The sequence below is a fragment of the Brassica rapa genome, chromosome A02 (assembly GCF_000309985.2).
Source record: "Brassica rapa cultivar Chiifu-401-42 chromosome A02, CAAS_Brap_v3.01, whole genome shotgun sequence".
NCBI lineage: Eukaryota > Viridiplantae > Streptophyta > Magnoliopsida > Brassicales > Brassicaceae > Brassica > Brassica rapa.
Window position 1 is genome coordinate 15661310 of NC_024796.2, and position 135133 is coordinate 15796442.

A 135133-nucleotide genomic window follows, 5' to 3' on the forward strand; every position below is an offset into this window, starting at 1 on the left:
ATGATAGTAAAGTTTCAAATTATGTTCTATCTAATCAAAACAAATAAGTTTATATATTTTTTATAGAAATTATCAACAAAAAATATATCCGCGCTTTGTAAGCGCGGATCAAAAACCTAGTCTTATATATTAAAACAGAATTCACAACCTTGATTCATGTGTGATTTTAAAAAAATGGACTTAGTGGACCATCACTAGAAATCAGTTATCATTTATTCATTTATTACTACTAATATGGCTTATTATATCATTCTCTAAATTTCTGTTTACACGCCTACAATTTCGGTTTGGTTTACAAACCAATATTTGCTTCCTTAATTATTGTAATTGTAAATCATTATCAAACCAATGCATCAACGTTTTTGCTCAACCGTAAATATAAATCATTAACAAACAGTCCTTAGACTAAAACATTAACGTATAGTTCTAGAATTGTAAATGTGAGTTGTTTGTTATTTAAAAAAATGAATTAGAACCTCTGTTATATTTACTTACACGTTATATAATATATGATCAAGTGATGATCCACCTCTTACACATCCCCTTGAAGCATCTCACTTGTAAAGAAACATTAAACCGGCGGTTTTAATTTTCAACTTCTTACACATTATATACATAGATGATCACATATTCATCGCACAGATGCGGTAAATAATACAAAATACTTATTATACTAAATATTTATATAAAAATAAATGAAAACAAAAACCTTGCGTGGGTCGAGATGTAGATCTTTCTCTGATTATGGTCGTTTCACACTGATCCCGTAAATAAAACAAATAATTATATGAGTAATATTTTTGAATATGACAATAAAACATTATTTTACTAATCTATATATATATATATATAGTTACGATTTTAATAATGAAATAATAATCCAAAAATATATATATAGAAGAAGATACAAATGCATGTGAAATTTTAAAACAATTTATTCAATAAAAAATATACTATATAATTATCATGTTTTAAAAATTGATAGACATATATATATATATATATATATATTATAATATATACCCATTTAGAATCAAAAACAAAATGTTTATATAAAAAAACGAAAACAAAAACCCGCGCGGTTGCGCGGATCGAGATCTAGTAGATTTTAAAATAAAAACGTAAAAACATAGATTAGTAAAATAAACGATAATCATTTCAAAGAAGCATTTAAGCTCAGTTGTTATTTTAACTACGTTTAAAATTTACGCCATATATATTCAACCAAATCAAATTTCAGTTGATACACTTGTCTATCACGAGTTTTAGTTCGAACACCCATTATATTGGCGGGATTTGTAGGGATATATGTAGAATAAGTAAGATCCACATGTGAACTTCCGTTACGTTCTCCTTGTTGGAAATCTGAAACATCAAATTGAGTCTATCCATCTCGTTCGTCTTCTACTATCATATTATGGAATATGACACATGTCTTCACAATCTTTCCAATTTTGATTTTATTCCAAAAAAGCATTGGATTTTTAACTATGACAAATCAAGCTTGCAAGACTTCAAAAGCACTCTCCACATCTTTGCGTTCCTTGTGGAATTGGAATAGATTGGATAAAAGTTGCTCATTTCAGATAAATATCATCAGTGAAATAGTAAGCTAAATGATGCTCTCTTCCATTGACAGAGAAATTCACCTGAGGAGCTTGACCTTTTATGATGTCATAAGAAATAAGTGAGCGATCAAGAACATTGATATCATTTAAAGTACATAGAAGTCCAAATAACACATGAAATATCGAGAAATCATATGAAACTACTGCCTCTAAAACGATTGTGGATTTTCTCGAACTACGTGAATATACCTCTTTCCAAGCGGTGGGACAACTCTTCCACACCCAATGCATACAATCGATGCTTCCTACCATCCCGGAAATCCACTATGCTTTGCCATATCAAGTAGACGTTGAAGATCATACGGTGTTGGTATTCTTAGGTACTCATCGCCGAACAAATATGTTATTCCTTCCACAAAATTTTCCAAACATGACCGAGTAGTAGTTGCACCGAGTTGGAGGTATTCGTCAACTGTATCAGCCGCAATACCATATGCCAAGACATGAATAGCTGTTGTACACTTTTGAAGTGTAGAGAGACCAAACCTTCCATGAACATCTTTCTTTTGTTGAAAGAATTGAACTTCATTGGAGATTCGATCAATAATATGCATGAACAATGACTTGTTCATTCTAAATTGTCGTCGAAATAAATTTGCAGGGTATGTTAGAGTTTCACTAAAATAATAATTCCATAAACGTATATAGCCTTCTTCACAATATTTTCCGATAAAAACTCATTTTTTTCTTCGCCTTCCTTTCATCTTCTTGATCACCATAATTAATGAACAGATTCTCGAACGCTTGATCAAAATATTGATCAAAATACTGATCAAAATTTTCATCAATTGATCCCTCAAAACTGTTATGGAAAGAAGATACCATATATGTGTGAAAATTGTTTTAGATTTTGATGAAAGAAATGAATATAAGGAAAAACATGAGAAGGAGAATGAAAAACATAGAAAGGAGAAGATATAATATTTATAAAATTTGTGTTATCTAATTTATGGAAAGACAAACAGTATGTGATACAACACTACAACTTTAAGAATATAAAGTTTACAAACTTTACAAACGTGACTGATGACACACATGATGTATGACCTGACCACAAGAGTACAAAATAAAATTCCAAACCTGCTTTACTTTTTCATTCTTTCAAGACCTTTAAATACAATAACTCCATGACATAACCAAAACAAGAAACACAGACTTAAAATACAGCAAACAATAAATTTAAGCTGAAATACAACAAACAACAAACAAACACATATATTAAGCAACACGAACCCGACACCTAAAACAAAGAAACTTAAACAGATGACTCATCTTCTTCTTAGACTTAAACTTAAGTAATTAGAGAACAAGTCATTAATGAGCTTTTTCTTTAGGCTTCTTCATATTCAGATAGCGGTTCTTTTTTTTTTTGCAATTAGCATATCAAGTAGACCCATCTTCGACAACATTTTTTTCATATCCAAATCATGCTGTTTAATGGACTACATACTCTGAAACACAGACAACGCCTTCCCCTCTACCATCATCTTCTTGCCACGTCCTTTTGCTGCCCTAGCACCAGGAGACGATTGGTTCCTTGATCAGCTTCAGCAGTCTTAGTTTCATTTACGTGAGAGTTTGATGATTGTGCACCGTCCTCACAGTTCCTCCTTTTAGAGCTTCCATCGGTTTTAGAACTAGAAAAGTCACACTATTTCTTGTCATTGTGCAGCTCATTCAAAGCATGTTCAAAGTTAAAGTTTTTATTATGGTTGTTTAGAAATATTCCATGAGCTAGTTGGAGAACATCATTCTTATTTTGACCTCTACTTTTCTCTCTAGTTGCAGCTTCATACGATCCACAAAACTTGCAGACAAGGTCATTGATCTTGTGCCAATGTTGCTTACAGCGACTTGGCTCTTTGTGTTCAGAACATGCAACCTTCGGACTTTCCATAAAGTAGACAGCAATTCTTTTCTAGAAAGCAACAAATTTTTGCTCATTCCCTACAACATGATATTTGCTCGTGTTTAACCACTAGCTGATGAGCAATACATCATTTGTTGGCGTGCATTTCCTTCGTTCTCTACGCTCTGCACGAGTGTCTTCACCAAAGTTTGATCTTCAATACCTTAAGTGCCAAATATATGAACTTGTGAGGAAGATAGTTCGACACTATCTTGTACTAAACCAAATATATTATCTTATTGACTATTAAGAAGTTCAACAAAATTTGACGTGTGCCTATATGGATTAGAATCCATCTGAATATGTCAAAGAAGAGAGAAAGAGAAGAACAATGTTTATCACGGGATAAAAAAGAGAGGAATGAATGTGTTTAATAGATGGAAGAGAAGAACAATGTTGAAAAGACGAGAAAAAAGGGAATGTGTTTAATAGATGGAAGAGAAGATGAACCAACCAAATCGACTTGACATATATCTAACACATTCATCACAACCAACCAAATCAACTTGACAAATATGTAACACATTCATCACACTACACCATCGATTTATATCTAACCATAACATTTATGTATTACCTAACACAACCATAATCTAACACTAACCAAAATATTTATTACCGACGATTCAATTCAGACCAGGATCAAAATCAATTCATTTCAGACAAGAATCAAAATCAACATCAATTTGAACATAATCAAAAGCACTAAGAAATATAAACAATGTTTTTTTAAACTTTAATCAATTGAATAGATCGAAGAGAAATGTTTTATCTGTATTGCAATTGTAGTCCTTTTTTTTTACGAACATTTCTCATGTCTCATGATCCATCCATCTTAAGACACAAAGACATAAACAAATAAAAAAGAATCACATGATTTATATATTAAATTGAGAAGTACGAGACAAAAACCAACACAAGAGAATCGAGTTCTACAAACGAGATATGCTTCATACAAACGAGATGAAAATATCTATCAATTGAAAAGCAGATCTTCCTTAAACAAGAGCAAATCATCTCAAATTGATCAAAACTGTTCTTGATTCTCAAGAATCAAGATCATGACACCAAGCCACCCAACGAGAAGCTACTAAACCAATAAGAACATGAATTAATAGACATGATGATCAATGAATGGAAATTTATCCATTGAGTCAAACGTTAAAGGAAAGGATCAAAAGAGTGTGAAAGCTCTGCATCAACATATCGTTATCAGAAACACAAATTTCATAAAGAACCGAGAAGATCGATGTTGCTGGGGAAAATCAAACCTTGAGTTTGCAAAGAAAATCGATTGTCTCTGCAGAGAATTTATGATGTTTTTCAATGAAACTTACATCTGCAATTGAAGAACTCATAATTAATTGAGAAAACTTGCGACCTAAACAAGAAATAGTACAATCTAAGACATGCATAACTAAGGGATTCAAACATAAAAACAAAATAACGTAGTTTTACCTTTCGATTCGACTGAATAGCAGCAAACGATTTTCTTCGTCTAGGAGAGCCACCGACGATTTTCTTCGTCGAGTTAAACCTGATTTTTTTCTCAAATTCTTTTAGCCAATATACTATCAATGCGTGTCTTATAAAAAGCGTATCATTTATCCCTTATTTAGATACGTTCAGGTCTGGCCCTGTGTTTAAAATTCATGAAGTATGGGCTTCGGGCACCAAATATTATGAGGGATTCTGGAGCGCCAATAACAGTAATATCTCGTTGGTGTAGTGGCTAGAGAGCTTACACCTCGCGTAAAGATGTTGGGTTCGATGCTAACAAAGGGCATGTTTATTGTAAAATTTCTTTAGGCTTGTGAGGCCCGTCTCAGAAGTAAATAGGGCCCTGAGCTAGAAAAAAAATTGGGACCTTTTTGAAGAGAAAAAAAAAATTGGAGCCCTTTCCCTAAAGAAAAAATATCATTTAAAAATATTTTGGATCCTAATTTGGGCTACATTTTCTCTTTTAAAAGTGTAATGAACCCTATGCAAATGCACTTCCAGCACATAGCACATGCACATGCCGGACCTGAGGCTTGTTATTATTTTGAACCGGCACTGGATACATTCTTTTAGTTAAAAACTATTTTTTTTAGTTCATAATTACACTAAAACACCTTCTTGAAAAACTGTGTTAATCATGGTCTAATGACACAGCAATATTCGGTGTTCAATCAAATCTTCAGTTACGGATAAGGTGCCTTGTAAAATAAAGAAATTAAAGCCACTTTGTTCGCATGCATAAAATTAAATCAATCTTTTGTCCACAACTGTTTCTAGATTTAAAAGGCGATTTGAAAGCTTTGGCAGTGTAGATCTGCGGTGTAGCTCTAATGTTGGTGATTACAAAGTAGACATGGCCACACAAAATATGTTACCCATATGAAAAAGCGGCACATGAGCGAGTGGTTACTGTCCACAATATGCAAAAATAACTGGCTGGTCCAACCCAAGCCATACAACAAGATATTGTCAAAAATAACAAAAATGCACACTCTTCAAAGTTTTTATTTTTAAAACCTCTTAACGATATATTATCAGCTTTACAATTTCTGTGATTAATGATTTTTAATCTCCAATAATCAGTCATCTGCCGGTATTTGTTGTTTCAACATAATCAAACACAGCGTCGATGGATTTCTGTAAGAAATAAAGAACAACTTAATCCATGTTTTACACCCAAAAAAAAAAAAACTTAATCCATGTTATTTTACCAAAAAAGAAAAACTTAATCCATTTTGCTGAAATTATGCGATGACCAATTCAAATGAAATTTTGATTTGGCAGATAAATGGATAAAGCTTTACGTTAAAATAGATTTTAATTTTCTACACCTAACCACACAAAATCTACTCCCATAATTATCCGTTGCTTTGACCGAGTTTTATCTCCCGTTTAACTACGTAGCTAAGATAATATTTGGTCATTTCATTTCAAGAAGCAGCTAGCCGACTAAAAGATATAAATGGTAGGAAGGGAGATAACTTATTTTAAATATTTGGGATAAGGGATATGAAGAAATGAATCAAGTCTGAAACACAGTGATCAACCACTTTTAGCAAACATCCAAAAAACCAGACAGAGAGAGAACCTCAGACAACAAAGAAAGACGGAGGAAAAGGAGGAACAGTTACCGCCATCCATGGCGGGTCTTCAGAGATCCAACATCTCCTTCCGCCGACAGGGCTCCTCTGGCATAGTCTGGGACGACCGTCTCATCGCCGAGCTTAACAAACAGGCCAACGAGCACAAAGGCGAAACTGACGAACAGGATGGTCAGGAGGACCAGACAGCCAGACCCACCTCCGGAGGCGGAGTCAAGCCGATAAGAACCGAAGGGGGCATCGAGAGGAGTCGTTCAAACGGCGGAGGAGCTAACCGCCATCATAGAAACACCGGAAGAGTGTCTCCGGCGGTGGATCCTCCGTCGCCGAGACTGTCGGCGTTTGGATGTTGCTCTGCTTTCGGGAAGAAACCGGTTAAACAGAGGAAAAGGCCACCGAAACGCAGATCCAGGTAGGAAGTTAATTACCCAGAGGCAAGGGAGCAACATCAAGAAGAAGAAGAAAAGAGCATAAATACATATTACATACTAGCAGTGTTAATGAATACTCTCTATCTTTTTAGTTTTTGTTTCTGCTTCTTCTTCTGCTTCTTTTAATTTAAACTTGTTTTGGACTCAGACGATGTTTATATCTGCTTGGTTTACTTCAGATTCCCCTACCTTGGGAGGGCGTGTTACCTATTTTGGTTCTTAAGAAAAATCAAAATTACAAAATAAAACAAGCAATTAAGATCACCTCCGCCTTGCTGATGAAGCATGTAACAATCTCAACAAAAACTGCAGAATTCAGCTGTTAAGATAATCTCATTTGTTAATGTGCGGGGAACTTCAGCAACAAAACAAGCATTTAAGATCTCTTGTAACAATACACGCAATTGAGCATGAAACATCAAACGATCACAGTCCCTCTGCTAGGAGGCTTTATGGTTCCAGACTCAGATGACAAACGCTTCTTGGAATAGTCCGTTCATTCTGGGCAGTGCCGGCTTAGAGCATGTGCTCACAGCACATTTGCACAGGGTCCTGTTTTTTCCTTTACAAAATTAGGGCCTTATTTTATTAAAAAATATAAATATTAGGGTCTAGTTTTTAAATTGACTATAATATAGCTAAAGGTTGACAAAAAAAAATTAAGGCAGCACAGGGCCCTTTTAATATTTGAGCCGGGCCTGATTCTGGGATCACATCAGTATCATACATTTGAAGTCATGTTTTCATATTCATTATGTAATATTTAAACTCTGATCATCTCCCCAGCAACTGTAATAAATTCAGGAAACATTTTGTGGCGGCCTCAACACATGTAATCTATTGACTTTTGAGCTTTTTCTTCTTCTTTTTTGGTTGTGGGTCTGAACGGCCTTTTGAGCCATAAACGTGCTAACTCTTGGGTCAATGTAACCCTTTTGATGTTAAAAGACACCTACCTATCATCAATGCAAGGATAGACATTAAAAACAGGCCAAGTCAACCTTAAAAAAGAGAAGGGTCATAGGACTAGGAGCAGCGAAAATGACAGTCAACTAGTCAAGAATGATGCCTTTCGGTGACTTATCTCCCCCACCTCCTAGTGTTCTAAAGCTTGTAGCCTTTGAATAATATAATCAAGCTGTTAGGTCAGATTTTATTGTATGCCATTCCTTTTCTCCAAAGAGAACCTTAGATTTTATGCTTAATTTCCTATTTTAATATAGAAACATATTATAGAGTATATGATCTAGTTGGATTGGATTATATTACTAGAAAGGGAAGGCATAATTTGCATGATTTTCTTTTAACTAGTTGCTGATATATGTTTAGTTTTGTTACTGGCTTAGATTTAAGTGGATAAGTGATGAAAGGATATGATATGATTGTTACTTATCTAAACGTCAAACTAAACATTCGATCTCTTATTAAATTATTCCTTACAAAAATTCCAAGTTGTTTCCGTAGGGATTAAAAAGACTCAGGTGAAGGGATAACAAATAATCCTATAAATACACCCCCAAATCATCACTCACTCACCATATTATCCAAAACATCAGAGTACCCACACATAAACAAACATAAAGGACAGGAAGATGAATTCCGTACAACAACTTCCTGTGCAGTTACGTAATGTTACCAACTCCAAGAAGGTTATTACAGAGAAGAGAAGGTCGGTGACAATTCCTTCAAACGGCAATAATCCAGAGAGCAGGCCAACGATTCATGATCACGACGTGGACAAATGCGCAGAAGCTTTCATCCAAAACTTCAGGAGACAGCTTCTTCTTCAGGGCGATGATTGATATATAACTTATGTACATATAAAAGGAGATCATGTCTCATGTGTGATTATTCCATAACATATCTAAACTTGACCTACCTAGATCTGCATGCTTCCAATGTTTCAATTGTGCTATAAGTAACATCTCTTTCATTTTCATAAATGTTACCAAGCAAACAACTATCAAGAGAGAGTTTGGTTTTCTCAACTAAATAGCAGAGAGAGAGAGAGGCTAGAGGGAAGCAAGTGGTCATTTTCCTGGCTAATGAATCACATCAATCTCAACAAAGAGTCTTATTACACGCAAATATTAACACACAAGGGAGAGAGACTAGAGGAAAGCAAATGATCATTTCCCCGGCTAAAAGAATCACATCAACCTCATAGTCTTATTTATTACACGCAAATATTAACATGCAAATGAAAGAGACAAATTAAAATGTTATACGCAAGTTATTAACAAATCATTGAGCTAGGGAGGGAGATGACAAGAGTCTAGGGGTGGATCTGAGGTGGCTGGACCAGTTGGTGGATGTTGACACGAGAGCATGAACGAGCCATCTCTCCTGCAAGAGGCACGACGGGAAGGCTGTCGCAGTTGCAAATCTCAATCATGAAGCCATCGGGATCGTGGAAGAAGAGCTGGTCGACTTGGATGCCACCTTCTTCCACCACTGCTCTCACATACTCTATTCCCATTTCCTTAAGCTTTTTCTCTACGGCCCCCATGCTCTCACACTGCATTCAACAACACAGAAATTAAATTTCGTCCATCAAATTGAAATAACTTGGCCGTATTCTACTGTGTTTTATTACTTTTATGTCAAGTAAACTAATATGGTGTCAGATTTCACCTATCTACCTTCATAAATACAACCACGGTGGCAACTAAATGTCTACAACATGAAGAAGAGAAGGAAAAATAATATTAAAAAAAAAGACAAAAAGGGTGGGGTACCTGGAAAGAAATGTGATTATCCTTGGGATTGATCTCAGTTTTCTTGAGTAATTTCTCAGGCTCTGTAGATTGCAGAAGATGAATCCCAACTCCATGACCAAACAACCTACTCACACATACACAAAATATTCAAAAGATAAATTTTGAAACTAATTTAAAAAGAAATATTGAAAGTAATATAAAACATGTACCAGGCGCCATCGAAATCAAAAGAGCCAGGCCTCCTGATCGGGAGAAAACCTAAAACGTGCTGGTAAAAGCTCATGGACTCCTCCACGGATCGACATAGAAGAGATATGTGGTTCAACGACTTGAGATGGAGAGGGTTTCCCGTATTTTCTTTCATTTTCTTTCCCGGACAAGCAAACAAAGAAACAAGAACGATCCAAAAGGCAAAACAGAACAGAAGACTTTCTTTCTCTTCGAAGATACGTATGAACAAAAACCACCGTTGGAAAATTTAAATCCGGAAAATATGGACTTTGCAGTTAATAGACGAAGGGGAGGAATGATCGATTATAACAAAGAGATTGATGTATATTGTACACGTGTGTGTATGTAATATGTGTCGTGATCGAGTAACCCACGCAACTTCTCTATCATTATCCTTCCTCGACCATATCATCATCGTCATGTGTTTTAACTTACCACTGAGATTCATAGTACTATAACGCATCCATATGATGTCACTCAACTTTGGACCCACAACTCCTCAAATTACTCTTATCAATAAACACGTGTCAAGTTTTACAAAGCCCCCGTCCTTGTGAGTTCCACAAATCTGCCGTTACCAAATAAAACATTGTTTGCTTTCTCATTTGTGGTCTCAAAAGTTTTATGTATTTATTTTCATAATACAAAGAATATTGTTTGATCCAACAAAACAACGACTGCGAATCTTGAATCTTCTAAAGAAAACAAGTATATTCTTCTTTTGTTTATTCCTATACTGTAGCAGGAAAGTCTCTGCTGTTGTTGATACGGAACCAACCTTTCTTTTGGCCAGAAGATGATTTTTCCACGGCTAACTCAATACTTAAGCCACGCGTGTGTGCATCAACAGTCACCTACTCTCCAGCACATGGCAAAAGACTGTTCACAAATTTGCCAATGCCATATTGCTCTCGACCTGAAATCAAAAGAGAACATAACATCTTGTAAACAACTACATCTGTACAAGCAAAACTTTGATACTGAAGACATCCATGACTTACTCAGCATTCATTGGAGTTTTCCAATTTATCCTGAGAGAGAGAGGGCATGGAAGAACATATATTTGAATCCGTCAAGAAAGATGTTAGTGTGCCTCCTAATAACATCCGTTTTCCAGTTCCAACCACAACTATACAAAGAGAAACTCAGGGGTAATAAAGAAAGAGAATCCTCTGTCCCCGCATAGTCGTAGCAAAATTTGTTCTACTCCATGTAAACAAATTACAAAATGGACTTAAGTGGGATCAACTGTTTTGAGCTGAAAGGAGGAACTCGTTTGTGAACCAACTCCATAATCAACTTAGCTTGATCAAGCTGGCCTTTTTTCACAAGCCCGTCCACCAACACACCAACTGTGTCCAAGTTCGGGTACCACTTCTTTCTCATACAATCCTTACACATGGTATACCCCAAATCAAACTTTCCCGCCTTACACAAATAGTGAATCATCGTCTGGTAGATCTTCACATTGGGTTTGTAACCTTTACCATGCATAGCTGTATAAACTCTTTCTGCCATTTCAGGGAACCCCGCAACAAAAAACCCTTTGATAACCATGTTATACGTCACGTTGTCCGGTTCCATCTGGAGTTTTGGCATCAACATCAACAGATCATTTGCATCCCAGGCTCTTCCCCTATTCACTAAAAACTGAATCCTAACATTAAAGGTGGTGAGATTAGGCTTACACCCCTTGAGCACCATATGGTTCCACAGTCCATTCCCAATCACATACCTATCATGCTTGTAAAACGCCGATATAAGTGTGGTATAAGTAACTACGTCTGGTTTCAAGCCAGACTTCTCCATCTCCTTCATTACCAGAGACGCCTTGTCAAGAAACCCCATGTCACAAACAGATTTAATGGCAATGTTAAACGAAAAGGCATCCATTACAACCCCATACTTGGACGGAGCATGGAGAAGGAAGTCCTGGATGGTGTGGAGATCAGGTTTCAAAGTTAAGACTCTAAGCGCGGCGTTGAAGGATTTAACACTCCTCTTGCAGCCGTACGAGTCCATACTGAAGAAAGTATCGAGAGCGTGCTTGGTCATCCCAGCCTTGCCGTATAGCATAATAATCCTAACAATGAAGCCCTCGCGCCGACCTTGTGGAAGCGTCTTCTGATGCTCAAGCAGATCCTCAATGAAATCAAACCGGCGTGCCCCGGCTAATCTAGAAACCGTGTCTTGGAAAGCAAAACGATTCTCAATGACCAAGTGGTTAGTGGCGTTGGCTTTAAAGAGGTTGAATAGCTTCTCAGGGTCTCGCTCAGATTTAAGCTTGACAAGGGCAGGGGCCTCCTCCTGATTGGATTCAGCTGGAACGTGTAAGGTCGAAGCAAATACGCCAGTGGCTAGAGAAGGGTAGAATCTGCGAATGGGACGCAGAGATAGCATGATCCCTCGAGGCTAAACATGCCCGTATGCTGAACCCGAGAGCATGTAGGTTACCTAGTTTCCCCCTAAAGCAAGTCTTTTTGGCAATTTGTAAGATCTACAAACCAATCATTCCAAATCAATAAAACCAGATTCCAAGAGAAAGAGAAGATTAAATCAAACCCTCATGACATCTCAATCGAAAAGACCTAAAACCCCAATGCGATTCAACAATAGCCCATCTCCGAGTAATAACGCAGGAAACTTCAACCTATGATGCTACGCGGGGAAAAGGAGAGAGCTTTCGATCTGAGGATCCCTGAGAATGGAGGCTAACGACGGTGGAACTGATTGGAGACGAACGGAGGTTTAAGGTTTTGAGAATGTGAAAAACAATGAAGCAAAGTTCAGTGAATCTTGGGCCTTTTTGGGCTGACATTCTTTTATAGGCCTTTTTATCTTTAATTCTTGTTTATTTCCAATATGGCCCCTAATTTCATCGTATTCCTCCAATTTATACCTCAACTTTCAGTTTTATACAATTTTTTTTAAAAAATGAGTCAATTGGTGGTTCACTGGATACAGGAGGAAGGTCGAATGGTGCCTTGAGTTGAGCCTTGTACAAAGCTGCAGGTAGAGGAGACAGAACCAATGCCATTGGCTGGAGACAAGTCAATGTCTCTCATGAAAACGTTGGAACATGCATTCTTCCCTGAACACTCGAGCTTCATTGCCACCTCTGTCCTCGACGTTCCACTCATCTTCATATATTTCACTTTCTCTATGTGAACTGCCTTTTCCTGATCATATTAAACATAAATTAACCTTTTTTTTTTCATTTAAATCTTTCAAAAAATTTTAGAAGAAGATACTCACAGTCCGAACGCAATTAGGAGCACAACCATAGAACTGATCAATGATGATGGGGTTTTGAACGTTGGAGAAACGGATGTCAAAGAATTCTATTCCACGGACGTAGCCAGTTCCTCCAGGCCAGGTCTTGATTCGGGCGCCGTTAGTTGTTCCTGTGAAGTTAACGTGCGCCACACGTATGTCTTCCACTTCTACCTCTGTTCCTCCTCTACCTAAACTCCCAACGCTGTTTCACATTTCTTAATCTTATTAGCTTCTTCTTTCTTAATTTGTCTATATATTTTAATTTAATTTAATTGCGAGGTTGATCAGGGAGATTTTAATTACCTCACACCATGACCAGGTCCACAGTTGACATAGGTAACACTCAAATTATGCACTTGATCTCCTATCGACACACAATCATCACCTATATATGTTAACGAGCAAGTTAGCATTTTAAATCTTTTCTTTGGTTTGTCAATGATTATAACTAAATAAATTTACCAGTGGCGAAGTCGGAATGAGTAATAGAAACGGCAGATGAAGATGTGATGTGGACACCGTCGGTGTTAGGACTAATCTCCGGAGATTTTATTTTGACGTCTTTGATATGCACATTTTGGCTTCCCATTACAAGAATGTGTGATTGTGCACTATTTCTAAATCTCAAACTCTTCAATATTACATTTCTGCAATTGCTGAATGTCATCATCTACAGGGACGAAAAACTTATATAATTCACACATCCCTCCGAGCTCTTTTTTTTTTCAGTTTGTCTCCGTAAGAAAGAAAAAAACTTACCGTTGGTGCAAGCCAAATGCAATTCTGTAAATATATATTTACATAGAGATGATTAGTTATAAGCTAAGAAAAAAAGAGTTGAAAATAAGGATAAACAAATTACAGGTCCGGGGTGGTCTCTACAATGAATGTCCCACCATCCTTTGCCTTGGCCGTCCAACAAGCCACGTCCAGATAGTAGAAGTCCCTCCACTCGTTCGAATATGAGCCATGGTATTATCCCGTTCTCTCCTTTTTGCCACTTGTTTGGATCACTCTGTGCTTTCATCTCTCCATCTATCTATATTACATATAAACTTAATTGGAGGCTGTACTTAGTTACAGTAAAAGTGATCCATGTAAGGGGGTTTACCGTGAAAATCAGAGGTTTGAGTTTGCAAGGACCCGTAAAGTGAAGAGACTTAAGTAGGAACACCTTCCCTGCCGGTACATATACACTTCCAATTTTGGAGCTTCCGTTACAAGCACTGTCCCACGCCTTTTGTAACGCCTTTTTTTGTCAAAATATGTTTAGGGTAAGCTAAACTTTGTAACTTAAGCTTACTTTAATATACATTACACAAATAACTTACAGATGTATCATCTGAAATTCCATCCCCGACAGCTCCATATTTCATCACCGATTCACCATAGCTTAACCAGGGAAGTCCTAAAACTGCAACGAATACGATCAAAACAAGATCCTGCCAAAAAAAAAAAAAAAAATCAAAATGAGTATTGGCTTTTGAAATCAGGTTTAATGTTTAATTGAGAGAGAGAGTCAAAAGAGTCTTTACCATTTTGACAAGAAATGAAACTCATCAGCGTTGAGTATTTGAATCATTTAAGATTGTCTTAAAGCATATATATAAGCAGAGAGCATAAGAGGTCGATTCAGGCCTCACATTGATAACATAACAGCATAGTGTGTAAATGCATGCACTCTGTTCGGTTTTTAAGAAAAATATATATATACGAGCATCAAAGGATTCTCTGTATGTATTTAATTTGTAGTAATAGAGGATCATTTTGCCTTAAGTTTTTCCTTTAACTAGAAACGTAACCGCGCTACGCGCAGATAATATATTTAAATTTATTGCTTTTATATTTGTAATTAATAGGAGACATTTGTTATCTGTATTTATTTTCTAAAAATATTTATAATTGTATATTTACCAGTTTTAACTGAATATTTGTACATTATTTTAATTTTTCTGAATTTTTACTATGACTTTGAATTTTTTACCTTTTTATCACAAATTTTTTGTTAGTAAAGTAGGTTCATAATTTTTGAAATAATAAATAATAACACATCTAACACCGTAAATACGAATAATGTAGTCTACGGATCAACTGCGCAGACTCATAGACAAAGCAGTCAGAAACCGAATCAGTTCATTGAGATATAAACCGCTACACAAACTGGAGGGGCTACTAACGAGATGGTTTGAAGTTACACTTTAGGATTCATTGTGCACTGATGCTATTTTTACAGCATTGAGCATTTGTACATAACATTCTTTTGATAGATCAATAAATTTGAAATTTTATCAAAAAAAAAAAACAAAATTTAAAATCACCCAATGTGAGCTTCAGTGGTTTCTAGACCACGTAAAGCCACACCCTAACCAGTTTGTTGGAGCTCATTGCTAGCTAGATTTAACTATTACAAAGGTAGCTTCAATTATATTACTTTATAATTATATGAATGTATTTTAACTTTAAAACTGCCAATTATGTATTTGAATGTATAATACATATGTTATGTATTTTATAAAAAAAATTATAAAACGAAAAAATAAATTATGGGAATGCAAAAATGAAATATTGATAGAAACATACTGTAGATTACATTATTGGCAATAATATTACATCAAAAATTATTTTAGCACTTTTTTTAACACTTTACTTACAATATATTGTATATAGTTTTTATTATTATTTAAACCAAAACTCGTGAAAATTACTTTAACTACCTTCTACTTGTAGATTTTTTATTATTGTTTGGTTTTCTAAACAGTTTTCGGATGTAAATTTCTTTTGCACATCATCCAACGAAACATGTCACTAAGATTATTTTTAATGGTTATTTCTTTCTTTTTCTTTTTGAAAAAGGCTTCAAGTTATTTCTATTTCTTATTCTAAAAGTATAGTACAATTTGCTCCAAAAAAGTATAGTACAATTATTTATATGAACATATAATCTTTCATGAGACACTGATTTAACAAAGGGAATTACATTTAGATGTAACGACGCGTTTCCTTTGTGATATGCACATGTAATTAAATTAATCATTTCTGTGTTTCCTCGTATTTGATGAAAACTTTGTTTTTTTTTTTGAAAAAGAAAAGGGTTAAATCCGGGTCTATTAAAGACACAGACCTAACCTTCAGATGGGAGGTGCAACCCACAGATAGATCCTCTCCCGGATATTCAAATGGACCGTAAGCATAGACCCATATCCGTGTATACATGAAATGAATACTTGAATCTTTTTCCCTGCTACTCTTGCAGGTACAACGCAAAATATTCAGGTTGTCACTAAAGATGATTTAGGCAACCCAAGTCTGACAACAAAACACAAAAGAAATAATGCTTTACTCATGAATACTGGTTCAGTTCACGGTAAAATCTAGCTTCTCTATTATTATACTTCCTTTTTCCCCTGCTCTGTTTCTTGTGGTTTCTTTTTCTCGCAGTGAAAACAATTTAGCCTAATTTTAAGACTAATCAGAGTTTAAAGAATTGTGGTTATTAGATCTCTTTGTCGTGCTCCTCATGGCAACGGCAGACCTACACATCATCATCATCATCCCAAGAAGCCAATATGTCCTTATTCTTTGCTGTCTGGTCTATGTTTTCTCAGCACAGAAAAAGACCAGAAGATTAACCAAGCCAAACCCTGAAGTTCCTCTTGTATAAAAAATTCTCATTTTCTGGAAAAAAATCCAATTTAAGTTCAATATGGTAAATTTATTGAGACATTTTGAATAAAGCTCAGAGCTTTGATCACTTGTTGTTTTCTCCAGTTTTGGTTCTGTTTTAAAATAAGTGAGACTAAGAAAACAATCCAAGATGTTTCTATATGTAAAAAAACTGAGAACGGTTCTGTGGTACATTTTTTGAAATGGTTTTGCGTTCCGACTTATGATGTTGATCTTATTTGGCACACACATCAGTTCCACCCGGTAGCTTACTGTAATAATTTGGAGAACCATGATTACAAAGATTCTGACCGAGGAAAAGGTAACAACCTCGATACTTAGTTTTTAATACAACTGCACAATGGGAGGAAACATTTGGTAGAAGTTACTGGAAAGCCGGTGCAATATACGTGCACATGACACAACTTTGCCTTATGCTTCTAATGCTTTGCCAAAGAATCAACCGCAAAAGAGAATTCCCTACATCTAATTCAATTTCAAGAGGTGGAAGTTGTTGAGTTAGTTTCTTCAGGGTTTCTTATTGTTTATAATTCAGTCTTGTATTTTTTCTAAGACATGCTAGTTCGCTTGGAGAATATTGATGTTAGAAACATACCAGATGGAGATAAAGGAAAGCTCTCGGTTGTGTTTTGTAACCTAGCCTGATTCTCTTTTCCATGCTGATCAGTTGCCGTTATGTAGGTTTTAGGATCAGCGGTATCTCGGCTTGCGAGGAGCTGGATCAAACTGGAGGAAATCTGCTCCTCATATCTCTAGAATCGTTGCTTAGTTTCCACACCGGTAGCAGTAATTTGGTGCACTAAACACTGTCACCACATTCTTTTCCTGTTACCATAAATTTTTTGACAGATCAGTGATTCAATCCACAGTTATGATAAGATAGACTGACCAATCATGCCTTTGGCAGAGCCTTGAGCAATTGATATGAGCATACATGACATGCCACCAGTTAAATCATTCCATGAGAAGCTGATGTGCTCTTGTTATGAGACTGCGTCCATTGTTGTCACTGAAATTGGTCTGGTCCAAATAATAACCATCACCAAGTGGAGATAACCCACATCGATCAAGGGGACCAGACCATAAATCACAAATTGGTCCTTCGTGTTGCACCTAGACATACTCCAAATAGATAACCAATAAGTTCTTATTTTTCTCTTTGAGAAAACAACCTAATAGTAATTTGGAAGTTAGCACTTGAACCTTGAGAGCGGAAGGAGGGAGAGACCCATCAAAAACTCATATTCAAATTCAATCCGAACTAAGGACCTGGGCAGGAAAAAGGGAGAAGGGAGAAGGTGATAAATGGCGTAGTTGAAAATTACGTCTGATGAGGGGAAGATAATCGAAAAGGTCCAGGTGCATTGTCGTACTTCCTGAAACACGTCATAAAAACCATAGCTGGATCAGAGAAGCAAAACACACATCAAACAGAGTAATATTTTTTATTATTATTGTTATTAAGCTTACACTTGAGTAATCTGCTGAGTCTTGAGATTCTCTCGCAATAGTGTAAAACTGAGAAAAGTCTGAGCAATTTCAAATTACACATCAAATCAAATGATCTATGACACACAGAGAGAACATATATTTTCAATCTTTGTGATAGCAGTGACAGCTAAATAAGAAAACAAATGACCAAGGAGATCCATACCTGAAAAGAGATTTTTGAGCAGGTGAAAAGGATCTCAAAGATATAAAAGCATATCCCTCATCTTAGAATCACCTGAAAGCCTCTCAAAGAAATAAACATAATGACACGAGGGTTTAACCTAATTGAAATAAAGCATCAAAGAATAGAATAATAATAAAATTAGAAGAGTAGAAGAATCAAAGAACTAAAAGACCTAAAACTCGAACTTCTTTATTTCTTCCTCTTAGATGCGACTTTTATTTTTATTTTGTAAGCAGAAGAGTTTTGATATTTATATTTCATCTCTCACATCTGAAAGCACTATGGGGAGATGAAGAGAAAAATCAGAATGAGAGCGAGTGAGTCATGAAGGTAGGATTAAAGTTTAAACAGTGTAATTGAATGCATCGAATGGGTCGTAATTAAACGGTTAATTGCAGCGATTGGAAACGTCGCCCGTGAATTGTAAGAGCCGGAGACTACGGTGATGGAAATTGAAATTGGATGGAGAGCTGGACTCTTTAGTAATGGGCCAATTTTCATTATTATCAGCCCATATGAGAGTTAACATTCTATTTCGACTACAAAATGAGTGACATGGCATAATAGAGCTTCATAATTGGTTGATTATTTTAATTCTATGTGGCATAGCTTTCCTTTGAGCTTATTCTCTTTTTAATATTGTTAGATATCCGATCCTTTTGAGTGTGTAACAGCCCCAAAAAGAACTTGAGTGATTTTCTAGTTGACCCAAACAAAATTGTAAGTTTGCATTTTTTTTGTTATTTTACAATTAATATTACAAATTAGACAAGTTTTTTAAATTAAGAATTTATAGGTGGAATATTGATTTTCTAGTTGTTCAAAACAAAAGATCAATATTCACTTGCTATATATGCTCTCTGTATTATCACATATACAAGGTTTCAATATTCATAATTCAAAAAACCTTTACCAACATTTTACATTGCTTTTGTTTGATTAATTCAATCCAAGAACAAATGCAGTCAATTCAACATAATTTCCTCCAGAGAAATGGGAAACAGGTAGTCTAACAATTTTTGAGATAGAATAATCACCCTCAAAGAAAACTCGGCCAAAATGTTGAACTAAGTCTCATTAGGAAGTTTCAATCTCATGAGCCGGTTGCTCCTATATTTGTATGTGCTCTCAAGTCTCTGCACCAGTAATGCCTCTTAACTACTCAATTCTGAAGAATTCCAACAAACAATACAATATTTTGGTCTAACCTTCCAGACGATTTCATCAAAGACATAAACAAACACAAATGAACTTCATCAAAGTAGACTATTTGTTGGGAATGTCATAAAATCTATTGTATTTACTCTAGTTAAAGTCGCAACGTCGAGATTCGACCGTCATATAATATTAGGTGGTTATAATGTTTTGCTAAAAACCGATTATAACTACTAATATTGTATGATCTTAGAAGTCACACATCTAAGCAAATTGGATCAATAATATATTAGAGTTATGGGAATAACATTATATATATATATATATATATATTATATGTGATATAATAATAAGTATATGTATTTTATACTTATCACGTGGAAAAGGAGATAGTGATCTCATTCACGTTGGTCTAGATATGTATTAATGGATTTGGCCCATGTTACTAATTATGAGAATTAGGTTAAGTCGAAGTTTGTTGTAAAACTGAAAGACGTTTATATGACAAGGGCGAGAAAACCGTAACTTGAATAAAGACAGAGACAAAAGAGTTTGTCAAAGTTTTTGAGATTTGATCTCGACGGCACTAGCATCCCACGATGGTTAGAGTGCTAGAAATCTTGATTTGGTTTATTTAACTTTCCGCTGCATAATAATCAGGTATATTCGAAATCTTAAGATCTAGATTTATTTCAATATTGACATGAGATTCTAAGCATATGGATTCATAGGTTGATTTATAAATTGTTATAAACTGGTATGAATTCTAACACTATTGGACATGTACAAGCTCAGGCTTGCATCTTCAGTTTTTCTCATATATCTTTGACATCAGTAGTGATGATAAAGATGGCTTCTGCCACATGATGAGATTCGACAGCCATAAAAGATCAATAATTCAAAATAAAGAATCCGTCAAATTTAAAATAAGTCTGAAGAAAGATAAGAGTCAAATAAACTTCAAAGCAAGTTCATCAGATCAAGACAGTCCCTAATCCCTATGGAAAGAATCATATTTTCCTTTGGGATGCTTCTTCCTTCTCTACGATTATCTTCTTTGCATTAACCCTGACCGCTAGAAAGACAATCAGCAGAATGCCACGTGGAAATTTCTTTTTGCTGTTACCAGACTGTAATTAAGAGAGCACAACAAGTTTTTGTTGTTTGCATTGGGATTCTAGACTTGAAAATCAAGTTAGCATTAAGTCAACAGCAACGTTTTTCCATAAATAGTAGTAGTAGTAGAATAAACGTAAAGAGGCTTTGGGTTTTGTCCGACGTAGACATACTTTAGCTATCTTCGATTAGTCGTCCTTTGGACCAATTGGTATCCTTCGACAAGTCTCTTGTCTCCTCTCCCCCCACATACATCATCGTTCGAGATGACCCAATCCTATTAACCAACTCCCATCTTGTTTCATTTTTTGGTATCTTCGGTTTTTATTTTAACTAAACTTCACAATGAACATAACTAAACGTTTACCGGTTAATTAATATGGCTAATTTCTGTTCCAGTTGAGAGAGCTTACCGGTTAATTAACATAACTAAACGTTTCATTAATTTGACTTATGTGTTTCACCGGCTACACACAAAAAGTAAGACTACATAAGAGCATCTGTATTGTATATAACTAAACACATATAACTTGATCATGAGCGCCTGCTCAATTAATCCGATGCTTTTTCATTAAGAAAATTAACTAATAGTTTACCCTTTTAATTTCACGTTTACGATCGACATGCAATCAGTATATAGCCGAACTGGCCAGCGGGAAAAGGGGACAGGCTCTTTTCCCATGCAACTTTATTTATGCACATTCACCTATATATATATATATATATATAAGTATATACTTAATTATGCACCAACCCATACATTGCTACTTAGTATATATATCTATGTACCAAAGCATGTTTATATGCTCTCTATAACACAGGCATTGTGTGTTTGAGGAATATTGAAGAAATGGTCACGTCGCTAAAATATAAACGACGTGGTTTTAGAGCTGCATTTTTCATTGTTAACATCTTCTCTTCACTCCTATATCCACACTGCATGTCTGGTATGTACATATCTGTCTCCCTGATAGAATTTTCCCTTTATTAAAAAAAGAAAACTCATATATGAAGTTATCTCTGATTTATATGTACAAGCAGGCGCTCATGATCAACAACTAAAGATGAAGGAATCGGTTATTGGTTCAGAGCCTCCCGCGTGTGGAAACAAGTGCCTGAATTGCAAGCCTTGCCTTCCTTATCTATTTGACATTCATGGTGCTCATGATGATGATGATGATCGCGAACCATACTATCCGGTAAAGTGGATGTGTAGATGCCAGGAAAAGATATTTGAACCTCAAGAATAGTATCTATATATACATTATGTATGTAGTGCTTGTGTTGATTGTCATGGATGTTCATGAATCCTGATGATCCCATCAATGATGGTTCATCGTTATCTTTCGAGATTAAACAATCTTATAATATGTAAACATTTCCTTGTCTCAAATTTTGCATGTGTGTTTCTTTAGAGCATACACATCGGTAGAACCCAGGTAAAGTTTTAAAAAATTGAAAAATTAATACTGTATTTTTATTTAGAAAACAATTGTCCGACGAAAAATAGACATATGGGTGCAGAGTTTCTAAAATGTCAGAAATGTATCTTTATAGCACCTTTATCGGTGAATATGTAAAATAGGGGTTCTATACAAATAATACTGATATTTAAATGTAACTGAATTGCTAAATTTTGTTTTAATAATTGTTTAAAAATTGAGCCATTTACAAACAAACATATGGCATAACAAATTGTTGTGGGGTTCTAAACTATGTTGTTTTTTAGATACTATTGTGTCTAAAACTGTCACTTTTATAATTTCTTTATATTTTTTTTCTTTTTATGGTTTAGATACCATACGAGTATCTCCTATTGGAGTTGCTCTTAGAGTATCTTTAGCTAGAGTACTTCACTAAATCTCTCATACATTAAATTTCCTAAACTATATTTGAGAAGTGATTTGTATATGTGTCATCACTACATTAACTTTCACAACAAAATGATGACATGGCTTAAAAAAATATGACATAGCATAAATCTAAATATGACATATAAAATTTACTATATTTACATTTATGTTTTTTGTAAGATTTCTTAAATATAATAATGATGATTTTCTATATACGGATTTATATTTTTGGAAAAATTTCATAATATAGTAATAACTAATAAATTTTATATCAAAAATATTTTTTCTCAGTAAATATTCATTTTGGTAAGATTTTATGATACCTAATAATTTTTTTATATCTATTAAAATAATATGTTTATATATATATATATAATAATTACGAATATTAAAATTTTACATCAATATATGAATCATATTTTTTTATTAAAATAACTGTAGTTTAAAATATATTTTATCAACATATATAAGTTATTTTTATTTAATGTATATATTATTAGAAATAATTTATATATTTACAAATTGACATATTTAAAAATGGTAATTAAATAAAGAATAATATAATAAAGTAACTTTATAAATTTCAATTATTTTTATCAAAAGTTAAATAATGCAAAATTAAAGAGTTAAAGTAAACTTGAATAAATCAAACTAAAAACAATTACATTATGATTTTATTTTTTAAACTAATAAAAGTAAAATATAAAAATAGAAAATTTTATTTATATATAATATTTTTAAATATTTTATATCTGCGCATGGCGCAGGAAAACTTCTAATAATAAAAAATAATTATAGAAGAAGAAAGAGGTAGAGAATTGAGGAGGGACGCCTCGCGGGGGAAAGGACGATCATCCCACTTATGAGGTACTCTATCTCGAGTTGCTCTTTTTTCATTGGTTAATGCTTTTGTGTTTTAAAATTTAATGACAAAAATAATATATATTAATATAAAATAAGGAAGAGACGATTCTGTGTATTTTAATTGCTAAGAGCACCTTCTATGGGAAGTTTTTCTCATTGGAGTTCTAAACATACATATATATGTATGTATATGTTATATGTGTGTGTAATTGTGGGTTTCATGATTTTACGGGAAACTCAACCGAAATTTTTTTTAAAAAATGTTTTAAGGAATTTTCGGTTGCATTTCTCGTAAAATCATGGACACATACAATGTATATATATATGTTTAGAATTCCAATAGGTAAAACTCCTAAGAGCATTTTTAACCCTAAACCCCACATTGGGGTTCTTTTTTTTTTTCTTTTGTCTGATTAAAAAAAAAGTTAAAAAGAAAACCTATCGCGGGCCGCCACGTGTCGGTGAGAGCTTGCAAACAGTACAAGAAATGAAGAAAGAGAGTGCCTTATTTTGCATACAGAAGGGATGGTGGTTTATGTTTTGGTGGGGCCCATGCAGTACTTTTTGGGTAGAAACCCCCAAGATAAAGATGCTATAAGAGCACTTCCAATGGCGGTTTTATCCATTAGAGTTCTAAAAATAAATATATGTGTATGTATGTATTATATATGTGTATATAATTGTGGGATCCACTAAATAGTGTAGAACATCAATCCAAAAGTTCTAAAAACAAAACTTTTAGAACCTTTAGGTAGGAGTTTTACACTATTTAGTAGTCCCACAACTATATACACATAGACAATACATACATACACACATATTCATTTTTAGAATTCCAATGGGTATAACTTTCCATTGGAGGTGCTCTAACGATGCTCTTGGACTCTCTCTCTCTTTATTTCATTGCTTTTCAATTTTATATTATTAAATTTCTCTCTGGATACTCCATCACATACCATTGATGGACTTCATCACATACCATTAATAGTGGAAAAAGGTTGTGCTGATGTGTTTGTCGGCATCTATCTCTATCCATCCATGCATGTTGAATGAAGCACCGTTCACATGCATGTTGAATGAAGCACCATTCACATGCGTGATAATTTTTGGTCTGAATTTAAATGGCCCACGAAGAGCAGCTATAATATAGAAAATATCAGAATATGGGACTACATGATTAATAAGATTCTTAAAACATAATTAATGGAAAATTCTTAAAGTGAAATTGTTAGCGGAATATAAAAAAACTGTCTCTTAACTTTTAACTAAAAGAAAGTTAAGAATCAACTCTTAAATAAAATCTCCATGAATCAGGCTCTGAAAGCTACGTATAACAAAGTTCAATTGGAAACTCTCAAATACGTTATTATATTTTACCAAAAAAAATACGTTATTATATACGGTATACATTTATTCCGCAAAAGAACAGTGCCTCCGCCAGTTGATGAAAGCGTGAGAATGATGATGATGAATGTGAAGCATTCAGATCTCTCGTCTCTCACCGCTTGCCGTATTTAGCGTCTCCATTCCTCAGCTACAATCTAAAAAAACGTGTCGCTTATTGTCTCGACTTGAGATTAAAACTGTAGCTGACAGTTACGTTTAGAGTTTGTCTCCATCTCATGCTTCACCCAGCACCGTCAGTTTTCTGTAAGAAACTATGTACTGATGCGGACAAAAGGGTGAAATGTGGATCCCACACTTGCCCATGTGGTGTGCTCAATGTGTCAAAGCATCAAAGGCCAAGGGTTTTCTACGATCTTTATCTATAACTCTATGGTCCCGTCACATATTGTTTTTTCACTTGGCTGGTGTGTACTGAGACCAATAATATATACATGCGGCTTACCATTATATAAAGACCCCCCAGTAGACTAGCGAATATACACATTATCAAGAGACTCATGCATGAGCGGTTTTAATCTAATGGAGTTTTTATTAGTATAAAAATTTTATTTTGATTAACCGAGTGACCATCATCATCATGTTACTGAGAACCACATCTGCTCCAATACTCAACTCATGGCTACAACAACACTGCTCGAGAGAATCGTCACCGGAGCCCGAGTCACTGCTCCAGCCCCGAAACAGATCGTTGTCTCTTCTCGCTTCAAAGTCCATAGATGAACACACTGGGGAGATGTTGCACCAAGCTTTCTCTGAGCACAGGGAAACCGTTCTTAAATCAAGTTACAACGAACATGACAGCAGTAACGTATTACCACGAAGGCAACGAAGGTCATCGTTAGATGAAAGTTCCCATGGAACAGCCTACAACGGAAAGATTTTGGATCCGTCCTCGACCCTTTTAACGGAAAGACTGTTCTCGGGCTCTGGGCTGGGAGAGAAGGTCAGTGATGATGAAGATCATCTGGAGGCTCTTGTGATTGGTGGTGCTGGTGGTATGGGGAGCAGCGGCGTCAAGATCTGTAACGGCGGAGATGACAGTGGAAGCAGTGGAAGTGAGGACGCCACCGATGTGTATTACCGGGAGATGATCAACTTGACACCTGGAAATTCGCTTCTGACCGGAAACTACGCCAAGTTTTTGAAAGAGGTACATAAGTTGAGTAGAGATTTGGAAAAACAGAGAATAGACATAAACAAAATAAAAGAAAAAAAATATATTAGCCGTTTTTAAATGTCTCTTTTTATTATTTTATATAGGATCTTTAATAGTACATGATATTTTAGTAGAAGATATCCACGTAAAAAGTTTGTAATGCATGGATATTTAAATATGAAACAGGTAAGAGGAGACATGAAGAAAGCAGAAGAGTATTGTGAAAGAGCAATTTTGGGGAACACCAACGATGGAAACGTTCTCTCGCTATACGCCGATCTCATTTTGCATAACCATGGCGATCGTAAAAGAGCCCACTCCTATTTCCAACAAGCTGCCAAAATGTCCCCAGAAGATTGGTAAATTTTTTACAAGATCTGTACCTATAGCTTATGTAACACTTATTTCTCCTTTTTTTTCTTCTTTTTTATATATATATTTTTTGCTTACGTAACACTTATGCGGATAACTAATCAGACTTTATGGACTATGGTATAACAATTATATAATGGTGCAGCTACGTGCAAGCTTCATACGCAAGGTTTTTGTGGGATGTGGAGGATGACGAATATGAAGAAGAAGAAGAGAAAGAGCAATTGAGTGATGAAATTGGCCACATGCCTCCAACTACCATCTTCCGTGATTTTCCCAAGCACGCTCGTATTTCCACGACATCCTAAATTACATATGTACACCTTCCTATACATACATTAGTATCTAAATAAAGTAATAAACAATGTAGTATGTATGCATGTTTAATACACATATGCAAATGCAATATGCGTGTATAATACTAAAAAGAATGCGTGTGTAATATACATGTAACGAAAATTTTATATGGTTTGTAGTATGTACACTCAAAATAAATAAAAATGGCTATTTTCTCTATCTCTGTTCTTCTGTCTCCGACAACTTAACATATGCTATATTCAAACTGAGCCAGACAGTTAAGATGAAGTACATGAAGGAACTGACATAAGATCGATTTAGGTGACATCACCAAAGTTAGCTAAGACCATCTTTATCCCTAAAACCCCAAATGAGGTTCTTAATGATTTTTTACTTTTTTAGTAATAAATGTAACTTTAAAAACTTTTGTTAAGAAATTTTCATTTTGAAAGGTTTAATGGGAGTTTCTTAATTGAGGATTCTTAAAAAAAATTACATTTTTTTGGAAGATAAAATTTTACACTTCTACAACAATGCAACTTGTGACAAAAGGAAACATCTACAAGAATACAAGTCTTGTGACACAAGGAAACAAGACTCGTGACACACTATACACCAAATCTAAAACGAAACAAGATAACAAAAAAAAGATACGTGATCCACATCTACTTAAAATCATATGAACCTTGTATGTCAGAGAGCTTTCAACTGAGTGAGAGAAAGGGAAACGGATAAAGCTACCTTAGTCATCTCTTTGGTGAACTTCTGCATAGTTGCAGCCATTTGTGGAGCCTTCATGAGATTATTGACAAGCTTCATAACCTCTGCACTCTTTGACATATTCCCAACTGTTTGACCAACAGCTGAACATTCAACAGAAAAAAAGAAACGAACAAGTGATATTAACACAATCACACTGCAAACATAATATGAAACAATGATGAAAACTCAAAGCTTTTATATACCATAAGAGTCCCCAAGGTGCATTGATATGGAATTCATCTGAGCCTTGTTTTCATATAAATTCTTCACCGTCCTTCTCGAACACACAATTCCTTCTCGAACTCACAATCTCCTTAACAAGCGCCTTTAACAGTAACATCACAGAAGAACCAAAATCACTAAACACAATTTGAAAAGAGCCAAGACTTTTCTAAAGAAAAAAAAAACTAATCTTTACATGCATCATACAGATCAGACAAATAGTTACAATTGAATGATTCAAATAGTTAAAAACTGATAAATTCTGAAGCTTTCAAATTGTAAATGACAAACATAAGGCTACCAAAGGTACTAATTAATCATTCAAAGGTTCAAACTTTAACATTCCCAGACAACGACCAAAAGCGCATCACTCTAACTAAAAGGAAGAAAGAACAAACCTTGACAAAGTTTCCAAGAGTTTAGTAGATCCCCTGGAAAAAGTAAACAGAGGGTTCTCTTGAAGGGAAAGTACCCAGAGGCTACAACACCGAGTAGAAGTGGATACAGTTGGGGGAGAGAGGTCTCGCGAAACAGAGGGTTCTCTTGAAGCTTCTGATTAACAATCTCCCTTCGTCGTCCAGCGGAGAAGAGGAGAGAAACGGAGACGACGCCGACAAAAGACGGAGAGCACGAGGGAGAGAGAAGAAAACAACAAAGAAAAGAAATTAAAAAAAAAAACAAAATTTGAAACTTTTTCATAAGCTGACACGTGGTTTATAAAACCCCCTCTAAATCGGTCCCCAAAATGCCTTATTAAGGATCGGTTACTCACTCTATAATTACTTTTGATTTAATTAAATCACTGAATTTTTCTAAAAGCCCCCTTAAGAACCTGGGATAATCCTGCTCTAACCACAAATATTTTGGGGGTGGAGCAAAAACAAAAACCTTAATTCCATACTTATCCGGGGTTGGACTATTGAATAAATACTTGGGCCTTAATAATCAGAAAACGTGGTGTATGTTGTGATGTTCATCATGGATCCATATATTGCAATTTTGAAAACATCATAGCCCATTAATTTTTATTCTATCAAAGTAATCTTATTCTAGAGAACGTGTGGGAATAAAGTATATTCACAAAGCATATAGTTAGCTAACCACTTGATATCATATTATCATAGGAGAGTGGAGGAGAGGGGGGTACAAAGCATATTCACAACCGACGCAGGTGCGTAACTCGCGTTCCGGCCCTGTGAACAGCGATCCACATGTGTGATCAAAAGTCAAAACAAAAACTGAGATTTTATTATTGTTTGTGAAATGTACTTTCTGTTCACTTTTTACTTCAAAAACCCAGCTGGTCAGATATGACGTAAATAGACACAGTACAACATTATTTCCCATAGTTTTGGAGTAATAAAGACGTTGAACCGTCCTATGGACTATATAACAATGGAAAGAGAAAGTAGATGAGGTAATAGCTTTTCATATTTTGTTTGACTAATAAATGTGAATTTTGAACTCGTTTAGAGATACACAACTCTTATCTTTTTGCCTAACTCACCAACAAAAGGAAAATTTATTTTTCCCCATTATCTACAACTAATCTCTGTGTTAAAAGTTAACACCTTACTTTCTTTCTTTCTTGAAAATAAACAGCTGTAATTGAGTAATTCAACTTTAGCTCAAATCAAATCACATCAAAAGGGACAGACCGAGAAAAATATTTGTCCAAATCGTTCCTTTCAAGCCGACAAAAACTCACAATTATTAATATTTCCACACGGAAGGGAGGGACGAAGAAATCAAAGATCTACTGCGGAAGGGTGCACCTGTTCCTCACCAACCTCAACGTAATCGTCACCGTAGATCTGATCAAGCACAAGGACCAATCCCATCGCGAAGGCTCCATCAAACCCGGCCTTCACGTTCAACGAGAATACGTCTTTCCCGAGCATCACGTTCGTTGAGGCATCCACTTTTCGCCGTATCTCCGCCACCTTCCGCCTCGTCTCCGCCTCCACCACCGTGCAGCTCCTCTGCCCGAAATTTCCTTCGATGAGGTACTCGCTGCACTCGTACTCCGCGTAAACCTCCACCGTCACGCTGTTCCTCCCGATTATCGAGGATCTCCTCACCCCGAAGATTGGTTTCTGACCGTCTGTTCTCTCCCCGAGATACCCCTCCCATCTCCGTCGCAAACTCGGCCTCTGTTTTCACCGTTCAGAAGAAGAAAAACAGAGTTAGTTATAACTCTCCGAGTTGACTCAGTGATTAAAGTATAAAGCAGATGCTTCTAATTCCGACAACAAATGTCCAAATAAATTCTCTTTTGGACAAAGTATATGAAGATGCGTAGAACCAGAATATGTATATAAAGTAGCTACCTTTCGTCGGAGGGTGAGGAGACAGCGACCGTGAGCGTCCATGAGGACAACCTCGTCGGTGTCGCGGTTGTTGGGACCACCGTAAGAGTCCACGCGAAAGACCAAAGAGCCCTTACAGTCGTAAACAGTGAAACCATCTCCGGAGAAAAAGAGGGAAGTTTTCCGAACAGTCAGGTTCGTCTCTTCCCCGTGAATAAATTCATCGTCCACAAGCAAACCTCCTTTCATTTTTTTCTCCCGAATGCTGATCGATCCAACTGAGAGTTCTTTCGGGTTGTTGCTGTAAATGATGCTTGTAAGCTCTTTGTTGGAGGTTACGACTAGTTTACTTATTAGAGAGAAGAGAGAAGTGAAGGTTGGGGGAAAAGAAAGACAAGGAGTGCAAGATTTATAAGGGGAACCCGACACGGAGAGAAAGAATCTCACTGAGGAATTTTTACAGTTTGCGCAAACGTTAAACTGACACGTGGGTGCTGACTACTATCAAATGCGTTAGAAATAAAATTTAAATTAAATTATTTTATTTTTCTTAGAGATATTTTTAATTTAATTAAAATCATAAAATTTAGATAAAATAAATAATAGTAGTTATTTTAATATTTAAGAATAGATACTTATATATTTAAAATTATAATTTGGATAGATTTTTATCTACTTCTTTTAGTTAAAATACACTAAATCATATTACATAAAATTAAGAGGACATTTTATTGAAATAAAAAATTGTATAATCATCAAAGGATAACTAAATATTAATATTACAACAAAAATTTATAGGTATCGAAAGGAAATTTATGGTATTAGGATTATAAATTAAAAATTGCATAAAATTCTTAAGAACTTATTTTAGTAATAACAAGTTGTATAATTATAAAACTATAATTAAATAATATTTTTGAAAATTTTGAAATTATTATTATATTATATTTATTTTATTACATTACTTTATTGTTATATTCGAATAGATTTAATTTAGTGTTTATGTATAAATTATTAACATATTCAAAAAATTACTAAATATAAATCACTATTAAATGTAAATGTTTTTGTTATATTTGTTTATAAATGTCTCTGATTGGTAACAGTTTTCGCTTTAGGCTTTCGTTTTAGGATTAGAAATTTTGACTTTACAAACTTTGGTTGTTAGATTAAGTGTATATATATAAATAATATTAATAGTTTGAAATATAGAATATGTGAATATTACTTTAGTATTTATTTTAATGATGTTAAATTATATTAGTAATAAAAGAAATATATATATGATATCGAAGATAATATAGTATAGATCTTAAAAAACAATAATAAAAAAATAAAATTTACTCACTAAAAATATGTATGATAAAACTAATATATATATGTATAAAATTTATATAGTAATCGAAGGATAAAAAAATAAAAGTTTAGGAATAAAAGAAAAAAAAAATTTGTTGTAAAAGTCACGTTTAGTTGGTTTTAGAGAATACATTATGAAAGATGAGAGGAAAACATAAAGTAAAAGACAGTTATCGTGAAAAATCTGAAGAACATGAAAGAGTCACGTTTAGTTGGCTTTAGAGAATCATAGACTTTAGCTATTTTAAAATGACATTTATTATAAAAATCTGTCTAGTAAAATTTAGACTTTAAAAGTTTTGTGGTTTGCTAAAGTCATGAAAGTCTTACCAAGAACAAGTATGTATGATAAAACTACTTGGCAGCTGGTCAGGTCTGAAGCTTAACAAGAACAAAACAGAGGTCTTTACTTCAGGTTTGAGCGAGGTTGAATCCAGTGCTATCGCTAGCTATGGTTTCCACACTGGCTTACTCCCAATCAGATACCTTGGCCTTCCACTTATGAGTAGGAAACTCCGAATCTCAGACTATGAGCCCCTGATGCAGAAACTAATCTCCAAGTTCCGGAGCTGGGCAGTAAAGTCTTTAAGTTTTGCTGGTAGACTGGTACTCTTGCGTACTGTAATAACAGGAACTGTGAGCTTCTGGATCTCGACATTCATGCTGCCAAAAGGGTGCATCCGGAAGATTGACTCGCTCTGCTCCAGGTTCCTCTGGTCAGGAAGCATCGAAGGACATAAATCAGCAAAAATAGCTTGGACAACTTGTTGTCTACCAAATGATGAAGGAGGTCTGGGGTTGAGAAACTTTTCTGTTTGGAACAAGGTGTTGTTGCTACGCTTCATCTGGCTATTGTTCTCAGGGAGCAACTCTCTATGGGTAAATTGGCAGCAACAGTACAAACTATCAGAGAAATCATTCTGGGCTATAGATGAATCTACAAACGATTCATGGACTTGGAAACAACTGCTCAAACTCAGAAGTGAAGCGCTAAAATTTTGCAAAGGTATCCTAAACTCTGGACGTAGCTTGAGCTTCTGGTATGATGTGTGGACCCCTATGGGTCAGCTACTGCAATACGTCGGACCTTCTGGTCCTAGGGACCTACGGATTCCCCTTACGACCACTGTCTCGGAAGCCTGCAACGCAAACAGGTGGCTGCTTGCTCAACCGCGAAGCCAAGCAGCGCTTGATGTTCATATCCACCTTACCACAATCAGTCTCCCTCTCTCTGACGCCCCTGACGAGTACGAATGGAGGGTTGAAGGAACCACAGTTTCAGTTTACTCCTCTGCAGCTACATGGGAATGCCTGCGACCGAAATCTGAGAAGAAACCATGGGTTGACTGTGTATGGTTCAAAGGGTTTGTGCCTAGAAACGCTTTTAATATGTGGACTGCAAATGCTGACAGGTTACCAACTAGAGCGAGGCTCTCATCGTGGGGACTTCAAATTCCAACAACATGCTGCCTTTGTTCAGGCTACACTGAAACTAGGGATCACTTATTTCTAAACTGCACATTTAGTCATGAAGTTTGGCAGCAGGTTCTCATTCGGCTGAACCCACCACCCCTCCCTTTCCGTGACTGGAATGAGCTGCTATCGTGGATCAGATCTCCCCTGCCTCACAGCCCTACCATTCTCCGGAAGATAACCGTACAGTCAACTGTGTATCACCTATGGAAGCAGAGAAACAACGTGCATCACAACAATAACATCATTGGACCAGTGGTGATAGCGAGGTTGATTTACAGGGAAGTGAAGCTTACAATCATGGCAAGGAGGAATAGGAAACATTTTCGAAACCTCCTGTCTAGTTGGTTAATATAAGTTGTAGGCACTTGTGCTTTTCTTTACTCTATCTTGTTTTTTCTTCTTTTTTGCCAAGTTAGAGTACCCCTAGATTTAGCTTTTTGTAAAATCTGAACATCATTAATATGATATTAGCATTCTTAGCAAAAAAAATGAAAGTCTTACCGACAATCGGTGAAAGTATGATATAGAGAGAACACTTGAGCAAGATTTGAAAAAAACATTTTGCAAGTAATTACTAGGGGATGTAGATGTACCATTCATCCATCGGATATTTACATGTTAGATACAATCTATGATTCTGATGAATTCGTACTTAAAATGACATTGTTTTATTCTGTTTTTAATCTCTATAAGCTTTTACGTTCATTTAAAGTTCGTTTCTTTATGTTTGTGGGTGAAGCAATTTTATAGATTATCTATACTATTAAAGCAGGATCATATTGTCATAATTACCTTAGGGGCATGTTTCCTTCACTAACATTGCATGTTTCATTAAGGGCAATTAAGTAATATTAATAACAAATCTATATTGGGTCATTATTTTTGGATCCAGCCCAAATCAAATATCTCTTGGGCCATTTGGGCCTATTAAAAAATCAGATTCAATTCTCACTTTTTTTTTCCTTTGGGCCATTGAGTCCAAGTTCAAATAATTTTTTTTTCAACTATTCTTAATTATTATTTTTTTCTTTTCTTAATATAATTTAAGCATTCATAAAAATAATTGATTTTTTTATTGAAAAGTATAAATCTTTATTAAAAGTATATAATTTTTTAATTAAAATATTAACCCCATTATAAAATTAATTTATCAGAGTTATACCAACTTAATTCATTAAAGAAATAAAATTTAATTTTTTTAACATAAATAGTCATTTAAAATGAAATACGATAAATAAAGATAAAATTTTTAAGTCTTTTATAAAATAAAACACAAATATATGGAAATGTGACATTTACTAAATATTTGTCAATTGAAAAAAAAAACAAAAATAAACTCGCGCTTTCAAAGCGCGGGTCAAAATCTAGTAATCTCTTAAACGTAGAGCATGAGCAGTGGTAACTTTTTGTAAAAGGACTCCTCATTCCAAATATTAACAAAAAAAATAAAAAACAGGAAAGAGAAACAAGAAAAAGAAAGAAGTGTATGCCTTTTTTTTTAAGCTGATTTATTATGACATTACATTTATGAGAAAGATTACATAAATAATCGACAACCGGTAATAATATCTGCCTTATGAAGATCTACGCCTAACTGCATCATCTGAGCCGTCCTATGAAAATCTATTTCTGACCAGATTTACTTGTATCATGTTGAAGCTTCCTTGTAAACTTTTTTTTTTTGTAGTCTACATTAATAAATCGCTCTTCTCCAGAACTTGAAACATAGATTTCATGTAATCTGCTAGAAATTACATGTTTGAGATTCGAACCTCAGACCTGGATGTAAAAATCTTTAAACCTTAACCAATAGGCTACGGTGATTTCACAAAAAAAATGTATGCTTGTAAAGAGATTTTCATACCTTTTTCTAGAGATGTTCTACACGTGTTGGATACAACAAATTTTGAAACACTAAATTTAATTCAGATTATTGGTTTGCTTTAGTGTTTAAAATATTGAAACACTAAATGTTGGTTAGCGGTAAATTTCTTTAATAACCAACATTTTTTTTTTGTGTTTCAAAAAAAAATGTTGGTTATTAAAGAAATTTACCGCTACTGCTGCTCTTAGGATATTTTTAATTTCACTTTATTTTTTATTCTAAAATATAGTTTAGAGTAAAAATACTCCAATTGTATTCTATTTTTCACTCTATAATAGAATGAAAAATAGGTTTATTCCAAATATAGAGTAACTTATTTTTTTATTTGTTACTCTATTTTCTACTCTAAGAGTAATTGAGATTTAGCAAAATAGCTATGTTGAAGAGTAATTTATTTGTTTTTATTTAGTTATTAGATATTACTTATTACTTATTGCATGTATACGTGTGTACGTACTTTTCAAGATGCCTGCTGGACCGTCACTGTTTCTCCTTCTCTCCTTTTTCCCGATTCTAGCAATATTCCGAACATATTGTTTAATGATTATACAGTCAGTACAGATCAAAAGGGTACTTTCTTCTTCTATATTTTAAAATTCGAAGCATAATACCGTGTGGGCATAATAAAGGTACGAATTATTGGATTCCTCTTATAGTTAACATTTAATACTGATAAATCTCGTTTTAATAACGTTTTATCTCAGAATAACCATAATTTTATATCTAAATTTTGGTGGTTTGAAAAGAATGGAGTCATGGAACGCATCTTAACTTTTATACGTTGCTAAAGCTTACAGCCTTACAAAATCTTCTTCTCAGATATCATCGTTGATATTTGTATTATCTATTATTTTATTTCTATATAAAATATGAACCTTACATCAAGGTCCATGACCAGCTAACTAGTCAATAGTATAGTTCTACAAACTTTTTAAAATATTGGTCCTGAACCGGAAACGAATTTAAACTGTGTAACATGTGGGTATTCCCATGATCGACCAATTATTATACATATATTTTTTTTAAACTCCTTGTGTGTACATTTATCTACATGCATGATTTCATATATAGACCCCATCAAGTGGGCCGCATGAGAGAAAAGATTCCCACTACGTAGTTATAACGATCTCATAAAAAAACATTATAAACTGTCATAGTTAACCCTCTTATTATTTTGGTATGATAACGTTTATTGAAAAACCTTATAGCAAAATCATGTGCTATGTAGAACTTGTAACTGTATGATCATTTGACCATAACGAGTTTTTTCATCTACCATAACGAGTTTAAGCGCTTTCGGATGAGCATTTATATATTTAACTTTTTAGTTAGGCCCTCTTTATTTTTCATCCAATGCTAAAAATATATACTTATATATGTCCTTTATTTATTTTTCTTTCAACATCCTACTTTTTAATGGTCAATTGTCTTGCACCGACAAAAAGGTCTGATGTCTATAGCAACTACATATTTTCTCAAAATAAATTCATTTTTGATACAAACTTTCACGGTTAAAAATAAAAACGCGTTGTTATAATGATCATATAAATTGTAAAAGGGTGGTAAAATATGATATCATTGGTTGGTACACCTAACAAGTGAGTGATCACTTTCGGAAACATTAGTTATATAATTACCTTTTTTGAGAAAACAAAGTAGATATGTACATGGATTATGTTTGTGAATGTTAGCAAAAGAGGCTGGGATATTTTTCTAGATATTTTGTTTTGCTGGCTTAGTGATATTTGGTTGAAATATCTAATTAGGCCAAAATTATAAATGTAACTCGGATTCAGGGTTGCTTCAACAGATAAGTATCTAATGTTAGCTAGTTTTAAAGGTCGTAGTCCGACACTCGATATGGACCCGATTGACTCAAAAGAAAGAAAAGGCACGAAACATAATCAAACACGTTTTCTAACCTCCAGCACTCTGATAAAAAGATATTTAATGCATATGCACTCAACTTTCTCGAATTAGATACCGTGATTGACAGTTCATATAATAGCATGGTTTTACAGAATGTGGGAAAAAGTACCGTTTAGTTTAGTTTAGTTTATTTTTAATTAAAAAAACTTATTCCATTAAAAATTATCATTAACAGACAACAACATCTTGAAAGGAACAAAGGAAATGAGGGAAGACAACAAGAGGCCTAATTCTCGAATAAGAATATCAAGTAGAGGTAAGATATCGTTGAAGGCGGATTACGTTGCTCCATTGGTAGTGGGCCAAGACAACAACTTATGATGTTCTTAATTTTGGATATGATCGTCGATAGTGGTCTTGAGGTTGAAGCGTGAACCAGATCATTCTGTTTCTTCCCAATACCATAGATTGACGTTTGGAAATCAAGTTTGAGAATGAGGGCGGTGTTCTTGTTGGAGGTCAGATATGATAGTCAAATAGACGGTTTCTACGCATTAATCTTTTATAACAACATTTAGTTATCGAATAAATATTTTTGAACATTAATATTAATTATTGTAAACAATGACAAAATTTAAAGATCAAAATCACTCTTCAAAATTTGGAGAGTTAGCCGTTTAATGAAAATAAATAAAATTGGAGAGTTAGTTAAGACAAGCTTCACAATAATAATCAGTTCGTCCCAGCTGTAACTCTTATCAGTCATCACTTCTCAGCTCAGCGCGCTGGCGTTATTCACTTTCTGCATGAGACTGACCATGGAAGGTTAACATCATTAGGCTCGGACCAAGACAAGGTACATCTAAAGATTCTAAACTATTGCCTAAAAACTATAAGAAACAAAAAAATAAGTATAAAATACCGTGATATTCTCGGCCCAATATAAAAAGAAAAGAAGTGAGCTAAAGAGAGTTCGGGTAAAATCCACCTGTTTCTGAAACGGGTTGGATCCAGAGCCCAACCCAAGGCGAATATTTCGTGAAACCAATAAATGCAGCGGAAGTTTTGTGTATTTCATTCCTCGGAATGCTATAATGACTTACTTGGATGATAATATGGTGAGTTTTTAATACTAATGTTCGTTATAAATGATTTTAACATTTTTCAACACTACAATTTTTATCAATGATAAAATTACGAATATAAATGTTGTTATTTTAAATGTATCATCGTTGTTGAAAAATTAACATATTACATATCATTTTAATTGTTTTTAAGATTTTATATGCACAAAAAAAGAAATTAAGTTTTGCGGCTGATACAAATCACCAAAGCTAAATAGGTAACATCGATTGTAAAATGATAAAAGAGGATTAGGTTTTCTGCTTTCGAATATTTGTTTACTGTTGACTCTCCATAAGTGATTTCATTTTCTACATTTATAAAATTGTGTGTACGTTCTCGTTTCTGTTTCATTGATATGAGTTTTTGTTTCTTCTTTTTTTAACTTCTTCCATGAATTCGGTGAATTACATAAGTGTCAATTAAAAAAGATGGACATAGTGCTCCAATATTAAAAATCACTTCGATTCGAAGAAGTATATTTTTGGGGTTTTCAGGATCAAATAACATATTAGAAACCACTTATTTAAAAACTAATTTGTATACATAAAAATGTATACATTAGAGTAAGCACATAAATCAAAAACAATACATTTTGTTAAGAGAAATTCCCTAGGATATTTTTTTTTAAGTTTTTATCACAAAATAGCCTTTCAATGAAGAAAATGACAAAAAATAAGTTTTATTAACTAATCTAGACTTAGGTTTAGAGTTACGGGGTGTGGTTTTGGGAATAGAGTTTTAAATTAAAAAAAATAAAAATTAAAAATTTCAAAATAAAAAGGGTTATTTTGGTCATTTTCTTTCTTGAATGCTATTTTCGTGACAACTTAAAAATATTGAGAGAATTGCCCATTTGTTAATTTACAATCATGCTTTTGATAAATAAATCAGAAAAATCATTTTATTTACTTTATATGGTATATAATTAAACATTAGTGCTATTGACATAAATATATATATATATATATAGTATATTTTAATGTAAATATTTATTATTGATACTTCTTATTCATATGATTTTAATATAATACTTTTACCATTTTTAGTAATTTATAGTCGTTTTACAAAATTAAAAATATAACATATAAGAAAAAATATAATTTTTTATTATATGCTTAATGTGATTGTTTAATTTCTTTTAGTAATATAAAATTAATCAAAAAGAGAGAGGATACAAAAATTGTTGTCACATATGTATTATTTATGGTCATTAATTGTCATATATATGTTAATTATATTAGGTAATTGCATAGCTTTTATTTAAAGAAAGAAACAAAAATTTTGTACACTACTAATCAATTTGATAGTTAGTTTAATAAAAAATATAATATACATTTATATGGACCAACTTATTTTTCTAAGGATTCTAAGAATCATTCCAGTGATGACACGTGGCTACAAAAATATGTTCTGATGCTCTAGGAATAATATATAAGGGATTAAACGTTTTTGGACCCACCAAAATTTAAACAAATTAATATGGATATATACACACATACAATTTGACTCATGAACCGAACAATAACAAAAATGACACATAGTCTCTACTGTCAAATGTTTCTTGTCCTCTCCATGATATATCTATCGGTCATATCTTTCACCGTGATCACCTCTGAGTGTAAACCGATTGACTGGTTCAATACCTGGTCTGATTCTTCCGGATCTGAACGTTCAAGACTTGAAACAGAACCTATTAACCAGACCAGTCCCATCCACATTCTCAACATGTGGCTCGTTACTCAAAATTGATCTTAGCCATAACCAAATTACTGGTCCAATCCTCGATTTGATTAACCGGCTCAACCAACTTTTGCTTCTGGATTTGAGCTATAACAGTTTATCAGGTCTGTTCCCATCTTCACACCAAGGTTAAGCTTACTTCAAGCTTTGGTGCTGAAAGGCAATACACGATTCGCAGAACCGTGCCAACGTTAAGCGAAAAACAAAATCAAATGAAAAAATATCTACAATAATATGAAAGCATTGTAGTTTAGTGTGCAAGAAAATTTCTGTATTTATACAACTTTTAAATAATTAAGAAATGTTTTTAATATTTTATTTAATTTCTTTAAAATCTATGTTTTTGTTATAGTCTCATCTTTTGTTTAACTCGTGAAGCTATTAACGAAGCTACATGTTTATATAGAGAATCTCATTACATGAAACAAATTATAAGAAATGCCTTTAGTGTTTTGTATATCTTTAAAAGATACCCTAGGCCAATGCTTCTTATTTTCTCATGTAAGCACGGCACTGATAATTCGTAGTAGCTATTCCGGAAAACCCGTTAAAAAGACTGAAGAACTTAATGATTCTGATTTTCTCGAATATGAACCTCCAACGAGAACCGTACATGCCGATAACCGTCTGACAGGGCCTGTACGGTTCTCAAGGGACACAGTGTGGAGAATGAAAAGAAAGCTGAAACTATATAACAATGTCGGTTTGTGCGTAAACCGGGAGAGTGACTTGGATGATGTCTTCGACTCAGCATCGGGTTCAAGTGTCAGGTTGTGTGAAGGGGAAACACAGAGACCTGGTCCATCGGGTACGGTACATCATCTATCTAGAACAGGTGGTGTCTGTGTTACGGCGAACGCAGCTACGGCCTTGTCAAGCGTTTAAAGTCATTGAGCTTCTTTCGTTTATCAACATTCGTTGTTGTGTTAAATTTTGTTTATATGCTACTTTCTACTTAGGGAAGAGATCTATGAAAAAACTGCTGTAAGTATATTTATAGTGCTATGCAGAGGCAGACCCACTGAAGGAAAATATGGGTCAGCTGACACAGGGTAAATCTCAAATACATTTGTTTTGAATTTAAACATTATAGAATCAGCGGCGCAAACGGTGTTTGTGCTGGTAGTGACACACCTTAACCCGGGTTTGAATCTTCATTCGATATTTTTGTTATAATTTTTCAAACAATTATATATATTATGACACATGTAAAAATAAATGTTGGGTCAGCCACGGGTGCTATGCCATCCTATTATATAAAAGAAGCTAATTTCTATCTTTCTAAAGCTATCCACATAGACAAAATAATCAGGACCAATCAATATGCCAGATCTATATGTAATTAAAGCAAATGTAATATTAGCTGGATACTGATTCGTATACATTGTCGATATATATGTGGTCAATATTTGACTGTAAATTATGAGTCAAATAATATCTAATGCATTTATTGAGAATTAAATAAAATATATTCTGCCATTAAGTTAAATGACTGACGACATTAAACATATTTCCTGCAAAATAACATCAACTATTGTAATCTCAAAATCACAGATCCACCGCCTCACAGTTTGAAGAATTTCACCATCCACTCATCACTTTTCATTCCTATCTATTTGTGCCATTTCTTTCTTTTGAAAAGTAATCTGTAAGTGATTTTTTTTGTTTAATGAGTGGTTTAGAAAGTGCGAAGATTATTTGTTTTCATATTCTTCATTTTGTTAAATTAACAGTTCTCTCACAACACCATGGTCAAACCATCCTCCCAAGATCCTCCACCTCTAGGAGGTATTCTGAAATTATAAATTCATTTTGAATAAAAACATTATTAGTATTGTTATATTAATTTCATACTTTCATCCAAAACTCTAATAATAACAAATATATACATTATTATTATAGATATATTTCATCATTATAATTGTTTGCAAATGTAGCTTTTCCTATTATGTAGAAGATGCTTTTTATTTTAAAATACTTAATATGAAATAAACCAAATGTATTTTGGTATCATATTTTTAAAGAAACATGTGGAACCTCTCCGACATTTTTAACTATCCCAGAATAACGTGTTGTTAAGAATTAAATATTGTTTTGCATAACATAATATTGCAGAATTATTTTGCTAATTTTGTAATCTCTAATATTATTTTGCAAATTTTAAAAGTAAATAATTTAATATTTTTAGACTTATAACTGAAATCCTACATCACAAATTCATATAGCGACAACAAAGATTTATACAAATATATCAAAAAGAATGAACAGTATTAATTATACAACAACATATTAAAATTCTACATTTTCCAAGTAAACCACCATTACTTCTTATTATTCGACGTAACAATTTATTACGAATAGTGAATTCCTCAAAACAATTTATTATTCAAACTTACTGTTGTTTTAAAAAAAAATAATGATCACCGCTTCCAACATCTTCCCATAATAAAATAAACAAAACTTAACTTACTTTCTCAAAAACTTCAAAACTCCAAATTTTAATTAACCTGACTTTTATTAAACATGTAATCCGTGCGAAGCGCGGACACCGACCCTAGTTTTATTAAAAGAAAAGAAGAGTGAAAGCATATTTATAACAAATATTTAATAATTAAAGTTTTTTTCGGGACCCCTTCTCTCTCTTCGACCCCTTCTCTCTTTCTCTCTTTAAGGGCATCTTCGACCCAACTCCAACTTTTACTTTTAAACTAGAGTAAATGTGGATATGAAGTAAGAAATGCTCCAACTTAACTCCATATTTCACTCTGGGGATGATTGGTAAGTGCTGTAGCTTTATATTTTTTGCTGTAGAATTTAATCTGTAGATTTATTTGCTGTAGCTTTCTTTGCTGTAGATTTCTAAAGCACTAATTTTTTGCTCTGGAAATAAAGCTCTCTACAGCCATATTTTGATTTTTCAGAGATTTTTTTGCTGTGAGTTTTTTAAGGAAAGCAAAGCTCGATTGGTTGACATATATAGCTGTAGATTAAATTTTGGCTGTCCAGAGCATCTACAGCCCCAACCAATCATCCCCTCTATAGTAGAGTTTATTCTATTTAATTTTTCTTTGTTCATTACTCCATAAAGTGAGAAATGAAGTGGGGTTGGAACATTTTTACATCGAAGATGATGAAGATGATCTAAGGCGAACACTCAGACTAATGGAAACTCTGACTCCGGCGGCCGGTGGTCTCTAGCCGCCGCCGGAAGTCTCCTCTCCTCTCTCCCTCGTTTTTCGTTTGCGTCGTTCTCCTCTCCCGCGCCTCTCCGATATGTGAGCATCTCTGGGGGATCTTCCGGTGGTTCGGTCTCGCTCGAGAGGGACATATCTGCAGGTCTAGTTCTTATTCTGGAGCTGAAACGAGGTTATGGTCGGGTTTGAGGTGGAAAAGCGTTGACTTTTTAGGGATTCGAAGCTCGGTTTTTCAGATCTGGCGATTTCGTCGGGTTTGAAGCTTCCGAGAAGCAACAAAAGGCGGTGTTGAGTTACCTTAATCGGTTTGATGGTGAGCGGGGTCTATTTCCTCCGACTGAGCCTCTGTGTTCACGGAGAGGCTTTGCTTCTCATCGGATTTGACCTAGGTGACAGTGGTTTATCCACGGCGTCTTGGTGTGACGGTCTACTCTTTTACGGTCTCAAGTAGGTCTGGAGGGTTCGCTTACCTCGGAGGCGCGTGCGAAGTCAAGATTTTTGCTGCGTGGTGATGTCTTGCCTCCGGTCTAGGCATGTGATTGTTCGATGAGCTAGTATCCACAGTCGTCTATGGCTGTTGTGAGACTGGTTCTTGCGACCATTCTGCTTGTTTCTCTTCTCTAATGGGCTCCTTCAATCATTCCTCTTTTCTGGCAGCGACGGTTGTTACAAGGAGTGGGCTCTGCATTTAACTGGTTCGTGTCTTCGTTTGTCACCGGAGGCTTTTTGAACAGGTTCTGGTACTCTGTCTGTCGGTTCTTGGCAGTGGCAAATGGCGTGAGCTGATGTCGTGTCCAAGTGGTATTTGGCTCGCGTGTGTTCATTGGTGACTCCATTTGAGGAGATAGCACATCTCAGTACCAATGATTTGGTCGCTTGGCCTTCTTGGTAGTGTTATCCTTAGTACTTGTGTGCAGGTTTTAAGCTGTTTGATTGTGGTGGTGGTTGCTCTCTCGATCCGTCTTTGTGTCCTGTTTCTGGTATTAAATTGGTTTCAACTTGTTTGGCCCGAAAGTCAGGTATGAATGTTATATCCAGTCTGCACTTAAAGAGATTACGGTTGTGTCGGCTAGGAAGAAAGTAGGATGCGTGAGCTCTCCTACCGAATTAACTTGGTGCGATAGCGATGATGAAGTTGCGTCTTTAACTTAGATGTGTGGCCGATGAATCAAAACTACTAAACCTATGGTTATACTGTCTTTTGCTTAATTTTTAGTTTGATTGTAACCTTAAGATGTTAATAAAAATTTCAATTTAAAAAAAAAAGAAAAAAAAAAGTGAAAGCATATTTGGCTCAGATCTTTGAACAAGGGGAGAAAGAAAGAAAAGATAAGGAAAAAAGTTTCTCAGCTACACCATGTTTAGTATAATATGGTGCAAACCATCTAGAGTTTAGAATTGTGTCGAAACCTACACGATGTATATGATAAATACATGCCACATATACGACGTTAATAAAAATATGGTGCCAACATCATAACGAGGTTTAATTGATTTTAGTTAAAATAATTGGGGTCAGCTCGTAATTAAGTAAAGTTAAACTCCAATTAACAAAACCCGACCCGAACCAAACGAAAAATCCGACCCAGACTTAACCATTTTCCCCAAATCGATTTCGTTTAGAAATTTAGGGTTCCAAACAAGAAAAAAATTGGGAGTTTCGAAAAGAGAGTGAGAGATTCGTCAGAGACAAAGAGAGATTGCAGAGACAGAGAGAGAGATCGATTCAGTTTCGGCGAAATCGAATCCGGATGTGGTAATTGAAGAAACAAGGCGACAATGAGGTAAGAATCCTTGCATGTTTACTTCGATTATTGGACTCAATCGATGGTTTTACCATGTTCTAATGCTATTTTATTGCTTACAGTGATTCAATATCGGTGAAGATTAATTGTTTTCACTCGGGTGTGTTCAAAACTGAAGATGGGAAGCTAAATTATGTTGATGGTCTTTTGGAGCAGTTTGAAGTCGATGGTGATGCGGCTTATGAAGAATGTAGGAAGATCATTGGTAAGATAATTACAATGGGGAGAATGTGGTACAAGTTACCATTTGAGGATATATCAGAGAAGAAGGAGTTGCTTGAAAATGACGAAAAAACCAAAAAGAAGATGATTTCTAATGGTCGTTGGTACGAGGAGCTTGATGTCTTCATAGAGACACCTGAAACTGATGTTCTTACTGGTGATGGTGCCGTGGTGGAAGCAGTGACTGGGCACGAACCTGTTGATGGTGACGAGTCTGATGCTGAGCAACAAGGTGATAATTCTGATGGTGATCATGAAGCAGGAGAGAGTGAAAATGAGTATCAAGCGAGTGATGAATCTGATAAAGAAGAGGATATTGACAGAAACTTTGAAGAGGATCTTGAGATGTTTAGGGATGAGAACTATGAGGATGAGATTCTAGACGAGGATGAGGTATATCCTGACACGGAGCAGTCATCTGATGATGAAGAGGAACAAGCTGAGAGGATGGCTAATAGGGGTGAATTAGATGGCGTTTTTAGTCTTAGGCAGACCTTTTACAGCGGTGAAGAGTTCAAGAAGCAAGTGATCATATATATTCTGAAGACGAGAAGAAATGTGGTCTATGACAGATGGGAAAAGACAAAGATTGGTGCTAAATGTAGTGGTAAAGGTTGTGTGTGGCGTATATACTGCTCAGTAGAGAGACCCATCAAGAAATGGATGGTGAAAGTGTATGTTAACACACATACTTGCCATCCCACGGGTAAGTGTAAACTCATCAAAAGCCCTGCCATTGCTGAAGTTATGTTGGAGAAAATCAGGAAGGAACCTGAAATGAGTGCTCCAATGATTAGAGAAGAGTTTAGGGATAAGTACAACATCATTATCTCTCCCGAGCAGGCAAAGATTGCAAGGCGTATTGTTCTTGATAAGCTACAGGCTGAATGCAATGAACATTTTGCAAGGCTAAGGGACTATGAGATGGAACTATTACGGTAACATTTTTTAAACTTTCTTAATATTGTTTATAGTTAAGTGTATGTATGACTAAATGTTTTGCTTTATTTTTTCTGCAAATGCAGTTCAAATCCTGATAGCAAAATTGAGATCAATACAACAACGAAGTCAAATGGAGCGAAAGCATTCCACTCCATGTATATCTGCTTTGACAAAATTCGTGTGGCATGGAAGGAGTATTGCAGGCCGGTTATTGGATTAGATGGGACATTCCTCAAGCACAGCTCTCTGCAAGGGCTGATTCTTACTGCGATAGGAAGGGATCCAAATAACCAGATATACCCAATAGCATGGGCTGTGGTCGACTCTGAGAGCAATGATAATTGGCAATGGTTTATTCACAGGTTGAAGATTGATTTGGGTTTAGGCGTGGGTGATCTTGTGACAATCATATCAGATCAGCATAAGGGATTGATTCATGGAGTTGCTGTTGAGTTGCCAAGAGCTGAACATAGAGCTTGTGCTAGGCACATCTACTCTAATCTGAAGAAGAATCACAAGTCTGATACACTGAAGCCTCTCTTCTGGCGCATTGCAAGTAGCTACAACGAGGGTGACTATGAGAGGAGTTTGGACGTTTTCAAAAAGTTTGATCCGTTAGCAGCTGAAGACCTTATGAAGAAGGATCGTTCTACTTGGTGCAGGGCATTTTTCCGGATAGGTTCGTGTTGTTCTGATACACACAACAACTTCACAGAGTCCTTCAATAGGACCTTGAAGATAGCAAGAAAGAAGCCCTTTATTCAGATGCTTGAGTTGATTAGAAGAGATGCAATGCAGAGGATAGCTACTAGATATAAGACAGCAAAAAATGAGACGGGTCTCGTTACAAAGAAGGCGAGAAAGGAGGTTGAAAAGTCTTGTGATGAAGCTAAGCATTGCTATTCTTATTCAAGCACAGGTGGTGCTTATGAGTGCGTTGAATTTTCAAATGGTTACACGGTGAATTTGCTTTCTCGTAGCTGCGCTTGTAGGAAATGGGACTTGTCTGGAATCCCATGTCGCCATGCTGTATCTGTTATCCGTGAGAATGGTTTCGAGGTTGAAGATTATATTTCAGATTATTATCTGACATCGAAGTGGCGAGGTTTGTACATGGATGGGTTGGGGCCTGTAAATGGTCCAAGGTTTTGGAAGCTATCTGGTGAAGACCGTATTGAAGCACCACCATACAAGAGACCGCCTGGAAGACCAAAGGGGAAGGCAAGGATTAAAGGAGTGCGTGAATCCCCGAAGAAAAATCAGACCAAAGTTGATAGAAAAGGAAGAATAGGTCATTGTGGTCTTTGTGGTGGTGAAGGCCACAACTCAAGGAAGTGTCCTCATGAGGTACATTGTCGTCGTTGCAATTGTCTAGCTTTTTTTCTTTCTCGTGTTTGATTCTCTTTATTTTTATTATGTTGCAGTCTGATGAAAGCAGAAAGCGTAGGCGTCTCAACATGGAACAACAATCACATGAGCAAGCAATCGAGGACATTTCCTCAACTGCACCACCTGCTACACAACCTTGACTTCTCTAGAATGTCTTTTTCTTTTCTCGGATGTCTTTTTTTCCGCTTTTGATGTCTTCTTTGGTCTTTGGATATGACCTTTCTCTCAGCGGATATGTGTGTTTTGGATGTTAAACTAGTGTTGATGTCTCTCTTGTTATGTATGATCACCTATTTTGGATGTTAAAGCAATGAGTTCAAACTCTTTTTTTTATTGCTAAATGAAGTTGATTTCCAAACATTGTCAAACCATTACATAGTTAAGCATTACAACAACAACATTACAAAGGTTTTTAAAGATAATGAGCATGTCTTTAGAGCTTGAGAAAGGCGTTAATGATGTCTTCTTCCACTTCCGCATTTTTGGCCAATTCACTTTGAAGCATCGAAATGGTCTTCTTCAATCCCATAATAGTCTTGTCCTTCTGGCGAATTTCGTTTCTAGCTTCAATCAAAGCTTTCTTTTGCCATCCAAAAGCTTCTCCCTCATCGAACCATTGAAAGAACCCGCATTCACCTCCACTCTAACACAAACATAAAATTAAAAACTTCTCAAAGAACTCCATGACTATACCATACAGGATTCACAATAGTTTATACCTTGAATTTTTCACACCCATAGAACCTTCGACCCGGATTTTTGTCTGTCCAAGCTTGAGATATCTTTGCCACCAACCCACAGTAACAAAGAACATTGCTTTCATTTGCCTTGCCCTTTCCCTTATTGCTCCATCTTCCACCAAATTCCATCTCTCTTTCTCTGTTTCTGTCTCTTTCTCTCTTTCTCTGTTTTGAAGAACGATGAACCCTAAATTGCTGATTGAAATCGATTTGGGGGAGAGAATTGGTTAAGTCTGGGTCGGGTTTTTCGTTTAGTTCGGGTCGGAGTTTAACTTTACTTAATTACGAGCTGACCCCAATTATTTTAACTAAAATCAATTAAACCTCGTTATGATGTTGGCACCATGTTTTTATTAACGTCGTATATGTGGCATGTATTTATCATATATATCGTGTAGGTTTCGACACAATTCTAAACTCAAGATGGTTTGCACCATATTATACTAAACATGGTGTAGCTGAGAAACTTTTTTCCAAAAGATAATTCCTCAAAAGAAGAAAGAAAAAGAAAAGAAACGTTGGCTGCAGTTAGACGCGCTACGCGCTAATGTGTAAAAGGAAAAGTACAAAAGAGCCCCTGCCGCTTAAAGATAGGTATAAAAAACCCATCGAACACCTGGACGCTCCTCCTCCGAATCATCATCTTCTTCTTCTTCTTTCAAACCCTAACTTATTACGTTTTGGTTTCTTTAGATCTTCAGGTTCATTAGTATCGAATCATCCGTCGATTCCAGCCATGTCTGCCGTATATTGCGGAAGTAAGAGATCCTACTTCGAAGATATTCCCTCTCCTCCCTCTTCAAAGAGGTTCCGATGTTACTCGCCTTCGGATTCTCCAATCTGGTCCTCTCCGCCGTCCTCATCGCTCGATCAGCTTCGCACTGCGTTTCCTCACCTTGAACTGACGGTAGTTCTTGTTCTTCTATGTAGGACTTATTCGAGCTATTCAGATCTGGGGAGATTTAATTTAATTTGATTCCAATGTTCTTTTGTTTCGCCAGGTTCTTGTGAAGGCACTAGAAGAACATGGGAATGATTTATGTGCTGCCACGAGAAGCTTACATTCGGAGGAGAAGAAAGCTGAAGAATTGGCCAATATGGAGTCTCATGCCGTTGCTGGTGGAACGTTTACGGCCGATTCAGACAATCACCCGGCGAGTGGTGATGACTGGGTCGGATTGTTGATCAGGGAAGTGACACAATCTACTGGTATAGATGATGCAAAAGTCCGTGCAGCTAAAGTCCTGCAGTCTTTAGAGCAGACGTTAAGCTCACGTGCTCGCGAGGAAGCCCGGAAAATATTCCAAGAGGTAAATCTTTTAGTAGCTACATTATACTGCTCGCTACCTTCATTGGGTAAAAAGTTGCTGGTTTAGAACAAAAGAACCTAACTTTAAAGGAAAATTGTATTCCATCTTCAATCGGGAAAAATTATCAGAACAAGTAAACTATTACTAGGATTGTCAAATTAATACAATCTTCTTGAATTGCAGGAGAAAGTGGCTGTGCAGCAACAAGTGGAGGACTTGATGAAAGACAACACAGTGCTGAAACGTGCTGTTGCTATCCAGCATGAGCGCCACAAGGCATTTGAAGATGCGAATCAGCAGCTAGAACTTTTGAAGCAAGTGATTCCTCAGTACCAGGAAAAGATCAGAAATCTGGAGGTAAGCCTTACAACACTTCTTTTTCCTGATATTTGAGTGGAGATAATATAATTGAGGGTCCGTGAATTTAAGAATGTGTTTTTTTTTTGGGTTTGAGAATATTGAAGCATGTCGCAGCAATCTGACATGGTTACATAAAAACTAGACGTTCTCTAATCTTTATGCTCCATAGATAAAAGATGCTAAACAATGAGGGTTTAAAATGCAGATGAACAACTACGCATTGAACTTGCGTCTGCAGCAAGCGGAACAGGGAAACTCTATGCTGGAAAGATTCAATCCCGATGTCTATTAAAAGCTGAAACAAGGGGAGGTTAGGAGGAGAAGGCAATCATAACAAAAGAACGCAAGTAGAGAAGAGATTAAAGTAGAAAACAGAAATGCATTTGCATCGTATTGGCTATTCTTTTCCTTTAAATCTCAAAGCGCATGAATTGGGAATGTTTTGTGTTTCGGGCAATAGGGGGTAAACATTGTTCTGGAGCAACAAATATACTATAGACAGTAAATGATGATGAAAAGTATTACAGTGAAAACTTTATAAATTAATTTTTTTGGGATTTTGATTTGTTATTAATTTATTTATTAATTTACCAAAATTTTCCTTTCTTAGATTTATATATCTTAAAGTATGTTCATTTTCAACTTAATAAGATATTCATATGTGCTTACTTAATAAATCAGATTTGTTACAACTGTGAAAAAAACCTGTTATGGATGAATCTACTTAGACGACTTTTGTTAAATAGAGGACCGTATCAATAGGTAGCTCCATTATATATATCATACGAATCACATGCAAGTGGTGGCATGCCATAGACGACATTTATGAGCAGTAGAAGACTCTGAAGGGACCTATATACAAAGAATACAAATGAAAATACATACAAGCACAGATACATATCACAAACAACTTGCAAAGAAGCACGACCGATCAGTAGTCAGTACAGACCTTAGCAGCAAGATCATCAGAACCAGAGGATAGGTATGGTTGGTCCGTACCAGTAAAGTAGTCTACACAGTTGACCCCTTTCAATGTGCATCCAACGTAACATTTGGATCTGGAGAACCAAGATTCCATATCTAGATAAGAAAAGATGTAGTAACAGGAGAGGGTTTAGCTTCTCATACGGGGAATTAACAAACAAAATGTGTCTCAAGAGTCAGAAGAAGACGAATCTCTCACTTAGATGGTACGGTCAAGGGATGAACTAGCAAAAGTATTGGTGTCTTTGGGATTGAAAGTCACTTGCATAACATAATCGAAAATCTGAGTGTATATCCAAACCCTTCTCCCAGTCCCAAAACTTGATGAGCATATCATCAGATGATGATAAGACATAGGGAAGGGTGGGATGAACAGAAACACACCTAATGTAATCAGGGTTTCCTTATACCAAAAAAAAAATTAGGAATGAAACAAGGCAATGGAGCAACATTAAAGCAATAACTGCAGAAAGAAAAATGAATCAGAGTCTAATTGGGTTTTCCATATAACTGAGAATGCAACCAAAACGTATTCCAAATAGCTCAAATTTCCAAGTCACTAACTAGGATTACAGGCAGAGTTGGTGCACTGATTGATATGATCAGTATCATCAATAGTGGTCCAACACGGTTTTCTAGCTGAACTTGTTTACCAATTATAATCCATCTCAGTACATAAATGGCAACTGTTAAGAGTTTTTTCTTTGTTGGAAGTAGGCTCTACGAGTCGCCCTCATGAGTGATCTTCATCAACTGTTCAGACACCAACCATCAAACCCCTGCATAGCCAACCACAAATAGAGAGTCATTTGGACTATACGTAAACAAACATGCTGTCGATTTAAAATGAAAGAGTGATGAACATACTTGAATGGAAACGATCCATAGGAATCTCACGCTGTTCGCGTTTAATGCAGAGGTACTCAGCTAGCAGTGCCATGACAGCAAGCCCCGTGCCATTAACAACCCACCAAGCCATAGACGAAGGCCATCCTCCATACAGGATGCAGAAGAAGAGATGTATGATATAGAGAGTTGCAGAGAAATCAAGGCATTTCCGTGCTCGTTCCACCAAAAATATCATGTACACAGCCCTGCCAGTTTACCAATCAATCTTCACGACACTTTTGAAATGTAAAAGTTAAAAAAAAAAAAAAGGAAGATTGAGGATCTAACCCAGCGAGTGAAGCGCACAAGAAAGAAGCAATGACGCACCAACCAGTGAGGGTAGAAGTAGTGAGAGTAGCGTAATCGAAAAAGTAGACAAGACTAAGGCGAGGGACACGAAGGCCTAGGAAGAGGATCATGAAGACTCCAAGAGAGAGATAGAAGGAGCATTGAAGGCAGATAATCTGACCAACAATAAGCCATGGGTCCCATACAGCTGTGCCATAGAACATGGCTGGCTAATGAATCTCCCTAAAACTGTAATCAAATGTATACAAGCAATTAATCTAAGATCGTCGAAAGCCTAATTTCCACTATGTTCGTCCACGATCGAATGCATAACCCCGAAAACGCACCTACGATCAAGAAAAGGTATGTATGTACCACTCGGGTTCAAGGGAAGATCAAACCGGATTCGCTGAGTCGGAGAGATGCACCAACGCCCGGATCGGGAGGACACAGGCACTTCCTCTAATACGAAACGATTTTGCAGAGAGTCAACAAAGACACCTAATAAATTACAAACAATTGAACAGTAACGACCGCATAGCGCAGTGGATTAGCGCGTTTGACTTCGGATCAAAAGGTCGTGGGTTCGACTCCCACTGTGGTCGATTATCTTTTTAAAAATGCGTTTCGTACTGTTTTGTGGCAATGGTCGTGTTGTTTTTCTTTGCATTTTTTGTTGTTGTTGTTGTGTTATTATGGCAACCGAAAAAGAAGAATCCAATTTATTCATTTTTTTTTTGGCTCAAACATCAACTTTTCATTAACCAAATGATTCTAATACAATCAGATTGTGACCACAATGCCTCAGAAGAGGCTTTAACCACAATGTGACATAAGGATGAGGATACAAGTATCACCTAGAAACACTCATTTGGTTCCTACGCTACCAATTCACAACATCCAGTCACTTTAACCACATAATTAAACCCCATGGTTACAGAAGACAAGACCTAAACCGATCCTAAAGGAGACATACACAAGACATCTTTATGGAGCTAGCAGTGATCGCCTAAAGATCAGAATGAGATGCTTGGATCGCCTGACACAACACTGAAGTGCGTATTGTCCGAATGCCTACTTCACACCGGGGTCTACGTCTCCGAACCTTACACCAAAAGGCGGAGCAAAAGCTGTACATACATGGAAAAAACCAGACCCTAGACTAGCCGGATCATACACTTCATCACCAAGCTATGGTCACCAAGGATAAGATTTCAGTGCTTGTCCCAATAGCCACTACATCCAAGGGAGCTTTACCAGTAGAAGCATAAGGCCATTGGTGTTCCTTGCTACGAGCCTCTGCCGCCAGCGGACAAACGGTCCGAAAGAAAACACCGAAAGGTCACTAGGGGTGAAGACAATGAACCTCCAGCTAGTCATAACCACTCGGTTTCTCATGACAGTTCCATCTGTTGGCTTCTTATAATGGGAATCGGGTTCGTGACCAGCAGAATCCTCGCCAAAGGGGCGCGACACCGATGTGGATCAAACCACCGTAATTCTTTGCCTCCCGTCGTGACCAAGCCGAATATTAGTCCGGACTGAAAGACGGTTTGTGATGATAGAAAAACGCAATCAGGATTTTGAATGGGGCTTCATGGAAGCCGAGACTTGCCGTGAGCCCACTAGTCATCATTCGTCACACCTTTCCTCTGCCCGTCTCACGGACTCACGAGGAGAAACAGTCGCGCTGGAGGAGATCTCTACCCCTCTTTACGCGCCATCATCGGCTAGATCTACACCAAGATCTTAAAAAGACAAAACTAGCTCTGGTCAGATCTACAAACCTAAAAGCCGACTCTCCTGACCTCAGCCTCACCAACATCTCGCCGCCACTCCAAACAGGTTCTCCGACTCCGACCAGCACCACGCCGCTCCGGAGGGCCCGACCTCTTCAGAGTCACTTGCATATCGATCCGGTTTGGAACTGAAAGAGAGGAGAGCAAAATCAAAAACCAGGAAGGGAAGAAGGGGAGACTCCGGCAACGCCGAGCGGCGGCCGGAGCTAACTAGGGTTTCGCTCTTTTTGGGTTCTCTCTCTCACACTCTTTTTTTACAACCCCAATTTATTCATTCTATATAGTAGCGGTTCCACGCAGAAACTATGGAAGCAGAAGCTTTAGTTAAATATATAATATTATCGGCCAATAATTTTCAATGTTTCTAGTAGTTCAGTTAGTTAAAGATTGTTGTGATTATGTTGAAGGTATTTGCTTCGGATATAAGTGCTTGGTAGTGCATTAACCAATTGAAATAGAATACAAATGTTTCCTTCGAAACAAAAAGCAACAACAACACAATGGTACAAAAGAAAAAAAAAAGATGAACTGGAGCATTAGACAACAGCAAAACTCAACCCTTGGATTACAAAGTTTATCATCGAGCACACAAAAATCCCCAGAAAACAAACCTTACAACACTAAATTCACACATGACTCAAATAAAAAGCCTCAAGTCACTATCTCGAGAATTGCCTCTCTCATGAGTTAATAAGAGGCATGGATTACTACTATATGGGCAAGAGATCTTCTTTGTAACTTGATCCAGGCGATATCTCCAAAAAATCTTCAACATCCCCATGTTAGTTTCCTTTTCTGCTGATGCTACCTCGCTGTTGATGGTAAATGTTTATTAATTTCAAGGTTAAACACTCTTAACTAAGACCACAAATGTTTCATTAAGTTTGAGCAAGACCTGTGTATATAAGTGTGGTACCGGCAATCTTGAGGTTTTTCCTCAGTGTCTTTTGAGGTCACAGTTCATGATGCAATCCTCAAACATATGAGTTGTCTTTGGTTTTGGCCCATGAGAAATGATACATGTATATCCTCAGAGAGGGCCATCTCGTGTGTAACGAACGAGCAAGAATAAACCTGGCTAAAGATGATATTCATAAGAAATGAGCTTGATCTGCTCAGGGAGTTATGTTCCTCAGCAACAACTGTATCCTAGGCATCAGCGACTGAATTACAAGGACGAGGTTGAATGTTTACCACACCAGACAGTGAACTGGGCACAACATAGTTCTTAGGCAAGGAATTGGACTTAAGACAAGGATTAGGCTTGATTTTAAGGGCAAGGATGATGTAGTCCTTTCTGAAGAAATCATCAGTTTGACCTTCTCCTTGAAAGCTGGAGCTTAGAAGTGAGAGGCCAACTTTTGTCAGAAAATCACCTGTTACGAAATCTGGGAGATGAAGGGGCAGCTGGAGACCTGGGGCTGAAGACACCACCAAAGAATGAAAAATCAAGGGGAGAAGTAGGCTCTTTCCCTGCTGCATCAGCAGCATCAAGTCAAAAAAAGAAGCTAGGGATGCTAAAGAGCGGGCCAATGCTGCTAATGTGTTTGAGATCAACTATTCACTCAACGTATTTGTGGAGTCTGAATTAGCCTCAGACATTCCAATTACGGTAAAACCTCTATAAATTAATAACGTTGAAACTTTGAAATTTTATTAATTCTTATAGCATACAAGCTACCTTCGTTTGGAATCCATTCATAAGCATCTCCGGCTTTATAATAGTATTTTTCATAATCAAAGTGTATGTTTGTGAAAGAACTCGTCGTCTTATGTAAAAATCAATATGATTAACACTCAAGTTAGATGAAGCTGCACGGTTTAACCATAAAAATTTACCAAGTTATACATTTTTACCAATATAGTTATATCAAGTTATAAATTTTAGTTAGTACAATTTTACCTAGTTACACAGTGTTATTTAATTGTACAATATAGTTTTACCAAATTATACAGTTGTACGGTTATAGCTATACATAATTATACATAGTTATACCATTTTGTTCATACCAGGTTTTATTACTTTTTTTTAGTTTTTTTTTAAATCAAAATACTAATTTGATACATTTTTTATGATTATACCAGTGTTTGATTATCCAAATAGATCGAGACCCATTGTTCTCAATGCTCAATTAGTTAATTATGTACACGAATTTGAAGTTAAAGTTATTAATTTTTCACGAATGAATTAATGGAAAAGATAAATGTCAAATTAAATGGAGTTTGAACAAATCTGGGTTGAAGATCTACATTAGGGAGAAAAATGAAGAAAATAAGAAACTTTAGATTTATTGTATGTAAATTTTAGATTTATTGTATATTAAATTTATAAATTAATAAAGTACTTTTAGTTATGAAAATAGATAATAATATAACATTATATATATATATATTTAATATGTACAGTATTTTGGATCGTTTTAATCCACTTTTACCATTCAAACATATATTTAGATCGATAGATCCACTTTAACCACACTTGTACCGTTAAATCTGCTTGATCTACTCTTGTTCTACTCGATCCGCTTGATCTACTTTTGTTCTATTCTATCCGTTTGATCCAAGTTTGACTCATGTATTTGTTATAATTTACTCTCTCTTTCTCCCATTTTTATTTTTATTTTTTTCTTATTTTTTCTTTTTTATTTTCTTCTCATTTACTCCACATTTTTCAATGAGACTAGATTTTTTTCTTGTATACTTTTTAATTGAAACACTGATTGATAGGTTTCAAATCAAGAGCGACAATAGTTTACTTGCAATGGAAATCAATTACACTAGCATTCATTCAACCATGACTTGAATTCAGAATCTGGAAAGTCATGGAACCTAGCGGTGGGCACAGATCACATACTAATGTAAATTTTAGTATCTGCAGTTTGCTTTGTAGTTTACGGAAATCTGATTTTCCGATTTGTTTTGATTCGAAAAAATACGGATATCCAGATAATTAACAATCGGATAGTTACAAATATTTCGTCCACTTTGTTCAATACAAGTAAATCTAAAAAACTATACAAGTTTATTTTTAAAATATCTTTATATAATATTAAACAAATGGTGAACCTATATGTTCCATAAATTTAAATTTTTTTCTTTTTTTATAAAATATAACATTTTATAAAATTGTAACGTTTATAAAGATTTTATATTTCTTTTTTTTTGTCAACATATTTCTTTCTTAATTTAATATTTTTATAAGTAATTTTATAAATGAAATTATTAAAATTATATGTTAAAATAATAATTATATAAAATTATACATTTACAACTCTCTATTTAATTGTAAATATATTTATATTGTATAAAATCAGAGTGGAGAGGATATCTGACCCTAACTTTTTTAGTATTTGTGATTTGATTTTTTTTAACTGATATTTTGATTTTTAATATTTTTTTGCTTCAAAAACTTAGTAAAACCCATATTTTCCTGATCGGATCAAAATGAATAACGAATCAAATCAAATTTAACGGATAAAATGTCCAGAACAACAAATCCAAGAAGAAAAACTTCCCAATTAATGACATTGCACAATTTTATTTACCTACAGTTTCAGATCAGAGACCAACAACCCTCTCTCCGTCATCAGTCTTGTGTATATGGGGAAGTCCTCAAACTAAATCTCCAGAGATGGTAAAAAATCTTTCATTGGTTTGCTTCCACATATAGTGTTATTCATCATCATCAACATCATCAACATCATATTTTTTTCGCAGAGGAAAAAAAAATGCCAAACCCAGTGCAGCAATCGGTGTATGGTTACCTGTCAAAGATAAAAAGAGAGGCAGGAAAGCTGCAGTCGTCGTCGTCCAAATCATTGTCATCATCCAAGAAGTGGGTGCTTAGCTATAAGCTCCACAAAAAGCTCTCCTCCTTAACGAATGTACGACGTCCCAGCAAGACCAGCAGATTCAACGACGACCACCCCCAGGATCCCGGTCAGGCCGCCACCTTGTCCGATATCGACCGTTTTCTCGAGGAAAACTTCAAATCCCTCTGCATCAGAGATGGCGGCGAAGAGGGGGAGGAGGACCACCGTCGGAGGATGAGCAAAAAGAAGGAGAAAAGGGATCAGTCCTCGGATGACTCATCCGACACTGATGAAGACGACTACTATCGTCACAGATTCCAGAGGACATGGGAACCTGCGGTCTACGACTCCCCCAAACTGCCAGATCCGCGGAGGAGAACAGGGAGACTATCTCCACCACCTGGATCATCGGAAGGTACGCCCAGCATGTACACAACGCCGGAGGAGGAGAGACGGTCGTTGAGGTCCCACTCATCGAGCTTGGTGCTGCCTGAGAACTGCATCGCGGTGCTGAGATGCACAGAAGAGCCTCAGGAGGATTTCAGGAGGTCGATGGTGGAGATGATGGAGTCCAAGCTAGGAGGGGGCGAGGTGGACTGGGACTTGATGGAAGAGCTACTCTTCTGCTATCTCGATCTCAACCACAAGAAATCACACAAGTTCATACTCAGCGCATTCGTCGATCTCATCATCTCTCTCCGTGTCAAGGAGAAGAGGGTCACCAGGAAAAGCCTTGAGATGTCGCTCAGTACTCGCGCCGCCAGGGACAGGTTTAGTAAGAGGAGCTATGCCTCTCGAAACTAGCTTGTACAACTTCCCTTCTTTTCTTCATCTTTACATCAAACCATTTTAATTTATTTTAACATTCATGTCTTTCTTCTCAGCCTTTAAAGTCAATGCTTGCATGTATCCAATGAACTTGTTATATTCTTCTGTGTTAAGCTTTTCTTTGACCTAGAGTTAAGATCACTAGCTGCACTGCATGACTTCCAAATATCTTCACACACTAAAAGAGAAACACGTGAGGGTTGTGGGATTTCATGCAGATGTATCTGCTTCCTTGTTATCACTGGAAACTTCCGCTATTTCTGCTTCTCACAGTTGTCACATTCTAGATCAACTATTTCATATCTCCTCGTCACTTAGTTCCATTAGTTCTGTCTTCCTTGAAGAACAAGCCTGCATAACTTGTCCCATTGGCCTTCTTCGGCCCTCTTTTCTCATCCACATCTTTCTTGTCATCCTCATCTTCGCTATACTCACTCTCATAATCATCGTACTCCTCCTCTTCCACCTCCATACCTTCTTCTGCGTTTGCACCCTCATTAGAAACCAATCCCCTTGTCCCAGCCCTGGTTCTTTTCAAGACTTTGACCTTCAGTGATGTCTTTTTGTCACACCCGATCCATGAGTCGCACATGCAGTAGCAAGTCAAGTTTTACGTACCCTCTGAGGGTGCTTGGAGTTTACCCATTACCAGTGCTGACCCACTTTTAACTATCTCAATCGCTTCTCTCACTGCATCGCTTGTTTCCTTCACCCCTGCTCCCGAACCTTCCATCGTGTCACTGATGGTTTTTGATGCAGCCGTTATGGCTCCACCTTCTGAGAGAACAACACGTTGTTCGAAAATGAATCCTCTAGGAGAACCCAATAGTTTTCCTCCTTGTGGAACGGGAATAGGGTGCGTGTGGAAGAGCGCCTATGAGCCCATTGGGTCGTTTCAGAGTGACCCAAGCTTGAAGGGTAACAATGTCACCCTCTTGGATACCCTCTTCGCTTTCTGTCTCACATGTTATATGTCTATTGTCAGAGACGGCATCATCTCTAGTACCTTCTCAATGTCCTCACATCAGTTGCTACCTGGGTTAGCAATTCAGAACGGTCCGCCAAGCTAATTTCTTGAAGCTCTTGGAATGATTTAACCTTCTGAAAATTGGACAAACAACTACACGCTTAACAAGACGAAAATATGACTGCACTTACAAATTTGATAGTATTAATATACCTTCCGTGCTATCTTCTTAACGACCGTGTCACTGAAATGAGGGAGCCACAAGAAAGGCGCAATTCCTTCTGAGGAGACTCCAGAAGACTTCCTTGCACTAAGGGGAACAGCCTGTGATGTTCAAATTTGAGTTAATCTTCCACAACAGCAACCTTAAGCCACTTCTTGACTTTCCATAAGAAGTAAATCTAGTGGGGAAATGAATATTCTAGAACACGTCTGAAATCACCTTGCAGTGCTGGAGACAACATCGCTGATTCACGAGTTAACTAGGCTTGTCTCAACTGCTCCGTCTGTACACATAAATAAAAAAAAAGTTAGTATTTCCGTTAATCAATGTTAGCGTTACAGTTGGCTAATTTAAAATATCACCTCCACTATGGCAGGATGCTGCTTCCAAAACTTGGCTTGCTCTTGCTTCATGTTCTTCAGGTCCAAATTTAGCTCACTCCTAACAGACATAAAGAGCTTCTGCAGAGGTTCATCATCAGTTCTACGAACTGGAATCTCCATGTACTCAGCTGCCTTGGTAAAAAACTTCCATAACTTTGCTGAACAACCAAGATTAATTATAGAACATGTTAAAAAAACAAAGCCTATTTTCATGCACCTATTAGCATCACTCTGAAAGTGTGTATGAGTGAATATACCTTGGGGCCAAAGAGGGATTCATTAGATAATAATATGCAGAAAGAGTAGTTCCCGGTTGATGACCTCGAGAGATAAATAACAGCAATCACAAGGGGCAAACACCAACTATCCACAGAAATAGTATGCCACCGGATGCTCCATCTATGTCAAGGAGAAATCGAGGAAGAGCAATGCCCATTTGAAAGCCCTGTGTCACATTATAATATTTAAGTAACAATAGACTTGACGATGGTGGGAGCCCAAGTCGCAAAAAAAATGCTACATATTTATACCTGTCTGCCATCTGGATGACCATACTTGTCAAAGTTTTCACGGGATAATGGATCAGTCAGCCTGGTATGCTTTAGAAATGGACTCCACAAAATATTTGTTGGCCTCTGCGGAGTTCAGATACATAAAATAAAATAGTGTCAACAGCTGCAACCGTAATAATTAAAAGGGAAGAAGTATGAAAGAGAAGACAAGAAAGCATTTCGACCTGGATCAGGGTTTTTGTCAGGATGGTATTGAATAGACAGCCTTCTATATGCTTTCTTGATATCGGAATCTGAAACTCCAGGTTCCAATCCATGTATACTAAATGGGTCCAAAACTTGAGTCTGTACTACCATCCAGTAAAAGTAAATAAGCAAGTAGAATTTGGTAATAGAAAATTCTCGAGGACATGCAATCAGATGAAGATGGAGAATGAATATTTACCTCATGGCTCATGCTCTTAGTGTGTAATAAATTAAGAAAATCATCACAATCCACAGGAGCACGAGTGTCAAGTTGCTCCATGTAGAGAATATTAACAAGTCAAGAGATCTTGAGAGAAAATATTAACAAGTCAAGAGGTTTCGAAACACAGAGAATCGATATTGAGATTACCTTTTTGAATAAGGATCCTTTATACTTGCCAGAGCGGTCACACTAGAGACACTGACAGTGAATGGTCCTTTGTTTCTTGGAGACAGTACGTCTCAACTTGACCATGGTATAAGGGACCAACGGATAGCTATTATGGTCAAAATGACAATGGGAAACAATGCGCTGTTCTCTTCTGAGGCCCCCCATCTTTAATACGAGAGTCCTAATTGAGCAGTTCTGTTATAATAGCTACAGGAATCCAAGGAGACAAAAAAAATACATGTCCTGCTAGTACGTATATCAGGGCTGGATCTGAGGGTAAGACAATAAATTGAAAATTTGTTCTATTGTTATTGTTTCATGAATAACAAAAAAAAAAAAATACGATTAAGTGTGTTTATATATTTACAGATTCCATATATTTTAAAAATTTATCAACTTTTAAAATTTACATAGATCAATCTCTCAATAAGAGTAGCTTTTGGTTTTTGTATTTTAGTTTACAAAACTTTTGGTATTTCACTTTTCACTTGTTGTAAATTTTCAGTTATACAAAAACTGGTTATTTATTTGAGCATAATATAACAAATTCACTAATAAAAATATGTATAAGGTTTAACAAGTTTATAAACGAAAAGGTTCAAATAACAAGAAAAAAAAAAGCTAAGGTTTTGCATCATCGCACTTCACACACTTTGGGATTAACATGGCGGCTTGTTTTGTGGTTAACAAAGAATAATGGAATTCATTAATTCATTCACAGACGACAATTTCAATATCTCTAATCACAATGGACGCATCACGCATGCATGCATCACTAACAATTACTGTAGAAGAAGTTCAGTTTCGTGTGAGAGCATCTACGCGAGCCGCGACCTCCTCAAAATCTGGGACGTTGTTGGAGGGATTAGCCTGCCACGATGCTGTTCGACGACTCATCCTTCTTAACCCCTCTCCGCTAGCTTTCTCCATCGACTCTGACCTCATGTTCTTACTACTACTACTCACCAAATCTTCACCAGGCGCTGCTGGGGGAGGCGGGTTCGCTAATCTTCTTCTCACTGATCTCGGCTTTGGTCTCCCCGCAATAGGAGAGTCTGTTTTTGAGATACCAACAATTAAATTATTACTATCAATTATGATATATAGTGCTTTTCTTGCAAAATAGATATATGTTGTTTTTACTCACCAGTGTCGTCGAGCAAGAGATCAGACTTGGTCATTTTCTCTGGAAGGCTTTCCTGTTTCTCGATTTTGGGTTTGTTGTTGTAAGACGTAGGCATGATGAATCTGTAGTAGAAAGGTTTGTTTTCTGGATCATCCTCCTTCTCTTCCTCCTCATCAGGGCCAGAGACACAACTCTCGCTTGTACCCATGGAGTCGTCTTCGCTTCTTCTACTCATGGACTTGCTATCCAAAGAGTCTTTTCTACCATGAAACGAAAGGCCGTGTCTGTTTTCCATCGTCTTTCCAGGAGTATTTTGCTTTGTTTTTGTTTTTTGAGGCGCTTCATCAGCAGGTGGTGTGTAGAGCCTCTGCTCTAAAGACTTGGCGTCCCATTTGATGGAGTACTCTACGGCAATCTCCTGGAGCAGCTTTACCTTCATTTCCTTAGAGGGGGGCTCCGCTTTGAATCTCTCCACAAACTGCAAAGCAGATTCCGATAAGAGTCACTCAGCCACAAACTACTATAGTGTTTTGGCAGCGTAGAGAATGTGTAATTAATATACCTCAGGGTTCACATACTGTTCAAGTGAGTTAGTCCCGTATCTGTCACCAAACAAAGACCTGAGATCGCGAAGCTCAGGCACTTCAGAGACTCTAGCGGCCGCATATACAAGGGATGAGATCGCCTCGCAACACTCCTCAGGGCATTTACTGTAACACCAATACATTTTTTTTTAACATGGATGATGAATCCCAATTCCAAAAGAAAGTAAAGGCAAGAGAACGTGCTTTGATTAACTTTACCTTGATTTTTGTAAGAGGGATACGTTGGATGCAACACAGACACAGAATTGCTCCAACAACTCATAACATGACAACCTCCTTTTCTCCTCAATAAGCCCTTCTGCCTGTCATACACATTTGTCATCAAATTCATACCTATCTCTTTGCTAATGTGACAAACAATTGATTGTGCACGCCACAACAACAACAAAATAAAAAAGATGATTTCTCTAGGTTGCTTGAGAAACAATTCACTGTGTTATTATAACCAGCTGGTGACAGCATTAAAATGAAATTTGTTTCTTTTTATTCTTCCATTGCATCCACCTGTGTATACCAGAATAGAAGGAATTTATGAAAACATAGTTGACCCCCTTTTTTTTTTTAATTGTTCAATTTTTAAGATACATAGTTTTTTTCTTTGGTGCTGGCACGTTCGGAGAACCAATCATATTCTTACGCAACCCATTGAACGATACAGGGGATACATGATTACTTGTTGGTTAATCAGCAAAAGAATAGATAAACTAATCAAAAAGAAAGTTACCCTGCCGTATGCATTGTAATCGAGGTTGTTGTTGAGAAGATCGACAATGTCCTTCTTCAAATATTTGCAAACAGAGTTTTTCTTTCTCTTCACCGTCTCCACTCTTGTTTTCGTTATCTTGACCAAGTACTTGCTGAGGTATTTAAATTGATTGATGAAAAGGATCAACACATACGAAAAGATGAAAAAGGGAACACAAGAAAAGAAAAGACTTACCATTTCGTATAGAATTTGGGTTTAAACAGACCATCAAACATTTTGCCTTCTGAAATTAACAGGGATAGATGGAATTCTCCTTCTTGTTTTTTTCTTTTTGTTTCTCGTTTTGTATTTTTTGTTCTCTCTCTTTCGTGCAAGAGAAAGAGAGAGAGATAGAGAAGAAATGTTGTCCTTTTGGGAAAGGAAGGAAGGCTTTTATATATAGAAAAACAGGAGAGAAAGAGGCAGAGATAAGAATGAAAAAGAAACGACTTTTCTCTTGGCTGGGTCTAACATGAGATCCCAAGAAACGGAACTTGTTTCTCGCAAGAAAAACCAAGAAGCTGAGAGAGAGAGAGACAGAAGAATATGATGCTGTTAAATGGGCAAAATTGCGCGCGCTTTCAGGAGAGCGGTAATTACTAAAACAGGCCTAGTGGAGTTTCTAAGAGTAGGCAGCTGACCAGGGTTAGTTTCGGAATTCAACACTCTATCCAAGCCAGTAATAAATAACAAATCTATTCATGGCTCTCTCCCAAAATCTTATTTTATATAATAAAGTTGGCTTGAGTCTCTCCTTATGCTGTCACATCATCAGTATGCATAGGACATTTTTCGCCACGTGTCACTTCATTAAATTTTAAATGAAATCGATTTTTTCGTTCTGAATACCGAAACCCATTATGGGCTCTACGACAGCAGGACTTCTGTTTGGGCTTATATCATGTTGTTTTCTCAGGCTCAATGGTTTTGTGTGTGAGCTTACGATCCCTCTTCTGCTTCCTGTAATCCAAGATTAGGGTTTCTGTAATCGAAGAGCTTACCATCTCTCTTCCACTTCCTCGGCCAAGTAACTCTCGGGAGTTATGTCATTCAATGAGAAAACCCAAAAATCCCATGAACTCTTCTTTATTGCTGCCTTTATTTGTTGTTCAGTAGCTATCTTCAGCATCTATATATATTTTCGATGTGGCTTCCCCGTTTCCCATAGTCTCCGCCTATTACTTCTGGACTGAAACTCTCAAACAAGATCTTCAAAAATGGCAACTTCCAGCTACACTTTTTCGAGTTGAAGACAGGCCGGTGAAATGATATTGTTCAGACGAGACTTCTCCGTTTTTGGGCGTCTCAGAATGTGAAGAAAGGAGGTCAATTGATGAGCATGGATATGCTACTGCTTGATGCCAAGGTATTTTTGTAACTGAGATCTTTTTTGATTAACTATGTTATTATCGAAGTTGTGTTCAAGATGTTGTCTGAGTAACCTACCTTCTTCTCAGGTGACGATGGTTCAGGGCTTCAGGCATCAAGAAATGTACACCGGCTGAACATCTTCTAACAGTTATTGAGTGACAAGAAGCAACCGAAACGTCTTTATGGAGATATCCGAAACGGTTCAAACCAATCCCAGTGGAGCACTTCAGATTTCTGAATTATGACCAACTAATGGTACGAGCCAACACCAATTCTGATTTACCAGGTTAGATTTAAATTCACACTTTTAATACTTCTCAATATACTACTTTGATACAAGACTTACTAGCTTTGGTTATATTTCCTCCATAGATATTGTTGGCCAAGTAAAGAGGACTAGAACTACATACAGGGAAGGAGACTCAGAGTACAACACATGATGATTACCATAAGCATCAAAAGGTATAAACTCACATACAGTTTTTTTTCTATTAAAGTTTAGCCAACTTTCTTTATTATTATCATGCAACTAGCTCGAATTCTTAAATATATAGTATGCCCATCTATACTGAAAAGTAATGTTCTAGCTGTCTTCACTATTTCGTGATTTGGTATTACTATATACAAACTGCTTTTGGCCCAAAGAAAGTCAACATCATATCATATGTACTATCATATGTATGTTTTATGGATAAACGTGAAACCATCTCTAAATAAAAACTGTTATGGTACAAGAAACCGAACACGTCGTCGTACGAATGCAGGTTCCAAATAATTAATGAGCATTATCTCTGTAGAACCCATACATTTGTATAGATTATACGTTCCTTTCTTAATTAAATAATTTGAGCTGTCATCCTAAATTATAATTTGATCTTATCTTCTCTAATGCTTCGAGCAAATATAGAAAGCAACTAGGTCTATGTGTCGACATGCATAAAAAATTTCGCAACTGTCGTTCCAGGAACTCAAATGTATGCCTAAGTGTGTTTGAAGGATTGGCGAAAGCTCTTGATGAAATGAGAATTTCTATTGAACCGAAGGTGGTGGTTGCCACAAACTTCAACCCTAAATTGAGAGTAAGCAATTAACCACCATTTCTGAAGCATGATATAGCTGGTCTTAAAATGTTAATTGACTCAAGTTTTTTTCAGGTCGGCTCTTCCTGAATGCAACCTCTCCAATCCATTTCTATTTTAATAATGACAGTGGTGCAGGTAAAAGTTATCTTGAGAGGTAATGACTTTCACCACTATTTTCTACATAAGGAGAAAACCTTAATAGTCCAAACCCACTGACTGAAAGCGGTTCTTATTTAGGACATGTGGCATTGGAAAAGGCTCGACCTCCAGCCCTACAAAATATGGGGGTGTTGAGAAGATTGAGAAACTAAAAAAATAAGCAAATCAATATGTAAACATATTTAGGAACTAGATGTAACCAAAGATATAAAACTCCGCGCAAAATAAAACATCATTTGTTGTTACATAATATATACTATATATTATTATTTAAGGCATTATTGAAACTATTTATATATTGCTTTAAGATATAACTTTTAATAATTTTATCACATTACATTTGATTTGCAATTGATTTAGTTTGGAGATGGGTGTATTAATTTATTCTCGTGAAAATTAGTTATTGTAATAATATTAAAATCTGATAATCTTAGAAATAAAATATTAGTTATTTTTACCTTAGATTTTCTTCAACTATATAAAACTGAAATATAAATCAAATAGAAAAATATAAATATTTACTTTTTTCTTAATTTCTAAATTTAATAATTTTGTGTTCTCTAACAAAAAAATGTTAGTGGTCTTTTCAACTCAAACCAACAAAATTTAATAAAATTTACAATATACTTTTAGAATAAAAATAGATTACATTTATATTTTAGTAACAAAGTAAATTTAAATTAAAATATTTTAATATAAAATCATTTTAGTTTAAAATCACCCGCCCGTAGGGCGGGACTGATATCATAATCTATACTATTAAATCAAAAACTCCTAATATAATTCTGTCTTTGCTTTTCGATATTATTTACAAAACCATGCCATTTATTTTTTGAAATATTTTTAATTATTTTTGCCAGCTATATATTCAACCAGAATCATCATGCATTTTATGACCAATCACTTTACAGTTTAGAGTTATATCTCTCACCAATCACAACACTCATCGAAACAATATCGTTATATATATAAAAATGAGTTTTTCTCACCTCCTTCCTCCACCTCATCATATAGGATAGGGCATTTTAAGACATGTGTACACTGTTAAATTTTTTTTCTCAAAATTGTGTTTTCAATTCGGTTTTTATGGCAATCAATCATCACTCCCCACTACTTTTGCTTCATTGCTTTTTACTTCGTTTTCATCGTCGCTCATGCCGATATATGGAGGCGTTCTGTGAGGCTTCACCGAGAATCCAACTCTCGATTCTTAATTAGAAAACCCTAAATCGTTTTAAGTTAGCCCCGAGGATGGTAAATCAACAGTTCCATTTATTTGAGCTCAAGGCTGGTCGCTCATGCCAATATATGGAGCCATTCTGCAGGCAGAGTGTTGTCAGGAGGCTTTTCCGGTTCTGGAAAACTCGAAATGTGAAGAAAGGTGGGGAGTTGATGGGCTTCATCTGGTACTGCTAGAAAGGAAGGTAACGAATCTTGGTCTTCATTTCGCTTTAATAACATGTACTCATTCCTAAATAAGGTGATTACGTGCTCTGTGGAATGGTTCACAGTCCACCTTGATTCATCTCTGAATCAGTGTACATCGACTCAATACTTTTAGAAACATTTTGAAGCAATGCAGGCTGTATGATCTAAGTGGGTTTGATGTAACGAAGACCAACCAAAGCTTCCGCCTTTCAGACTCCCATGTATCAATTCGTTTTACAGACCAGACAAAATTTCATGAGTTGCCTAAGAACAGGGGCTTGATCCCGATGGAACTCTTCAGGTTCGGGGATTACGATCATTCAATGTTGTTGGCTAACACAAACACTGACTTGCCAGGTAATTCATTATTTTCCCCATTCATACCTATCATGTAGTCTGTCTAAATGTCCATTTTAGTTGCCTGCAGATATTGTTGGTGACGTGTTTTGGAATTAAACTACCTACAATGAAACAACCCAAAAAACGGAGAGTATTAAGGCAATAATACGCATTCTAAGGTCTGCCCACCTAATCTCTTCTATGTTGTTAGGCTACTAACGAGAAATGATGGTTTACTTTTTAGAACCGAGTTATTAATCTACTCTTTCATCGCGCAGGGAGGTAAACGTTTGTCTTAGTATTTTTGTCAATCTTGCTATGCAACTCCTTTATAAGTTGGTTATCCATGGCGTGGAACCACGGGTTATTGCAGCTACCAATATCAATCCAAAATTGGCTGGAGGTATGCATGTCCTGGATTAGTAATATGATTTACAGTTTTACATACTAAATCTTTGATCTTATTGCAGGACGTCCTTTACTAAATCCAGCCTCAGTAACCCTTTTCTAATTTGCCGGTGAGTGTGAGGCCATCACAAGTTGCGTCTAGGGGTAAGAGTTTATGCATTTAGTATTTTTATCATTTTTGTAAAGGTGTTATTATGTGTAGACCCATCGTTTTTCCTTTTATTCATGTTGGTGAACATTGATGAGGGTTCTTCCTCTTCACCCAAAAAAAATTACAGTGGTCAAAAATTTCGAATCATTTGACTGTTTTGGAACTGAATTCATTTGTCCTCAACTCCCTTCCGCAGGTAAACCTTTGTAATGAAACCCATCCTTCTTATTAGCTTCCTCTGACACACTGATGTTGCTGTCAATACCACTTGGAAATTGGAATCACAATAGAAGTGCAGGTTGAAGACCTCCCATGAGAAAGGGGTAAAGATAATGGTCTGTGTCCGGCTGTAAGAGATGACGTTCCTTTCGAGGAGTCCCCTGTTGAAGATTGTGGACCTCTGCAAAGAAGCCACATAATAGTTGAACCCCAGAAGATCAAAGTGAAAGTTGGAGTTCTGGTTTTACAACTGCTTCTTTTATCTTTAATTCCCAACGTTTAATAAGTTGTCATTGAACTATATTGCAATGCTTTCTGTTCTTTTGTTTTCTTTTTTAACCAGCCTTACTAATTTCTCAACTGCAATGCAGTATTTTAAACCCCTATTGAATTGTTATAATGTTATGAATATTAGTGCCAATTATTTCATATAATGTTTCAATTAAGCACTTGGCTTGCCTGGAATAGTATTCTTATTTCCTTTTGACAACCTTCATTTGTCAGGTCCATGTAACATTTTCTTTATTCCTTTAAGATTGTCGCACTTGGGGCAAAACAATGTCATTGATATTAATACCAAATCCTTTATACATAGTTTTCAGGCATCTTGCTGGCTTAAAGGTAAAACGTGGTATTTACAATTCTGCTTGAAAGATTGAAAACCAAAATAGATTAGTTTGCAATTTATGTTACTATGACAAACAAATAAGGAAAATTGTACCCTTCTATTAGCCTCAACTTCGAAACAAAGTAAAACATTACGGTCGCTAACCACTATTAAATGGATCGGGAAAAAAATATTTTCTCTTTCAACATATTTTTATTTTTATATTTTTGAACAAATATTTTTACTAAGACCACAAAATAAATTTTAAATTAATTAAAAAATAAAACATACGAATCCGGCGCGTAGCGCCGGAAAACCACTAGTATATCACAATTATAACTTTTAAGCCCTTATAACACTAATTGTCGTAAAAAAAACATAAATCCTAACTATTCAAACCCTAAAACATAAATGCAGAATCATAAACTATACAAACTTTAAACCTTAAAATATAACGAAACCATAACAAAAATTAACATATAGTATCACAAAATATATTTGTCTTCATACCAAAACATCCAGTGCAGAACTTGTTGGAAACAATGTTGGACATGTTGGAATCTTTGAAAGAGCCCATGTCCGCACCACATCTTGCACAAACAATGTCGCCGGGTATCCCTCGCTTATGCAGATTTTTCTTGACTGCTATACACCCTGTCACCAATTGCCATAGAAAATGTTTAATCTTTGGTGGACACCGTATTTTCCAGCAATATGCTTTCAAAATATCCACTGTGGGTCCAAACACTACTGGTGGTTTTGCCTTATCTGGATATATCCTTTCAATCTGATATCCAGATTTAACCGTGTATTTTCCATTATTTGTGAAATGCCATCCATCCTTGTCTGCTATCAGAGTTCTACTCAATGGTATACTCTCTATTAATTTCACATCCTGTGGATCCACCAAAGCCTGAATCGCCTGCGAATTCCATCGTCGCAAATGAGGATCAATAAGCGCCTCCACTGTAAGGTCTGGGTAAAGATTGTGTTGATTTTTATTGGCTGGTCTCGGGCGAGTGGTTGGGAGCCAAGGATCATTCCATACTGATATAGAAGATCATGTTCCCACCCTTTTGATTAGTCCTTTGCTTACCAGAGATCTAGCAGAAACAATACTCCGCCAACCATATGACGGAGAGTATGAACGAATCGGTTCCAGGGGTGAAGCATTCCTGTAGTACCGACCTTTAAAAACTCGAGAAAATAAAGTATTTGGCTTTTCTATCAGCCGCCATAATTGTTTACCAAGCATCGCAGTGTTAAAGTCAGTGATATCTTTAAAACCTAAACCTCCATCTTCCTTACTTACACATACTTTGTCTCATGATTTCCAATGCATCGCTCTTGTACTACCACATGGGCTCCACCAAAACTGTGCTACCGCACTCGTCAATTTTTTTGCAGTAGCCTTGGGTAAACGATGACACGACATCACATGATTTGGCAAAACCGTAATCACGGATTTGATAATCACCTCTTTTCCTCCTTTCGTAAAGAACTTAAAAGTCCAACCATTGACCCTATTATTTAACCGTTCTTGAACAAAGACAAAAACTTGTATCTTATAACCCCCAAGACTCTCCGGTAATCCTAAGTATGTTCCCATTCCTCCCAGATTTTGTATGCCCAAAATATCTCTTAGCTCCTGTCTGACAGATTCTTCAATTTTGTGTCCAAATTGAATTGAAGACTTATCAAAGTTTATTAGTTGACCCGAAGCTTTCTCATATTCCTTTAAGATCCTTAGAATAGTATGACACTCTTCCTTTTTAGCTTTACAAAAGAAGAGACTATCATCCGCAAAAAGCAGATGAGATATTGAAGGGCATGCCCTGGCCACCTTTATTCCTGTTAATTGTTTCTCCCTCTCCGCCTTCTTAATATTTGATATCAACGCCTCGGTACACAGAATAAATAAATAGGGAGATAACGGATCTCCTTGACGTAAGCCCCTCTGTGGTATAATAAGTCCTCTAGGTTGGCCATTTAAAAGAACCCGATATTGAACTGATGATATACATTCCAACATTAGTTTAATCCAATGAGCATGGAACCCCATTTTTTGTAATAATGCCTTAATAAAGTCCCATTCAACCCGATCATAAGCCTTACTCATATCCGTTTTGACTGCCATATACTTTCCTTTACACGCCTCATTAGTCCGTAATCCATGAAACATTTCCTGTGCTATAAGGATATTATCAGAGATCAGTCTCCCTGCCACAAATGCCGATTGCGTTTCTGAAACTAGGGAAGGTAGCAATACCTTCAACCGTTGACACAAAACTTTCGAAATAATCTTATACCCTACATTACATAAACTGATAGGTCGCAACTCCGTCATCCTTGTAGGTCTCTCTGTCTTTGGAATCATGCAAATATTAGTAATATGTAACCTTGTATCCATTTCTCCAGACACCAAAAAATCATTCACCATCTCCACCAAATCTACTTTAATAATATGCCATGAATGTTGAAAGAACAGAGCTGTCATACCATCCGGTCCTGGAGCCTTCTCTGGATGCATCATAAACAGAGCCTCTCTGACCTCATCCTCTGTCGCTATCCTCAATAATCGTTGATTCATCTGTGGAGTTATGCCCGGTGTTACCTTTGAGAGAAAATCATCAAACTCCGATGGAGAAGTTGTAGTAAATAATTCTTCAAAATAATCAACCGCAACTTTCTCTACTCCATTATTCTCTGTAATCCAATTTCCCTCAACATCATATAGGCCTACGATCCTATTACGGACCCTTCGTTTCTTAGTTAAAGCGTGATAGAATTTTGTATTGAGGTCTCCAGATGAATACCACATATTTCTACTTTTCTGATGCCAGTACTCCTCTTCGTCCTTGTATGCCTCTTGCAACTTCCTAGACACCTCCATAATATCCTCCTGAGATCTAGTATCATCTGTTTGTACCTCTTCAAGAGCTTTCTGTAAGTCTGATATTTTTTCCTTCCCATAAGGTGGATTATTTTTCCTCCATTTGGCTATTTCATGGCGGCAATTACTAATTTTTGCCACTATACCAGTTCCTGTTCCTTCACTATTATCGGACCATCCCATTGTAATTGATTCCAGAAGGCCTTCTTGTCCAACCCATCTCTTATCAAATCTAAACTGTCCTTTTCTCCTGAGAACTTTATCTTCTAAGTAAGCCACCACTGGGCGGTGATCCGATGCCACCAACCCTAAATATTCTGTATACGAACAGGGGAATAGCGTGTGCCACTCCTCATTCGCTAATGCACGATCTAAACGACATCTGACCATTACTGCCCCTTTGCCTTTGCCTCTTCTTCCTTGCCATGACAACTTATTTCCTTTGGCAGGAAACTCCAGTAAACCACAATTCCTTATCATATTGTTAAAAGGAACAAATGAGTTCGCACTTCTCAAAGCTCCACCTTCTTTTTCATGATTTCCTGTGATCTCATTTAAATCACCAATAATAAACCAAGGTTCGGATCGCGAAATTCCATATCTAGTTAAACGTTCCCACACTTGTTCTCGTAGGTCTTGAACTGGATCTCCATACACAAACGTCATATATACCGTTTTCCCAAGAGCCACTGCTTCCACATCTATCATTCGATTACTTGAATATAAAACATTAACCTGATACTCATTATTGTAATAAAGCACTAGTCTACCACTTCGTCCCACTGGATCCACTGTGACCAGATTATCAAATCCGAAATGAGATTGAAATTTCTGGACAAACTCAAACTCTTGCTTTGTCTCCGTTAAAAATAAAAAATCTGGCTTATATTTATGCCATATCTCCGTTAAATAACTTATAGTCCACTTACTTCCCATTCCTCGGCAATTCCAACTTAGTGCTCTCATTTAAAAAATATATAGAAAGGCTCCTTTGAGCTGACAAAATTGGATGTAATGATACCCTGAACTCTCCAACCCCCATAGTAAAAAGGCTCTCCGCCACATTAACGCCTTCAAGCTTATTAACTTTACTATCTCACCATCCCATAATAATTTTCCTTGAAACCTCCAAAGAAAACACTTGTGTGTCCCGTGATGAAATAAAATATTAGAATGGTCTCTAGCCAACAACAAGTTCCTAATTTCCAACCATCTGTTGTGATTCGTTATTCTTCCAAATACCATATAAGATCCCATTGAAGCACCTCGAGCATCCTCCGTAAAGCCTTTAATACGTAACAAAAAAATCTGTCTAAAGTTATAATTTAAATAAATTATAAACCTCCTGCTCCATATCATGAGCTAGAAAATATTACACCAATTCATAAAACCCATTAAAAGTGATCCTTTGTGGCATCGGGGAAACTCCAAAACATAAGGCCATGATGATCTAAAAATTCCCATAATACGTTGTTTATAAAAGAACTTCATCCATAACAAAACCATATGTCCAAGTACCCACTTTTGAACTCCATATCCAAGTCCAAGAAAATCTCTATATCCCACTACTCGCTGATGACCTCCATGTCCAAATCCAACTAATGCGCGATGTGGCCGTCTTCGGTTTGATGAGACCAGAGACCACATCTGCAAGCTCCTTCCATGATCCATTTTCAGATTCCAAAAAACTTGAGAACCATCCAAAGACCAATATCTCTCCTTCCACCTAAATATATACCAGTACAGTACCAAGTCTCTCATAGTCCATATCAAACATATCCAACGAGAGATACAAGAAACATCAAAAACACCAAATTTCTTCCAGCATAAAACCAGAACCAGATAAACTAGAAATACATAAACCAAACGTCCAACCCAATGCCATAAAACTCCAAGCCCCAAAAACAAAGAAATGCTCATATAGCTTATTGATAAAAAAGAATGAAAAACTCCCCAACCCCACCACAATACTTCCTGAGTCTTAAACGGTTTGGAAGAGGAAAGTTTAGGGTTTAATGGGCCCTTATCCTCTGTCTGCCTTGCTCCATCTCCTTCTCCCCGACCCTTCCCTGGCTTAGCAGGATCATTCTTTCGTGGTGGAAGCACTGCCTGGACAAACCTCATCCTAGAGGTCCCTACTGCGATCGCCGTCATTCTCTTGAACAAGGCCTTGCGTGCTCCTTTCTTCTTCTCCTCATCTCCTGCTTGAATACTCTGCTCTCCAGTCCCCCCCTGCTCATGCTCCTCTCTCGTGATTGATATTCCGAATTCCTCATCTTCTCCTCTGATCGCGTAAAAATCCCGATCCATTGAAGCCCCCTCATTGTTCTAACCCCGTCAATGCCATGTTCTCCTTCGAAAACCCTTGATTCCAATACTTCGTTATGATTCTGTATCCCTCCAATCCTATCATAATGATAGAGATCAAGTCGACTCCCATAGACCCCCGGATCCCATTCGAAAATCAACATCAAACCCCAAGAAACCCTAGAAACAGAAAGACGCCGTCGCCATCGCCTTAGAGAGAAAAGGTTTTTTTTTTTTTCCACTTGTAAAGAACTCTAAAGATTAAATCAATTGGAATTGATCCTTCAATCATTTCATACTTATGCGTTTTAATTGTAACACCAAAGATTTAAAAATATTTTTGTCATTTAGAGAAACCGTAAAATTTGGATATAGATCAAAAGAAATCGGTCCATCAATAAGTGCTATCTCCAGAAAATGTTATCAAGAAATTTGTAGAGATGCATATTGGATTGTATTATCTGTCAAATCTTCCGTCATTTGATACCAGCCAAGACTATATATATATATATGAATTCCATGTAAAATACATAGGTAATGGTGGAATCCTAGAATCCACGAAGGTATATCTTTAGATATAGTATATAGAATTTACAATAGTTATCCGGCATGATTACATAGAAAAAATACCTCAGGTGAAAAGAAGTTACAATAACAATATATTGGCAGTATTGCATCATGATGTAGTAATCTGTGTCAATCTGTATCCGTGTGTTCGTCTCCTTCCTGTCTATCTGACTCAATAAGCATGAGAACAACTTGTCGCATCGATGGCCTCGCGACGGGAGACACACTCGTGCAAAGCAATGCTATCTTCAACACATTGAGCATATGAGAGACGATTCTCTCGTCTTCTAGCTTTAACCGAGCATCAAGAACTCCAGAGGACAACGCATCTCTTCTTATGTAACTCCTTACCCAACTCACCACATCTCCACCTTGGTCTATCGGCTGAACCGGTGCTTTTCCGGTTAGCAGCTCCAGTAGAACCACCCCGTAGCTATAGATGTCAGACTTCTCGGTAACTTTCATGGTATATGCATATTCTACAAAGTTAAAAGTTTCCATTAAGTCCCTGTCAATTAGAATAATATATTCGCTTAACTCAGATTTCAGATTTTTAGAATTTGCAAAAATGTCAATTTCGGTCCGGGTTAGTTCGGTTTCAGATTTAAAAACTAAAACGTAAATAAAACTATTTTCTTTCAACAACAAAAAATAATTACTTTTAATTAATAATGTGGTATAAATGCATTTAATATAGTTTCACTAAATATAGATCCTCGATGAACTTGAATAATTGATTCGTTTTTTATGGGTTCAGTTCAAGTATTAACAGTGAAATCAAATTGTAAAACTAAAAGCAGTAACGTTACCTGGGGCAATGTAGCCATAGGATCCAGCAATGGCCGACATGGATTTTGAATGAGGCATATCAATCACTTTAGCGAGTCCAAAATCACCTACATGAGCTTCAAAGTTGTCATCAAGCAGGATATTATTTGATTTTATGTCACGGTGAAAGATTCTCGGCTTGCAGTCATGGTGTAAATAAGCAAGACCCTGAGCTGCACCAAGAGCGATTTTAAATCTTTTAGACCAATCCAAATTCCCCGAAGGATCATGTAGTATTTCTCCAAGGCTTCCTCTGGGCATGTACTCATACAGAAGCAGATTTGATCCTTGGTGGTTGCAGAATCCATGTAGCTTGACAATGTTACGGTGCCTGATATTCCCAAGAGTTAAAATCTCTGCTCTAAAGCTATTATCGACACAGCCGCCTTCGTGGTTCGATGCTAGCTTCTTGACAGCAAGGGTGTAACCCGCGGGAAGAACCGCCTTGTAGACAGTTCCACAAGCTCCTCTTCCAACCACGAAGCTCTCATCAAAATTATCCGTGGCTGCAACTAAATCTTGAAACGTGAATCCTTCCTTTGGTGGGAAGTAAATGTCCAGAGAGGTTTCAGACGATTTCCCATCTTCTTGAATAGAAGTAGCGACAGTCGTCGTCATCGGGCGTCTGATGAGGTAGACAATGACAACGATAAGTACAAGAGAGACACCACCAATTGCAGCTGCAGTGATGGCTATGATTTTGCTGGTACGGATCCCTCTCCGCTTGGCGGTTGACTGAGAAGGTGAAGAAGGCTGTGTTTGGATACATTGGTCGAGGGGAGGGCCACAAAGACCTTTATTGCCAATGAAGCTAGAAATGGACATGTTACGGAGAAGCGGGATAGGGCCAGTCAAGTTGTTGTATGAGAAATTGTAACCAAACAAGCTGGAGAGATTAGCAAAAGAGCTTGGTATTTCACCAGACAAATCGTTGTTGTTGAGGAGGAGTAACTCAAGCATAACAACATTACTGAGCTGAGAAGGTATCTCTCCGGAGAGCTTGTTGAAACTGAGGTTCAGTGCTATCTGCAAACCGGTCAGACTTCCAAACTCTCTCGGGATGCTACCGAGGAACAGATTCCCGCCCATTTGCAGCTCGGTTAAACGAGACAAATTCCCTAGAGCCAAAGGTATAGTACCCGAAAGTTTGTTATTCGACAGCTTCAGAAGCTCAAGCTGATAAAGAGAGCCTACGTCGCTTGGCAAAGTTCCAGAGAAATTGTTGCAGCACATGTCAAGTCGCTGAAGCATCTTGCATTTAAAGATTTCAGAAGGGATCTCTCCAGTAAGCTTATTAGATGAGAGATTCAAGGTCCCAAGCTCTCTAAGTGTGCCAATCTCTCTAGGGAGCTCCCCAGTAAAGGCATTGTCTGCTAGCTCCAGCCTTTGCAAGGCGAGGCAGCTTCCGACTTCTCCGGGGATTGAACCACGGAATTTGTTTTGTCCCAACTCAATGGCTGTGAGATTAACTAGTTTACACAAGTTCGACGGGAACCGGCCCACGAGGTTGTTACCGGCTAGACGGAGTTGAACTAGAGTTTTGCAAGTGGTGATGCTAGTGGGGATGTTGCCAGAGAGGTTGTTTGCTCCCAAGTTCAAGATGATCATATTGGAATGGAGGCATAGGTAGCTTGGGATTCTTCCTCTGAGATGATTATCAGACAGATCAAGAACCCAGAGATTGCTGTAGACGCCGAGTTTTGGCGGTATGATGCCACTAAGAGAGTTCTGAAACAGCTGCAGCATGAACAGCTTTCTTAAATACTGAAACCCCAAAGGAATAGGACCAGTCAATGCATTGATGGAGAGATCAAGCTTTGTTAGATTCTTCAAACTAGTAAGCTCCACAGGGATTGTACCTACGACCTGGTTCTCAAAAAGGTAAAGAAGCTCAAGCCCTTGTATCTTCCCAAACTCCAACGGTATCTCTCCTGTCAAACCGTTCTCTGAGAAATCTATCTCAACTGCACTTGAGAGATTCCCAATCTCTCTCGGGATCGTTCCATTCAACATGTTTCTGTAAAGGTATAAATACTCCAAAGACACAAGATTCCCGAGTCCTTTTGGAATAGGACCGACAAGCTGGTTCTTGTAGAGAGCAAGAGTTTGTAAACTTGTGCAGTTTGTAATTTCATTTGGGATCAACCCTGACAACTGGTTTTCCCAAAGAATCACCTGTGAGAGTTTCTTGAGCATACCAATCTCTTTCGGTATCTCACCACTCAGCTGGTTCTGTGCAAGACCAAGCATGACCAAGCTCTCACATCCACCAATCTCTGAAGGCAAACTTCCAGAAATCATGTTCTGACCAGCTCGGAAGCTTGTTAGTTTCTTCAGCTTGCCGATGGAACGAGGCAATGACCCACTGATGTTGTTGCTGTAAGTCACAAGTTGAGTGAGAGACAAGAGGTTCCCAATCTCCATAGGGAGAGACCCTGTGAATTTGTTGTTGTATATGATCAGCTTCTCCAAAGACAAAAGCTTTCCTATTTCCACTGGTACCTCCCCTCCAAACATGTTATTGTTTAATCTAAGATTCACCAAGCTTAAACAGTTCCCTATTTCTTTTGGAATATTCCCTGATAACCCATTATATGATAGATCCAGATCCTTCAGATGAACCAATCTGCCTATGCTTGGTGATAGATTACCGGAGAGAGCCAGGGAGGAAAGATTCAGTGACAAAACCTCTTGGTTGGAATAGTTGCTGCAAGTCACACCGGTCCATCCACAAGGCACAGAATCATTTGAATTCCAGTTTTTCAAATTCTGCGAATCATCCACAAACTTGCTCTTGATGTCAAGAAGATATTGACCTTCTAAATTCAACCCTCTTGTCTCAGAGATCCAAAGGGTTAGAGGAAGGAGAATACACATGGCAAGAATAGTAAGCTTCCTCATCATCTCCTTGACGATTCATTCATCCATTAAATCATCCTTACAAGACATCAAACAAGATGTTATTATACCATAAGACTATTAAAAAAAAACTCAATTCATATGGGCATAACTAGAATACTGGAAAGAAGAAACCATGGATCTAAATCAAAGACACATACCTCTGAAGATTTTAGTCCAAAAACGCGACTTTGTTGAAGGGAGAGAAAATTAAAAAGAGAGAAAGAAAGAAAAATTAGAGGTACAGACCTTTTTCTCTTCCCAGGAAAACAATATTTAAACGAAATGGTCAAACCATGATTAGTTTTTTTGATCATTAGAAGCTTTGAAGTTTGAAATTCGTTTTTCCCGCATTAAAATAATCTCTAAATCGTACTGGCATGCGTCTTTTAATATTAGTTTCAGAAGCTTTCAAGCGTAATGGCAACTTTGCTTTTGTTTATTTCAAGTAAAAAAATGAAGAAACTGAATATTCGTTTTGTCTTTGGAGCTACCAAAAAAAGAAGTTAAAGCTAATGCATCATTTGCGTAAAAACGAAGATTTAAAACTTACCTTTTTTTACAAAAAAAATCAGACATGGCCGACATGGTACGAGATTAAAACCAGGTAATAATTCGCACCTTGAGTGGATTGTGATTATTATTTTTGTTATTTTTAATAAAAATACATTAAATCTGTTTAATCTGAATATTCGTTTGGTTTTAAGTTTTTTTTTTTGTTTTTAATATTCTAAAATATAATTATTAGTTTAAATTAATATTCATTTTAGTTTATTCGGTTAAAATGTTTGATTTTTTTGGTTTTTTCCGGTAAAAACTAAAAATTAATATTATTTGTTTATTTTCATGTTATGAATTTTAGATAGTCGTCATGTCGAACCAATAGTTTCATATTATAGTTTCTAAACAGATAATAGTTTAAAAAAAGAAAAAGAAATTATTAAGACAAATCATTTCACTACAATTTGGTCGGTAGTGAAAGAAGCATTAAGAAAAAATATTTCAACTTTCAAAAAAATTAGATACTTCAATTGTGGTGAATACTTAGTTACAAGGTGCTCACATCAAGGTGCACATGCATGTGTATGTAAAAAGTATATAAAATAGTTGATAAAAATATAAAGATATTGTTAATTAATATTAAATAATATTTTTGTTCAAAATAATACATGAAAGATAAAATTAAAATTAATTTAAAATAAAAAAAGACCTTGACACTAGTCATTTTTTCATATAAAGATAATAAAATTGTATCCGTAAATAGAGGTGGACACAGATCGGATATCTCAGTATTTGGAGGCATTCATGTCGATTCGATCTTTAGCCACCTAGATATTCGGTGACTCGGATATCCGAAATGTTTTAGAATTTTAAAAAATATCCTATTTGATCCGTAAATAAAATAAATTTTTTAAATAATTGAAAATTTAATAATATCATTTTATTACAAAAATAAAATATTATTTAACTTTTTAAATTATAGTACCTAATATAATAAATTTAATTCATAAAAATATTGTAAAACTGATATAAAGTATACTATATATAACGTATATATATAATTCTGTACATATATATATATATGCATATAACATATCGAATCAGATATTTGTTCCTAAAAATATTGGTTTTTGTGATTTGCTTCTTTTTTGGATATTGTATTTTAGTATTTGATTTGTTTCGTAGAGTTACGGATATCCAGATTTTTTGGTTCAAATCAAAACAAATAACGAATCAAATCAAAATTTATAAATATTTTGCTCAACTTTATCCATAAACAATAAAAATAATATATATATATATATGTATAGTTTGGCTTTTGATTCGTTATCGATTTTTATTCGAACCGAAAAATTCAGAGTTTTATTGGAACCATGTATGTAAGTTTTATATTAAAAAAACGCAAAGTACAAAGTGTGAACATATTTATGAATATAGTGCGAACGCGTTAGTATACTTATTACCAAATCATTGTGAGGATGCCACGTGTATATTATAGTGTGAATGTATTTATTACAATGATTATCTTTTAATATATAAGGGATTTATTGCCAAACACAACGTAAACTAGTTTTTCACTTCACAATATTTCAGTTTTGGTTGTATATACAATCTGTAACGACTTGGTCCTCCAAATCCGATCCAAGTTTCAGGACGCGAAGTTATAGACATGTGTGTAAGAACCGCCTTTTCCATAACCGATCAGGCTACATGTGTCTACGCCAAAAGACAAGCCACCATGTTTCGCTGATAGTCAGAAATTTTTCAGAAATTTTCCAAACGCGTTCTTTCTGCTCAAATCCACTAACCTAACCGATATCATCACTTCTAATCACAATCCTGTAAAAAAGAGGAGGGAAATTGAAAGAGAGAGGAGGGCATGATTAGTGGATTACTCAGTGAGATGGCTTCTAAACCAGCCTCTCTGCATGGCACCTAATATGGCTCAATGTAGAACGAGAACTGATTAGCCACTCGAACATTCAACAAGACTCGATAAACAATCAGCTACACTACACGTACATACAATCAAACACATCACATTTACACACTTCAAACATCATTTCCTCACTTCTGTTGCTGTCCCTCACTGAAAGCCTACTACCGGACACACAACGGCTACTGTCATCCCTCAAGGCCGATGCTTGTACGCTTAGCGGCACTCACCCTACCCCACGACAATAACACACGCCTAACCAGCACACACACACACACACACACACGCCCAACCGGCCAATCAAACATCCCAACAGAATTTACACTCCTTCCTCTTCATCATGCCACACTTCACGAACACTCACATACAACACATAGTCCCATCCTAACATACAATCATCTATCCCATTCAAGCTTCTAATAACCTAAATTCTTTCTACCCACTTAGCTTGCAATCAAGTCATAAACAAACAATAACACAAACAGTTATCTCACATCTATAAAAATAGAACTCAAAGAACTGAATAAAGAAATCAATAAAAGTATATTCGGATCGCACACAAATTATTCTTGTCGCAGCAATCTGAAGACCTTAGTGTTTCACCTTCATGATATAACTTGTTATTCTCCATTCAGACCATGAATTTGGATTTAACTTACTCATCAAGAAGTTTGACTAAAGGTTTTTCTCTTACTTTAAATGTCATCATAATGTGATATTCATACCGTTCGTTACTTTAGTCTTACTAAAATCATCAATTTTGTTGGAGTCCTGAAGCATATTTTATTAAACAATTTAGATTTTGGAGGTACAAAAAAGCAAAAAACAAAAAAAAAACAGAAAAATCACTTACACCAACATACAAAAAGATTACAGTCTTATGTCTTGAAGATGACTCATGCTGCCATGTGTAGAAATCCTTCAAGAGAAACATAATATGGTTAAACTTAACAAAAAACCAAAGAAAAGATGGATCTTGAGTTTTAGAGACTAAAATCCCGAGTTTTAGCAAGGCAAAACAATGGAACTTAACTCTACCAAGGTAAAAAAAAATTCTACTGAAATACCCTTTTCGAGTGACCACACATATTTGGATGGCTGCATCTTGTTACCTGGAGACATAACTAGATAAAATTATGTAGTTTTTTTCGCAAAGTTTTCTTTGTGTGTGTATATATATAGAGAGGTAATTTTAGGGTTGGAAGTTTTGATTTTGCCAATTCACATTTAGACATGAGTCATGTCATCATTTTTTTTCGTGAGAGTCTTTGTAAAAATGACATATAAGCAAATTTTTAAAAATTATCTGGTAAATAATAACTAGGGGATTACATTTTTAACTTACAGGTCAAAAAGAAAAAGATCATATGATCCTGTGGATTATGAATTTATTGACAAAACACAGTTTTGGATTGTTGAAGAAGAAGAACCTGGCGAGCTTGAATATAATGAATTAGAGAATGCTCTTGCTGAAGAATGTCCCAAAATGATGAAGTGACAAACCAATAAAATCTTGACGTAATTTTTAAAATATTGATTGAACTTTCTGATTTTTATCATATTTAATGCCGATTACCCTATTTTATTTTGGTTTTCAGATTTTGATAAGGATTTCACTATACCACATGCATAAAATGAAGTGAACTATGATATATAAAATCAAAATTAGTTGATGTGATTTGGTGTTAGTTTATTTTTGTTATCGACAATTTATCACAATGGTGTTTAATTTTATTATTCACATTAGACATTTAAATATTTTGGATTTGAAGTTTAATTATATTATTCACAATAGACATTTAAATATTTATCGATTTTAAGTCTTGATATTTTTTGTTAGATGTCATAACTTTTAGCTTGCTACAAAAATTCTAAATAATCTAAACTATTTTTAGATATTTTGTATGTAAATAAAAATAAAAAGAAACTAAAGTTAAGTATTTTCTAAATATTTTTAAACCATAAAATATGTATAGTATTTTTATAGCTAATATATTATTACATAATAAATTAATTAACTTATAAATCTGCGGTTCACCCACGATCAACCCAATAATTTGGTGATTCGGGAGTCATCCGGTTCAGTGTCCGAGTCGAATTTCAAAATACTATGTACAACTTTCTCTTTCTTTCTATCTTTGTCCATTTTCTTTATATATAAGTTTTACCTACTATAAAATATACAGGAGGGGAGATATTTGATTTTAACTCAAATCAATGGACTTGAGAAAAGGCCGAAAGAATAACGAAAGATAAATCGAAGCCCACAAGCGTAGTTTCAGGTTCTTGTGAAAAGGAGCGGCTTAGCAACATCTCTGCCTAAAAACCCTAGTTAGCGAGGGAGCGACAGAGAAGAAGCCTTACCTTTCTTTCTTTCTGTTCCTCTGTCTGACCTAGCAACCTGTCTCCTCCAGTCAATGGCTACTCCTTTGGAGTGTCTTCTCTCCATTGCTGGCTCAGTCTCTACAAGCTCCACTTTAGTCCGGGTCCGGATCTTCCGTCATGAAATCCCTCAGTTTCTCCACAATTTCGGTCAGCATTTATTTAACATCTTATCATTGCTTCCCTGTTTTGAGTAATAGTTATTTGAGGAAAAGATCTTGATCCTGATCTAGTTGATGTGCCACAGCTCAACCCATTTTCCAATTTATATTGCCGTTTCTGATTTGATCTGAATTATTTACTCTGCAGATATGTCGTCTGATATTGCAACTGTTTTGGTTGACATAATATTCCAAACGTTGGCTATATATGATGACCGTGGCTCACGGAAAGCTGTAGATGATTTGATTGTAAAAGGCTTGGAAAATGTTACCTTTATGAAAGCTTTCGCCGCCCTACTTGTACAAGTTATGGAGAAGGAGTTGAAATCTTGTTTCGGTATCGTCTGTTACCGACTACTAGCCTGGTCATGTCTTCTTCTGGGGAAAAGCCAGTTTGCTACCGTTTCCAGGAATGGGTTTGTTAGGGTAGCATCAGCACAGGCTTCATTACTTGGAGTCGTTATGGAGAGTTCTTTCCGTATGCGGAGGGCTTGTAAGAGATTTATGTTCCATTTGTTCTCTCAGGTCTGCCTTTGTCTGTCAGCCTTTTTTTTCCCCAAATTGAATTAGATAATCAGTTGCATGAACTGTGTATATATGAAGATTGTTCGGTTTTTTTTTTTTTTTTTTGTAGTCACAATCTGTCTACAATGCATATATCGACGAACTTAAAAATTCTCGGATTCCATATAAGGATACCCCTGAATTGTTAGGACTACTGATCGAGTTCACTTGTCCGTCTCCTGCTCTGTTTGAACAGTCGAAGGTTAGATAGTTACAATTTAATTTTCCATTTCGCTTTGTTTCTTAAACAAAACTTGATTTTCTAATGATTTTTTTCTTTAACTCTTCTGTTTTTCATTGGTCTGCAGGCGATATTTGTTGATATCTATGTTAAAGATGTCCTGAATTCTAGAGAAAAGCTGAGACAAAACATATGTAAATGTTTTCAACCTCTTCTTCTGCGCTTGTCACATGAGGAATTCCAAACTGTCATCCTTCCAGCAGCACTTAAAATGTTGAAACGCAACCCCGAAATTGTCCTGGAATCAGTTGGACTTCTAATAGCAAGTGTAAACATTGACTTAAGTAAGTATGCCATGGAACTGCTGCCAGTTATCTTACCACAAGCGCGGCATATGGATGAAGACAGGCGTCTTGGAGCTTTATCAATGGTTAGGTGCTTAAGTGAAAAATCAAGTAATCCTGATACTATAGAAGCAATGTTCGCGTCCGTTAAAGCTGTAATTGGAGGTAGGTCTTTATGCCTTGTTATTCATTGAATTCCTCATACCTGTATGTCCGATTTCTTCTTAATTTATAGATAGCGAATAGGCATGCTGACTATTATCCTAACTGATATTATATGATTAAATGCGGGATTCTGTCTTGAAGGTTCTGAAGGAAGACTTCAATCTCCACATCAAAGAATTGGGATGCTGTCTGCAGTGCAAGAACTGGCAACTGCTCCTGAAGGAAAGTATATTGGTTCTTTGTCTAGGACAGTATGCAGCTTTCTCATAGCCTGCTACAAGGACGAAGGTAACTTTTGGATGATTCATATCCCTTTTAAGTGAACAAAACTTTTCCGGATTTAGTTTAACTCTCTACCTTTATTGTCGCCTTCTAACTGATTACTTATTATTATCTGTAGGAAATGAAGACGTAAAACTTTCAATTTTGTCGGCCTTAGCTTCCTGGGTGTCTCGATCTTCTGATGCAGTCCAACCAAACTTTGTTTCTTTCATCGCCGCCGGTCTTAAGGAGAAAGAAGCTCTAAGGCGAGGGCATCTCCGCTGTCTACGGATCATATGCAGAAACCCTGATACAATATCTCAGGTCTCCTTGCAAGCATCTTTTCTGACTTTTATAATCTCAACCCTCTCTTTGACTAAATACGCTATTTACTATATACTACAGATATCAGACTTGCTGTCCCCTTTAATTCAACTTGTAAAAACCGGTTTTACAAAGGCTGTACAACGTCTGGATGGAATGTATGCTCTGCTGATCGTTTCCAAGATTGCTGCTTGTGACATCAAAGCAGGTTTAAACCAGGAGCTTACGTGTCACTTTGCTCTTATTCAGTAGAATCTGAAGGTCCAGTGTCACTTTCTGCTTAATCGTTTTATTTTCCTCGTGTTATCTCCAGAGGATACGATGGTGAAGGAGAAGTTATGGACTTTGATATCCCAACATGAGCCCTCGCTTGTGCAAATTAACATGGTAATATTTTCTGTATATATTTACTTCTGGTACTTATTCTGTGATCTGCTCTTGCCATGGCAAGGTACTCACTTTTACTTTGCTTTTTTCTTCGTTTTGTATGTAACAACTAAAAGGCCTCAAAACTATCAAGTGATGACTGTGTTTTATGTGTCGAGCTTCTTGAGGTGCTACTCGTGGAACATTCCTCCAGGTAAATGTGCTGCCTAATGCTGGAGATTCGTTGTTTGCCTGTTTGTATAAGTCTTAACCATTTCTCCTGCTTAATTTTAGGGTCTTGGAAGCATTTTCAGTGAAACCACTGTCACAGGTAAACTAAGCGAGATCATGTTTGGTAACCTTTTCTTCTTGTTCTGGACCTAAGGTGTCATTTTCTATGCAGTTGCTTTTATTTCTACTCTGCCATTCAAGCTGGAATGTCCGTAGATCAGCTTACAATTCTGTTACCAAGATCTTTCACACAACTTCACAGTTTGCCACTACCCTTTTAGATGAATTCTCGGGTTTCCTTTCACTTACTCAGGAAAAAATCGTTTCTTCTAGAACCAGGTACAACTCATTTCACATTTTTAATGGTTGTGACCAAAATGCCAATATCGACTCATTCATTCTAGGTACTAACTTGGCACGTCTGTAGTGACAGAGATAATTCCGTGGATCAACAAGCTCCCCTCGTCCCTTCTGTAGAGGTGTTAGTGAAGGCTTTGATTGTTATTTCATCGGCTGCAGTTGCTGGACCTCCCAGCTCATGGATTGATCGTGCCATATTTTGCTCACATCATCCAATCATAGTTGGTACTGGAAAAAGAGATGCTGTTTGGAAGGTAATTTTGACATTACTAATTTTGTTTTGTTAATACTTAATCATGTTTCTTTTATTTGCACTATTTAATAGTGATTTCACCTTTGGATATACACAGAGATTGCAAAAGTGTCTCAAGACTTGTGGTCTTGATGTTGCTACTTTTTTGTCTACCAATGGACAAAGTGTTTGCAAGGTGATCTCACGACTGTCAGTGACTTCTACGTCACCAAGATTTGTGGTTTTCGTTTGTTGCTTATCATTATTAATCGACTATTGATTTTAATAAATGTTTCAGCGTCTGCTTGGACCAATGGGACTAGTGAGTCCCAGAACTTCTGAGCAGCAAGCGGCAGTATATGCCTTGTCCACAATGATGTCTCTGGCCCCAGAGGACACATTTACAGTGTTTAAGATGGTATTGCATTTAATCAAATTTGTTTTCTAATGAACGAATTTCTAAAGTTTAGTTTGTTTGCTGATATTTTTTATTTATCTTTCTAGCATATGCAAGAACTTCCAGATCGGCTATCTCATGATATGCTTTCGATGACTGACATTAAGGTACGTCTTTTCATTTTTGCTGTATGTCTTAATATAGTACATTATGGAGTTAGCACTTCTTTCCTCTCTTCGTAGACACTTGCCGAGTTCTAAAGTCTAACTGTAATATTTCATACAGAGTGCGATGGCTACTATACTTTTCAGCTGCAACTTTTGAGTAGTTATTACTTATATTTTTATGCTTTTATTCAGATCTTCCAGACCCCTGAGGGAATGCTTTCAAGTGAGCAAGGTGTTTATGTTGCTGAAACGATTGGTGCCAAGCACACAAAGCCGGAGACGGTACTTACATTCGTTTACTCTATGTTATGTGTTTTATACTTCATACGTCGTTCTACTTTTAGCATATTGTATCTAGTAATATCTCCTTCTTGTTACTTGTTGTAGATTTCTAATCATTCTCTGAAGAAAGGGTTGGCTAGTAGGGATGCTGCAAATTCGGGTAGAAGGGACAGTACGAAGTTGACAAAGAAAGCTGGTACACATATAGTTGAAACATTCTATTCAGTATTAGCCCCTCAGCATATATTCTTAAGTGAAATAATATTTGCAGACAAAGGAAAAACGCCAAAGGAAGAGGCACGTGAACTGATGCTCAAAGAGGAAGCCTCCATACGGGAAAAGGTTCACATGATACAAAAAAATCTTTCGCTGGTTCTTCATGCTCTTGGGGAGATGTGTCTTGCTAATCCTGTGTTTTGTCACAGTCAGTTACCGTCTTTGGTATGTAAAAGCTTCGGTGCTTAGTTCCATAAGAGTTGTAGTACATATCTTAGTGCCACAAAACGAAGAAACAGTTTTGGAAACAGTTAAATTTCATTCCTCTGCTACTGCCACTTCCATAATTTTAAGATTAAGCTCTTAAACTTTTCTTTCCCAGGCCAGGTTTTTGGATCCTTTGCTGCGATCCCATATTGTAGGTGATGCAGCCTTTGAGAACATGGTGAAGCTGGCAAGGTGTACAGTTCAGCCACTGTGTAATTGGGCTCTAGAAATTGCAACTGCTCTGCGTTTGATCGCTATTGATGAAGTTGATGCTTCATCTGATTTTCGACCATCAGTTGACAAGGCTGGGAAAACATATGAGGGTCTTTTTGAGAGGATTGTAAACGGGTTGTCCGTATCTTGTAAATCAAGCCCACTTCCTGTAGATTCCTTCACGTTCATCTTCCCGGTTTGTTTCTTATCATTTCTGTTGACATTATATATTAACTTGTATTTCTTGTCACTGAATGAGCTCGGCTTTTTGTCTTGTCAGATACTGGAGCGAATTTTACTGTCATCAAAGCGGACAACACTTCACGATGATGTGCTTCGCATTCTGTACATGCATCTAGATCCAATGCTGCCACTTCCAAGACTCCGGATGATATCAGTTTAGTGACTTGAGCCCTATCTGTTTTTACACTGTTATAGCTTTTATTGAATATTTAATTGTTCTCATATCTTTTCATGTCTGATCAATATTTTCAGGTTCTATATCATGTGCTAGGTGTTGTTCCTGCGTATCAAGCATCAATTGGGCCTGCACTGAATGAATTATGTCTTGGATTGCAAGCAGATGATGTCGCAAATGTATTTATTTTCCTGTGTTACATAGTGTTATATTTCTGGTTCTGTAGAGTTATAACTTATATTTCATTTCATGTTTACAGGCGCTCTATGGAGTATATTCAAAAGATGTTCATGTCAGAATGGCCTGCTTAAACGCAGTAAAGTGCATTCCAGCTGTTTCCAAATACTCCCTTCCCCAAAATGTTGATATAGCCACAAACATATGGATAGCTGTACATGATCCTGAAAAGGTTAACCATTCATAATTTGATATAATATCTAGTTATGTTTGCTGTTGGTTATTACTAAGTTCGTTTTCTATTGTACGTATATCTATATGAATGTTTGTTTGTGTCTTAACAACTAAGCTGATGTTCTTGGCTGGAGCTAACAAAATTCTTAGCCTCAGATGATTGTGTCGTTGCACAATCTGATACTCTGTGATCTTAATGCTTGCAGTCAGTGGCTGAAACAGCAGATGATATTTGGGCCCGTTATGGTTATGACTTGGGCACCGATTATTCAGGCATCTTTAAGGCACTTTCTCATATAAATCTAAATGTCCGATTAGCTGCAGCAGAAGCATTGGCTGCCGCACTGCATGAAAGTCCGACGTCAATCCAGGTTACAACATTTCTTGAATCATTACTTCTTGTGACAATAAGAAAGGTTTTTAAAAATTAATTATTTTTGCAGCTATCACTTTCTACTTTATTTTCCCTGTACATTCGTGATGCTACTACGTCTGGTGAGGATGTCATCCATGCTGGTTGGATAGGCAGGCAAGGAATTGCCTTGGCACTGCAATCCGCTGCCGATGTCTTGACAACAAAGGACCTTCCTGCTGTTATGACCTTTTTGATATCCCGGGCTCTGGTATTTTCTTCTCACCCTGTCAGATAAATGCTTCTGAATTGAAATAACTCACTACTTACGTTGTTTTTGAAACTATAGCTAGCTTTTGACGTCTATTCAAAGCGTTATATGAACTTTGTATTTTTTTCCCAAAATCCAGGCTGATCCCAACCCCGATGTTCGTGGAAGGATGATCAATGCTGGTATTATGATTATTGATAAGCATGGCAAAGAAAACGTTTCATTGTTGTTCCCCATCTTTGAGAATTATTTAAATAAGAAGGTCTGGTCTACAAGAAAACGTTTCATTGTTTGTTTCATGATGATTACAAATAGCTTCTGAGCTTCATCTAATCTCTTATCATGCAGGCATCAGATGAAGAGGCGTATGATCTGGTTCGTGAGGGTGTTGTTATATTCACTGGAGCATTAGCAAAGCACTTAGCAAAAGTGATAACTCTACCGTTTGTGTAATTCTTGTTATAACGCACATGATTTTCTTCTCTATCTTATATGCTCACTAATGATTACAGGATGATCCTAAAGTCCTTACTGTCGTGGAAAAGCTGTTGGAGGTGTTAGATACACCTTCAGAATCTGTTCAGCGTGCAGTCTCAACATGCCTTTCTCCACTTGTGCAATCAAAGAAAGTATGTTTTTGCGATTACGTTGTTTCTTATTAGTTGGCTTGAAGAAATTTTATGGCCTGTCATCGTGTATCTCTCATTTTTTGTTAGGAGGATTCCCCTGCCCTTTTTTCGAGGCTCTTGGATAAGCTAATGAAGAGTGATAAATATGGTGAGCGAAGAGGAGCGGCTTTTGGTCTTGCGGGAGTGGTTATGGGCTTTGGAATTTCTAGCTTGAAGCAATATGGTCTTGTAGTCACTTTGCAAGAAGCTCTTATCGACAGGTGCTTCTCTGTCTGCATCCTATTTGCATCCTTTTTTATTTCATATTTATAGATGGTATTTTAAATTTTTTGTTTATGTGCTTCTTTTGTCGTTCATTTTGGCTTGTGAATCTATTCACTTTTTTCTTATTTTGCTTTGGTCTTTTAGCTGTCAGAGTCAAAAGTCCCTTCTCATGAATTAGCATGAACCATTGTAGTGGGTTATTTAACTGTGCTTTTTTGTTTTTGTTTAATCCTGTATTTTTGTTCCATATGTAGTTATCATATATTTTGTATAATATCCTGCTACTTTTTATGTAGGTCAATATTCCACCGCAGTGGCGTATTTAACTGCTGTCGTTTTTCTTGCAGTGCTATATATTTTTTTATCATATGTAGGGATAATATGCAAACCTTTCTTCACATCCGCTAAGCCCTTTGTGTTTTGGCTGCAGAAATCTTGCAAAACGGCGTGAAGGAGCGCTACTTGCATTTGAATGTCTCTGCGAGAAGCTTGGAAAATTATTTGAACCGTAAGTGAAATCTCTAGTGATCAACATGTTAAAAGCTAATGTTGCAAGTTGCAACTTGCTAATAATCTCATATTTGATTCTTTTGATTAAGGTATGTGATCAAGATGTTACCCTTGCTTCTGGTGTCGTTCTCTGACCAAGTTGGGGCTGTTCGTGAAGCAGCAGAATGTGCAGCTCGAGCTATGATGTCTCATCTATCCGCATATGGTGTGAAACTTGTCCTTCCTTCTCTACTCAAGGTGATAGTTTATACTATTCTAAAGATCTTTAAGTTTAGTTTCTATAACTAAGGTTTTGTGCATTGACATGTGCTCTGCTTATGATCGTCGTTTTTATTGTATAAAGTATGTGATAGTGCTATTTTCTTTTTCGTTTATATGCTTTTGGTGGAATTAAATAGATGGAAAATTTTTACTGATGCTTGTATGATTGCATTTTGATTATCACTCCCTTTTCTTATAGTTCTATTCTGTTTTAGTGTTGCACCTAAGTAATAAGGTTTGGTTAGTAAAGCTGCTATTACTCGTTGCTTTTATTCTTTGGTCTTGCATGAAGTGTACGTTTCTGCTTATTTCGTTGTTTTTGATAGGGTCTTGAAGATAAAGCATGGAGAACAAAGCAAAGCAGTGTACAGCTCCTCGGAGCTATGGCATTTTGTAATCCTCAGCAACTGTCTCAATGCCTTCCTGGGGTTGTGCCAAAACTTACAGAGGTGTGTAATGCATGTAGTTTTCAGTTGCTTCTTAATTGATACCCTTACTTTTGGTTTCCCCTGACCAATTTGGGGCTTTTCGTTATGCATATAGATTTCATCCTGGGATAGAATTTCGTTCCGTAGGTTATTTGATATTATCTGATTCCATGACGTAAAACTATACAGGTTTTGACGGATACACATCCAAAAGTTCAGTCAGCTGGGCAGCTGGCACTTCAGCAGGTTGGACTGATATAACAGAACATATTCCATATTTCGTAGACTTTACTGACTTGAGTCTTCTCAACAATTATTCTTAGGTTGGAAGTGTCATAAAGAACCCAGAGATATCCTCTCTTGTCCCCACTCTTCTATTGGCCTTAACAGATCCGAATGAGTACACACGACATTCTCTCGACATCCTTCTTCAAGTAAGGATTCTATATTTCTCTTGTGGTTGTATTTCTCTTCTTTTGCTTTTTTCTTCTCACTTTCTCTTCTCTTGTTCCAGACAACATTCGTAAATTCTGTTGATGCCCCTTCACTTGCACTATTGGTACCAATAGTCCATAGAGGATTAAGAGAAAGGAGTTCTGAAACGAAAAAGAAAGCTTCCCAAATTGTAGGTAATATGTGTTCTTTGGTGACAGAGCCAAAGGATATGATTCCTTACATAGGATTGCTGCTTCCCGAGGTTAAAAAGGTAATTTTCCGTTCTTAACAAAATAATGAGTTCTCTCTTACATACGTTTTTATATTCGTTTGAACACTGGAGTTGTCAGGTTCTTGTGGATCCAATTCCCGAGGTACGTTCTGTGGCAGCAAGGGCTGTAGGGTCACTTATCAGAGGAATGGGAGAGGACAATTTCCCAGATCTTGTTCCATGGCTATTCGAGACTCTAAAATCTGATACAAGCAATGTTGAAAGATCTGGAGCTGCTCAGGGCTTAAGTGAGGTATGTAGAGTAAAATGTATTTTTGCTTGCTTTGTTTCCTTACGTCAAAACACCTAGTTTGATGTCGTGTAAATTCACTACATTATCTGTTAGCTTTAGCACTTTTCCAGTACATGAGAATTAGAATTTTATTATTCAATTTTATGGAGACGTCTCTGTATATATTTATGCTCGTCTTCGATCAATATGGTACCAACGTATAATGTTGTTATTAAGTACATCCGAAACTGATATGGTGTATAGCATCTTTGGAAATAGATCAGATTGCAAAATCGGTGATCTCAGCTTCTGCTAACAATTGTTTCTGACTAATTATAGCTGCATATGTTATCATTTATTTTCTTTATGTTTCTCTTCAGGTTTTAGCAGCTCTTGGGACAGAGTACTTTGAGAATGTACTTCCTGATCTCATTCGTCATTGTTCTCATCAAAAAGCATCAGTCCGGGATGGTTACCTTACGCTTTTCAAGGTGAAGTCTGTCACAGATATTCCTCAAACTTCACTCTCGTAAGATTTTTCTAAAAGCTTTCGCTTGTTAATTGCAGTTCTTACCAAGGTCCTTGGGTGCTCAATTCCAAAACTACTTGCAGCTTGTGTTACCAGCCATTCTGGATGGTGAACCTATCACTTTTAGCAGACTTTTAACTTCTAGACTAGGGTTTGACTTATGAAAACTGATGGTGCCCTAATACTTTAGGTCTTGCCGATGAGAATGAATCTGTTCGTGATGCAGCCCTGGGGGCTGGCCATGTACTGGTGGAGCACCATGCAATAACGTACGAATTTTCACCATCTGTTTCTTTTTTATCTCTTGGTTGCATGGTTAACTAGATTATGTAATGTTGACTTACCATGATCCTTGATTGATTATATTTCTACTCATTTGATTAGTTCCTTTAATTTTGTTACTCTATTTTTCCTCTTGGACCAATTGGAAATTATAAACTGGAGTAGCCCATGAAAGATTCAGTTGATAAATTCTATTTTAATTGATTGTTGGTATTTAGAGAAGCTTCTTTTATTATTCAACATCTCAGGTCTGAATTTGCATAATTTGTTATACAGGTCTCTGCCTCTTCTTCTTCCAGCTGTGGAGGATGGTATTTTTAATGACAATTGGCGAATCCGTCAAAGTTCCGTTGAACTGCTTGGGGATCTATTGTTCAAGGTTAATATATTTTCTCTTGTGTTTTCCTTGTTGTTTAATACCCACCCACAACCTGTAGCCCAATACTTACTTGGTAACCGTTGTTATCCTCATAGCCTGTTATAGATGTTGCAGTGCCTTGTTTTCTGTGTGTAATGTACAAGTTCAAAGAGTGTGAAATAATTTACAATTATCGTGTGAAATAATTTACAATTATCTTCAGCAGTACTGATATTTGGAGCTTTGATACTAGGTTGCTGGTACTTCGGGTAAAGCTCTGCTGGAGGGTGGAAGTGATGATGAAGGTGCAAGTACTGAAGCGCAGGGTCGAGCAATTATTGATATTTTAGGAATGGACAAGCGCAATGAAGTTCTTGCTGCCTTATATATGGTCCGGACTGATGTTAGTTTGTCTGTTCGTCAGGTAATGTTATTACATGTTCATCTACGTGTTTTGTTTAAATGTATGTACTTCACTTGTGAGATGAAAAATAAAATGTCTGCTTTTTCCAGGCTGCACTACATGTATGGAAAACCATCGTCGCAAATACACCAAAAACATTGAAGGAAATAATGCCAATCTTGATGAGTACATTAATATCGTCTTTAGCATCACCATCCTCTGAGAGGCGGCAGGTTTGGATCCTACTTTTTTTTCTCTCTCTTTCCCTGTATTTTTAACCTGTGGTTGTCTAAGTCTATTATACTGTGTAGGTAGCAGGAAGATCACTTGGAGAGCTTGTCAGGAAGCTTGGTGAAAGGGTGCTTCCTCTTATCATTCCAATCTTAGCCAAAGGGCTGAAAGATCCGGATGTTGACAAACGACAAGTAAGCCTAATGCCGAACCAATAAACTTTTTGTGCTTTTTTTTTCTCAATGAACTATTTTAGATATTATAGTGATGTTGCTAACCATGAAGTGATGTTTTTTATTTTTATCATAGTAGAGCTGACATCGTTGCTATGTCTAGTCACTGACATTTATTTATTTAATCTCTTAAATTAGGTATTAGGTACTACTGGTTTATTTATGTTCAATGAATTTGAGACCTGATTCATGATTTTATGTCCATGCGATGTTTAAATGTTTTAAGATTGACTAACTGATGTTAAGCATATGCAGACATATCAGGCACATGTCATTCATCTCTTAACACGTTGGCTTGATATTGTAATACATGATTGACAGGGAGTATGCATTGGCCTGAATGAAGTAATGGCAAGTGCTGGGAGGAGTCAGTTGCTGAGTTTCATGGATCAGCTCATCCCCACAATTCGGACAGCACTTTGTGATAGGTTTGTTTTATTCTTCCTAAAGCACACCTAGAAAGAGTGGTTTGATGAATTGAATGAATGCATCAGCTTCTTATTCAGTATGTTTCTTTATTCTATTGAAAGATTTAACATTCTGAATATCTATAACTTTCGTCTACAGTTCTCTTGAGGTTCGTGAATCTGCTGGACTAGCATTCAGCACTCTGTACAAGGTACCTGTACTGAATTCTGTTGCTTATAAGCTTGTTCTTCCATTTATATTATATTTATTGTTTGTCTACTTTGAAATGTAGAGCGCTGGATTGCAAGCAATGGATGAGATTATCCCAACTCTTCTGGAAGCATTAGAAGATGATGAAATGTCTAATACTGCCCTGGACGGTCTTAAACAAATAATAAGGTTTTCTTTTACTTGTTCCTCGGGCTCTTGTTCCCGTTTCCCGTTCGAGGTTTTCTGGTTTGCTGAATTGACTTTTGGAATATCAGTGTTAGGACAGCTGCTGTTCTTCCGCATATCTTGCCCAAGCTTGTTCATCTACCTCTCTCGTATGTGTTCCTTTTTGTCTACTTCTGTATATATTCATCATCAAGCATAATGAGTTACTCTTTTGTTGTCTCAAACATTAAAAAATGCTATGTCTAGTGCCTTAAATGCACATGCTATTGGAGCCTTAGCCGAAGTTGCGGGTGCTGGTTTTAACACTCATCTCGGGACCATACTTCCTGCTTTGCTCTCTGCAATGGGAGATGAAAATAAGGTAAAGAATAAGATTGTCACCACTCAAATTTGTATGAAGGCAATTCTTATCTTTTTATTTGAGCTTATGGTCATATTTCTTGTCGCAGGAAGTACAAGAATTGGCACAAGAGGCAGCACAGAGGGTGGTTCTTGTGATCGACGAAGAAGGAGTTGAAACTCTATTATCAGAACTTCTCAAAGGAGTGTCTGATAGTCAGGTTTGTTTGTTAGCTCTTTTAATTAAGTATATTACTTTGGCATGCAAGTAATTAAGGTGTTTAAATTGTTTGTTTTCAGGCATCAATAAGAAGAAGTTCTTCCTATCTGATTGGTTACTTCTTCAAGAGTAGCAAGCTTTACTTGGTTGATGAAGCTCCAAACATGATATCTACCTTGATTGTTATGCTCAGTGATTCTGATTCAACAACTGTTGCGGTAGGCTAGTTTTCCAAAAACGGAAAGAGTTAAAGTGAGCATGTCTTGTCTAACTTGCTCTCCTTGAAACAGGTTTCCTGGGAAGCTTTGGCTAGGGTTATTGGTTCAGTTCCAAAAGAAGTACTTCCTTCATATATAAAACTTGTACGTGATGCTGTATCTACAGCTAGGGACAAAGAGCGCAGAAAGCGGAAGGTCAGCTTTGTGCTATATTTCAAAGAATGTCACTATAACAGAGATTAATAAGCGATTATATTACAGATGAGTGATGTTTTCTGTGTTACTTGAAATGCAGGGAGGATATGTTGTTATTTCGGGTTTATGCCTTCCTAAATCCCTTAAGCCATTACTTCCAGTATTTTTACAGGTATTCTGTAAATCTTACTTTTCTAGTGCCAAGGCAAACTTAAATCAGATCTTTAAATTGTGTATAAGCATTGGTTTTTGGGTGGCTTGAGCTTATCTCGCATTTGGAATTTTTCTTACCGAAGTCAGAGATAATACTCCGTTTAGTATAATCCTTTTGCTATGACTTCCAGGGTCTAATTAGTGGATCAGCCGAGTTAAGAGAGCAAGCTGCACTTGGTCTTGGTGAACTTATTGAAGTTACTAGCGAGGAAGCATTGAAGGAGTTCGTCATACCGATAACAGGGTATGCAGTGTGTGAATCTTAATTCCTTTGTTTCGCTACTTCTGCTACTAATCGAAAAGCAGTATTTCTTACTTTACCAAAGCTTTTATTTGGATTAATTATGTTCAAAGTTTCACTGAAAAAATACCATTAAAATGTTATAAGGTATGGAACTGTCTGTTGAACTAAGATTTACATTTATTGTTATTTCAGGCCTCTTATTCGGATCATAGGAGATCGGTTTCCATGGCAGGTCAAAAGCGCTATCTTGGCTACATTAATCATTCTAATACAAAGGGGTGGGATGGCGCTTAAGCCGTTCCTCCCTCAACTTCAAACAACATTTGTCAAGTGTCTACAAGACCCTACAAGGTAAGTTTATAAATATGTAGTGAAAGGAAACAGCTATCTCGGTAACAGTTCGGATTTAGTCCGGTCTGTGGAATGTGTTCTCTAGAAAATGGAGTTGTATTGTTCATTTCTGATCATCGTATTCTCGTCTACTTTCACACTGCAGGACCATCCGTTCTAGTGCTGCGCTTGCCTTGGGGAAGCTTAGTGCATTAAGCACGAGGATTGACCCATTAGTTGGTGACTTGACGACTAGTTTCGTGGTAATTTTTGCATGTCTTAGCAACCGATGCATAATTTCAGTAATTTGTAGATCTAGTTGTTAGTTTCTGAAATCCGTTGTGTATCAGGCTGCAGATTCTGGGGTACGTGAGGCCATTCTATCTGCTATGAGAGGTGTAATAAAACATGCTGGGAAGAGCATTGGGCCTGCTGTTAGAATACGCATTTTTGATCTCATTAAGGAACTAATGCACAATGATGATGACCAAGTTCGAATTTTTGCCACTAGCATGCTGGGTGTCTTATCACAGGTATGGGGTTTTTACATGCCAACGGAACTTTTTGTTTTTAGTTATGTGATAATTGTACTATGCTTTGATGAAGCCCAAGCTTCTTACTATTGTATTTTTGCAGTAGTTATGTGATAATTGTACTTTTGATGAACTTCTTACTGTTGTATTTTTGCAGTACCTAGAAGCTGCACAACTCAGTGTTCTGCTTCAGGAAATCATTTCTTTATCTACTTCACCAAAATGGAGCTCTAGGCATGGCTCAGTTCTCTGTATTGCATCCTTGCTGAAGCACAACCCTTCGACCATTATGACATCTCCACTCTTTTCCGCAGTGTTAAATTCTCTTAAGAGCTCTTTGAAAGACGAGAAGGTACCCTTTGTGAGACATAAGTTTTCCATGGTTATCTGTTTGACTAATTCTGACATCTTCTTTTAAATAGTTTCCATTACGTGAAACCTCGACAAAGGCCTTGGGAAGGCTTTTGCTACATCAACTTGCAATTGAGCCTTCCAACACAGCAAGAGTGGTTATCGATATCCTTTCATCGATAGTCTCAGCTTTGCATGATGACTCGAGTGAGGTCCGAAGAAGAGCTCTCTCTTCACTTAAAGCTTTTGCAAAAGTAAGTAATAAGATTCTAGTAGTCGTTTTGAGTTGATTCCTTTGTTAGTGATACGTAAGGCGGTAACGTAAGACGTGTCTTTTTTTTACAGAATAACCCGGCAGCAACCATTGCCAATGTCAGTGTTATAGGGCCTCCGCTTGCTGAATGTTTGAAAGATGGAAGCACACCAGTGAGACTTGCTGCCGAAAGATGTGCTATGCACGTGTTCCAGTTAACAAAGGGTATTGAATCTGGATAACATATCTCTGGACACTTCTCAGTTTTGAGTTCCAACCATTTATGCTGGCACAGTTTGAGTGCATACGCATGTAAGTTTCTGTTACTAATTTACATTTGTTGACCTCTCCAGGCGCAGAAAATGTTCAAGCAGCTCAAAAATATATCACAGGATTGGATGCCCGACGGTTATCCAAGTTGCCTGAACAAAGGTACTTTATCTTCATTACATTTCACTTTATACATTTTAGTCATTCATCTGCCATAAACGATTCAAGATATGGCTTATCCTTCAGTCCATAGAATGATGAAATCTATAAACGTAGAATTTTTTTAAAACCATAATTAATGCTTGCATGCCTTTGATGCCTGGACCTTTGTTGTGGATAAAGTTCGGATGGACTCACATATATTACCTTTACAGCGATGACAGCGACGATAGTGAAGATGATGATGGGCGTGGGTAGGAGGAAACTTGTGTTCTCTCCACTTCGTAGAAGAGGTTCATTGGTTTTTCCCTATACGCATTTCTGCAAAAGCATTATCCCGTGAGTTGCGGATGATACTTGATCTGGATTCATTGGCATGAGACTAGCAACAGTTACACCGATGAGATAGATTATACCTTGTTTTGGTTTATCAAATATTTGTTTTTTTGCTTGCAAATTATGTACTGGTTTTGTAATGTCGGAAATGGTTTCTCTTCATGATTTTGTTTTACATTGACTTTACAAAACTCTACTACTGAATCCACGCCATCCCTCTGTACTTCACTCATCACTAAAATTCCCAATAAAAGAAAACTCATCAATATTTACCAGAAAGACCAAATTTTTTATCATAAATATTATAAAAAATAGGTAAACTTTTGATGGCAAAAAAAGTAGTTAAACATATATTTATACTCAGTTTCTCATAGTTAACTAATCTAACTTTAGTGTTAGATTTGAAAGGTGAAATTTTGGGGTAGGATTTAGGATTTAAAAATAAATATCTAAAAATTGAAATTTAAAATAAGAAAAATAGTTTCAAAAATATTTTTTCAAATTTCAAAATAAATTTTGAAAAAGTATTGAAACAAAAAGATAAAATAATAAATAAAAGTATGAATTAAAAATGTATTATTCGAAAATAATATCTTTCTTTAATTTAATTTAATTTTTGATTATTCAAATAATTATTTAAATGTATATATTTAAATAATAAGGTACAAAAGTACTTTTACAGTTTTACCTCTTTAGTTTTAAGAAATCAAAAATACGGATGTGCAACCGAACATATTATGTTCAATTAAATTCTTTTACCTCATAAAACCTGTCTTGGTCTTCTTCTTCGCGTATTATTTTGATGAAAATACATTATTTTAGTTTTTTTTTCAGAGAATTTTTAGACACTATTTATAAAGTGTTATGTATATGTGTGTCATCACCACAATGAATTTTAACAAAAAAAAGATGATGTCTTTGAAAAAATATGACATGATACTAATCTTATTATGACATGTAGAATTTTCCGTATAAAAATTTATCTTCTTTTTGTTAATTTTTTTTAAATATGGTAATGACTTTTGATTCATGTATCATCATTAATGTAAACTTTCTATATAAATATTTATTTTTTGCAAGAGTATTAAAATATATCAATAACTAATAACTCATATATCACTACTAAATTAATATATATATATATATCAAATTAATAAAACAAGATAAATATATTTACGAATATATATTTTTACATCAATTTAAGTATCATATTCTGTATAAATATATACATTTTACCAAAATTAACTGTAAGCGTGCAGTAAAAATACAAAACTAAAATAATACTAATAAAAAAAGTTTGATAGTCAAATGATTAAAAAATTATTTATCGGTTCATTAGGTTTATTAAAAACTGAATTTTCTCAATTTAACATATTTTAACAAGAACCAACAAAAATCCAAAATTTATTATAATTTATATATATATATATATATATATATATATATATATATATAACTAGGTGATAAGAGATATATAGTGAAAAGTTTTGTTTTCATCAAATATAATTTTAACTTTATTAAAATTTAAATAAAATAAAATTAAAATAGTTAGACCAAAACAAAAGAAATAAGACTACAAAAATATGTATATGATTTTTTCTTCTCAAATCGTTGAAGTTCAAATATAAAAATAATGATGTCCAAATGTAGATTTAATTATTTTCTATAATAAAAAAGTATGTTGAATTTTAAATTATTACTCCACGTATAATTCAGTTTGGCTTAGATGAGTCAAATAAGCTTAGCGTTAGGCTTGCCAAAATATGTTTCGTCATTGTCAGCCTATTGTTCATAAGTCAGCCATTTTTTGTAACTCAGCAGTATTTTCTGGTTTATTTGTATGTGTAAATTAGCAATAATTATATTAACTCAGCCGTCAATACTGCCATAACGGTTTTAAATACACAGCAACGATTTTCTACGTGCGCCGAACTTTTTTTTGATGGCATTAAAAAATAATAACATTCTTGTACAGTTCTTTTTGTTATAGCGTAGTCCGTCAAAATTACAAAATCGTATTTTTATTTTGTTACAAATACAATTATAAATATATTTATCCAAATATTATAATTTTCTCATTATTAATAACATAAGACATGCATTTTTAGTCATTTAAACCACTGGTATTCAAATGTTCTTTAAAAAAAAAACAAATAAATTAGCACTAAATATTGTATTTGGATGTAAATACTACCTATTAAAACGAACAACGGTTGAATGCAATATAGAAATGTTGTAACTAGATGTTGCATTAAACACAAAACTGAACATGGCCTTATTGAGTGATTCAACATTTTTGTCCGTGCTATTGATTGAGCGACTCAATCCTTATCCATCGGATGTACTCCATCCACCGGCCAAAGTTTCAGAGTGTTGCACAACCAACAAGCTTAGCTCCATTACCATACACTTTGACCATCTTCGGATCAGTTTTAGAGTGTTACACAACCAGCAACCTTGATTACATCAGTCAAAATGATATCAGCGGCTAAAATCACTTAAACAAAGCAAAAACATGTTGTTCACGTAATCGAGCCAAAAATGTTAAGAAAATAGTTATGCATACGCCGCAGAGATTTAAATTATGATACATCGGAATATGCTTCTTATAGCCCTTCCTAGAAAATGTAAAAAAGAAACAAGTTACGTGCAAATAAGAACTCAATAAGAACACTGTTATTTATCGTTTAACGGAACGTCTTTCGTAAAATAAAACTAAACAATATTACAAAATAAACTTTTGAATAAATAACTCCGACTAAGTTTTTTAGAATATCTTTCATAAACGAAACTAAACAGTTTTTACAAACTAAACTTCCGCAAAAGTAACTTCGAGAAAGTTATATAGAACATCTTTTGTAAAAAAAATTAAACCGTTTTTTTTTTCATGAAATAAGCTTCTGAAAAACTAACTTTGACAAAGTTTTACGGAACATCTTTCATAAAACGAGGCTAAACAGTTTTACAAAATAACTTTCATGAAACAAAACGAAACAATTTTTTTCGAAGACAACTTCCGTAAACTTAAACAAAGCTTAACATCCTTATACGAAATAACTTTTAAGGGAAATGAACAGAACTACACAAAATAATTAACATAAAACGAAAGAGGCGGGAAGAGCCAACAAGGAGATCTTCCTCACCCTCTCTCTCTTCCTTTCCCCTTGTTAATATCTCCTCGCCCATATGATCTCTTCGTTGCTCCTACCTCCTCACCGTGATCTAAATCGTAAATAAGCCCAAACAAGTGACAAACTATCTAGGTGGAGAAGAATATGAAATAATAATGAGAAAAGGAAAATTTCTGAAGAGGAAAAATACAAATCTTAGAGAAAAGGAATAACTAGGAAAAATGAAAGAGGATAAGTTTGAATCTATGGCAGAATGGGAAGTCAGCCGACCTAGAGAGCACTATATAAACAAAGGTCAAAACAGAAGAGGGGGGTGATTGGTTGAGTTGTAACTTTAGAAATTTACTTTAGAATTTTGTCTGTAGGATTTTTTGATTTAGCTTTAAGAGCTGTACCTTTAAAATTTCCTACAGCCAAAAAGATGGAGCTTTAGAAAATAAGACTTTTACAGCTAGTTTTTTTGTTTTTTTGCTGTAGCTTTAATTTTTTGGTTGTAGCTTTAAAAAGTAATGTAAAGCATGATTGGTGATTTTAAAGCTGTAGATAAAAATTAAAGCTAAAGTCACTTGCTAAATCCCAACCAATCACCCCCGAGAAGGGACACATTTATTCATGATTTCCTAGACTCCACATGCTTTGCATCTGGATTTAGCCTTAAGGAACTTAGTTTTGGGTAGATTTAGTCTAGTGAACCTAAGTTAGACGTTATATCCACCATGTTTTGTTGTTCTATTGCTTGTTTCTGATTATTAGATGAATTTTGCATAAGCAGTGTTAGCTCTTGTGCACAATTATATATAAACAAAATATGTTTGTTTTGATCCTCAAAGGGGTGCTTAGGCAGCTTTTCATAAGGTCCGGTCTGAAATTAATAAAAACAATTTACATCTAAAAATCACCCAAACACTACAAATCGAAAAAGACATAAAAGATGTAAAAAATCAAGAAGAGGAAGAACCACAAGATCACCCACATAAAGCTAACAACCATCAAGGATGGTATGAAGAAGAAAACAGCCAGATAAGCGAAGCATGAGAAGTTTATGGTAATTTTGAAGGAGAAGTATCACAGCTAGTAAATGTTGGTTCTGAATCTAATGGAGAAGAAGATGAAGAAGAATCTTGTGTTGAAGAGAGACCATCGTGTGAAATACCATACTCTGATCAACATGAAGACAGCAAACAGAAACTCATTCTCAAGTCAGATAGAAGACTTTGTCTCCTTTTTTTTTGTCATCTAAGACTTTTTTTCTTTTGAAACTGAATTGTCATCTAAGACTTTGTCTTTGTTGAAGAAAATATAGAGGAGAAGCAGAATGTCGGCATGTCTTTGTTGAAGAAAAAGTCTTAAATAAGGCTGGAAAAATGATGATAAGTTTAGATACATCTATTTTGCAGGTCAAGAACCATAAAAAATTAAAAATACTTATGCTGGGGAGACGCATTTAGATTTTTCTTGATTTTTATGATTTTCTCCAATTTTATATCTCATAAAAAAATTATTATTATTTTATTAAAATATTAATTTATTATTTAAAATTTAACTTTCTTTTCGGTATGAGCTGTAGTTAATTGATAACATTCATAAATTGATGTACTAAATTGACAAAACAGTTAACAGAAATTATGAAATTAAATAACAGAAAGGTTAAGTAATTTTTTGTCAAAAAGGTTAAGATTAGTTATAATTTTTCTTGTCAAATTTCTTATAAAAATTTAGTTAGAATAATTTTATAGAAAAGATTAAATTCACATTGATATAAATATTTGATTAATTACATTTTAGATATTTAATTATTTTAAAAATAAATATAAATAAAATTTTAAGAGTATAATACATATTTCAATATATTCATTTATACATTCAGTTTTTGGTTTGCTTTATTTACAATTTTTAGACTAGGTAGTCATCTGCATTGTATGTAAAGTGAAATAGTTGATTAGATTGTTTATTTTATATTGTAGTAAGGGATTTTTCATATTGCTTTTTCTAGGGATGGTTCATATATCTGTTCAGATTCAATTGATCTAATCAGATTTTGAATTTTTAGAGTTAGAAATTTAAAGCTGATTTGGATATTTACAAAAAAAAACTATATTTGGTTTGGATTTGATTTGAATTATTGCGGGTTTAGTTTGGGTTTGAGTTCGAGTACTCATTTTAATTATGTAATTTTTAACAGAAATCTAAGTATACTTTAAGTCCTCAAAATCCGAAAATAAAATAATGTAAAACATAAAATTTGACTAATGTAAGACTTAATAATTAAATTTACATTAAAATTAATTCAATTTAAATATTTGGATAGAGAAAATAGATATTTCAGTATTTTTAACATTTTTGTTATTTTAGATATTTATTTGTGACTATTTTGACAATTTTTAGATATTTCATATTTTGGAATATCTAATAGATATAAAATACTAAAAAAATATAAAATACTAAAAAAATATTTTCGGTATCTAAAATATTTCAGTTTGGATTGGATTCTAGTATGGTGATCCGGATATTAAAATTGTAGATCCATCTAGTACTTAATCAATTTTAATTTGTGTTTACTATTACTTTCAAATCAAGTTCGGTCCGGTTCTTCGGATTCATATATTTTACCGAGACTTAATTTCTTCTACTAATATAAAGAAAAATAAAATAAATGTAATAGTTTGGGCCTATTTTACACAATTATTGGACCATATATTAAGAATACCAATGAAAATGGTTGGACGTCGTATCAATATTGTTGAACATGTTGCAAAATTAATGTAGTCTATATCCAATAACATTTAATTTCTTATAAAAAAATCTTGGAAAATATAATAAAAACACGATACAATCGAGTAAAAGGCGGTTAGGGTTGCGTCGAAAATGATGTGATATCTTCGCTCTTCACTCGGCACTTGAATTTGTTTTTATTCGATTTCGTGAATTTTCTTTCCTTTTACAGTTTTTCTGATTTCTGACTTTTTTCTAGCGATTTGATTTTGTTTCCAATTCTTTGTCTGATATGAAAACTCTGTAAAGAAAATCAACATTTGGCTAAACTAAATATTTGATTTTGTGTGCGGTGTTTTTTTCACTTCAGTTTCTTTAATTCATAATCAATCACAATTATTTGTTGGTTTCATGGACAAAAGCTTCAACGATGACTAGGTTGGGCAATGTACGAAACTTTCAGTTTTTAAAAACATTCTCATTCTAACATTTTAGTTGATGCGAATCTTAATGATTTTGTAATTTTTTTCTTTCAATAATACTCTCTCCGTTCCTAAAAGATAGACTTTTTAGAGTTTTCACACATATTAAGAAAACGCATTAAATCGCTATAATAAATTTATCGTTTTCTGTAATTTTCAATAATTTTTAACCAATAGTAATCTAATAAAACCAATTAATTTTCTTAAAGTTTGTAATTTTTTCATAGAAAACATAAAATATACATCTTTTTGAAACAAATATTTTTTCCAGAACATGGATCATTTAGGAAGAGAGAGAGTAATATTCAGTAGTTACACTGAGAGAATTTTAGTTCACCAATTCAAATGTTTAAAATGCATAAATTAAAACTGAGTTGATTTTTAAAAAAAAATAGTGTGTAAACAACATTAAATTATATGCGCTGGAGTTAAAAAAAATTAGGGTGTGAATACAATAACTTTTAACTAATTATGAGACTGCTCCATTTTTATTTTAATTTTCAAGTTATTGTGAAACTTCCACATGTCAATTACTGTTTGAATACATTTATTATAAATTTTTCTTTTTTAATATGTAAAGGATATCGAAAATAAGTTTGGTTTGATATTTTTGGTTCTAGAAAAAACATTCATGCTTAAAAATTAATATAAAAATAAATTAAAGTATGGGGTTGTAAAAGCATGTTTATCAGTAGGTTCTTAACACAAATTCCTAAAATTAAAATAATTAAAATAATAGAAAGCTAAGAAAGAGAAAATAGGAAAATTCTCAATTAAACACTTTTAAGAAACGGTTCCAATACTGACACACATATGTGTCACTTACCTCTTTATTGGTTCTGTTTTATAAACAAAAAAAACAGTAAATACATTAGTATAATATTAATATATTTTTTTCTTTTAGAATCTCTCACATGTTTTCAGCCATGGGCATGGTATTATAATAAAAAACATAATCCCATACACAGCCACATTTCTTGTTTCTCCAACCAACCTCTCATTATAAATGAAAGCGACACTCGCACCACCCTCCTCTCTCATAAGCCTCCCCAGGCACAAAGTATCTTCCCTCCGTTCACCGTCGCTTCTCCTTCAGTCCCAACGGCGATCCTCAGCCTTAATGACGACGACGGCATCACGTGGAAGCGTGGCTGTGACGGCTGCTGCTACCTCCTCCGCTGAGGCGCTGCGAGAAGGAATAGCGGAATTCTACAACGAGACGTCGGGATTATGGGAGGAGATTTGGGGAGATCATATGCATCACGGCTTCTACGATCCCGATTCCTCTGTTCAACTTTCAGATTCCGGTCACCGGGAAGCTCAGATCCGGATGATTGAAGAGTCTCTACGTTTCGCCGGCGTTACTGGTTCGCTTCTCATGCTCTACACTTGAGTTTGATACGTTGTTTATTATAAACATTTTTTTGAACTTTTCTTATAAACAATTCTTACAAACAAATTACTCTTTGAACTCTTTAAAATCTATAACAAAGGTTTAGTTTTACTTTTTATTTGTTGTTGGTAACAGAAATGAGTAGGGATGTTTGAAGTCAGATATAGCCTTTCTGTTTATCCCTTGGGAAGAAAGGCTTACAGTAAGCCACGTCCCATCCAGAAGCAGACCCATTCCCTAACTAATCATTTTTATGAACAATTTGTAACACTATTATTCCTAGATATTTTTTTTTTACGTTTAGTTACCCTAACTCTTTGTATATAAGACAAGAGGTGATTTTTCACATTATATATCAAAACATAGACATAGTTTTTTTGAGAAAATATATCATACATAGTTGTAACTTAGAATTATATATTTTTGAGAAAAAAACTCAGTAATAATTTTCTTATAATTATTCATAGTTTTATATTTATTAATAATAAGATTTTGTAAGCTCTTTTTGAAACTATTATGGATAATGAATAAGTTCCCCATTTCAAGATTAAGAAAACAATTTAAACTGAAATAATAATGCGCATTCGGTGAAAATATCTTTCTGCTTGGGATTGTTGTTGTTAATCTATATTATTAAAACTGAAGTACATTTTGGTACTGTTTGGAAACTTAGATAGTAGATTAAATGAAAATTGTTTGGAAACAAAGATAGCAGATTAAATATTTTTTTATTTACATATTTAGTCACTGTATTTCTTTCTCATTTACAGATTCTGTCGTTTGGAAACTTGGATAGCAGATTAAATGAAAAATGTTTGGAAACACAGTTAACATATTAAATATCTATTTTTATTTCATATTTAGCCATTGCATTTCTTTCTTATTTACAAATCTGCCACTTCACTTAAAATAAAAAAATTAAATTAATTACAATGAATTGTTATTTCTTTTTGCTGAAAATAAAAACGCAAACTGCAATATATAGTATATATTAATCTGCTACAATACAATTTTCAAGAAAACCAAATATCATAAAATTAATAATAATTTATAAAAACCTACAGTAAAAAAATAAATCATTTTTAAATAAATAAACAAAAAAAATCAATAGGTTGATATATGAATATTACAATTACATCAAATTGCATCAAGTTATAAAATTATAAATATAATATTACATACAAATAAAAATTATTATCAAACATCTATTTTATAATATAATATATTCTACTCTAAATATATTTACAAAACATAAAAATATAAATGGACATTTTATAAAATCAATGGTTTATAAGTTTACATTGAACGCAAGTTAAATCCAACATCCGCGCGGGGGCGCGGATCAAGATCTAGTATTAATTTATATTATAAACACATGACTTTTTTAAAAAAGAGGAGAAAAAGATAAAGAGAGTGGTGGATGTTGGGTGTGGGATCGGAGGAAGCTCAAGGTATATTGCCTCTAAATTTGGTGCCGAATGCATTGGCATCACACTCAGTCCCGTTCAAGCCAAGAGAGCAAATGATCTCGCCACCGCTCAATCACTCTCTCATAAGGTGTCTTCTCGTACATTCGACCATTCTTTCTGCGGATAATCTGATCTAACTGAGACGCCATTGGACCAGGTTTCCTTCCAAGTTGCAGATGCATTGGACCAACCATTTGAAGATGGTATATCCGATCTTGTTTGGTCAATGGAAAGCGGTGAGCATATGCCTGACAAGGCCAAGGTATACTAGCTCAGCATAACTTTTATACTAGATTTACTAGACAATATCTATCTTTTCATGTCAATGATGTCCAATAATTTTAAAATAAACAAAAGAAGGATGTGAGGGTAAAATTTTGTCAAATTTATATAACAACACGTTTTCTATTTAGTTATGTCATGGTTTCTTTTTGTCTAAAAAATTTTAGGCAGAGTTTACAAAAAGAAAATTGTAGTATCTGTTCGAAAACAGAATCTTAGTGTGGTATTTTAGAAACTCATTCAGTCTTCCTTGTGGAAGCATATTTACTGTGTGTGCGAAATGAGTGTAGTTCGTGAAGGAATTGGTACGTGTGACGGCTCCAGGAGGAAGGATAATAATAGTGACATGGTGCCACAGAAATCTATCTCAAGGGGAAGAATCTTTGCAGCCATGGGAGCAGAACCTCTTGGACAGAATCTGCAAAACATTTTATCTCCCGGCCTGGTGCTCCACCACTGATTATGTCGAGTTGCTTCAATCCCTCTCGCTCCAGGTTATTATATTTCTCACGCTCCGATGCTAAAATCAGTAAGTATTGTCTCAAATATATGTGTGTTTGTAGGATATTAAGTATGCAGATTGGTCAGAGAACGTAGCTCCTTTCTGGCCGGCGGTTATACGAACCGCATTAACGTGGAAGGGCCTTGTGTCTCTGCTTCGTAGTGGTATGTTTCCGCAATGTTGTTTACATTCATGATTCCAAATGTTTATAAGATTAGAAACATACAGGTATGAAGAGTATAAAAGGAGCATTGACAATGCCATTGATGATTGAAGGCTACAAGAAAGGTGTCATTAAGTTTGGCATCATCACTTGCCAGAAGCCTCTCTAAGTTTAATCTAAACAATAAAATTGTCGTTTAAGTACTTTTTCAGCGAATTGATTCCTATCTATGATATAGGAGATTGAATAAGAGTCACGTGAGAAATGTGGATGCATGAAATCCCTTGACGTCATTAATGTTCGTTCATGGCTATGTTTTTTTTTTTTTTTTTTTTTTTTTAAATTCCTTTATTTATTTAATCAGAGATTACAACTCTACTACTGCAGGAAAAAAAAACCCACAACCGGGCCATCAAAAAATAAAGACTGAATCCAAACCTGTACTTTCTTCTGCAAACTTCTGTCGCCTATTTCCTAGCTATCTCCTAGCTTTCTCCAAAAAGGAAATCCATCTACTCTTCTACCCTTCCACAAACTTCAAAATCTACCAAACCAAGTCCCAAGCAAAGTTGTATCTGTTCTGCGAGAGTTATGAGCTCTTGACAAGGGGTCCAAACGCGCTAGAACTACTTGCTTGATCTCAGCAATCAAAATCCGAGCTGGTCTGAAACTTTGGTTATGCACTCTAGCATTTCTTTCTTTCCAAATACTATATATCGCTGCTTGATATACAAGCTTGATGATCAACTTCAAAAACTCATCCGAGGAAGGGTTACTCAACCATCTTAACCCATCCTCAAATATCACAAAAGGAGTAATTGAGAGCCTAGCGCAGAAGAACGACCACACCTCTGCACTGAAGCAGCAGTCAAAAAACAGGTGTTGCCTTGACTCATCCGCAGCGTTACAAAGGATGCAACCCGCAGGTACCTGAAGCCCCCACCTTCTCATTCTGTCCCGAGTGCCCAATCTGTCTCTAGCCGTCACCCAAGTAATGAAAGCATGCTTTGGAATTCTCCCTTGGAACCACACTTGTCTGTGCCAAAACACTGTCTCTCCTTGCGTTCGAAGGGCTTCCCATGTATTAGCTGTTGAAAAAGAACTCGACGCTGCATTATTTCCCGGTTTCCACAAATAAATATCGTCCACCTCTGACGATAAAATAGGAGCCACTTCCGGAAGACATTCCCTCAACAATGATATGAACCTGTTCCTGCTACGGCTTCTACTAATCCACCAGGCCCCATTACTAATTGCCCCCGCCACAACTTCATTCTCAGATAATCCCGTAACCGCTGGTCCTCTCGGTCCTGTGATATCAATCAGTGGACCTAGAGATGTCCAATTGTCGTGCCAGAAACTTGCACTTCTACCGTTACCAACCTCACACACTAGCATGGGGCGAGCAAGATGTCTCAGATTACACAAACTCTTCCAAATCCAGCTATCAGTTCTATGTGGCTGAAGCTCCCAAAAATTTATATCTCCAATCAGTTCATGGCTATGTTGTCTATTTTAGATAAATATACAAGTAGAAAGGTGTCATTAAGTTTGGCATCATCACTTGCCGTTGTCTCATATCCGTGTGGTTCGGACATGTGGTCGTGTCTGCCTTGTCTAGGGTTATTTCCGTGTACAATATAAACACATGGAGATAGTCGAAATGGGTATATCAGCTTTTACATCTATTATGCAGACACTTACAAGTAGAGTCGCAATGTTTTGCATGTCAGCTGGTGAACCAAACATATGAGTCTATAAACTTTTTTGGTGTAAAATGAGTCTATAAACTTTTGTCATCAAAAGCCCACGATTGATAGAAAGACAGAAGTATATCAGATTCGTCATCAGATTGATCTTCATCATTTACAAAGAGTGTGTGTCCATGCTAAAAATGTTGTGTTAACGAGCTATTACCACACCAGAACTATCATATATTAACAAATGTACACAAACTGTTACGTTTGAGTTCTAATTCGTACACGATTGAATCGAACTAAAGAAAGTACTCAAGACACCAGAATTTGTTTTCCCATTTCGAGAACCTCGTCTCTACATCTGGGGGGAGTCTTTTGCTCCCTAATTGCACTAAGCTCTTTATTGGAAAACTCCTCCGATAGGGATTACAATATAGTCAATCCTCTTAGTACAATACGATCGTCTAATCTCTTCTTCTATCTACGTTTCAGGTATCAGTGTAATACCAGAACGTGAAGACGATCATGCTCAGGTCAAGTAAGGTTCCTCGCGACGACGGCGACTCAGCTTGATCCTGAAGAAGAGGAAGACTTGATCGCACCTCTGTATCTCTTCGTTCTCTCTGTTGTTCAGTTTGTTACAACTGTAACAAAATCTCAACCTGGCTTGGCTGTGCCCAATAGTCAAGAAGCCCAACACGAGTCTAGCTCGTTGATAACCGCAGACAAACTTGACCGGCCCATTTAGGATATTAGGCTTAAGACACTAAAATCACACAAACTTTCATCCTGTCACAATTGCACATAATTTAAGTATCTAAAACCTATTATCCCCTAATTAGAAAGATCGAAATCCGAATCCACATAAACACAAATTTGGCTTGGTTTTAATAGTTTAAAACGTTCACCAAAAACTTAAACCAAACCAAATTAAAAAAAAAACTAAACCAAAGAAAAACAATTGAATAAAAACACAAATTAAATTGCATAATTAGATGTATATTTTTAATTTATGAACACTTTTTGATCATTTTACATCCAATAGTTGTTGTCTTTAACATAGTCCAAAATATTTGTAGATTTCATGAAACTAAAAAGCTATCACTAAAAAAAGGTACATTCAATAAAATATTTCACTAATTATCACTAAACATAGGTAGGCTAGTTCAATAAAAATATGATTGTATATTCCAGTAATAATAGTTAAGTTAATGCTAATATGTAGTTACTATAATTTTGTACCCACATATTATATGAATGATATATTACCAAAAATTATTTATGAAACATATCAACTATAAGAAAAAATTAAACCAAATAATTTAGATCAAATTAATATTTCAACTTAATTACATAAATCGGTTCTCTTATAAATTTAGTTACAACTTTACTACAAAACATAAATTTGCACTCTGAAACAAGGAAGCAAGATAATAAATTAGACTTTTATTATAATGTCTACGCATGTAACCCATGTTTGAAATTGTGCTAGGCGCGAGTCGGGCAACGATGGCGGGACTATGTTAAATACATGGACTATGGTACCTGTTACAGATGATATAAATATTCTCAGAAGCAGATGGGTGCACGCGGTGAAGTGGAATCCATATGGGACTGTAAGGAAATTGAGATCTCTTCTGGTTGCAAAATGATTTGAACAAGAAGAGGGACTTGATTATCTGGAGACATTTAGTCCGGTTGTAATGACTGCAACCATCAGATTAATGCTGAATATTGCTACAACAAAAGTTTGGAAGATAAAACAATTAGATGTATCAAGTTCTTTCCTACACAGTGAGCTGCAGGAACTAGTTTACATGTATCAACCTGCAAGGTTTTTTGATCAGGAAAGACCTCACCATGTATGCAGACTCACTAAAGCGATGTATGGTCTCAAACAAGCTCCAAAAGCATGGTTTGATAGTAAATCAGATCCTTCACTATTCACAAACAACATAGACAACAAGATTATGGTGTTCCTACTGTATGTAGATTATATCTTACTACCCGGAAGTGAATGGATCTCCTTCAAGCTCTAGTGCATTCTTTATCTCAGTATTTCTCTATGAAAGATATGGGAATGCCCAAATACTTTCTGTGCATAGAAATGGAAATTCACTCAGAGAGTATATTTCTTCATCAACATGCATATATAAAAAAGATTTTACATGTAGCTTCAATAGCTGACTGCAATCCTATGCCTACTCCATTGCCTCAATGTTGGAGGATGGGCCGTCGGTCCATTCGCGAGTTGGACATCAAAGGACAAGCTCAGAAACGGCCCACATCGAAGGAAGAACATCCGCGGCGCACGCAAAGAACAGGAGCCTAAGGCGTATAGCCTGCACCAACCGCCAATTGTAGACAGAACACCTAAGCAAGCGATAGGGTAATGATGAGTGCTGAACCAACTACCTGACACACAACCAGTACGAAGCGGAGAAGACGCATCCAAACGGGTATAAATACAGAAGAAAATTGAATGAAGAGGGGACAGCGAAATAGAGAGAGAAAGACTAGAGAGATAAAAGTAGAGAGAATTCCGAGTTCGTCTTTACGACTACGAGTTCTTCTTTTATTTTTCGCTTCGGCTTTTTGTAAACACTTCATTAAACGAAACCTTTGGCCCCATTAATCATACTTATATCTTGTTTAGTCTATAAATCCCCTGTTACTGGATTTAGGATTCAACACTCAACATGTAGAAAGTCTTGATTCTAGAGCCAACATACTTCAGAAGTCTTGCCGAGAAGCTTAAGTACTATGCTATAGCTAGGCCAGACATACAATATGCTGTGAATCTGGTCTGGCAAACGATGCATGCTCCCACAATGGCTGATTTTGTGGATTATGTACATTTCATGGCTCCAACTTGATTTCCTGGACGACCAAAAGGCAAGAGACAGTCTCTCGTTCATCAACTGAAGCGGAGTACCGGGCATTAGCGTCAACAGCTCAAAAAATAACATGGATATTTCACCTTCTCTTTGACTTAAATATTTCTCAAGATATACACTACTTCTTTGTGACAATCTCTCTCCACTGTACTTAAGTACAAATCCGGCTTTGCATAATAGATCAAAACATTTTGATACAAACTGACATTATATAAGAGAGCAGATTGCGTTGGGAGTAATTGAGACTCGACAAAACTGGCTTGAAGTGGCTGACATTTTTACTTAATCTTTTTTTCCAAAAGCCTTTGTTCATCTTAGAGGTAAATTTGGTGCAAGAGCTAGTCCCACCCCAAGTTTGAAGGGAGATGTCAGTGAGGCACATTCAAATATAAATGGTAAAGCCCAAGTGAAGTCCACAGTGCATCTTCACCAATGGTCATCTATTTAACAAAATTTGTCGAGTTGTAAAACATAGGCTTATAGGAACACAATTGTGTCTTATCCAAAATCTTTCCAACCCTCTCTTATATACTTATGTGATGGATAGGTTAATTTTGCTACTTTCCAGCTGTTAGTCAATTTTGTCTACATTGTTCCATTTTGTTTTGTAAATCTTGAGTTGCTAAACCAATATTCAGTAAAATATCTAATGTTCAGCATTTTTTACAATAATTAGGTAAAAATTTAACAAAATATATTCTTATAATCATACATAAATATAAAAAGAAGGCACTTTATTTAACCTATATTTTTATAAAAAAATATCGTAAACTAATTATGTATTGACAATCTATATTATTTTAAAAAATAAATTAAGTTATTATTTCCGCGCGTAGTACGAAAACCTGGTATTTCATAAAAAGTTCAAAATTATACGGAATTTTTTATTAGATAATATCTTGCCATCGAGTTCAAGCTTGAAGACCCATTACTTAGTGGGCCTACCACTTAAAGCCCAGACCTACGAATGTCGGTCGATTTCGACAATGGAGCAATAAAATCTGTTTCGCTGATAAGAGAAGTTAGGGCTCCTTGCTTGCACGAGAGATTATCCTTCCAACGTCGGTTAAAAGTAACAATTTTTCGATCTGTACGTATGGCGGCAGAGCAGAAGGCGACGACAGAAGAAGTAAAGATGGATCTGTTCGAGGACGATGATGAGTTCGAGGAGTTTGAAATCAACCAAGGTGGATTTCTATTTCGTTTTTTTTTTTTTATTCATCGTATGCTTTTGGTGATAATAAAAAAGATTCGGATTCCGATTTGCAAAGCCAAGATTGAAATTTTGTAGTGGTGGATCTATTAAGAGACTGACTGAGTCTGGTAGTTGTAATGTTCTTTGGTTGGAGAAATAAAAGAGAGAATCTGATTCGTATCTGACCTCTTGTTTGGTTTCTTGAGAAGATTGGGTGGAGAACGAGGAGCAAGTGAAGGAAGTTGGTCTGCAATGGGAAGATGACTGGGACGATGATGATGTCAGTGACGACTTCTCGCATCAGCTAAGGAAGGAACTTGAGACCATTTCTGCTGATAAGAAATGAGGTCTTCATTTGATTTGCTTCTTACCTCCTTTCCCTGCACATTTTACTCTTGGATGCAAGTTCCTATCTTTGCTGTAATAAATCTCGACTTTTATGATTGCATTTTCTCTTAATGTGTTTGCCTGGTTAGGTATGTTTTAATGTTAAAAAGCTAAACGTTATGGATCTTGAATGAAACATGACAGTGATAGTAGAACCCAATGATACATCTACGCAATAAATAAATAAAAAGTTTGATAGAAACTTATATCTTCTACTAGCACCAAAACCAACAACATTAAACCGATCTTTAGGAACAAGAAAAAGAAAACTGGCGCAAACTCATACACTAAGAAAGATTGAGCAAATTTGGTAGCGAAAACTGACAAAAAAAACCCGCCCAAACGTAAGTAAGCTGAAGTTACTGCTGCATTCAGCAAGCGCTAGCTACTTCAGCAACACCGTTTTGTGATATCTCGCTGGCAACTTGTGGGGCTGTACTTGTCTCTTTGGTTTCGTCTTTGGGAGTGGCCTTTTTGTCAATGGCAGCTAAAGCTTGCTGAAAACATAACAATCTCTATATGTTAGAATTAGACACACAATAAGGGCTGTTTTTTGTTTTCTTTTAAAATTTTACATTACCTTTTTTTTATATTGCTGCTGCTTCTTTTTGCCTTCTTTGATTATCTTTTCACGACTCTCATAGAATACAAAATCATCCAGTATGCATGTCTTGCTTGCATGTTCCTTGAAAATCTTGATGACTTTCATGCATTGCTCTAGGTTTACCTGCAGATTAATCCACACAAACAATTTTAGTTTTTTTTTAACCTTCAACAACATGACCAGAGAGAAGTAAGAACCACACTCTGACCTCCTGTGTGTCTCGGCTATTTGTAACTGGCTTGTTCTCATTGTTCTCCAGAGTTATATGCCTCAAGGAACTATTTGGGATGTCTTTGACAATGTGCCACTTAACAGGGAAGCAACCAATCCACTTGTCCTGCTGCCAGTACTCCACTGTCTGGTTAAAATCTACTGGTCCTACCATCTCAGCTAAACCAACGAATTGTCCACTTGTGTTTACCTGTAAAAATTTAAACAAACATTCAGAATTCTTCTTTAGACAGATTGGAATAAAAAAAATCCAAAAGTCAATGGAGTCTTTATAAAATTTAAGATTCACTTACAGAGAACATTAGAAAAACAGGACAGGACCCATTTGACTTCTCTTTGGCCTCATTATATGCAGCATCAAGCTTCTTGTTGCCATTGGGGGTGCTGGACCACACATTGTATTTGATGCTTTTGTGAATATCATCTTCACTGTATGATTTGATTACAAACAGTTTCGCATTGGAGTAGGTTTCAGAGAAATCTTCCTTGTTGTAGTCCTTGGAATCTGGAAGAGAAACATCTTCACTCGTCTTCTTCTCGATTTCCTGCTCTTTCAGAGTTTCTGGCTGGGAACTTTCTTGGCCAATCTTGAAGCCCTTGGCTCTTGGCCCTCTATTCAGCTCGTCTAACCCAGCAAAGTTCTCTTTGCCATACCCAGAAAACCCGTAAGCCATTGTCTTGTACCAACTTGGAGTTTGCTTGTAAGCGCCGTAACCATAAGAATCATATCCATAGCCACTCATGTAAGGCCCATACATTGAGTACATGCTGTCCATGTTGTATCCGAAGGACTGACCATAGCTTCCTGATCGTCCCTGATATGTACTCTGCCATAAAACCAAACAGAACTCAATACAAAGTTGTTGTTATTATTATTATTATGATGGACAATTATTGAACATACCAGGTGGGGATACTGAAGAGAGATGTTGGTCTTTCCGGAAGCATAGTTCATGTCATAACCGTATCTCGGGTACTGATAGGGTGGAGTATAATAGCCAGTAGGGTAGGTACCATAGGAGCCCTTTTGATTGAAAGCAAGTTTCTTTTGGTTCAATCCAGTCACAGCTCTAACATTGTTGGGTAAAAGATTAGTCTTGCCAGTCTTAGTTCCGCCATACACATCCTGCAAAATGAAGGGATTACCACTTGTCTCTAAAAGAGAAGACAGTAGCTTGAGAGAGAGATACCTTATTCCCAGTGTCAGGGACTTTGACCATGGTTTCCGCATCAAGGGAGAGATTGTGCAGCAAATCTGCAGCTTCTAGAGATAATGAAGGAATAACAATATTTGCAGCTTTCAACAGTAAAAAAATACAACAGATCTAACCTAGAACAACAAGAAATCACAGCGAAACAAAGAGAGCTAATGTCTAAACCCTAGCAAAACCCAACACAGAAATGAAATTTCCAATAAAATCAAGCGGAACTATGACAGTGACAAGCTACGATCAGGTTAAAAGGAAAAGGACGTGCGTGAAGGATACGATCGGAAGGAGAAATGGTAGTAGCCATGGCTGTGTCTCTGCGGCGGAAACTTGGAGTGTGAGCGATAGAGAAAAAAACAACAAAACCCTAAGCAGAATTTGAGAGTCCTATTTATATTCCACTCTTTTTTTTTCCATCCTTACGCCAACAATTAAACCGAGGCCAGAAAATCCGGTTCGATTAAGCATTAATATTGATTCATATTGCAAAAAATATAAATGACTAACATGCTGTGTATTGAAAACTTTTATTGACAATACGAAAGTTAATATATATTTACATTTGATTTAATCGTGAGTTTGGAAAATTTTCAATCACGTATTTGTTGAGAGTTTTTTTTGTGATAATTAAATAAATGGATATGCACATATCGCATGGTAAATAGTAAAAATGTAAAACACCCTCAATCTTGTAGACACTTTTATTAAACCAAAATAGATGTTAGAATATACAAACACGTTGTTTATATGCTGGAAATAATTAACAACAAGTGATACTCTGAAATAAATAAAAATGTAAACAAGAAATTTTAAATGTGCATAAGTTTGGATCATTTTTGATTAATAAATATTTTTATGATAATTCAAATATGAAAGACAAATAAGAATTTTGAATAATAAAAAATCCCACTATTCTAGACCCACCATACAAACAAAACACTGTAGGAATTGGTTGCAGTGAACTTTTACGTTATGGATGCGCAGAGGAAAATAAAAGCTTTTTATTATTTATCATCTACTCCAGCAAACAAAGTACACATTGCGTCATATGATCACATCTTGAGAAGATTAAACTAAACCAAAGAAGAGAATCGAACATGATTAACTTCTCCTGGGCACAGCACGAGCCTTAAGCGGATGCTTCATAACGACAGTGAACTCGAGCTTCTCGGTCAAGTCAACTTCATAACCTTTGACTTCCTTCCACTCAAACTCCTTCACCATATTGGCCACATAGTACTCCAAGTGCAGCATAGCCAGCCCAATCCCTGGACAGATTCTCCTCCCCGCTCCAAACGGCATCATCTTTATCCCCCGACTTCCGGTTATATCAACGGGTTCTTCTTCTCCGATGAACCTCTCAGGCTTGAACTCCATTGGGTCATCCCAAACGGCCGGATCTCTCCCAATCTCTGCCACCATGAAGTTAACAGTCCCTCTCTTGGGTACCTTGTACCCTCCCAGCACAGTGTCCTCAGTGACGCTGTGGGGTAGCACGAAATGTCCTGGAGGATGCCTCCGGAGACCCTCCAACACCACGGCCTTGAGGTAGGGCATCTTGTGTGCCTCTTCTTCCTCAATCTCCTTCCCTTCTTCTCCCGCAACCACGCTTTTGATCTCCTCGTATAGTCTCTCTTGAATTTCCGGCTTTTTCACCAAATTCGCCATGATCCACTGCAACGCCGTAGCTGTCGTGTCGGTCCCACCGTTGAGAAACTCGGAGCATAAGCTCACGATCTCTTCTTCATTTAGCTTTCTCTTCTCTTCCGGAAGCTCAAGATCCAGCAGAGTGTCGACATACGATTGCACGTAGTCTTTGTTATTCTTCATCCTCTCTTCAACGATCTTTCTACGAGCACGAATCAGAGGAAGCAGAACATCTCCTTGCTCTCTCCTCATCTGGTGAAACTCTTCCCATCGACTTCGGAACATCAATCTGGTTAGCGTAGGCCAGAGGTTAAGGATATTAAACCTCGAAAAGCTAAGAAGCTGTCTCCTCTGAACAAACTCCACCTCTTTGATCTGCTTCTCGTCAAGCTTATCTCCAAAACACATAAGAACCAGAAGCGCGAACATCGCGTAGTGAAGATGATCGACGACAACGATGGCTTCTCCTTCGCTCCCATGCCTGCGAAACCGATCGAAGAGGATATCGAGAACCCAGCGGCGAGCGTGGGAGTAAGACCTCACGCGGGAAGGGTGGAGAATCTCGGAAGTCAGGTTTCTTCTAAGAAGACGCCACGTGGCCCCGTAAGACCCGGAGCTGATGTTGTGCTGGTTGCTGGACACGATTTTGCTGATGGGAGCCGCGGGTGGACGATCCGCGAAAACGGCGCCGTTTAACACGAGAGCTTGGTGAGCGAGGGAGCGATCGGCGACGAATATGGCGGGACGGGAAGTGATGCGGAGGGTGATGATTGGGCCGAGACGGTGGTGGACGGAGCGGAGGTAGGTGTTGAGACCACCTAAGCCTTGTCGGAGCCACCAGATGGTTCCGATAAAGGGGAAGAAGTTGGGGTCAGGAGGTAGCGGAAGAGAGGATGAGTTACGTAGGCGATGGAGGAGGAGATGGAGAAGAAGAGATACGCTCAGAGAAACCACGATGAGTAGTAACCATATCTCCATTTTGTTTATCTCCTTTCTTATTAATCTTTCTCCGTTCGTATATATAGCGTTGTAGACACGTGTCTGGCCAAATCTTGTATGTAAACAAGTTTTTGTTGGTCAAATAGTCAACCTACGTGTAACCTTTTTTTAATTAGAACGTGTTCATACATAAATTGCTTTTATAATTGAATAAAAATGTGATTATCTCTTTTTGTGCGGTCTTCGTATCATCTTACGTGGAAAGAGATATTTCTAATAGAAAACTAGTTGATGTTCCGCACATATATATATATATATATATATATTTAATATTTTGTTAACTTTAATGCTTTTTTTAACAAAATATAATTATTAAATTAGATATAAATTTCAAATTATTATAAATTATAAAATTTCAATATTTATATTAGTAATCAACGTATTAAATTATGTTTTTTTTAAGTTTTATTTTTATTTATGTGATGTAGATTTTGAATTAAAATCTTTTTTAATGGTAATAATTAAATTAAAAAATTTATATTTGAAATTAAACACACATTATATTTAGGCTAAAAAGAAATCATGTGGCAGTGAAAAGATTATAAAAATCACAAATATAACACATTAACAAAATAATGATAGTCTAGAATGTTCAGTCTAGTAAAACCGAACCATTTAAAACCAAACCACAATATATAGATATGGTTCTGTATATTAAACGATCAAATTGAATAAACCAAAAAAAATCCGATTTATTCAGATAAATTAGTATACTCATATATATATTTTATAATAATATGTATTTGATCAATATTAGAAATAAAAATCAGAGAAACTAACTATGATTTTAGTCACTAAAATTATAAACTAAATATAAGATAAAAGTAATGAAGATATTATCGGCATATATGGTTATTATCAATTTATTAAATAAATGTGATAAATATCATGATAGTTATATATTAAAAACTATTTTTTTAAATAATAGTATATCCCTTATATACTAAAGCACAAGTCACTAGACAAATCAAATTTTGACAAATGGAAAATACATTTTAAAAAAAATCATTGGAAAAACTATCTTCTTCCGTGTTTCTTAGCAGTTATATCCTAATATATTCCCATATTTCTTTGAACGAAATTAATCCCCACGTTCAATATTCTTGACCATGATTCTAAACTGTTTTTCTCTTTTACATAAATAATTTATTTTCTGTTTCTTATTCAATCTTCTCCAGCAATACAACAGTTCTTTCAAAGAGAGACATGCTTAGAGATCACAAAAAAAAATGCAAAGCAAAAAATACAGATGAGACGTCAGAAAGATATGAACTTCCGAGCCAATGGTGAAGCTTGTGTTCGAAAGTGCGATGGCCTTTTCTTTGACCTGTCAAAACGTGTTCATGACCAGGATAGGTTCCGGCCGGAAGGGTGGTGCCATCATGGATTCGTCTATTACGCTCATTCCAAACGTCATAGATAATTGCAGACCAAACCTGATAGATTGCAACAGTGGTAACGTCTATTACGTTTCTGCACCAAACCTGATAGAATGTAGATCAAACATCATGATTCATCTATTACGTTTCTGCACCAAAATATTCTTTTACTATTTTGTGTTTGGATTAATACTTAACAGTCTATTATCGAGAAGATTTTAGATTGGTTCGGTGGAACTATGGGAAGCAATTGTGTACTTTAATTTTAAAGAAATTCGATTTTAGATCATTATAATATATCTAAATCTTCCTCTATCTATTGATTTACAGCTCCTGGAGTCAGGTTTTGAGAGATAGATGGAGCCTAAGTATATTATTCTTGTGGAAAACCCATAACTACACTCTCTCACAATGATATTCCAGTTGAATCAAAGAATCATACGGTTTTAGCCTCACAAAAAAGGTGTTCTCTGTTTTATATTCTCTACTATTTTCTTTAATTTGTTGTCTAATGTCTTATTTGTTGAATCAATTATTTTTCAGTATTCACTATTGTAGTTGAGTTCAAGGCTTCTGAATCCAAAGGTGAATTTACTTTACTTAGTTATTACTAGACAATTCTTTTTAAATTATAAAAGGCAAACTAAAGTTGTAAATTTTAATCATATAAATTCAACAAACTAGGTTAATTTTGTTTAAATGTGTACTTAAAAATATGTTAGGTAAATTAACATAAAATGTCAATTTTAAACAATAAAATTTTAAACATTAAATTTATTAGATTCATGGTATCGAAATTTACACTAAACTAATAGGTATTTGTTATTCTGTACCAAATCATCCAATATTCTATCTCAAGTATATGTTTTGTATTTTGGTATATATATATATATAATTATTTTTTTGAACTTCTACAAAAATGTATCAATTTTATAATGATATCAAAATTATTATTTTATCATTTCAACTTCTTTGTTTGATGCATGTACTTCTAATATTATGTGCTACTGTTCATATAATATTTATTCACTTATGACAATGATCAAATAATTTTTTAAACAGTGAATTGACCTGTGCATAGCACAGGTGGTAATACTAGTATATATATATATATATCAATAGAATAGTTTAATGGTTATTAATTATTTTAGATATCATGATAAATATATATATCAAATGAAAAATAAATAATAATATCAATTAAACTAATGATTTATCTTAAAATTATGGAAAAAATGATAAGTAATCAAATTAATTAAAATTATGGAGAATATGATAAATAAGTAAATTCATTTCTCAAATAATAGTATAGATTAAAAAGACATATCCGACGAGAAAGTAATTGGATTTACTTCTTTTTTAGGTTCACATATTTGTACTACACTACAAATGACAGCCCATCATGGATTCTTCTGACGTCATCGGTTGCGTATGTTACTTATGTTGTGAATTTTTATTATTTTCTTTAAAAATTAAAAGCGGAAGATATTTTTCCCTACAAGTGAAAAATGCAGCCTTTCGCCCAAAATGAAACTAATCTTTTTTTGTGGAAACGATGAAGTTTCTTGAAAACTACAAGACGACGCAATCGCTTTATTTCAAAACATTTTAGTGGACTGGCATTTTCTCTATATTTACGTTACTTGGTGGACTGTCATTTTTATGGTTCAAATGTCCTAACAATTTATGCTTTGAATGTTTAGTGCTGTCCCCACTGGACAAGGTATAAAACGCCATTTGGTTACCATTCAAGCAATTTTTAGTAGGGGTGGGCATTTTACCCGAAATCCGAAGTGGCACCCGAACCCAATCCGAAAAACCCGAACCGAAATCCGAACCGAAGTAGCAAAATATCCGAACGGGTATTGAATTAGGAGAGATTGGATATCCGAACCCGAACGGGTAATATCCGAACCCGAATGGATATCCGAAAATAACCGAACATATGATAATTAACCTTATATTTATAGTTTACATCTTTCATTTTATATAAAATATTTATATTGATACTACACATACTTTAAATTCATATGATATACATACAATTACGTAGAAGATGATTTGCTATTCGCTTAAAATGCATGTCAAACTTCTTATTTCAGCAATTAACAAAAAGTTACATCCAAAATTTAAAAACAATAACCAAATTAATGTCTTTTTAGTTTGAAAATGTTATGTCCAAATATATTAACCATGCAATCTATTAAAAATAAAAAATAGTTAAGCGAAAAGTTATATATTTAAATACAAGAAATTTGAGAAATGAAAATTTTCATTTTTTTTCTTCAAAATCTAAATATCCGAACCCGATCCGAAATAACCGAAACCGAACTTAAAATACCCGAACCCGACCCGAAGTACAGAAATACCCGAACGGGTTCTACACCTCTATACCGAAATACCCGAAAATCCGAAATACCCGACCCGAACCCGAACGGGTACCCGAACGCCCACCCCTAATTTTTAGTATTCTTTTTTAATTAAAATAAAAAAGTATTAATACAAACAGCTTTTTGGTAGACCGCAACTGAAAATAAGAAAAAAGAAGAAAAGGTGCGGTTACATCATTCTTTAGTACTCTCTCTGTTTAAATATATTTGATATTTTAGAGAAATTTTATTGTTTCATAATCTATAATGTTTGCACAAACTTATGTAATTTTAGTTTTATCAAAAACTGTGTAACCAAAAAAAAAAACAAAAGCAAAAAACTGTGTAACCACTTGAATTTCTGTTATTTCTATTTATAATTAAATAAATTAGTTTTAAATTGTAAGTCAATGATACTTTTGATAAAATATATATATATGTTTTTAATATATGTGCATTGGAGTAAAACATCAAATAATATGGAACAAATGGAGTTTTTTTTCTTTCTGTTATTACCTTGTTTTATTATAATATATCCTATTTCTAAAGAAAATTAGTATAATTTTACAGAATATATGTAAATGTATATATTTTCTTGACAAAAAAATCTATATATTTTCTATTATTTACATACTCGTTTTACGAATAATGTTTTACAAAATTTGATTAAATACTAATTATAATATGATTGACTTATAAACTAAACTTAATTTATTATATTTTTTGTTATTCTTTTACTTGCCTCACATTATAATATGTTATCTGATTTTAAAGACAAGAATCCTTATAATATACTACCTTCTCTCTTTAAAGATATATATTTAATTTTTCACATATATTAAATATACATTAAATCATTATCATAAAATATCATTTTCAACAATTTAAATTTTCAAGATAATTACCGCAATTATAAATTTTAAAATAAAATAAGATGTTAACTATAAAATCTCAGTAAAAGCATATTAAATTTCATATTTGATATATATAATATTTCTAAACTTAGTATTACTGATTTTTTATTTGTAAAATAGAAATATATTATATGTATCTAGTAGTTACACTGTTCATTATATGTGTCACCATTTATATTTTGTTTTAAATTACTTATTTTAGATAAACCATAATTGTTCTGCAATATGTTTTTTTCTTATACATACCAAAGTTAAACTGTACCGCAGATAAATTGTACACAATATCTAATCTACTTATCCCACACCATTCAACCTGATGTTACCATTCGGAGCCTAAGACTATTTTTTTCCGGTTAACTGGATAATTGTAATCTCGCCAAAACCTTTCTAAAGAAGATGAATATTAAATATTTTAATTAAAAACAAAAATTAAATTATAAACATTCAAAATAAATAAAAATAAATTATGACCAATAAAATGAAAACAATTAAAATTATAAAAACATATGGTAATTTCTCAACGCTTTATTATATTGTTATTTATAAGATTTAGAATCATATCATACATGCGCATGTTTTATACAGAATCATTATTTGTAAATTAAAAATTCAGACTTAACTACAGCTGAAAATAAAACAGTATCAAAATTTATTTGAAGATCAGGAAAATATTTGATTTAAACGTGAAATTGGATTTTGATATGCGCTTTAAGCGCGAGATTTAACATTTTTGTTATAGTTTAAAGGATATATTAATATCTAATTACCTAAATACTTTCATTATTACAATGTATTCATGATATTGATTGTCTAATTCAAAATCAAAATGTGTTTCTCGCTTACTCAATACCGTCCTATTGTGAACTGACATCGCTTCGGATCATACTCTGCTGCGTCGTACAATATATTTATATCATAGTCTAAACTCAATATTTAGTTTTATAAATATTTATTGTGTGTTTATTGCAAAATAATAAAAAAATATTTTATAAATACATGATAATTTCTAACAATAGAATTTTTTAAATTTTTTATTCTTTTTATTTATAGTTAAATTATTTAAAAGACATGTTAATGAGAAATTGCACTCTCTACCCATAGCTTTAGGCGTAATTAGGTAACTACCATTATGTACTATTAAGTACTGTTCAGCGAAATAGAAATACAATTATGCCCCTATCAAATGAATCCTTGCTGTACGATCTAAAAGATTATGCAATCCATAGGTGAAGATATTATAAGATTTGTGTATCCTAATCCATATCCTCTTGTTAGAAGAATTGAATCTTCAAAAACATTTTCTTTTACAGATCTTGCTTTCAAATTCGAACTCATGTGGAGGGTTTTTATCCATATTCAATCCTTTTTAAATTCAGTTTCTGAATATTTCTTATTTTCAGTCCGTCTGTGTAAAGTGGCTTCGGATCCAAATGGAAAATTTAACAGAGGTGGAACCTTCGCTTGCAATACCGGAGAGGATGTTTGCATTTGGCGAAGAACTCGTTGGTGTGAGAGTCACCCCTTACCACAATCCGTTTGCAATCAGTAAGATAATCCGTGCTCTGGAAGATGATGAAGTCGATGTTCTGCGGCGTCCCCGCTAGGAAAGCTTGTAGAGATTGCAGAGAAACCAACATTCTCTGGACGTTTTGGCAGATATATTATATCACTTGTATTTGGCAGAGAAACCGTTTTTCCTGCTTCACTTGTATTTTCTTACCATTGTGAAAGTTAACCAAGTAATGGCATTTGGGTTGATTAAATCCAAATAATTTTGGGTTTAGATTTAAACCATTTAGGGATTAGATATGAAGGATTGTGCGTTTAATCTCTACTGCTATTTACAGTTATTGTTTTGGCGAACAGTCATTTTTTAACATTGTAAAAGTGAACAGTGCAAAGGCATTTGGGTTGATTGATACAGAAGGATTTAGGGTTTAGATTTGAACCATTTAGGGAGTAGATAGGAAGGGTTGGGCGTTTAAGCTGTAGTGAATTTGGTTAATGGTTTTCAGTTAGTAATTGGGAAGGTTATTTTTTAAAAAAAAAACAATAAGATATGTAATTGCCCTGATATTATTATTGGTAACCGGTTAGATAACTTTGAAAATAGGGATATAAATACCCGTTGACCAGATATAATTATAAGTAACCGGTTAGAAGAATTTAAATACGGTTATTGTTGTGGTGAACTGGTTTTTACTTACCAGTATGAAAGGAAACCGTGTGAAGCCATTTGGGTTGATTGAGCCTGAAGAGTTTTGGGTTTAGATTTGAACCATTTAGGGATTAGATATGAAAGGTTGGGCGTTTAATCTGTATTGATTTTGGTTAATGGTTTTGTGTTAGTAAGTTAAATGGTAGCAATTTTTTTTTGGATCCACATATCTTATTGCCCTGATATGATTATACGTAACCGGTTAGATAGCAAAATACGGATATAAATAATTTTTGACCAGATATAATTATTTGTAACTGGTTAGAAAACTTAAAATACGGTTATTTTCTGGTAAACTGGTATGTAATTACCATTGTCAAAGGAAACCGTATAAAGGCATTTGGGTTGATTGAAACCGAAGGGTTTAGGATATAGATTTGAACCATTTATGGATCTGAGAATGGCTCTCTGGTTACTTGATTTTATAGAGTCGAAGAGAAATAAGCTTAAGCCTCTCTCCTGCTTATATTTTTTTCTATGTAAAATCGGCAAATCTTAAGCGTGGATATGTTATTTAATGCGCCGCTTTGCTCAGAAAATATATGGTCCAGATTTAAGTTTGCCTAGAAAATCTAAAAAAAATATTTACCAAATCTGTTGCAAATCTACGAAATACAGCCTAAGATCCTAGAGGACTATAACAAAACTCATCTATCAGATTTGCAAAAGGGCAGATATGTATATTTACTCCACTTCAATTCACTATTTGGCATTCTCATGGCATATACCTAATTTGGCCATTCTTTTTGTATTTTTGGCCAATTGACTCTAAATTCTTTATATTGATTAACAAAAAATATTTTAAAAGGACGGGATTGTCTATATTTAAATATTTCATTTTATACTTTAAAAATTGTACTTCAATTTTTTATAATATTCTTTTAACATTATTTAATAGGTAGTTGAAAAAGATTATTTAATAATTGTTTTTTATGATTTGGATTACCAATGTCTATCTTAAACATGTTTATTTTGAGAAGATAATTATTATTAATTTTGGAAAATTTAAATTGGACTTAATGAACGTTTAATATGAACAAATTATTCAGCATATAAGACTCAATATTTATCTAATGTTTTTGTAAACTTGGCTCACAAAAGTCAAGTACTTGATCTTAGAGCATCATTATCCTAAAGACTATTTTAAGTAGTAAATATGAGTTAAGAGATTTAATTAAGAAATTTAAATATTTATGTGTTCTATTGCAAGTTTCTTAATTAAAGGTTCTTTAAAAAAATTATTAAACATTTTTATGATTTCGCCCAAAATGAAACTAATTTTTTTTTTGTGTGGCAACGATGGTTAGTTTCTTGAAACCTACAAGACGACACAATCGCTTTATTTCAAAACATTTTAGTGGACTGACATTTTCTCTAAATTTAGGTTATTTGGTGGACTGTCTTTTTATGGTTTAAATGTCCTAAAGAATTTAATGTTTATTAAATCATTGTATATAATTTATTATCCTAAAATATACAGAAAATTTCAGATTTTGCAAGATATTTTTTTTTTGTGGTTGTATATTTTCTATGTTGTTACAGACTTTTCCACGCAAAAATTTGAGTTCATAATTTTTTCCAGTGTTCAGTGCTTGGCCATTCAGATTGGATAATTCAGATATGAAAAAAGTTGGTACCGTTTGAGTAATTCTGAATTTCATATCGGATTCGTTTCGGTACTTATTGTTGGAGATAAACTTACACATCTTATATATTAAAAGAGAAGTCATGACTTTTTTTATGTGTGATTTTTTTTTATTTGGACCATCACTTAGAAATCTTATTAAATGTATTTTATTAAGAATAATAATACATAGAATCTTTAAAATACTTTAATCATAATATCTTTTGATATCTTTTTATTTAAAATGTAAATATATTTATTTTAAAAATCTAACTAATTTGTTTTAAAAGATTTTTACAAGATCTTCATTTTCGAAATTATATTTAAATATTTTTCACTAATTTCGAAATTAGTTTAAAATATTATTATACATTAATAAATTCAGTAATCATTTATAAAATAAAAATAAAAAATTCTGTAATATTTTATATATTATATAATCATAATCAATCATATTAAAAGAAAATTATTAAATTGAGCTAAGTATAATAAAATTGTATTAAATTTATAAATTTTATTTTCATAAGTATAAAATATTTATGTTCAAAAATAAAATCTAATATGTTGGTAAGATGGATTAAGCAAAATATATAATACATGTATAAAAATTAACATGTATTTCTTTAAATCTTATAATATAAAATCTTTGTAACTACTTTAATCATAATATATTTTTATTTTAAATATAATATATATTTATATATTATATTTAAAAATTCTAATAAATCTGTGTAAAAGTATTTTAACAATAATTTAATATATTTTAAGTTATCGTTTATAAAATAAAAAATAAATAAATTATATCCTATTTTACCCACTTTATAGTCATGATCATGTTAAAATACAATTATTATACTTAAATAAATATGATAAAAGTATATTCAATTGATAAATTTATAAAGTTTATTTTCATAAATATAAATTATTTATTTTAAAAATATAATATGATGATAGAACGGCTTAAAATTAACAAACCTTATAATACATGTCTAAAAATTAACATATCTTAGACTTTTGTATATACAATAATATATTATCTAAAATGAATAAGTATAAAAAATATTAGTAAAAAGAAATACAGCTTTGAAACACGGATCATAATTTAGCATAAATTAAATACAAAATAATTTTCAAATATATTTTCTCATGAATATAATAATTTACTTAATAACTAAATGCAAATACAATAAGATAAATATATAATAAGAAGTGAAAATACATACGATTTTAACCAAATGATTAATTATAACATGTAAATTATAAAATTATTATATTTGAAATAGTTATATAAATATTTAAGTATATGATTAATGTTAAAAAAATATCACTAATGTTTAAAAATAATAATTTATGTATAAAAAAATAAAAACAAACACCCGCGCGGTTGCGCGGGTCAAAATCTAGTCAATACTATTAAAACAGAAAGCTTTTTTTTAAGTATCATTCTGTTTCAACAATATTTACAGATTTTTGCCACTGAAATATTTAAAACCTATGATTTTAATTAAATTCTAAATTTTTTTTTTTTGGATGAAATTTTCAATTTATTGATCAATCAGAAAATGCCATTTACAAAGAATAGGCTAGCTATAAATTGGAGCTTAAAACTATACTTTATACTTGCTAAATTTGTAAAATTCTAATCAAAGACTTCAAACCATCTCCTAAGAAGTCCATTGAACTTGTGACCCGCCTTGTAACCAAGAGAGCTAATCCGATTCTTAATTCCTCTGTTAATTGTTTTGATCATTTGCTCAGTTCCCTGATGACCTTGTTGATGCGTTCGTGTATTCCTTTCTCGCCAAATATGGTACACGACAGCCTGGAACACTAGACGAATGAGAATCATATCCATCTCATTGGACGTGCCTGCTTGAGTATACTTTAGCATATCATGCCAGTCTAGGTTTATCCTCCTTCCAACCAATCTGCTAGCGAGACGATCCCATACTGTATAAGAGTATGGACATGCGAAAAACAAATGATCTCGTGTCTCATCTCTTTCACCACATAACACACAGCCCTGATGGATTCCCCACTTTCTCATTCTGTACCCTGTAGATAGCCTGTTCTGAATCGCAAGCCAGACTAGGAATGCATGCCTAGGGATCCCTTGTGTGAACCAAACACTTCTACTCCAAACTACTTCATCTCGCTTGCTCCGTATCTGCTCCCATGTTTTCGCTGCATTGAAGCTGTCTTGATAAACCCCTTCTTCATATCTCCAAAGGAACGTATCAGGTCCCTGTGAAATATTAGGAACTGGTTCGATCTGGACTCTATTTATACAACAGTAAATCTTAAAATGAATCAACACGTTATTAAAGTAAACCGACTTACCCAACGAACGTAAACCAACCAACATACTTAACAATAAAATAAAGTGTTGTGCTGGTTCAATACATCGAAGCATACATGATTCTATATACTTAACACGTCTTTAACTTGATATCAAGTATATAAACAAACAATTTACTTTTTGGAAAAAGTATACAAACAATTTACAGCTTTCAATTCCTATAGGATACCAATTCAAATGTTCTATAGAAAACTAAACCGATGTTGGTATGAATAAAATCATCCATATATCACACTTAAAGCAACCAATATAAACAATAAATATTAAATATATGAACCAAATAGGTGCGGGAATATTCACTAAGAACAGTTAATATTTTCCTAATTAAATGGTCGATAAAATATTTATAATAATCATATTTTTCATAGCAATCAATTAAATGCATCAGTTTCGGAATGCTAACTAACAATACCTTTAATTTTTTTAATAAAATTAGAAAGATTTTCATAACTAAATAATTAAGTCAACAGCAAAAAAAAAATTATACATGAACAAAATGACTAATCCTATTAGAAAAATAAATTAATTTATAAGGGTTTGAGATTTAAAAAGGATCGGTTAAAAAAGAGACGGATTCAAATATATGACAGATTTATTTATTTTAAAATATTATTTTTAAAACAATTAATTATAAACTTTCTGTATTTTCTTTTTTTTTTTAATTCACCTTTCGTATTGAAACATAAATATTCTAAAAAATTGTTTTATCATGGAATCTAAGAAATATGTCATTACAAATATTTTTCTTTACAATTTCATTTATGATATGTGAAAGCTATTTTTCAATAATGTATTTTTTCCTATTATAAAAAATATTAATAAAATCTTTTAATATTTTTAATAATATAGTTATTTGAATTCGAAATTATTATTAACAATATTAAAATTATTATGATCTATATACATATTTTTATTTTATAATATTATGTCTGGAAAATAAGCAAAAAAATAATTAATCCTTGCGGACTAACATTTTTATGTGTAAGCATTCAGTAAAAAATATTATATAGAACTAAATGATAATCAAATTAGAAAAAAATGATCTAAACTGGTTTGAAATTTAAAAGGTCAAAAAGACGGGTTTAAACATGATAAATTTATCTATTTTAAAATTTGTGACAAAGTGATATAGACATTTTTAGAGGTGGGCGTTCGGACTACCATTCGGGTTTGGATCGAGTCTATTCGGATTTTGGGTTTTCAGGGTAAGATATTTTAGCCCCATTTGGATTTTTATAAATTTTCGTTCGGATTTGATTCGGATCTTTGCGTGTTCGGATAACCCATTTAAATTATTTTAAACTTTTTAAAATTTAATATACTTTAAATTTCTTAAAATCTAAAAAAATAAAATAATATATAACATAAAATTTTGAGTAATGTATGCCAAGATACCAAAACCTAACATAAAAATTGGTCTGCATTGCTTATTTGGTTAGATATATGGGATTTTTGCAGAATTGGCCTAAAACTTAAAGTCAAACACAAAACTAACCTCACTTTTTTTTTGAAATTGGTTTTGCCCTATTCACCCCACAAGTTCATATAATTCTCGAAAATACCATCAATTTTTTTTTTCTTTTCGAAAATGACATTTTTACTCTCTCACCCTCATCATCTTCAAGTAATTATAAGATTGCCATTGTCATCAATACCCTAACCACCATGAACAACCAATTTGAAGCTCTTAATGCTCCCAAAATCGAGTTACCCTTCTTCCTTTTCTATTCTTATGAACTAAACACAACATATCTTTCACTTTCTCTCCACATTGAGCTAAAAAACCCAAGATTTTGATTTTACATTTTTTATGGTTCATAAAGTCATAGGAGCTAACAATTATGGATGAGTCACTTTCGTTTGAGATTCTGTGTGCTTGGAGAAGCCTTATGTGTGCTAAGGAAGTTATCTCACCTATTTAAGGTATGAAATCGAAATTTTTTTGTAAATCTGTTCGTCAGACGACTTAAATGGGAAGTCGTCTGGCAGTAGACGACTTACCTGGAAGTCGTCTGGTCAACGCATAAGTTATTTTTGCAATTGATTTTGAAATCTGTTTTCTGAGACGACTGAAAGTTAAGTCGTCTGATTTTGTTTGGTTACAAAAAATATCCAAAGAACCTTGACGACTTACATTTTAGTGGTCATAGGTTAGTTTTGCATTTGGCTAGATTATTTCAGAAGTTTGACCTTCCCGGACGACTTACATTTCAGTCGTCTGGTGAAAATTGAAATATCAATATTTTATTAACACTATACGACTTACAATTAAGTCGTTATAGGTTAGTTTAGCAATTGAAAAAAAAAATTCAATATTTAATAATACCCAGACGACTTACAATTCAGTCATCCGCTCGACGACTTACATGTAAGTCGTCCATGATTTTATTCCGAGATATGACGGACGACTGAATTCTAAGTCGTCTATATATAATTAAATATTGAAGTTTTTTTTTCAATTGCAAAACTAACCTATGACGACTTAGTTGTAAGTCGTTTAGTTTTAAAAAAATATTGATATTTTAATTTTCACGAGACGACTGAAATGTAAGTCGTCCAGGAAAGTCAAACTTCTGAAATAATCCAGTCAATTGCAAAACTAACCTATGACGACTGAAATGTAAGTCGTCTAGCTTTTTTAGAGTTTTTTTTACCAAACAAAAGTAGACGACTTATTTTTCAGTCGTCTCAAATAACAAATTTCAAAGTCAATTGCAAAAATAACCTCTGCGTTGACCAGACGACTTATATTTTAGTCATCTGGAATACTTAGATTGAAGTCGTCCGCGTCGACCTAAATGGACGACTCTCTGGAAGTCTACTAGATGATCTCCGTGGATGTCGTCTGCGTCAATGTTTAATAAACTTTCATTTTCTCTAAAAATATAAAGACTTTTTAACATTTTCTTGTTAATTCATGTTTATTAATGAATATTTGGGCTACTGAATGAAATTTATAACTTAATTGGTGATATTTATGAGTCTACCAACATTTACGTTAATTAAAGTTTCTAACTGATCCGAGAAGACTTCAGTGGAAGTCTTCTCCGCTAGTTTTTAAGTCTTCTACGTTAGTTTTTGAATAACTTATATTTTTAAGAGTGATAAGTAACTTCAAGATATGTAAAACTCATATTTACAAAATATTTTCTCTCCCTTAGTTTTACTAAATTTGACTACATAAAAAATATGATATGCAAGCTTATAAAAAATATGATAAGCTTTGACTATTTACTATTGTTTGTTTCCATCTCTTAAGTATTATTGTTATAGACAATAATGATGATTATTGTTATGAGTTGGAAGAATGGTTAAAAAGCTTCTTAAAATATTGTATCAATATGAAGCAACCAACATTCTTGTTTATTAAGATGAGAATAAACACTAACAATGTGTTTACACATTTACAAAAAAATTACAATTAAAAGAATAGACATGCAATTCACAAAACAGACCACAAACAAACTATTATAGATCATTCTTCTACAAAGACAAGCTTGGACTCCACTTGATATGGAAGAAGACTTTGTCAGAAGACTTTGTCAGAAGACTTCCAGGAAGTCCAGACGACTTTTAGGAAGTCCAGACGACTTCCAGACGACTTCCAGACGACTTCCAAGAAGTCCAGACGACTTTCAGGAAGTCCAGACGACTGAAGTCGAAGTAGTCTGGAAGACTTCCTGGAAGTCGTCTAGTGCATTATATTTTAGACGATTAACAGGTAAGTCGTCCCAGAAGTCTTCCAGATCTGAAAAACCTGCATATCAAATCGAGATCTGAAAAAACCTGCATATCCAAAAACGTTTAAATGGCTTAAAAACAGAAAAAATGAGTGGAAGATTAGATAAATCTACTTTTATAGAACACACAAAAATACATATCTAAAATTAATAGATCTACCTTTAAATGAGTGGAAGATGAGTACCATCTGATTAAAAACCTGCAAAAAAGATAGATTAGTAAGAAAGACATGAGACAAAACTGAAAAATTCTTATAAAATTTGGTGTTTTCAAGTCAAAGAGATTAGAGTGGGTTTGGAGAGTTTTAGTTTGGGAAAAAAGTTGAAAAACTTTATACAACAAGAAGTTACCAAATGAAGAAA

At 35.1% G+C, this 135133-nt stretch overlaps 20 protein-coding genes, 1 non-coding gene and 1 pseudogene across 26 annotated transcripts; 10 read left to right on the forward strand and 12 right to left on the reverse strand.

The window, feature by feature from the left end:
* The first annotated feature begins 6466 nt into the window (after nucleotides 1-6466).
* LOC103853277 (MAPK kinase substrate protein At1g80180) lies at nucleotides 6467-7333 on the forward strand. Its single transcript, XM_009130198.3, has one exon. The coding sequence runs from the start codon at nucleotides 6677-6679 to the stop codon at nucleotides 7052-7054; it is 378 nt and encodes a 125-aa protein (XP_009128446.1). The 5' UTR covers nucleotides 6467-6676; the 3' UTR covers nucleotides 7055-7333.
* Nucleotides 7334-9088: 1755 nt separating this feature from the next.
* LOC103853278 (metallothiol transferase FosB) lies at nucleotides 9089-10408 on the reverse strand. Its single transcript, XM_009130199.2, has 3 exons — nucleotides 9999-10408; nucleotides 9808-9913; nucleotides 9089-9587 (listed from the first exon to the last, which is right to left on the reverse strand). The coding sequence occupies exons 1-3, from the start codon at nucleotides 10151-10153 to the stop codon at nucleotides 9345-9347; spliced, it is 504 nt and encodes a 167-aa protein (XP_009128447.1). The 5' UTR covers nucleotides 10154-10408; the 3' UTR covers nucleotides 9089-9344.
* Nucleotides 10409-10808: 400 nt separating this feature from the next.
* LOC103853279 (pentatricopeptide repeat-containing protein At1g80150, mitochondrial) lies at nucleotides 10809-12770 on the reverse strand. The gene is made up of 2 exons (XM_009130201.3): nucleotides 11022-12770; nucleotides 10809-10936 (listed from the first exon to the last, which is right to left on the reverse strand). Exon 1 carries the CDS (start codon nucleotides 12418-12420, stop codon nucleotides 11242-11244), a length of 1179 nt encoding a protein of 392 aa, XP_009128449.1. The 5' UTR covers nucleotides 12421-12770; the 3' UTR covers nucleotides 10809-10936; nucleotides 11022-11241.
* Nucleotides 12771-12772: 2 nt separating this feature from the next.
* Nucleotides 12773-15681, reverse strand: LOC103853462 (probable polygalacturonase At3g15720). The gene is made up of 8 exons (XM_033285220.1): nucleotides 15664-15681; nucleotides 14628-14738; nucleotides 14408-14545; nucleotides 14159-14335; nucleotides 13759-13966; nucleotides 13600-13681; nucleotides 13276-13498; nucleotides 12773-13199 (listed from the first exon to the last, which is right to left on the reverse strand). The coding sequence occupies exons 1-8, from the start codon at nucleotides 15679-15681 to the stop codon at nucleotides 12972-12974; spliced, it is 1185 nt and encodes a 394-aa protein (XP_033141111.1). The 3' UTR covers nucleotides 12773-12971.
* A 5764-nt stretch (nucleotides 15682-21445) lies between these two features.
* LOC103853280 (EPIDERMAL PATTERNING FACTOR-like protein 8) lies at nucleotides 21446-22552 on the forward strand. Its single transcript, XM_009130202.3, has 2 exons — nucleotides 21446-21873; nucleotides 21968-22552. The coding sequence occupies exons 1-2, from the start codon at nucleotides 21777-21779 to the stop codon at nucleotides 22174-22176; spliced, it is 306 nt and encodes a 101-aa protein (XP_009128450.1). The 5' UTR covers nucleotides 21446-21776; the 3' UTR covers nucleotides 22177-22552.
* A 2947-nt stretch (nucleotides 22553-25499) lies between these two features.
* Nucleotides 25500-27094, forward strand: LOC103853281. Its single transcript, XM_009130203.3, has 3 exons — nucleotides 25500-26200; nucleotides 26393-26565; nucleotides 26724-27094. The coding sequence occupies exons 1-3, from the start codon at nucleotides 25628-25630 to the stop codon at nucleotides 26884-26886; spliced, it is 909 nt and encodes a 302-aa protein (XP_009128451.1). The 5' UTR covers nucleotides 25500-25627; the 3' UTR covers nucleotides 26887-27094.
* A 2178-nt stretch (nucleotides 27095-29272) lies between these two features.
* LOC103853283 (protein LURP-one-related 5) lies at nucleotides 29273-30665 on the reverse strand. Its single transcript, XM_009130205.3, has 3 exons — nucleotides 30190-30665; nucleotides 29568-30012; nucleotides 29273-29461 (listed from the first exon to the last, which is right to left on the reverse strand). The coding sequence occupies exons 1-2, from the start codon at nucleotides 30415-30417 to the stop codon at nucleotides 29608-29610; spliced, it is 633 nt and encodes a 210-aa protein (XP_009128453.2). The 5' UTR covers nucleotides 30418-30665; the 3' UTR covers nucleotides 29273-29461; nucleotides 29568-29607.
* Nucleotides 30666-42690: 12025 nt separating this feature from the next.
* LOC103853284 lies at nucleotides 42691-50190 on the forward strand. 2 transcript variants are annotated; one of them, XM_009130207.3, is made up of 6 exons: nucleotides 42691-44142; nucleotides 48392-48505; nucleotides 48605-48818; nucleotides 48913-49221; nucleotides 49405-49578; nucleotides 49787-50190. In XM_009130207.3, the coding sequence occupies exons 2-6, from the start codon at nucleotides 48459-48461 to the stop codon at nucleotides 49871-49873; spliced, it is 831 nt and encodes a 276-aa protein (XP_009128455.1). In that variant the 5' UTR covers nucleotides 42691-44142; nucleotides 48392-48458; the 3' UTR covers nucleotides 49874-50190. The 2 variants fall into 2 exon arrangements, with proteins under 2 accessions (XP_009128455.1, XP_033141553.1); XM_033285662.1 differs by having other exon boundaries at nucleotides 42691-44133; nucleotides 48403-48505.
* LOC103853464 lies at nucleotides 44140-47507 on the forward strand. Its single transcript, XM_033285661.1, has 4 exons — nucleotides 44140-44597; nucleotides 44681-45778; nucleotides 45866-47129; nucleotides 47207-47507. Exons 1-4 carry the CDS (start codon nucleotides 44593-44595, stop codon nucleotides 47309-47311), a joined length of 2472 nt encoding a protein of 823 aa, XP_033141552.1. The 5' UTR covers nucleotides 44140-44592; the 3' UTR covers nucleotides 47312-47507.
* Nucleotides 47325-48385, reverse strand: LOC117132107. Its single transcript, XM_033285663.1, has 2 exons — nucleotides 47891-48385; nucleotides 47325-47814 (listed from the first exon to the last, which is right to left on the reverse strand). Exons 1-2 carry the CDS (start codon nucleotides 48038-48040, stop codon nucleotides 47605-47607), a joined length of 360 nt encoding a protein of 119 aa, XP_033141554.1. The 5' UTR covers nucleotides 48041-48385; the 3' UTR covers nucleotides 47325-47604.
* Nucleotides 50191-51008: 818 nt separating the features above from the next.
* LOC103853286 (protein SYS1 homolog) lies at nucleotides 51009-52243 on the reverse strand. Of its 2 annotated transcripts, none has more exons than XM_009130208.3 (4): nucleotides 52089-52243; nucleotides 51742-51990; nucleotides 51433-51659; nucleotides 51009-51344 (listed from the first exon to the last, which is right to left on the reverse strand). In XM_009130208.3, the coding sequence occupies exons 2-4, from the start codon at nucleotides 51963-51965 to the stop codon at nucleotides 51337-51339; spliced, it is 459 nt and encodes a 152-aa protein (XP_009128456.1). In that variant the 5' UTR covers nucleotides 51966-51990; nucleotides 52089-52243; the 3' UTR covers nucleotides 51009-51336. The 2 variants fall into 2 exon arrangements, with proteins under 2 accessions (XP_009128456.1, XP_009128457.1); XM_009130209.3 differs by having other exon boundaries at nucleotides 52117-52229.
* A 29-nt stretch (nucleotides 52244-52272) lies between these two features.
* Nucleotides 52273-52346, forward strand: TRNAR-UCG. The gene has a single exon. It is a non-coding gene; the product is annotated as a tRNA-Arg (tRNA).
* A 250-nt stretch (nucleotides 52347-52596) lies between these two features.
* On the forward strand, nucleotides 52597-61589 carry LOC103853287 (transcription repressor OFP14). The gene is made up of 3 exons (XM_009130210.3): nucleotides 52597-54383; nucleotides 54500-57174; nucleotides 57258-61589. Exon 3 carries the CDS (start codon nucleotides 57269-57271, stop codon nucleotides 58154-58156), a length of 888 nt encoding a protein of 295 aa, XP_009128458.2. The 5' UTR covers nucleotides 52597-54383; nucleotides 54500-57174; nucleotides 57258-57268; the 3' UTR covers nucleotides 58157-61589.
* On the reverse strand, nucleotides 58434-61568 carry LOC103853465 (annotated as a pseudogene).
* LOC103853288 lies at nucleotides 61466-63957 on the reverse strand. Its single transcript, XM_009130211.3, has 6 exons — nucleotides 63574-63957; nucleotides 63358-63490; nucleotides 62832-62935; nucleotides 62591-62738; nucleotides 62050-62506; nucleotides 61466-61957 (listed from the first exon to the last, which is right to left on the reverse strand). Exons 1-6 carry the CDS (start codon nucleotides 63612-63614, stop codon nucleotides 61701-61703), a joined length of 1140 nt encoding a protein of 379 aa, XP_009128459.1. The 5' UTR covers nucleotides 63615-63957; the 3' UTR covers nucleotides 61466-61700.
* A 9907-nt stretch (nucleotides 63958-73864) lies between these two features.
* On the reverse strand, nucleotides 73865-79457 carry LOC103853291 (probable leucine-rich repeat receptor-like protein kinase At5g63930). Of its 2 annotated transcripts, XM_033285660.1 has the most exons (3): nucleotides 78797-79457; nucleotides 75719-78674; nucleotides 73865-75388 (listed from the first exon to the last, which is right to left on the reverse strand). In XM_033285660.1, exons 2-3 carry the CDS (start codon nucleotides 78639-78641, stop codon nucleotides 75039-75041), a joined length of 3273 nt encoding a protein of 1090 aa, XP_033141551.1. In that variant the 5' UTR covers nucleotides 78642-78674; nucleotides 78797-79457; the 3' UTR covers nucleotides 73865-75038. The 2 variants fall into 2 exon arrangements, with proteins under 2 accessions (XP_033141551.1, XP_018511963.2); XM_018656447.2 differs by having other exon boundaries at nucleotides 75719-79457.
* A 3882-nt stretch (nucleotides 79458-83339) lies between these two features.
* LOC103853292 (protein ILITYHIA) lies at nucleotides 83340-99391 on the forward strand. The gene is made up of 60 exons (XM_009130214.3): nucleotides 83340-83604; nucleotides 83764-84140; nucleotides 84250-84381; nucleotides 84488-84869; nucleotides 85011-85157; nucleotides 85270-85454; nucleotides 85536-85662; nucleotides 85768-85841; nucleotides 85958-86034; nucleotides 86115-86151; nucleotides 86224-86390; nucleotides 86479-86665; nucleotides 86762-86839; nucleotides 86942-87061; nucleotides 87148-87207; nucleotides 87400-87489; nucleotides 87595-87685; nucleotides 87761-87930; nucleotides 88088-88381; nucleotides 88466-88582; nucleotides 88681-88782; nucleotides 88863-89012; nucleotides 89221-89385; nucleotides 89458-89637; nucleotides 89777-89899; nucleotides 89986-90066; nucleotides 90150-90266; nucleotides 90354-90526; nucleotides 90961-91038; nucleotides 91130-91277; nucleotides 91628-91750; nucleotides 91919-91975; nucleotides 92053-92163; nucleotides 92244-92435; nucleotides 92515-92688; nucleotides 93048-93158; nucleotides 93235-93304; nucleotides 93387-93465; nucleotides 93755-93857; nucleotides 94090-94260; nucleotides 94350-94472; nucleotides 94551-94664; nucleotides 95025-95131; nucleotides 95271-95322; nucleotides 95404-95510; nucleotides 95597-95656; nucleotides 95754-95868; nucleotides 95957-96067; nucleotides 96147-96284; nucleotides 96357-96479; nucleotides 96580-96651; nucleotides 96824-96936; nucleotides 97129-97287; nucleotides 97433-97529; nucleotides 97617-97799; nucleotides 97957-98151; nucleotides 98222-98404; nucleotides 98496-98628; nucleotides 98757-98835; nucleotides 99048-99391. Exons 1-60 carry the CDS (start codon nucleotides 83490-83492, stop codon nucleotides 99088-99090), a joined length of 7842 nt encoding a protein of 2613 aa, XP_009128462.1. The 5' UTR covers nucleotides 83340-83489; the 3' UTR covers nucleotides 99091-99391.
* Nucleotides 99392-106421: 7030 nt separating this feature from the next.
* On the forward strand, nucleotides 106422-109626 carry LOC103853294 (tocopherol O-methyltransferase, chloroplastic). Of its 2 annotated transcripts, none has more exons than XM_009130216.3 (6): nucleotides 106422-106860; nucleotides 108280-108443; nucleotides 108513-108617; nucleotides 108928-109131; nucleotides 109201-109303; nucleotides 109368-109615. In XM_009130216.3, exons 1-6 carry the CDS (start codon nucleotides 106500-106502, stop codon nucleotides 109469-109471), a joined length of 1041 nt encoding a protein of 346 aa, XP_009128464.2. In that variant the 5' UTR covers nucleotides 106422-106499; the 3' UTR covers nucleotides 109472-109615. The 2 variants fall into 2 exon arrangements, with proteins under 2 accessions (XP_009128464.2, XP_009128463.2); XM_009130215.3 differs by having other exon boundaries at nucleotides 106426-106860; nucleotides 108277-108443; nucleotides 109368-109626.
* A 213-nt stretch (nucleotides 109627-109839) lies between these two features.
* LOC103853466 lies at nucleotides 109840-110700 on the reverse strand. Its single transcript, XM_009130369.1, has one exon. It carries the CDS (start codon nucleotides 110698-110700, stop codon nucleotides 109840-109842), a length of 861 nt encoding a protein of 286 aa, XP_009128617.1.
* A 4114-nt stretch (nucleotides 110701-114814) lies between these two features.
* On the forward strand, nucleotides 114815-115638 carry LOC103853296 (protein DSS1 HOMOLOG ON CHROMOSOME V). Its single transcript, XM_009130217.3, has 2 exons — nucleotides 114815-115083; nucleotides 115301-115638. Exons 1-2 carry the CDS (start codon nucleotides 114864-114866, stop codon nucleotides 115435-115437), a joined length of 357 nt encoding a protein of 118 aa, XP_009128465.2. The 5' UTR covers nucleotides 114815-114863; the 3' UTR covers nucleotides 115438-115638.
* LOC103853299 (YTH domain-containing protein ECT3) lies at nucleotides 115623-118029 on the reverse strand. Of its 2 annotated transcripts, none has more exons than XM_009130219.3 (7): nucleotides 117801-118029; nucleotides 117504-117577; nucleotides 117218-117439; nucleotides 116607-117140; nucleotides 116291-116503; nucleotides 116059-116205; nucleotides 115623-115975 (listed from the first exon to the last, which is right to left on the reverse strand). In XM_009130219.3, the coding sequence occupies exons 1-7, from the start codon at nucleotides 117826-117828 to the stop codon at nucleotides 115850-115852; spliced, it is 1344 nt and encodes a 447-aa protein (XP_009128467.1). In that variant the 5' UTR covers nucleotides 117829-118029; the 3' UTR covers nucleotides 115623-115849. The 2 variants fall into 2 exon arrangements, with proteins under 2 accessions (XP_009128467.1, XP_009128468.1); XM_009130220.3 differs by having other exon boundaries at nucleotides 115657-115975; nucleotides 117504-117574; nucleotides 117801-117940.
* A 477-nt stretch (nucleotides 118030-118506) lies between these two features.
* LOC103853300 (cytochrome P450 89A2) lies at nucleotides 118507-120191 on the reverse strand. The gene has a single exon (XM_009130221.3). The coding sequence runs from the start codon at nucleotides 120144-120146 to the stop codon at nucleotides 118623-118625; it is 1524 nt and encodes a 507-aa protein (XP_009128469.1). The 5' UTR covers nucleotides 120147-120191; the 3' UTR covers nucleotides 118507-118622.
* Between the last annotated feature and the right edge of the window lie 14942 nt (nucleotides 120192-135133).

What these genes read in the sequence shown, in the direction of transcription:
- LOC103853277 (XM_009130198.3), top strand. Translation starts at nt 6,677, where the DNA reads ATGGCGGGTCTTCAGAGATCCAACATCTCCTTCCGCCGACAGGGCTCC.
- LOC103853278 (XM_009130199.2), bottom strand. Translation starts at nt 10,153, where the DNA reads ATGAAAGAAAATACGGGAAACCCTCTCCATCTCAAGTCGTTGAACCAC. An exon ending in TTTGATTTCGATGGCGCCTG is followed by an intron (nt 9,914 to 9,998) that starts GTACATGTTTTA and finishes ATGTGTGAGTAG; the next exon opens with GTTGTTTGGTCATGGAGTTG. An exon ending in ATAATCACATTTCTTTCCAG is followed by an intron (nt 9,588 to 9,807) that starts GTACCCCACCCT and finishes TGTTGAATGCAG; the next exon opens with TGTGAGAGCATGGGGGCCGT.
- LOC103853279 (XM_009130201.3), bottom strand. Translation starts at nt 12,420, where the DNA reads ATGCTATCTCTGCGTCCCATTCGCAGATTCTACCCTTCTCTAGCCACT.
- LOC103853462 (XM_033285220.1), bottom strand. An exon ending in GAATTTCAGATGATACATCT is followed by an intron (nt 14,546 to 14,627) that starts GTAAGTTATTTG and finishes TGACAAAAAAAG; the next exon opens with GCGTTACAAAAGGCGTGGGA. An exon ending in GGACCTGGTCATGGTGTGAG is followed by an intron (nt 13,499 to 13,599) that starts GTAATTAAAATC and finishes AATGTGAAACAG; the next exon opens with CGTTGGGAGTTTAGGTAGAG.
- LOC103853280 (XM_009130202.3), top strand. Translation starts at nt 21,777, where the DNA reads ATGGTCACGTCGCTAAAATATAAACGACGTGGTTTTAGAGCTGCATTT. An exon ending in ATATCCACACTGCATGTCTG is followed by an intron (nt 21,874 to 21,967) that starts GTATGTACATAT and finishes ATGTACAAGCAG; the next exon opens with GCGCTCATGATCAACAACTA.
- LOC103853281 (XM_009130203.3), top strand. Translation starts at nt 25,628, where the DNA reads ATGTTACTGAGAACCACATCTGCTCCAATACTCAACTCATGGCTACAA. An exon ending in ACGCCAAGTTTTTGAAAGAG is followed by an intron (nt 26,201 to 26,392) that starts GTACATAAGTTG and finishes AATATGAAACAG; the next exon opens with GTAAGAGGAGACATGAAGAA. An exon ending in AAAATGTCCCCAGAAGATTG is followed by an intron (nt 26,566 to 26,723) that starts GTAAATTTTTTA and finishes ATAATGGTGCAG; the next exon opens with CTACGTGCAAGCTTCATACG.
- LOC103853283 (XM_009130205.3), bottom strand. Translation starts at nt 30,417, where the DNA reads ATGAAAGGAGGTTTGCTTGTGGACGATGAATTTATTCACGGGGAAGAG. An exon ending in TCCTCACCCTCCGACGAAAG is followed by an intron (nt 30,013 to 30,189) that starts GTAGCTACTTTA and finishes CGGTGAAAACAG; the next exon opens with AGGCCGAGTTTGCGACGGAG.
- LOC103853464 (XM_033285661.1), top strand. An exon ending in TATGAGATGGAACTATTACG is followed by an intron (nt 45,779 to 45,865) that starts GTAACATTTTTT and finishes CTGCAAATGCAG; the next exon opens with TTCAAATCCTGATAGCAAAA. An exon ending in CAAGGAAGTGTCCTCATGAG is followed by an intron (nt 47,130 to 47,206) that starts GTACATTGTCGT and finishes ATTATGTTGCAG; the next exon opens with TCTGATGAAAGCAGAAAGCG.
- LOC117132107 (XM_033285663.1), bottom strand. Translation starts at nt 48,040, where the DNA reads ATGGAATTTGGTGGAAGATGGAGCAATAAGGGAAAGGGCAAGGCAAAT. An exon ending in ATGGGTGTGAAAAATTCAAG is followed by an intron (nt 47,815 to 47,890) that starts GTATAAACTATT and finishes TGTTTGTGTTAG; the next exon opens with AGTGGAGGTGAATGCGGGTT.
- LOC103853284 (XM_009130207.3), top strand. Translation starts at nt 48,459, where the DNA reads ATGTGTAAAAGGAAAAGTACAAAAGAGCCCCTGCCGCTTAAAGATAG. An exon ending in TTCCTCACCTTGAACTGACG is followed by an intron (nt 48,819 to 48,912) that starts GTAGTTCTTGTT and finishes TTGTTTCGCCAG; the next exon opens with GTTCTTGTGAAGGCACTAGA. An exon ending in AAAAGATCAGAAATCTGGAG is followed by an intron (nt 49,579 to 49,786) that starts GTAAGCCTTACA and finishes TTTAAAATGCAG; the next exon opens with ATGAACAACTACGCATTGAA.
- LOC103853286 (XM_009130208.3), bottom strand. Translation starts at nt 51,965, where the DNA reads ATGTTCTATGGCACAGCTGTATGGGACCCATGGCTTATTGTTGGTCAG. An exon ending in TTGTGCGCTTCACTCGCTGG is followed by an intron (nt 51,660 to 51,741) that starts GTTAGATCCTCA and finishes GTAAACTGGCAG; the next exon opens with GGCTGTGTACATGATATTTT.
- LOC103853287 (XM_009130210.3), top strand. Translation starts at nt 57,269, where the DNA reads ATGCCAAACCCAGTGCAGCAATCGGTGTATGGTTACCTGTCAAAGATA.
- LOC103853288 (XM_009130211.3), bottom strand. Translation starts at nt 63,614, where the DNA reads ATGTTTGATGGTCTGTTTAAACCCAAATTCTATACGAAATG. An exon ending in ATTACAATGCATACGGCAGG is followed by an intron (nt 62,936 to 63,357) that starts GTAACTTTCTTT and finishes TGTGTATGACAG; the next exon opens with GCAGAAGGGCTTATTGAGGA. An exon ending in TCCCTCTTACAAAAATCAAG is followed by an intron (nt 62,739 to 62,831) that starts GTAAAGTTAATC and finishes TTGGTGTTACAG; the next exon opens with TAAATGCCCTGAGGAGTGTT.
- LOC103853291 (XM_033285660.1), bottom strand. Translation starts at nt 78,641, where the DNA reads ATGATGAGGAAGCTTACTATTCTTGCCATGTGTATTCTCCTTCCTCTA. An exon ending in CTATGGCTACATTGCCCCAG is followed by an intron (nt 75,389 to 75,718) that starts GTAACGTTACTG and finishes TTAACTTTGTAG; the next exon opens with AATATGCATATACCATGAAA.
- LOC103853292 (XM_009130214.3), top strand. Translation starts at nt 83,490, where the DNA reads ATGGCTACTCCTTTGGAGTGTCTTCTCTCCATTGCTGGCTCAGTCTCT. An exon ending in AAGGAGTGTCTGATAGTCAG is followed by an intron (nt 96,068 to 96,146) that starts GTTTGTTTGTTA and finishes GTTTGTTTTCAG; the next exon opens with GCATCAATAAGAAGAAGTTC. An exon ending in TGTCTACAAGACCCTACAAG is followed by an intron (nt 97,288 to 97,432) that starts GTAAGTTTATAA and finishes TTCACACTGCAG; the next exon opens with GACCATCCGTTCTAGTGCTG.
- LOC103853294 (XM_009130215.3), top strand. Translation starts at nt 106,500, where the DNA reads ATGAAAGCGACACTCGCACCACCCTCCTCTCTCATAAGCCTCCCCAGG. An exon ending in CTCAATCACTCTCTCATAAG is followed by an intron (nt 108,444 to 108,512) that starts GTGTCTTCTCGT and finishes CCATTGGACCAG; the next exon opens with GTTTCCTTCCAAGTTGCAGA. An exon ending in TTCAATCCCTCTCGCTCCAG is followed by an intron (nt 109,132 to 109,200) that starts GTTATTATATTT and finishes GTGTGTTTGTAG; the next exon opens with GATATTAAGTATGCAGATTG.
- LOC103853466 (XM_009130369.1), bottom strand. Translation starts at nt 110,700, where the DNA reads ATGCTAGTGTGTGAGGTTGGTAACGGTAGAAGTGCAAGTTTCTGGCAC.
- LOC103853296 (XM_009130217.3), top strand. Translation starts at nt 114,864, where the DNA reads ATGTCGGTCGATTTCGACAATGGAGCAATAAAATCTGTTTCGCTGATA. An exon ending in GGAGTTTGAAATCAACCAAG is followed by an intron (nt 115,084 to 115,300) that starts GTGGATTTCTAT and finishes TTTCTTGAGAAG; the next exon opens with ATTGGGTGGAGAACGAGGAG.
- LOC103853299 (XM_009130219.3), bottom strand. Translation starts at nt 117,828, where the DNA reads ATGGCTACTACCATTTCTCCTTCCGATC. An exon ending in TACCATTTCTCCTTCCGATC is followed by an intron (nt 117,578 to 117,800) that starts GTATCCTTCACG and finishes CATTATCTCTAG; the next exon opens with AAGCTGCAGATTTGCTGCAC. An exon ending in TCCCTGACACTGGGAATAAG is followed by an intron (nt 117,440 to 117,503) that starts GTATCTCTCTCT and finishes TTCATTTTGCAG; the next exon opens with GATGTGTATGGCGGAACTAA.
- LOC103853300 (XM_009130221.3), bottom strand. Translation starts at nt 120,146, where the DNA reads ATGGAGATATGGTTACTACTCATCGTGGTTTCTCTGAGCGTATCTCTT.